The sequence below is a fragment of the Sorex araneus genome, chromosome 2, assembly GCF_027595985.1.
Source record: "Sorex araneus isolate mSorAra2 chromosome 2, mSorAra2.pri, whole genome shotgun sequence".
Taxonomy (NCBI): Eukaryota; Metazoa; Chordata; class Mammalia; order Eulipotyphla; family Soricidae; genus Sorex; species Sorex araneus.
In genome coordinates this window covers 235,622,946-235,764,588 of record NC_073303.1, presented here as the reverse complement: position 1 = coordinate 235,764,588, position 141,643 = coordinate 235,622,946, and the positions used below count along the sequence as shown (strand labels likewise).

The following is a 141,643-nucleotide window of genomic DNA, read 5'->3' as shown; positions in this document are numbered from 1 at the left end:
TCCCCGAAATCTCTCTGGCATAAATCTTACTTCCTGCAGGTGTGTGTGTGTGTGTGTGTGTGTGTGTGTGTGTGTGTGTGCGCGCGCGCGAGTTGGGGGAGGTGGGTGCTGGGGCGCAGTAGGCTGGAGTCAGCCCCCTGGATGCGAGATTTACATGTGTAAAGGGGCATTTCCCTTTCTAAGAGTGGGAGATCAAGTCTCTTAAGCCTGAGTGAGCAGTTTTCCCTGCAAAAGGCCACAGCAGCGGGCTGCCCTGGGCCTGTGAGCTTCTCTTCCGGGAACTTCACAAGCTGCCCAAGTGAAAAATTATTTAAAGAAGTGACTTAAGACACTTAGTTTGGTGGGGGCCGGTGAGACAGTACAGCTGGAGGGCATTTGCTATGCATGCAGCTGACTCAGGTTCCATTCCCGGCATCTCATAGGATCCTCAGCCCTGCCAGGAGTAATTACTGAGCGCAGAGCCAAAAGAATCCCTGAGCATCACCAGGTGTGGTCCCCAAACAAAAAGCAATGAAAACAAAGGAAAAAGAAAACCCAATTTGGTGAGTCCAGGAGGGGGTGGCACGCAGGGCTGTGGGCTGTGGAAAGAATTTACCAAGAGAAGGTTACCATGAGAACAACGAGAGTTCATGAAAGAGTAGACAATGGGAGGGAGTAGACCATGGGGTTCAAGTACTCGCTCTGCACACAGCCAGCTCTCTGGTTCCATCTCTTGGCAACGCATAGGGTCCCCCAAGTCTTGCTAGGAGTGACCCCCGAGTGCAGAGCCAGGAGTCAGCCCTGAACACAATCTCTCCAACTCCTAAATGAATTTCTTTGGCATAAAGGCAGCTGCTCTGGGGTATTTTGCTGTGCTGAGTCCCGGAACTGGAGTGACTGGGCCGACTTTAGGGACTGAGTGACAGAATGGAGTGACAGTAAGGTATGTGAAGCACTCTAAGCCCAGCAGAGCTTGGGGACCATGTAGTTCTGGGGATCAGATCAGAGCTTCCCCCAATCCTCCCGCAAAAACATTGGTTCCAGCCCTTTGCACCATCTTCCCAGGGCCCAGAAGATGCTTCTACAGACTGAAACATGTGGAATAAAGCAACAAAATTCAAACCCCCACTCATGACCAAAAGCTCTTGGCATCCCTTAAAGCTTTCTAGAAAAAACTTGAAGCTATTACACTTTTTCTTTTGGGGGGCACACTCAGTGGTGCTCAGGCTTGCTCCTGGCTCTGTGCTCAGGCATCACTCCTGGTGGTGCTCAGGGGACCCTATTGGGTGTCAGAATTTTTTTTATTTATTTATTTATTTATTTTTTTGGTTTTTGGGTCACACCCAGCGATGCACAGGGGTTACTCCTGGCTCTTCACTCAGGAATTACCCCTGGCGGTGCTCAGGGGACCATATGGGATGCTGGGATTAGAACCCGGGTCGGCCGCGTGCAAGGCAAACACCCTACCCGCTGTGCTATCGCTCCAGCCCCGGGTGTCAGAATTGAACTTGATCAGCCTCGTGCAAGGGAAGTACACTCCCTGCTCCGGTTCCCTGAAGTCATTACACTTAATGATGGAATATATCTTCTCACAAGCCCAACTGGCAATGGTGTTAAATTTTCATCGTTTCTATACCATAAAACGCCCTAAGGGAAAGGAAGTGTTAAGTCAATTAACATGTTTGTGATGCTGACAGTACTGAGTACACAGGAAATCTGAAATAATCCATGAGCTGCAAAACTGAATTGTAAATATAATTTGATAGAATATAAAAAAGTCAAATACATGTGTTAGTAAAATTAAGAGCTGGAGAGATAGTACAGTGGGCATGGTGCTTGCCTTGATTGTGGTCAACCCGGGTTCAATTCGGGAACCCCACATGGTTCACCCACCCCACCCTCCACCCTCCAGCCTTCCACCCTGGGCAGAGAGCCAAGAGTAAACCCTGAGCACAGCCAGGTCTGGTTCCAACAAACAAAAAGCAAAACAGGAAATAAGTTATACCAACACCTAGATATAAGTTATATAAGATATTCAGGGCTGGAATGATAGCACAGCTGGTAGGGAGTTTGCCTTGCATGCGGCTGACCTGGGTCCAATTCCTCCATCCCTCTCAGAGAGCTGAGCAAGCTACCAAGAGTATCTTGCCCGCACGGCAGAGCCTGGCAAGCTACCCATGGCGTTTTCAATATGCCAAAAAAAACCAGTAACAAGTCTCACAATGGAGACGTTACTGGTACCTGCTTGAGCAAATTGATGAGCAACGGAATGATAGTGACAGTGATAGAGTGATAAAATATTCAACACCTTTAAAGTTAACCCCCTTTAACTCTGTTGAGAGAAAATCAGGACAAATGGGAAGCAGTTATAGCACTTTCATCAACCCTTCAAGAATCAACCTCGAGAAGTTAATTTTATCGCGGTGAGTCCATAAACACAAATGCATCGTCCTAGGGAACTGTGATGAGCACTTGTGAGGGCTAACCAGCCTGAAAGCATTTCCTGAGCTACTACTTAGCCCGGGGCTTACTTTTCAGCCTGCACGGTTGCCTCCTGCTGCTCAGACCAGCATAAGCACCAAGGCCAATTCCAGATTTTGCTATGGGCTAATTTCCAGATTCAGCCAAAGCTTGGCCTCCTGTGGGTCCTCTGGCAGATGGTTCTGGGATCCCAGATTTCTGGGAGGAGGGGGGTGGAGAGTGGGGGTGGGGTGTAGCCATGCCCACACCCCTCGCTCGCCATAGTGATTGGACAATGCACATCATCTGACTCTCCTTAGCTTCCAATATATACCCAGCCACACTGGACAATGGTTCCCAGCTAGAACTGCATTTCCTCAAACCTATATAATTCTCTTTGTAACTTCCAAAAGCATGAAAAAGACAAGCTGAGAAAACGTATCTGGAACAGCTGTCTAGACACATGTGAGAACATAGGCGCACACACACTGATAATACATGATTCAATACATGTATACCTGTAACAAGACTCAGGTTCGAACGCATCCACCAAAGGACGGAAAGGAAGTCCTCCCAGTGAAAGAACCCAGAATGGGTGAAATGCTTCAAAGGGGCCCTTGGAAAGGAAAAAAATACTCAAAGAGTTGTGAGAACTCATGGGACGCATAAGCAACGTCATTATGTGTACATAGGAAGGCAAATTCAGAGCAAACCCTGAGATTTTGTTTTTGGTCACACATGACAACGCTCAGGGCTGACTCCTGGCTGTGCACGGGAATCTGGCATGCCGGGGATTGAACCCTAGTCGGCCCAGTGCAAGGCAAGTGCCCTACCTGCAGTACTATCTGATAATAACTGATATATATATTTTAAACATCCTTTGTGAAATGACTCAATTAGGAAATGCTGAATAGTTGATATGCAGGCTAAATGAAATAGTCCTACACTGATTTGGAGTGTACTGTGGAATCAATCTATACTTAAAAATAAATACACTAAAAAAAAACTGGACTACCTACCAAAAATTAAATATAAAAATACTACTCTACAATAATGTTATTAATTCCTATGTAGCATTATGCCACGGCAAATAGGCATCTAACTATGCCAAAAACAATCAGCAGGAAAAGAAAAACACCCCAGCGTTCCACTTAGCAACCCCAAACTCTTAACAAACTTTTATTTTTACTTTTTTTTGCTTTTTGGGTCACACCCAGCGATGCACAAGCGTTACTCTTGACCCTGCACTCAGGAATTACACTTGGCAGTGCCCGGGGGGACCATATGGGATGCCAGAGATCAAACCCAGGTCGGCCGCGTGCAAGGCAAACGCCCTCCCCTCTGTACTATGGTTCCAGCCCCCTTAACGACCTCTTAAGCTCTAAACGAACAGCAGCAAACATGGATAGGAAGTTTCAGCGTTCTGATGAGAAAAAAGTTGAGCAAAACCAAATTCAGAGTAGCGGTGGCCCGGAGCGACTGGTGAGGACGCAGCCGAAAACTCTGGAACCGTTAGGAAAGTTTTGTGTGGGGGTGACGCGATGGGACGGCGGTGAGGGCATTTTCCTCACAAGGGGCGCGCCAGTTGCGGTTTCGAACCCCGGCACCCAGTCGGGTCTCCCCGGGGCCCCGCCAGGAGCTCTCCCTGAACACCACCGGTGCGGCTTCAAAAACGAAAGAAAAAAAGCAACGTTCCCTCGGCTTGGGGTGTGCATGGGTGAAGTCGCCCCGTGGGACCCCCCAGCACCCAGCACCACCCTCTTCCGGTCTAGCGGGGCCCAAATATACCTGAAAACGTTGGCGGGGGGCGGGTTGTGCTCCGGGCAGCTTTCAATCAGAACGTGAAAAGACATCAGCAGCAGGGCGAGATGCAGAAGGCACCACAGCTTCCCCACGCTCGGCTTTGCCCGTGCAGGGTCCCAAACTCAACCCTGCCCCCCGCCCCGTGCCCCTGGGCCCCCTAACAAGGCCGGCCGCGTCCCCCTTCTCCCCCAACAATTCTGCCTGCTTTTCTCTTTTGGGTTTGGGGCCCTACACGGTGGTGCTGAGGGGTCACTCCCGGCGGGGCTCGGGGGTCCCTGTGAGGTACCGGGATCAAAGCTACGTTGGCAGAGTGCAAGGCAAACCCCCTTTATCGCTCCAGCCCTTCTCCCTGCCTTAAAATTTTTTTTTCATATGTTAAATTTTCCACACGAAAGCTACCGTTCACTCAAGCCCCGATAGACGCGCGCCTCACAGAGCCGAAAAGGCGTCAAGGGAAACTCACCGGCTTCACCATCCGCTCTGGAATCCCAAACCCACGAAGCCCGGAGACTGCAGTCCTGAGTTCTTCTGAGTTTTCAGGTGCTGCCAGGGGTCACCTCTGGGCGGCAAACCAGGGCTGGCTGCGTTGACACGGCAAGCAAGTCCAGTGGCTCCAGCCCCCGTGAAATCCTTTTGCAGTGGGCAGTGCACTGCTGTCCACCTCCTGGGTGTCTCTGATCACCAGAAACCCAAAGTCGCTTCTTTGAAGCCCATGACGCGCCACGTTCCCCACAAACGCGGTTCCCCCTGCGACGCTCACGTCCGCGCGGTCAGCCGGCTGGGCCGGCTTGTGGCTCCGCACGTGCCGGCAGCAGGAGGCGGGGCCACGCAGCACTGTGCGCATGCGTGCCCAGGCTCCACAGCAAGTGTCGGGGAAGTGGGCGGAGCCTCACAAAATCTGGGCACACTGTGCGCAGGCGTGCGGTTTCTCCCCCCCCACCTGTCAGCTGGAGTGGGCGGGGCCACACGAAGCTCTGACCACTTTGCCCAGGAGTGCGGCTGTTCCCTGGTGTGGCTCTGGAGAGAGGCGGGGCAATCGAAGGCCCTGCCTCACTGTGCGCATGCGCATGCGTCTGGCTTCCGGACCCTGTGCGTGTGCATGTGTGTGCAGTGTGGGGGAAGGCCTTGCCTCGTGGTGCGCATGCTTCCTGCTTTTCACCAGTGCATCCAGGGCGTGTGACTGCAGTGCTGATGGGTAGACGAAGGCCTTGCTGCATTGGGGTGCATGTGTACGGCCAGGGTCACAGCTTAAGATGCAGGGGTGCATGTAGTGCATATTTAACAAAAAATTTTGTTTTAAAATTTTTTTTGTGTGTGTGTTTTGGCCATATGCTGCCGTGCTCCGGGGATCTCACTTGTGCATCCCAGCTTACAGACTAGTATTAATTTGTACTGGGGAAGTGGCATGAGCTTGAAGAGGTTTTCTTTATATATTTTTCTGTTCCTTCCAGGCCGGCAGCAGGACCCATCTTAGCAATACAGTGATAGTGATTAGAAGTGAGCATTGGGATCCAGGCTGAGTTGGGTGTTCAGTCTGCCTCTGTGGGGCTGCCACTCTGGGAGGCTTGTTCAACAGGTATGTTGTTGGCCATCACCTCAGATCCACCGAACCCCAAATTTCGAGGTCTTCCCAGTCACTTCCTGTGTAGTAAGCCACCCAGGTCTATGTATGCAGGTCTGATGGTTCAAAACAGTTCTCTGGAATTGATTAAAATTGATGACACAGGACCAAGACTTCAGTACTTTATCTCCATTATTCTATAGACAAATTATGGTCCTCAGGCCTTATTATTGACAAAGTTACATCCCCCTTCTTTCTTCATAGCATTCATGTATTTGAATTATCAAATTGATGTCCCATATTTAGTAAAGTTGTGAGTTCATTATCATCCCTTAATGGCTTCATTGCTATTATTTCACTTTTTTTGGCTACGCCTGGCAATGCCCCTTCAAAAAAAGTGATTGATTAGGACTGGGGAGGTAAGTCCAAGGGCTGGAGTGCTTTGCAAGCAGGACACCACTGAGTTTGAACCCCAGCACTGCCAGGTGTGACCCCAAAGCTAGAAGATGTTTTTTAAATAAAATTGAACATTTATTATTATTATTATTTAGTTTTACTTTTTTGGGTCACACCCGGCGATGCATAGGGGTTACTCTTGGCTCTGCACTCAGAAATTATTCCTGGTGGTGCTCGGGGGACCATATAGGATGCTAGGAATAGAACCCGGGTCGGCTTATGCAAGGCAAATGCCCTACCTGCTGTGTTATCGCTCCAGTCCCCACATTTATTATTTTTAAGGTACTATTTTTTAAAAATCTGAGAGCTTCCCCAGTTTTCAAAGTCCAGTTTCAGCAATAGTAGGGCAGGGAGAGTGCTCCAAGGGTGGGCCACATATACATATAGAAGGATCTGGCTTCAATACACAGGATTTCAGGTGTTCCCCAAGCACAACTGATAGAACCCCAGGAGTCTGGAACTCTGGAACTATCCCTGGAGCCAAGCATTAAAATTTTAAGCCTGCTGCTGAGGACAAGAAACCCTCAAATAAATAAGTTCATATATATTTGGATATGTGTGTGTGTGTATCTCCAAAGTGCTTAGGGGACTATATGGGACGATAGGGATCAAACCTGGGTTGACTGCAAGGCAAATGCCATTACCAGCTGTACTATCTCTCCAGGCTCATCAAATATTTTCAGCCCTATAGGACTTGTTATTTTTTGGGGAATGTTATACACTCAAATATTTGTTTCTGGGTTTTGCATTTGTTTTGGAGCCACAACCGGCGATGCTCAGGGGCTACTCAGGCTCTGCAATCAGGGATTACTCCTGGAGGTGCATGGGGGATCCTATGAGATGCTGAGGATCAATCCCAGATCAGGTACTATTAAGGTCTATTTTTAAAATTTGAGCGCCTCCACCAGTACATGCAGAAATCCAATCTCAGCAACAATAGGGCAGAGAAATTGCTCCAATAGCGGGCCATATATTTTGCATATACAAGAACCTGTCTTCACAGGACTTCAGGTACCCCCAAGCACAGCTGATAGGACTCTGGGACTCCGGAACTACCTCTGGGGCCAAGCATTGACCTTTCCCAAGGCAAACTCCATCCCCACATACTATCACTTCAGCCCCTGTTTATCGATTTTTAAAAAATTTTTGGGCCACACCCAATGGTGGTCAGGGCTTACTTCTGGCTCTGTGTTCAGGGATCACTCCTGGAGGGGTTTAGGCGACTTTATGGGGTGCCAAGGATCGAACCTGGGTCAGGCTCATGCAAAGCAATCAATCACCTTTCACCCTGTACTATCACTTTGGCTCCTAAAAATGTTTAACTATGGGGACAAGAGTGATGCTCAAGGCTTAACTCCTGTCTCTGCACTCAGGATTTATTTCTGGCAATGCTCAGGGGACTCTCTGGGATGCTGGGGAATGTACCCAGGTTGAGCATGCACAAGGTAAGCACCCTACCCACGGTGCTATCACTCTAACGTTGGTATAGCTTCTAAAGAGGAGTCTTCCTGCAAACTAAAATTGGAAATACCCTAGGATGCAGTAATACCCGTGCTAGAAGTGACCCGAAGGAAATGAAAACACAAATTTGAAAATACAGTTGTTCTTTGAAATAAACTTTAGTGGGAACAATACTATAGCTTACTTCAGGATCCTCATTCTTCCCACTAACTTATCTTTGTCAGAGGATTATTTCGCAAAAGAAACTTTTGGTAATTTTTTTGGGTCACACCCAGTGATGCACAGGTGTTACTCCTGGCTCTGCACTCAGGAATTACTTCTGGCAGTGCTCAGGGGACCATATGGAATGCTGGAAATTGAACCTGGGTCAGCTACGTGCAAGGCAAACACTCTACCCTCTGTGCTATCGCTCCAGCTCCTTAAACTTTTCTTTCCTGCCTGTCTGTGTTTCCTCTTTGCCCCTTTCCTTTTTTTAGTTAATATTTATATCAGAGCTATATTTTAATATGTAAATAAAATACTCAGAAAATACAGTTGCGCCTCATTCATTCAAATATAGCGGCATGATTTACAATAGCCGAGACATGGATTCCACTGAAATGTCCTCTTGCATGTGGCCTGATAGAGTTTCTATGGTCTGTGGGATACTAATACTCTCTGGGATACTGATCTGTTATTTTCCCTCCCCTTTCACCCACCCCTGATCTGCTCTTTAAAAGTTTTTTTTTCTTTTTGGGTCACATCGGATGATGCACAGGGGTTACTTCTGGCTTAGCACTCAGGAATTACTCCTGGCAGTGCTCGGGGGACCCTATGGGATGCTGGGAATTGAACCTGGGTTGGCTGTGTACAAGGCAAACGCCCTATCCGCTGTACTATCGCTCCAGCCCCTGCTCTTTAAAAGTTGGAAATTGGCCCCTTGGGAACACAATGAATGGAACTTGAAGTGATTATAGTACATGAAATATGCGAGAGTGAGAAATAATTACCAAAGCTTTTATTAATATGGGAAATCTGAATAACTAGAACAGATGAATAGGCAAAGTCCATGAAGCTTCCCTACACAATCCCACCATCGGTGTCAACTTCTCTCCACCAGTGTCCCCAGGTCCAGGCCTGCTTCCTTAGTACGTAATTTTCCAGTTTGTGGTGGTGGAACATTTTCCCCTAAAGCACTATTCTGGACATTTTTGTAAATCACAGTGCTTCAATGAAAAGTTTCATTAAAGGAAACTATTCTCCCAGACTTGATGACTATGTTGACGATTAGTGGAGGGAATTTGGGCAACAGAGCATGGGGTAGAGAGAATTTTGGGTATTGGGATGGTGTGGGAATTTTGGTGGAGGGTGGAGGGTGATTTAGATATGCAAAGAAGTATCAGCCTTGATGTTCTATGGTAGCACTGTAGCACTGTCGTCCCATTGTTCATTGATTTGCTTGAGTGGGCACCAGAAACATCTCCATTGCAAGACTTCTTGTTACTGTTTTTGGCATATCGAAAATGCCATGGGTAGCTTGCCAGGCTCTGCCATGTGGGCGGAATACTCTTGGTAGCTTGCTGGGCTCTCTGAGAGGGACAGGAATCAAACCTGGGTTGGCCTCGTGCAAGGCAAATGCCCTATCCACTGTGCTATTGTTCCAGTCCAGATGTTCTATGGCATTGAAGAACACCAATGATGTATCAAAAAGAGAAAAATACATGAGTATATTTATGTTTTGTCATGAACTCTTATTTATTTATTTATTAAGTTGGGTCACACCCGGTGATGCTCAGGGATCATTCCTGGCTCTTCACTCAGGAATTACTCCTGGAGGTGCTCGGGGGACTATATGGGGTGCTGGGGATTGAACTCGGGTCATTTGCGTGCAAGGCAAATGCCCTCCCAACTGCTCTATCACTACAACTCCCTTGTCATGAACTTTTAAGCATTTGCAGTTATTCATCTTTCTATGGATTATGATGGTGTACTCATGGTGAAGTTATTTTCCTCTGATTCATAGCAAACTTATCTTCCCAATTCTTGCCATTGTCTAAACTCAAATTTACTCCACCTATCATTTGCCCCTGTTTTTTTTTTTTTTTTTTGGTTTTTGGGTCACACCCGGCGATGCACAGGGGTTACTCCTGGCTCTTCACTCAGGAATTACCCCTGATGGTGCTCAGGGGACCATATGGGATGCTGGGAATCGAACCCGGGTCGGTCGCATGCAAGGCAAACACCCTACACGCTGTGCTATCACTCCAGCCCCTCATTTGCCCCTGTTGAGTGTGTTTTTTAGATAACTTTACCCTTAAAACAAACTAATTTGGACACAGTCTAATTTGGACCTAACTTTTCTGATGAGTTAAAAGTCACCTTAAAAAAATATATTCCCCCTGGATCAATTTTTCTGTCTTTTCTGAAGTTGGGTCTATTCCAATTTCATTGATGCTCTTTACAGTCATATCTAAACGAGTTGTTGAACTGTCCTTCTTGGTTACTTATCTTCAAAACATTAATTACAACAATGTCATGTGTCCTGGGCTATTTATTTGCATACTAAATAAGCCAGCGATTACAAGCGTTTGATTGTCAACATTATTTTTTGGATGGCTTTTTTGTATTACATTTTAATCTACTAGAGCAAGTCATGGGTGCTGGGACCTGCAGACATAATTGCCAATTTCATATTTTGATTGGCGAAGATCATGTCATCAGCCACCCGTGGGAATCCTTCACCTTCAGCTTTTACCCGAGGGAAGACAGACTCTGAGAGGAAGTGGAACAGGATGGACCCACTGATCCCCCCCACCCGTGCCCCAGGGAAAAGAGTTTTCAAGCCAACTTTCCATCATTTCCTGGGGCTGGAACTTTTCTTTCTTTTCTCCAAGAAAGTTGTTCTGAAAGAGGAAACTTTTTTTAATGGGGAGCTTTGAGAATTAGCCCCAGGACATCCCTTAGGGTCAAATGCTCCTGATCCACCCTCCTTTATATCCAAATCTCCGACCTCTGAACAAGACAAGTTATTTGCTGTCCCCTTCTGTTGGAACCCGCCACCAGTTGTGGCATCTCTATTTTAGCACGGGGTCCGGACATCCTTAGTCCATGCTCCTTGCAGCGGGCGTTGGTTGGCACCGTGCAGATGGGCTCTTGGTCAGTGTTTGATGTCAGCCATAGATTCATTTTATTTGTATTCAGCAGGTAGAGATGAAGCGAGGCTTCTGGACAGCTCTGGACGCTGCCATGTCGCCAGCAAACAAGTGGCTGTCAGTCAAGCTGGACCTGAGTCCCAGAAGTGCTCACTGACAGAAATACCATGTGGAGACCCCAGCAGGGTAAGGTGTCTTCTCGACTGTGTCCTGATTGGTCTGTTATCATTGACAAGTGTTGACCAGTTCATCACAGCACAGTGAGGGGGAAAGAATTCTGCATGGAGGGACGACAGTGACTAAATTAAGAGCCGTGTCCCTTGGTCAGCGTAGCAATAATGCCAATCGTCTTTTAGGGAACAGCTGTTGTGGGACAGTTTCTATGCATTTATGATGTCATTGTACCCTTATACTGTCTTCTTCCTTTTCTTTTTTCTCTTTTTGGGTCAGACTCAGCAATGCTCAGGGGTTACTCCTGGCTCTGTACTCAGAGATCACTCCTGGTGGTACTTGGGGGACCTTATGGGATGTTGGGGATCGAACCTGGGTTGACCACGTGGAAGGGTGGGAGGCAAACGCCCTCCTTGCTGTACTATTGCTCCCCCACTCCCTTATATCTTCTTAGAAGCTTAGGAGGTTCTTCATTATCTTGCAGCCACAAAGGTAAATGTCAACGGAACACAATTCAATGAAAAATTATTCTTATTATTTTTATTATTAGGGCTGGAGCGATAGCTCAGCAGGTAGGGCGTTTGCCTTGCATGTGACCGACCGGGTTCGATTCCTCCTTCCCTCTCAGAGAGCCCGGCAAGCTACCGAGAGTATCCTGCCCACACAGCAGAGCCTGGCAAGCTACCTGTGGTGTATTCAATATGACCAAAACAGTAACAACGAGTCTCACACTGCAGACGTTACTGGTGCCCGCTCGAGCAAATCAATGAGCAATGGGATTACAGTGATACAGTGACAGTGATTTTTATTATTATTTGGTTTTGGGGTCATACCTGGCAGTGCTCCGGGCTGACTCCTGGTTCTGCATTCAGGGATCACTCCTGGTGATGCACAGGGGACTTTACAGGGTGTTGGAATCGAACCAGGGTCAACCTTATGCAAAGCAAATGCCCTCCCTGCTGTACTATCACTCCAGCCCGTCAGTGAGCAATTGTGAATATGAGCCGTAACAGTTCCCTTTACCGCAGGGCCAAGCTCTCCCTCTGAAGGGAGAATTAAAAGTAACTGTAACTGGGTGAAGCAATGGTGATGGGCAAAAGATGCATTTTTCACAGGGGGAAATTCTTGGCCAATGTTTTATTGAATGAAGTGATCGACACAAGGTTAAAGCAGTTCTAAAGTGAAAAATTAAGGTTTGCAGGAAAACTCAGGTTCTCCTTATGTCATTTCAACACAAAAACGTCCACATGACTTCGACTTGATGAAAGAAACAGAAGTCTTTTCTGCGGGAGTCTAGTGTTTGGTTTCTGTTTTCTAGAGGTCCAGTATGAATAAGTTAACGGTGAGCGGCCTTCTGGTTTGGCTTGCAGAGATGAGACAGTCATGACCAGAGTAAGTTCACAATAGGCTTCTTGAATGACTGACTCCAAACTGGAAAACTTTAAAAACGGCTGTTTTGGGCCAGAGTGATAGTACAGGGGGTAGGGCGTTTGCCTTGTGTGCGGCCAACCTGGGTTCGATTTCCAGCATCCCATATGGTCCCCTGAGCACTGCCAGGAGTAATTCCTGAGTGCAGAGAGAGGAGTGAGAGTGACCCCTGTGCATCGCCAGGTGTGACTCCTCAAAAAAATACCTCTGAATTCTTCATCCAGAGACTTTCCCAGCTGTGCTATCTCTCTAGTCTGTCACATTTTGTCCTGTTTGCAGCAAATACTTGCTCTTTCCCCCTCTCTCCTGACTTATAGTGCTGACCCTTCTTATAATAAAAATATTCATAGCTGAAATGATCATTTCCACCTTCCTTTCCAGCTGAAATAGAATCTCAGTCATTTTAAATTTAAAATTAATATTTTCTTCCTATTTTTTTGTCACACCCAGTGATGCTCAAGGGTTGCTTCTGGCTCTGCACTCAGGAATTACTCCTGGCAGTGCTTGGGGAACCATACAGGATGCTGGGGATTTAGCCTGGGTTGGCTGTGTGCAAGGCAAACGCCCTACCCGCTATACTATTACTCCAGTCCCTAAAATTAATATTATTTCTTGGAGGGACAGAGCAATAGTACAGTGGGTAGGGAGTTTGCCATGGATGCAGCAGATCTGGGTTTGATCCCTGGCATCCCATATGGTTCCCTGAGCACCACCAGAAGTAATTCCTGAGTGTAGAGCCAGGAGTAATCCTGAGCATCACCAGATGTGACACCCCCCAAAAAAATCCCTCCCTCCAATTAACATTTCTCAGGAAATGATGAAAACTGCATCCTTTTCTTCATGCAAGATATAAATATTTAGTTATTTATTATTATCTTGATTTTGTTTGGGGGCCACATCTGGTGGTGCTCCAAGCTGTACTCAGGGATCACTCTTGAATTTTTTTTCTTTTTGCTTTCTGGATCACACTCGGCGATGCACAGGGGTTACTCCTGGCTCTGTACTCAGGAATTACTGCTGGTGGTGCTCAGGGGACCATATGGGATGCTGGGAATTGAACCTGGGTTGGCCATGTGCAAGGCAAATGCCCTACCCACTCTACTATTGCTCCAGCCCCCTCTTGACGGTGTTTGGGGGACTTTCTGGGTGCTGGCGATTGAACCTGGGTCAGCTGTGAGCAGGGCAAGGATGCTGCCTGCTGTACTCTCCCACTAGCCCCTAAATATTTATATTTTATATTTACGTTTTAATCCCAAATGTGTCTTTCTAATTTTTGTCAATAAATCATTTAATCATATAATAAATGCATTAGTTTTATTGCTACATGAACCAAATGAATTCTTAACATTAACTAATTAATTTACTTATTGGTTTTTGGGTCACATCTGGTGATACTCAGGGGTTACTCCTGACTCTGAACTCAGGAGTTACTCCTGGTGGTGCTCAGGGGACCATATGGGATGCCAGAAATCGAACCCAAGTGTGATAAATTGCAGGCTAACACCCTCCCTGATGTTCTATCTCTATGACCCCATTAAAAATTTTTTTTTTCAACGGAAGCATCCTCCTTCCCAGTACCACCAATGTCATTTTACAGTTGCAGGATTACTGCACAAACCCCTTCACCAGCGTTTTAAGATCCCAGCCCTATTATCTCATGGTCTTTTCCCCTCCTTCCCTTAACCAATAATCAATAATTAATAATCAATAATCAATAGAAAACAATAACTGGTAGAAAGCAATGGCTGATCAAAACAGTGGCTATTGCATTGACAGATCACTCACTTTTTGGCCCAATGGATCCACTTGTTTTGCTCCAACACATGAGCACATACCCTCTTGCTCAGCCCGGGGCTTCTCCTTCGGCCTTGTGCACGGATATCCTCTGTCCCCTGCGTCATCTCTGCAGCTCAGGCGCTCCCTCCTCTTCCTGGAAGCACCCACCCTGTAGGCCAGCTCTCACCCCCACGAGGATCTCCATCAAGGCCACATGCTGCATGGCAGTGCCGAGAGGTAACAACCACCACATCTGGAATGTTCCCATCGGGCCTTGGTGGCAGCCCGTGTTGCAGGAAAACCTTGATTGAGGAGGGGGCCAGGCAGGGACCAGCCGCTGTCCCGTTTTAAGCGGAGACTCAGAGTCTGGTGCCAGGGTGGGAAGTGTATCAAGGAACGTCGTGTCCTGCTTCCGGGTGAGTTTCCTTCCCACCTCTCCCTCGGTCTAGCCGATATCTGCTCAAGTGCCAGAGCTGAAGCTACTGCAGGGAAAGTAGATTAAAGTCTCAAGGCGCCAAAATAGTTGTGGGCAAGTATTCTAGCCTAGGAAATCCTGACACAGGTTCTCTTTTATAACTTCTAGTTCTGCTCTGTAATTAAAACATATATTTATTAAGACATCAGGGCTTACAAAATGGCTGATCAGAGAGTTGTTGCAGGCACACGGTGTTTCAACACCCATCCCACCGCCTGTGTGACCTTCCCTCCACCAATGGCCCCGGGGTCCTGCCCACTCACCTCCAGCCCACCTCTGGGGCAAGTGTATAGGACAAATGGATGTCATATCGCTTGTTCCAACAAAACTCAAAGGAATGGCCAATGGACTTAGGAGAAAATAACTCAATAAAAGTCAGTTTGTGGGGCTGGAGTGATAGTCCAGTGGAGAGGGCTTTTGCCTTGCATGCGGCTGACTTGGGTTCGATCCCCAGCATCCCATATGGTTCCCCAAGCAGTGCCAGGAGTAATTTCTGAGTATAGAGCCAGGAGTAACCCCTGAGCATCGCTGTGACCCAACAGCAAAAAAAAAAAAGTCAGTTTGTGATGAGTGATGGCCATCTGATTGGAACCTATGTAAATAAAGAAATTCAAATTAAAAAACGTTTAAATCATTGAATGCAGTGGAGTATAATGCCTTTCTCAGTTACCTATGGTCAAGTTTTCCACTCTGGCATTGAAAATATATTGCTTGAATTTTTATTGTTGTACGCTGTAGTAGACTTTGATTCCCTTTTTAACTCCTAGTTCTGTACTATATAATATGGGAGAATTATAGACCCACCTTGTCATAATAATAATATCGGTCATTCATCAAGACCTTATTATGCCCAAAGGAATTTTTATTTATTTATTTTAATTTTATTAACCTTAGTTTTTGCTTTTTGGGCCACACCCAGTGATGCTCAGGGGTTACTTCTGGTTCTGCACTCAGGAATTACTCCTGGCGGTGCTGGGGGACCATAAGGGATGCCAGGGATCGAACCCAGGTCAGCCATGTGCAAGGCAAATGCCCAATCCGTAGTTCTATCTCTCTGGTCCCCCAAAGGAATTTTTGGGCTGACAAAGGCAATAATATAACTGTTTTTTTTCCTATTAAAAAATTTTTTTTTTTTTGTCCACTATGGTTGTGCTCAGGGTTACTCCTGGCTCTGCACTCAGGAATCACACCTTAGGGAACTGGCATGTGTGGGGAAACCTATGAGATATCTGTAATTGAACCGAGGTCGTCCGCATGCAAGGCAAGTTCCCTGCTGTAGCATCACTCTGGTTCCAACCACGACTTCCCTGCAGATCCACAGGCTCCATGGAAGCAGCAAACCAGACAGAAGCGTCACAGTTCCTCCTCCTGGGACTCTCCAAGGATCCGGACCTGCAGCCTGTCCTCTTCGGCGTCTTCTTGTCCATGTACCTGGTCACGGTGCTGGGGAACCTGCTCATCGTCCTGGCCAGCATCTCCGACCCCCACCTGCACACACCCATGTACTTCTTCCTCTCCAACCTGTCCGTGGTGGACATCTGCTTCACCACCACCACCATCCCCAGGATGCTGGTGAGCATCCAGACTCAGAGCCAAGCCATCTCCTATGTGGGCTGCCTCACACAGGTCTACTTCTTCATGGTATTTGTTGGCATGGACAATTTCCTCCTGACCGTCATGGCCTATGACCGCTACGTGGCCATCTGCCACCCCCTGCACTACATGGTCATCATGAACCCCCGAGTCTGTGCCTATCTGGTGCTTGCGTGCTGGCAGGTCATCATCTGGGTGGCCCTGTGGCACATCCTCCTGGTGGCGAGGCTGACCTTCTGTGTGGGCACCGAGATCCCCCATTTCTTCTGTGAACTGGCCCAGGTGCTCAAAGTCGCCTGCTCGGACATCCTGATCAATAACATTTGCTTGTATCTATCTGCGACCTTGCTGATTATAGTTCCCCTCGGGGGCATCCTCTACTCGTACTCAAAGATTGTCTCATCCCTGATGCGCATGTCCTCTGGGAAGGGCAAGTCCAAGGCCTTCTCCACCTGTGGCTCTCACCTCTCTGTGGTCTCCTTGTTCTATGGCACCGGCCTTGGCGTCTACCTGAGTTCTGCGGCTACTCACGTGTCTGAGAAAAGCTCTGTGGCCTCGGTGATGTACACGGTGGTCACGCCCATGCTAAACCCCTTCATCTACAGTCTGAGGAACAGGGACGTCAAAGGGGCGCTGGGCAGACTCCTCAGCCGAGCCATCTCTTGTCAGTGATGGCCCCGAGTGCATCACGGGGGGACACTTTGGTCCCCAAGGCTGTTTCAATGGAAGGATGAAAGATCCTGAGTCATTTTCTTTCTGAGACTTCCTTCCTCCCTCCCTCCCTCCCTCCCTTCCCTTCCCTCCCTTCCCTTCCCTCCCTCCCTCCCTCCCTCCCTCCCTCCCTTCCTTCCTTCCTTCCTTCCTTCCTTCCTTCCTTCCTTCCTTCCTTCCTTCCTTCCTTCCTTCCTTCCTTCCTTCCTTCATTCCTTCTTTCCTTCCTTTCTTCCTTCCTGCTACTCCTGGTGATGATCAGGAATCACTCCTGGCAGTGCTCTGAGGACCCTGGGTCGGCTGGGTGCAATTCCGAGTCTCCTTCATTTCTCACCCATGTTCCAAATATGTAAAGTTCCTTTCCCAAGATTCCCAGTCTGTGAATGGAAACCTTCAGAATCAATGAGGACATCGTCTCCCCCACTCCCACCCCAAATCCATTCAAATGCGAACCCACCGTCACTAACTCTCACTCTAAGCTGTTTCTTCGGAAGAAATTGGTGTCAACCACTCTGGAATCATCCCCAGTAAGCCCCATTGAGTCAGGGCTTGCTGCTCATGGGTATGAGTTCACTTTTCTTCAAAATTCCCTGTGAGGACCTTTTCCTCCTAGTTGCCTCACTTTTCCAAAGCAGGGAGCAAGGCAGAGCTGGACTGTCACCTGGCATTGTGGCCCCCAGCCCACTCACTGTTGCTTTCCTGCTTTGTATGAGAGTTGTGATGTGGCTTTGAATTTGAAGTAGGAATATTTGGAAGCTGACTTGGATAGTTGGAAGGTTCTCCTGTCCCCATGAGTCATGGTAATAAACTGCCTGAGAAAATGCTTTGTTTCTTAGTTCTTTGTTGCCTCGCATCCTTATTCTCTTCCTCCCTTTCCTTCCTTCCCTCCCTCCTTCCTTCCTGTCTCCCTCTTTCCTCCTCCATCCTTCCCACTCTCCCTCCCTCCCTCCCTCCCTCTCTCCCTCCCTCCCTCCCTCCCTCCCTCCTTCCTTCCTTCCTTCCTTCCTTCCTTCCTTCCTTCCTTCCTTCCTTCCTTCCTTCCTTCCTTCCTTCCTTCCTTCCTTCCTTCCTTCCTTCCTTCCTTTTGCTGAATTCTCATGCATGTACATTTTTGGGGGGCTACACTTATCAGTGCTCAGGGTTTACTCCTGACTCTGGAATCAGGAATCACTCCTGGCAGTCTTAGGAGACCCATCTTTGATTTACAAAGATGTTCCCAAGCAGAGCTTAGGGAGCCTGGGGGCCACTCCCGAGGCTACTCAGCCAAGCAGACTGACTGACTATTGAATGCTCTGTCCCACGATGTGAGGATGGTTGGGTCTAGCAAGATGGGGACCCCTAGGTTTACACCCAGTGATGCTCATCAGGTCCTTGTACATGCAAGACAAGCATCCCCCACTTTTCTTTTTGGGCACCACGTGGCGATGCTCAGGGGCTACTCCCGGCTCTGCACTTAGGAATCATTCCTGATGGTGCTTGGGGACCAATATGGGATGATGGAGGTTGAGCCTGGGAGCGTGCAAGGCAAGTGCTCTACTTGTTGTACTATCACTCTGGGTCAAGGAAAGCAGCCCTGACCTTGACTCCTGAGTTCCTTCGTGCATCTTTTTTTTTTCTTTTTCTTACTCACTTTTGGGGAAGCTTTTCTGGAAACTTCTGGAAACTTCCAGAAGCTTCTGGGAGCAAGAAGCCACAATGAATGGGCTAACTTTTTAGCCCATGGGGAATTCTGGCAAATCAAACAAGTACAAATCTCACTTTATCAGGGCAAAAGACACCATCTGTCTCCTAAGTCTTTGTCTGGGTCTGCCTGTGATGGGATAAGACTCCTAGTCTCTGAGATTGGACAAAGTGGGCTCCAGCTACCACATCAGGCACATTACCCTGAAGGGGAAGGAGGAGCAGGAAGGGAGGGTCTGGAAGAGATTGACTGTATTCCTACCAGCCTCTCCTGGGGGTGCCATAAAAATAAAACCACAAGGAAGAAGAAATCTGATTCTAAGGTGATTCTAAGGTCACTCCTGGGATGCTTAGGGGTTACTCCTGGTTCTGCACTCAGAAATTACTCCTGGAAGTGCTTGGGGAACCATATGGGATGCTGGGATTGAACATGGGTCAACTGCATGCAAGGCAAATGTCCTACCCTGTGTACTATCGTGCTGGTCCTCCTGTATCTTTATGGAACCCACCAAGGTTCCTGAAACAGAGCATCATCTGCACCTTAGAATCAGATTTCTTCTTCCTCGTCAAAAATTTGCTCCATAAGCCACCAGGAAATTCCATTGCAAATTGGTCCTCTGGAGTTTATGGTTTCAGAAATTCTTTGGCTTCTCTGATCAAACAAAAATGTCACAAATTTTTTTCTTTTGCCTTTTGGGTCACAGCCAGCGATGCTCAGGGGTTACTCCTGGCTCTGTACTCAGGAATTACTCCTGGCAGTGCCTGGGGGACCATGTGGGGTGCCAGGGATCGAACCGGGTGCCAGGGATCAAACCTGGGTCAGCTGTGTGCAAGGCAAATGCCCTACCCGCTGTGCTATGGTTCCGGCCCCAACAAAATTTTTCATTAGGCTGCTCTATTGAGAAGCTTCTGGAAGGCCCTCTTGATGTTCTGGTTTCTAGGCTGTAGATGAAGGGGTTGGGCATGGGAACAACCATGGTGTACATCACTGAGACTACAGCCCTCTTCCTGGGAGACGGGAGACAGCTGAGCTGAGGTACACCCCCATGGCTGTCCATAAGTTAACAGATCATGGACAGGTGAAGAAGGCCTTGGACCTCCCACCTGTGGATGAGATTCTCAAAACAGAGGAGACAATTCTCCTGTAAGAGTACAGGATCTGGGCCAGAGTGATAGTACAGTAGATAGGGCATTTGTCTTGCACGAGGCCAACTCAGGTTTGATCCCTGGCATCCCATACCGTCCCCAAGCACTGCCAGGAGTAATTCCTGAGTGCAGAGCCAGGAGTAACCCCTGAGCATCACTGGGTATGATCCAAATACCAAAAAAAAAGTACAGGATTTTCGAGAATGGCACACCCGCCAAAGATAATAGCGACAAAATACATTAATAAGTTATTGGTGGAGATGTCCCCACAGGCCAGACTGAGCAGTTGAAGAGGGTCACAGAAGAAGTGAAGGATTTCCACCTGGGTGCAAAAGATGAGCAGTGATATCATCAAACAATGAAGCTGGGAGCCCAGCAGACTGATGTAGACCCCAGAATCAGACGGCCACAGAGACGGGGGTTCATGACGACAGGGTAGTGCAGGAGGTGGCAGATGGCCACAAAGCGATCATAGGCCATTGCCGTGAGAACTAAATTGTCCAAACACCCCAAAATATTAAAATGAGACAGTTGCACTAGGCAGCCGGCATGAGAGAGATATTTCTGCTCTGAGTGTGAATGTCCCAAATCACCTTTGGGACCGTGGTGGATGTAAAGCCGATGCCAGCTGTGGATAAAACTGACAGGAAGCAGTACATGGGGGTGTACAGGCAGGGGCCGGAGCTGACAGCCAGCACAATGAGCAGGTTTCCTGTGATGGTGACCAGATTCATGGGCAGGAAGAGGCCAAATGGATGGGCTCGACTTGGGGGTCATCTGAGAGCCCCAGGAGGAGGAAATCCACGGCCCCTGGTGACATTGTGTGGGTCCCCAACACAGAGACACCTTGGGGCAAAGAAATGAGAGTGGGTCCAGGCACGCAAGCCCTCATCATTGTCAATAGTTTGGACTAAGCAACTTAGACATAGAGTAATTGCACTTGAGTTGGTCACTTTTAGCTATACTTCTCAGTAATAACAAATATTGCCTTAGAGCTATATTCTCACTGACTTTTGGTCCATTCTTTGTTGCTTTAGACTTTGATTTTGGAAAGGCCGATTTAAAGCAATTTGATGAACAAGATTCTAGGAAGATCTCAAGAACTGAAAGAGCATTACCCACTCCCTTAATATAAAGAAAGGAACTCTACATTCAGAGTCTACCTCAAAGAATGAATGCTTGTAAGCAGAGCTGAAGTGACAGTACAGATGGTAGAATGTGTGACCAGGGTTCAATCCCTGGCATCCAATAGGGTCCCCCGAATCCTGCCAGTAGTGATGCCTGATTGAAGAGTCAGAAGTAAGTCCTGAGCACTGCGGGTGTGGTCCCCCAAAAACAAATACACAAAAAATAAATGAAATAATCTAGTTTCATTTTTCCTATCAACATTGTTTACTGATAACAATAGTGTGTGTATATGTGTGTATGTTTGTGTGTGTGTGTGTGCATGCATACACACACATCCTGGGGTCCAGGATAGAACCTCGAATTTCACATAGGCAAGGAGGTCTATTATGGAGCTCCATCCCTAAACCTTATTCAGTCTAAATTTAAACCATGTCACTCACTCTCTCCTACCTAACACCTGAAAAGAATGCTTGAATTCTCCAGAGAGAAAAATAAGTTAAGTCATACATATGTGATGATAAGTAGAGTTAATACTACTTTATTGAGACGAGACCCCGAGCGGCCACACACGAACGGCTCCTCCGTTCCAGAGTGACCATGATCCCGGCGACCCACTAACTACTTTCGGCACCCAGTGGCTTCTTGCTGAAATGCCTCTAGACTGTGAACTAAGCTATGGCCCCATGCCACCCCGGGAGGAGAAAGGTTTTTCTCTCTCAGCCTTTCCTTTAGGCGGAGGTGTGGTGACCACCATCATTTAGAACCCACTAAACAGGTACGAGCTTGCAGTGAGGCAACTTCTGGCAGAAATTTCTCTGGACTTAAGTACTACATACCAGAAATCCAAAACTGCATGGCCGCTGTGGCCGCACAACCTCATATGCTCTTCATTCTCAGTGATGGAAAACATTATCAAATGATGCCTTTTCAGCACATATGATTGTTGGGGGAAAATTCCAAATAATAATAGCGAGTTTTCTGTTGAAATATTGAATGTAATCAAAGTAAAGAGAGATTAAAGTGATAATCATCAGTCACACAGGTGGGGGGTGGGGTGGGATGGGAGGTATACTGGGGTTCTTGGTGGTGGAACATGTGCACTGATGAAAGAGATGGGTGTTTGATCACTGTATGACTGAGACTTAAACCTGAAAGCTTTGTAACTTTTCTCATGGTGATTCAATTAAAAAAATAAATAAAAAATACTACCATATTACAGTAAAAACGTTTCAAAATTGCTAATCGTATAGATATTACAAGTGCCCATTACAAAATATATGCTATTATTTTTATGCAGTTTTATGTTCCCTAAAATTAATGTACTATTCACTTTTTCATAAAGTACAGGTTTATGGATCATGGGGTGTTTTCAGATGAATTATCAGTAACTAAAAAAAAAGGAAGTGAAGAAAGAATGAAAGATTAGTCTTTGGGGATCAGAGGGGAGGGAGGGAGGGAGGGATAGAGGGGGAACCAAGATGAATGGAAGGAGAGAGGGAGAGAATCTCATGGTAATATCTGTGTTATTATGAGAAATACAAGATGTTTTCATACCTAATCTGCTGCTGCCCATGTTCAGTTATGAGAAAATTCCAGATTCAGAGAGGCACATAAGGAAATTGCCATGAAATTGGCAGGGGTGGGGCTAGGGCAAAGAGTTAAGTCAAACCTGATTGAAGGACAGGTGACTCCCACTTCTGCTACCGATGTTCAAATGTAAAACAATAACGTTGCCCACCCACTCCGTGGGTGTAATGGAACATCAGCAGCATATTTAACGAAGATTGTCATGGGGACCAATTGTGGTATTATTCCAATTCCCTCCTCCTCAGATGAACGAGCACCTTAAGATCCATGAACCTTCAAGGTGAGATTGGACAAGAATTTGGGGGAGATTTCCTTTCCAGTCCATAGAGAAAGCTAACAGAAGCGAGAAACGCCAGTGAGGAGCAGGATTCTTCATGAAAGATCTTGAGCCCCCAAATGAAAAAGCTAACACGAGCTCCCTGTGTGTCTGCCCAGGAAGGGGGCACAGGTGCCTCCGTGTCTGTCTCCAGGACCACTTGCCCAGGTGAGGAGACAAGAGTCAGGCCCAGCCTCCTTCACACAGAAACCCAAGGACCCGAAGACCCCCAGCACTCACTGGTCTCTGCATCTCTGAGGGCTCATGCTCCGAGCTGGGCTCTGTAGCTTGGGTCAGGGAGGAGAGCAGAGACCGTGTTTGGGATGGAGAGGAAGGAGAGGGTGGGCATGAGCCTGCACAGGTATTGATTGTGAAAGTGGGGACCAGAGGTGAGAAATACCCTCCAGGCCGCAGTGCTGACTCCTTATGATGCTGCCACGGCCTTGTGGGATCAAGCCACAGGACTTTGGTAAGAACCATCGATTCTCGTTAGCCCAGTCCCTGGGGACTGCTAATGGGAGCGAGGAAGAAAGTGGGGATTTGGACGTGATGCGCTGGGGTCTCCCTTCCATGAGAACCACCTGTGCTCCTCAAGGTCCAATTTTAAATCTCAACATTCATTTCAATGTCTCTTTAAATGGAATTTATGAGTGGACGCTGACATCTCCCAAGGAATTGTGTTCGTCATGACTAATCAAACTAGAATATACTTTCTTTTTCTTTTAGTTGTTGTTGTTTATAAATTGTGTTTTTGTGCTTTCTTTCTTTCTTTCTTTCTTTCTTTCTTTCTTTCTTTCTTTCTTTCTTTCTTTCTTCTTTCTTCTTTCTTTCTTTCTTCTTTCTTTCTTTCTTCCTCTCTCTCCTTCCTTCCTTCCTTCCTTCCTTCCTTCCTTCCTTCCTTCCTTCCTTCCTTCCTTCCTTCCTTCCTTCCTTCCTTCCTTCCTCCCTCCCTTCCTCCCTCCCTCCCCCTCTCCCCTCCCTCTCTCTTTCTTTCTTTCTTTCTTTCTTTCTTTCTTTCTTTCTTTCTTTCTTTTCTTTCTTTCTTTCTTTCTTTCTTTCTTCTTTCTTTTCTTTCTTTCTTTCTTTCTTTCTTTCTTTCTTTCTTCCTTTCTTTCTTCCTCTTCTTTCTTTCTTTCTTTCTTTCTTTCTTTCTTTCTTTCTTTCTTTCTTTCTTCTTCTTTCTTTCTTTCTTTCTTTCTTTCTTTCTTTCTTTCTTTCTTTCTTTCTTTCTTTCTCTCTCTCTCTTTCTTTCTCTCTCTCTTTCTTTTTTGGATTTAACTTTTCTTCTTTCTGCAACAGCACATTGGAATTGTCTGCTTTTATTGATGGGAATGATGCTTGCTCTTGTAAGATGCAATTCGTTTGCTTCATGCCTGCCAAGGGGGTGGGTTGGGGGTGGGAGGGACCTGGTGGAGGGAAGTCACACTGGGGACAGGGTTGGGGTTGGAACACTGTGTGCCTTATGTAGCAGGTACTTCTCTTAAATCAGAAGAAGCATCAGATTTGTCAATCAACTCAGATTTATAAAATTTATAAATTAATAGAATTGGAAGCAGTTGGTAGCTCCGGGCTGCTCCTGGCTAGATGCTTGGCCATTGCTGCTCACCCCATGGGAGTCACACTCGGGGGGCCTCATGCAGAGCAGACCCTGTGACTCTGTGGCTCCCCCACCCCCATCCTGAATTTTTCAGTGTGACTCACTCAGCATGAGGGCTTTAAGGAACGAGAAGGAACCATCAGGGAATTTAAGCAATATGGGCCAAATGTGAACATAGAAATTCTGGGCTGGCGTCTGCCCCTGGCAGGTAGGCTTGATTGGTGGTGGGAAGTTTCAAGAATTGTCTGCCATAGAGGCAGGGTGAGGACTGGGATATGGGTAGTGGATACTGTCACTGGTGGATATATGTATGTTTCATGATTGTATAGCTGAATCTCAAACATGGAAGCTTTGTAACTCTATCTCACGGTGATGCAATAAAATAAAAAAAGTAATGTGGAGTTCATACCTAATTCAATCAGCTTAATTAATGGCTTAACAAACAGCAATACTCCTACATTATTAAAAAAATAAAAAAAAATTCTGAGGCAGAGTGAGAGCAGAGCGGGGAGGGTGTTTGCCCTGCATGTAGCCAATCTGGGTTTGATCCCTGGCATCCCATATGGCCCCGAGTACCACCAGAGTGATCCCTTAGTACAGAGCCAGGAGTCAGGTCTGAGCACTGCTGGGTGTTGTCCCAAACCCAAACAAGACAAATAAACAAAAAAGGTGAATGTATTGCAATGTGTCCAGATAGTACTGGAGGGCGAGAGGGCCCGGTTCCGATCCCCCGGCCTGTGTCGTCAGTCTCAGTTCTACAGGGAGCTGTGTGGGACGTTTTCAGCCCTGCTTGCGTGGACCTGGGTAGTGCTGGGCAGACCCTGACCTTTGGGGTTCAGTGGATATGGGGTGAAGGCCACCAAGGGACCTGCTGAACATGCTCCCAGGAGTGGTGACTCACAGGGGCAGACTCCACCCTGGACACCAACCCTGGGTCTGGACCCTGATTCTTGTTTCTCATCACTCCCAATCTTCTCTTGCCGGTGTTTTCTCTCCTTCTCCTGGAACCCCAGGCTTTCTGGCACATGTGGCTCTTTTAGAAGGTCTCAACAGCATCTGGGGTCCCCAGGTCCTCTTCCTGCATGACTGTCTCCAGGAAGTTCAGGAAGAGAACCCAGTAGTACTACGGCAGTCCGAGAAGGCAATGGCAGGTTTGGATTATTTTGATGTATTTATTTATTGGTTTTGGGGGCCACACCTGGCAGTGCTCAGGGCTGACTCCTGGCTCTACAATCAGGGATCACTTCTGGACTCAGGGGACCTTATAGAATGCCGGAGAATGAACCCAGGTTGGCTGCGTACAAGGCAAACACCCTCCCTGCTGTACTATTTCTCTGACCCCACGTACATGCTATAGTTTCAAACTTCAAAATAGAAATATAGACCTACAAACTGTCTTGCTCGGATAATCAGTACTAATAAAATCTCTAAAGAATTATGCTTTATCCTTTTTGGTCTGTCCTTTCTCCCTTTCCTTCTTCCTTCTTTTTATTTTTTTAAATATCTGTAGTAGATATTATTTACCTCAGTTACTGGCATAAAAATTTTCCCAGGGGCTGGAGCAATAGCATAGTGGTAGGGCGTTTGCCTTGCATGAGGCCAATCCTGGTTCTATTCCCAGCATCTCATATGGTCCCCCAAGCACTGCCAGGAGTAATTCCTGAGATGCAGAGCCAGAAGTAACCCCTGAGCATCGCCGGGTGTGACCCAAAAAGCAAAAAAAATATTTTTTCCCAATTTTGGTATAGCTTAGAGTTGAGTGACTATGACATCAAAGCCCTAAGAATCAGGGGCCAGAGTGATAGTACAATGGGTAGGGCATTTGCCTTGCATGCAGCTGACCCAGGTTCGATCCCTGGCATCCCATTTGATTCCCTGAGCACCACCAGGAATGATTCTTAAGTACAGAGCTAGGAGTAACCCTTGAGCATTGATGCTATGAGCCAAAAAGAATAAAAATGAAGTACTGGGTGGTACCTCAAAAGAAGACCCTGAATCTTGGGAGCCAAGATTGAGGCATTAAACCTTATACCCTCTCACCCAACCTGTATCATTCGATCTGGTCAGAATTAAAATTTTTGAACAGACTGTGGATAGGATTGATAAAGATACACATATTTATGCTTTCAGATGTTTAAAAGGTAATTATGCATTTCTAAATAAGGCAGAGGTGACAGGGGTAAAGTCTAGTGAGTTGAAGGGGTGAGAGAATTGGGTTCTTAAAGGGGATTGGTCATGTGTCATTCAAGAATATCTCCTCGCTCCACATAGAAGAAGAGCTAAAGCAAGCAATTTTTCAATTTTCAGATAGACAAAAGAGATGGGAAAATGCAGAGTTACATAGCTTGGCGAATCAAGGTGTCCTGTTGGCTGTGTCAAAGGTTGGTGTTGCCATTATTTTCCAATTCTTTGATCAAATAAAAATATCATAAGAATTGAGGCTAATCTGTCCTACTGAGAAGCTTCTGGAAGGCCCTCTTGATGTCCTGGTTTCTCAGGCTGTAGATGAAGGGGTTGATCATGGGGACAACCATGGTGTACATCACAGAGGTCACTGCCTCCTTCCGGGAGGACTGGGAGATGGCAGAGCTGAGGTACACCCCCATGGCTGTCCCATAAAACAAGCAAACCACGGACAGGTGAGAGCCACAGGTGGAGAAGGCTTTGGACCGTGCCCCTGTGGATGAGATTCTCAAAACAGAGGAGACGATTTTCGTGTAAGAATAAAAAATCCCCGAGACTGGAATACCACCTAGAATAGCACCAAGAAAATACATGATGAGGTTATCAGTGAAGATATCCCCGCAGGCCAGCCTGAGAAGTTGAGGGGGGTCACAGAAGAAGTGAGGGATTTCCACCTGATTGCAAAAGATGAGCTTTGACATCATCAAGCAATGCAGCTGGGAGTCCAGCAGGCTGATGCAGATGGACCCCAGAGGCAGCTGGCCACAGAGACGGGGGTTCATGATGATTGGGTAGTGCAGGGGATGGCAGATGGCCACAAAATGATCATAGGCCATTGCCGTGAGAACTAAATCATCCAAACACCCAAAAATATTAAAAAGAGACAATTGAACCAGGCAGCTGGCATGAGACATATTTCTGCTCTGAGTGTGAATGTCCCAAATCACCTTTGGGACCGTGGTGGAGGTAAAGCCGATGTCAGCTGTGGACAAAACAGACAGGAAGAAGTACATGGGGGTGTGCAGGCGGGGGTCAGAGCTGATGGCCAGCACGATGAGCAGGTTCACCGTGACGGTGGTCAGGTACATGGACAAGAAGAGGCCGAAGAGGATGGACTGGACTGGGGGTCATCTGAGAGCCCCAGGAGGAAGAATTCCACGGCCCCTGTGACATTGTGGGGATCCACAGTACAGAGACACCTTGGGGCAAAGAAATGAGAGTGGGTCTATCACTGTCAATAGTTTGGATCCAAGGAATCCAGAAAGAATCACAGGGACTTGACTTGGGTCTTAGACACTTTCAATACAAGATCTCAGTTGCAGCAAACATTCTTCTTCTTTTATTTATTTATTTTTTTGTTTTGGGTCACACCCGGTGATGCACAGAGGTTACTCCTGGCTTATGTACTCAGGAATTACCCCTGGCGGTGCTCGGGGGACCAAATAGGATGCTGGGAATTGAACCTGGGTTGGCTGTGTGCAAGGCAAACGCCCTACCCGCTGTGCTATCGCTCCAGCCCCGACAAACATTCTTATTAGCACCATTTTCTCTGGACTTTTGCTCCATCCTCCTGCTGTCTTGGCCTTGCTGGAAAAGTCTCAGTGACAGAAAGATGAGGAATGAGGAAATTTCAAGATTCCAAAAGTCAAATAAAATCAAAACAGTACCCAGCACTTTAAAGGAAATGAATGGCCACACCATTCAGGGCCACAGCAGGCAGTGTTCAGGGCTGATTCCTGGCTCTGCACTCAGGGATCACTCCTGGTGGTGCTCAGGGGACCCTGTGGAGTGCCAGTGTCCGAACCTGGGTCGGCCATGTGCCAAGTAACTTCCTCCCCACTGTCCTATTGCTCTGGCCTCTCAAACAGCTTTGAAACATTCTCTGCTGCCCAGAGACAGACAGTTTCCTTCCTTGGGGTGGCACTAACCACCTCCAGATGCCAACTAATTCCAGACTGCGGCTCCATCCTGCTTGGGCAGATTTGTGAAACACCTTGGGGCATTTTATGAAGACTTTGGGGGTTGGGGAGATCCATCAATAATTCACTGGGAAGATCAGATGCTAGAGATGTTGGTGGGGAAAACAAAATATTTCCTGAGAGCCGTGAACCCCAATGTTGAAAGGCAAACATGAGTGCCCTGTGTGTCTCTCTATGCATCATCCGGAACGATACATGGGTGCCCATGTGTGTCTGCAGGTCCCATCTGCCTGGGTGCGGAGACAAGAGTCAGGCCCAGTCTCCCGCACCCAGCACCCCTCAACACTCTCTGGTCTCCGCTTGTCTCTGTGGGCTCATGCTTTGACCTGGTCTCTGTACCTGGGTGAGGGAGGAGAGCTGAGATGGGGAGGAAGGAGAGGGTGGGCATGAGCCTGAACACGTGCTGGTGGTGAATGGGTGACCCAGAGATGAGCCCTGCTAAGAAATACCCTCCAGGCTGCAGGGCTGACTCCTTATGATGCTGCCTCGGCCTTGAGGGATCCATTGATTCTCGATTCTCGTTAGCCCAGTCCCTGGGTACTCCTAATTGCAGCAGATGAAGAAAAGGGAGGAATCATGTCATCAGAAAGTGTGTGGGGTTTTTTCTTCCCAGAGACAGCTCCCCCGGGTGGGCACTGGTGGAGGGATGTGTTTGTGAACATTGTATGAGGGAAAAACAAGTTCTAACATGTGTGAATCTGCATCTGTACCCTCATGGGGATCCACTAATTAAAGAATAAAATAAATTAAAAAAAATAAAAAAGAGATTGTCATATAAATTTAACCTACATACATAAGAAAATTCAAATAATTTAATACAATATAGTTGCTGTCTATTCTCTTTTATATAATGTAAGTGAAGAATTTTAAATAAAAAATCCTTTTTATTTTTTATCAAATCACTGATATACACATTTACAAAGTTGTTCCTGATTGAATTTCAGTCATGTAATGTTCCAACACCTGTCCCTTCACCAGTGTACACTTCCTATCACCAATGGTCCCAGTTTCCCTCCTGCCCCGCCCCCTGCCACTATGGCAGACACGTTCTTTCTCTCTCTCTCTCTCTCTCTCTCTCTCTCTCTCTCTCTCTCTCTCTCTCTCCTTTTGGGCCTTATGATTTGTAATACAGATAATGAAAGGTAATCAGGTATATCCTTTTATCTACTTTCAACACTCAGATCCTGTCCAAAATGATCATTTCCAACTATTATTGTCATGTTGGTCCCTTCTCTTTCTTAACTGCCCTTCACCGCCCCCCCCCACCTCATACTCTTGTGTTTACCCTGTTTACCCTGGCTTTGATATTAGTCTCATTATCCTACAAATGAATGCAGTCATTCTATACCTGCTCGTCTCCTTGTGACTCATTTTACTCAGACTCTCATTGTCCATCCATTTATAAGCAAATTCCATGACTTCATTCTTCCTAATGGCTGCATATTACTCCATTGTGTAGATGTACCATAGTTGTTGTTGTCTTCTTCTTCTCCTTCTTCTCCTTCTCCTCCTCCTCCTTCCTCTTCCTCCTCCTCCTCCTCCTCCTCCTCTTATTCTTTTTTTTCTTGCTTGTTTTGGGTCATACCCGGGGATGCACAGGGGTTACTCCTGGCTCATGCACTCAGGAATTACTCCTGGTGGTGCTCGGGGGACCATATTGGATGCTGGGAATTGAACCCAGGTCGGCCTCGTGCAAGGCAAACGCCCTACCCACTGTGCTATTGCTCCAGCCCTGCATAGCTCCTTTATACATTTGACTGTTCTCAGGCACTCAGGTTGTTTCCAAATTCTGGTTATTGAGAATAGTGCTGCAATGAACATAGACGTACAGATGGTGTTTCTGCTGTATGTTTTTGGGCCTTACAGGTATATTCCCAGAAGTGGCATTGCTGGGTCAAGTACGAGCTCAATTTCTAGTTTATTGAGGAATGTCCATATTGCTTTCCAAAAAGACTGGATCAGTCAGCATTCCCACCAGCAATGAATGAGAGCCCTTTCTCTCCCCATCTGCATCAGCGCTGGCTGCTCTTGTTTTTTTGGATGTGTGCCAGTCTCTGTGGTGTAAGATGACATCCTACTATTGTTTGATTTGCATTTTCCCAATGATTAGTGATGTAGAGCATATATATATATTTTTTTTTGCATGAGCCTTTTGGTAATTTGAATTACTTCTTTAGGAAGTTTCTTTTCATTTCCTTTCCTCATTTTTTTTGATGGGGTTGGATCAAAACATTCACAATGGCCATAATCTGGAAACAACCTGAGTGTCAGAGAACCTTCTAAAAGAGCCACGTGTGCCAGGAGAGCCTAGGGTTCTGGGGAGAGGGAGAGAAGACTAACATTAGCAGAAGAGCCGTGATGAGAAGTGAGAATGGGGGTTAAGACCCAGGGTTGGTGTCCTGGGTGGCATCTGCCTCTCCAAGTCACCACTCCTGGGAGCGTGTTTGGCAGGTCCCTTGTTGGCCTTCACCCCAGATCCACTGAACCCCACAGATCAGGATCTGCCCAGCCGCTTCTGTGTAATAGAACACCCAGGTCCACGCGAGCAGGGCTGAAGGTCCCACACACCTCCCTGAGGAACTGACTGAGAGTGATGACACAGGCTGGGGGATCGGAACTGGGCCCTCTCACCCTCCAGTACTGGATGGACACATGGCAGTACATTTGCCGTTTTTGTTTGTTTGGTTTGGGTTTGGGGCCACACGCAGTGGTGCTCAGGCCTGACTCCTGGCTCTGTATTGGGGATCACTCATGGTGGTACTCGAGCCCCTATGGGATGCTGGGGATCGAACCCAAGTTGGCTCACATGCAAGGCAAATGCCCTGCCCTCCGTGCTCTCACTCTGGCCCAGAATTTCTGTGTTTGCATTTGACCCATATAGGTTGAATTCCCCGCTGGGTATTTCTCATTCCTTAAAGCCCTCGTACTGATGAGTCACACTGAAACCCAATTCAGATGGAAGTGGGGGGTGCCGCAGGGCTGCAGGGTCTGTTCTGTACGAGGAGCCCCGGGTGTGACTCCCGTGCGGTGGCCAGCAATGGCTGAGCATCTGGCCAGGAGCAGCTCCAGAACTACCAACTGCTTCCAATTCTATCAGTTTATAACATTTATAAATCGGATTTGATGGAGATGTCTGATGCTTCTTCTGATTTAAGAGAAGTAGGTGCTGCACACAGAAGGCAAGGAAAGAGCAAGCGTGATTTCTCTTTTTCAGTTTCCAGTCAGACACTGTGATGTAGGAAGTTGTTTGTAGTAGAGTTGTTTCAGGCACACAGTGTTTCAACCCCAAATCTGTCCCCAGTGGGACTTCCCTCCACCATCAGCCCCAGGTCCCCACCCTCAGTCCGCCCCCTTGGCAGGCATAAGACAAATGGATTTCATCTTATAAGAGCAAGCATCAAAACACCGGCAGCTGCCAACTCCCAGAACCCAATGAGAAGTGCAGGTTTGTAGGTTCAGTAATGGCAAATTCCAGGTCTCAAGGTTATAGGGGATGGGTCGGTCCTTCCTATCCCCCATCCCCATGGGACCCTGGAAGTCACACCCACAAACTGCTTCCGACTGCTGCTTGAGCTCCTTAATGACCATGATCCAGAGACACACAAAAGAATCTCCGAACCGAGCAGCTTGCTGCAGAGATTTCTCCAGACCCAAATTATCTAACATTTTAGAATTCCAGGAGTGTTGCACGACATCTTATGCTATTCATAACAAGTGATACGAAAGAGAGTGTGGGGAAGATTGTCTGCCATAGAGGCAGGGGGAAGGGTAGGATGGGGGGATACTGGGGACCTTGGTGGGGGAAGATGTGCACTGGTGGTAGGTTGGGTGATTGATTATTGTATGACTGAAACTCAAACAGGAAATCTTTATAACTGTATCTCATGGTGATTTAAAATAATAATAATAATAATAATAAAATTAGCATTCTGAATAAAAAAAGTAATGTGGAGTTCATGTCCAATTCAATCAGCTTAATCAATGACTGGATAAGTAGCAGTGTTGACTACATTAAAAAAAAGAGCAAGGATCATTTCTATCTGTTATGCATACATACATCAATAAAAGCAGACAATTCCAATGGGCTCTTTTAGAAATAAGAAAAGCCAAACCCAAGAAAGCTTGGGAGGTGGGGATGAAAGAAAATTAACTTAAAAAAAAAAAGAACTGAAAAAAAAACTCATCACCACCACCCAACAAGGAGTAAATATATTCTTGTTTGGTTAGTCATGATGAACACAGTTCCTTTGGAGATGTCAGCGACCACTCATAAATTCCATTTAAAGAGACACTTGAAATGATCATCCTAAGCAATGGAAAACTAATTATCAAATGCTTCCTTGGTAGTAGGGCTGTCCTTCTTGGGGGGAAACTCCAACAACAATAGTGAGTTTTGTGTTGAAATATGGAATGTAATAAAGGTAAAGAGAAAATGAAGTGAAACTCATCATCAGTTATGCAGTTGGGGGTGGGGGAGGCGGGGGGCAGGAGGTATACTGGGGTTTTTGGTGGTGGAATATGGGCACTGGTGAAGGGATGGGTGTTTGAATGTTGTATAACTGAGACATAAGCCTGACTACTTTGTAAATTTCCACATGGTGATTCAATAAAAAAATAAATAAAATAAAAAAGAATAAATTAAAATTGAACCTTGAAGATCAGACGTAGTTGCCATGGGAGAGAAATTTCTCCCCCAGCCCCTCACATCCAATTTTTTACTTTTATTATTCTCTCCCATTAGCAGTCCCCAGGGACTGGGCTAACGAGAATCGATGATTCTTACCAGAGTTCTGTGTCTTGATCCCTCAAGGCCATGGCAGCATCATAAGGAGTCAGCCCTGCAGCCTGGAGGGTATTTCTCAGAGGGGCTCATCTCTTGGTCGCCCATTCACCACCAGCACCTGTGCAGGCTCATGCCCGCCCTCTCCTTCCTCCCCATCCCGATTACGGTCTCAGCTCTCCTCCTTCACCCGGGCACAGACACCAGCTTGGAGCATGAGCCCTCAAAGACGCAGCGGAGACCAGTGAGTGCTGGGGGGGTGCTGGGTGCGGGAGGTTGGGCCTGATTCTTGTCTCTGCACCGGGGCCGGTGGGGCCTGCAGACACACACAGGGCACTGGTGCATTGTTCCGGGCGATGCACACAGAGAGACACACAGGGCGCTTGTGTTTGCTTTTCAACATCGGGGTTCACGGCTCTCAGGAAATATTCCGCTTCCCCCACCAGCATCTTTAGCATTTGACCATCCCAGTGCATTATTGATGAACGTCCCCAACCCCCAAACTCTTCCTGAAACACCTCAAGATATTCACAGCTCAGCCCAAGCAGGATGGAGCCACAGTCGAGAATTAGCTAGCACTTGGAGGTGGTTAGTGTCACCCTGACAGGGAAATAGAACTGTCTGTCTCTCCTGACGCTGTTGGAGGGGCTGGAGCAAATAGGACAGTGCATAGGGTGCTTACCTGGCACATGGCCAATCCGGGTTGGAGCTCTGGTATCCCAAAGGGTTCACTGAGCACTGCCAGGAGTGATTCCTGAGCGCAGAGCCCGGACTCAGCCTTGAGCATGGCTGTGTGTGGCTCTGAAACAAAACCAAAACACTTGTCTGAAATCCTACAGAAGTGCGGAATGGGCTGTCTTGGTTCATTTTCAGGTGGTTTTGAAGGTGAATTTTGAGGGAGTGTCCTGCAGAGGTACACGTGCTCTTGTCACAAAGATGTGCTGTAGTGTTTTTTTTTTTTTAAGTTTTTGGTTTGTACCTAATTATGCTCAGGGCTTACTCCTGGCTTTGCTCTCAGGGGTCACTCGGCGGGTTTGGGGAACAGAGGAGATGTGGGGGATCAAACCCGAGTATGCTGCGTGTAGGCCAAACGCCTCAGCCGCTGCACTATTGTTCCAGCCCTGGCATTCTTTTATCTTCTCACAATATGATTGAGGTAATATTATCAGTTTCAGGCGGTGAAAAGACTCCTTATTACAATATTTTGCAAAATGGCCACCCCATGGATTCTATTTAATCTGTAATCCCATCAAAACCTTTAATTTCTCTTTGAGTGATGAGAAGTTTTGAGATTTATAATTTTAGCAATGTTGAAATGCTTGGATTGCCAGGATATACATATATCTACATGATTTTCCTTCCTTCCTTCCTTCCTTCCTTCCTTCCTTCCTTCCTTCCTTCCTTCCTTCCTTCCTTCCTTCCTTCCTTCCTTCCTTCCTTCCCTCCTTCCTTCCTTCCCTCCTTTAGTCTCTCTCTTCCTCCCTCCCTCCCTCCCTCCCTCCCTCCCTCCCTCCCTCCCTCCCTCCCTCCCTCCCTCCCTCCCTCCCTCCCTCCCTCCTTCCTTCCTTCCTTCCTTCCTTCCTTCCTTCCTTCCTTCCTTCCTTCCTTCCTTCCTTCCTTCCTTCCTCCCTTCCCTCCCTCCTTCCTCTCTTCCTTTCTTTCCTTTTCTCCCTCCCTCCCTCCTGCCTCCCTCCCTTCTTTTCTTCCCAGTTTTTGGGTTAAACCCATGATGCTCAGGGCTTACTCCTAGCTCTGCATTCAGGAATTTCTCCTGGTGGGGTTTCGGGCACCCTGTGGGATAGTGGGGCTTGAACCTGGGTCTGCTTGCATAAAGCAAACTCCCTCCCCACTGTACTATTCTCTGGTCTCTGCAACTTATTTATTTTCTAAATAGAAGATTCAAACTTTCTTTATTTCTTGTCCAGGCCCGGGCAGAAGGTTAATATTTACATGATTCACATAGGATGGGGGCCAGGGGTGTTGTCAGGGGTAGAGCACTTGCCTGGCATATCTGAAGCCTAATTCATCCTCAATATAACACACACACACATACACACGTCAGCAGCAATATTAGCCAATACTGATGTTATGAAAAATGAAGCTAGATACTTTATTACGGCGCTTTCACAAATAAAGAAATTAAATGCTCTGTGTTTGAGTAAAATTAAGTGGTACTTATTCATGTTATTTTGATTATAGTTATAGTAACGTATTTACAATTGTTGTAACACTTATGGGATTGATAAGTTACCTCACTCACCACTGCCCTAGCACCCCAGACCCTTCATCAACGACCATTTTTTCCAGCACCTCCGACTACCTCATCCCTTTTCCCCACCGCTCACCCCTATTTCTATAGTTCCAGTAGCACTGTAGCACTGTAATCCCATTATTCATTGATTTGCTCAAGCGGGCACCAGTAACGTCTCCATTGTGAGACTTGTTGTTACTATTTTTGGCTTATCGAATATGCCACGGGTAGCTTCCCAGGGTCTTCTGTGAGGGTAGGATACTATTGGTAGCTTGCTGGGCTCTCCAAGAGGGGCAGAGGAATTGAACCCGGGTCAGCCTCGCACAAGGAAAAATGCTCAACCCGCCGTGCTATCGCTCCAGTTCATAATTCCAGTAATGTTCTCAATTTAGAACATTTTTTCCTCTTTGCTAAATGAGATTTAAAACCCTTTGTTCTTTTTTTTTTCCTTTACAGTCCTGGATACTGCATTGCTTTCATTTGACTTTTGGAAACTTAAAATGTTCTCATTCCTCATTTTTCTGTCCAGAGCCTTTTCCAGCAAGGCCAAGACAGTAGGAGGATGGAGTAAAAGTCCAGAGAAAATGGTGCTAAGATGAATGTTTGTCGCAAACCGAGACCTGGTAGTGAGAGTGTCTAAGACCCAAGTGAAGTCGCTGTGATTCTGGGTTCCTTGGATTCAAACTATTGACAGTGATGGACCCACTCTCATTTCTTTGTCCAAAGGTGTCTCTGCGCTGTGGACCCCCACAATGTCACAGGGGCCGTGGAGTTCTACCTCCTGGGGCTCTCAGATGACCCCCGAGTCAAGACCGTCCTCTTCGGCCTCTTTCTGTCCATGTACCTGGTCACCGTCACGGGGAACCTGCTCATCGTGCTGGCCATCAGCTCTGACCCCCACCTGCACACCCCCATGTACTTCTTCCTGTCTGTTTTGTCCACAGCTGACATCGGCTTAACCTCCACCATGGTCCCAAAGATGCTTTGGGACATTCACACGCAGAGCAGAAATATCTCTCATGCCGGCTGCCTGGTGCAACTGTCCCTTTATATTTTTTTTGTGTGTTTGGAGTGTGTCATTCTAGGGGTGATGGCCTATGATCGCTTTGTGGCCATCTGCCATCCCCTGCACTACTCCGTCATCCTGAACCCCCGTCTCTGTGGCCGGTTGATTCTAGGGTCCATCTGCATCAGCCTGCTGGACTCCCAGCTGCATTGCTTGATGATGTCACAGCTCATCTTTTGCAGCCAGGTGGAAATCCCTCACTTCTTCTGTGACCCCCCTCAACTGCTCAGGCTGGCCTGTGGGGACATCTTCACTGATTACCTGATCATGTATTTTCTCAGTGCTCTTCTGGGTGGTGTTCCAGTCTCGGGGATTTTTTATTCTTACACGAAAATACTTTCCTCTGTTTTGAGAATCTCAACCAAGGGCGGGAGGTCCAAAGCCTTCTCTACCTGTAGTTCTCACCTGTTCGTGGTTTGCTTATTTTATGGGATAGGCGTGGGGTTGTATCTCAGCTCTGTCGTCTCCCAGTCCCCCAGGAAGGAGGCAGTGGCCTCAGTGATGTACACCATGGTTGTCCCTATGCTCAACCCCTTCATCTACAGCCTGAGAAACCAGGACATCAAGAGGGCCTACCAGAAGCTTTTAAATAGGACAGTTTAGCCTCAATTGTTATTTTTATATTAAAATATTTTAAATTTTATTTTTTATAAAGTTGTTCACAATAATTTATTCCATTCAATATTCCAACACCAATCCCGCCATCATTATACCTTCCCATCACAATATTTTGAATTTTCCTACCACTACATAAGCCTGCCCCACAATAGGTCTTAAATAATTTATTTTGTACTACTAGTTATGAATAACCCACTAAAAATGATCCAGAAACGTTTCCTTAGAGGAAAGCGTGTGAAGATTGTTGTATCTCACCCTGAAGTCATTTAGTCCTTGTATAAGAGATTACTCACATGTTGTTGTTAGCAGTTGACCCTTGTGTACTAATATATACATGTATAATCAAGACGGGTTGCCTTCTACTTTATATCCCATTCAATGTGGTGTGCTACTCTTGGTAAACCAGTGGGTTAGAGTACTAGATACCCAGATATTCTAAAAATTTAAATAGGGTGATACATCAGGAGTTAAACTCTCAACTGGATGGTGACCGGGGCCAGGAGGCATCTGTGCTGCTCATGGCTCTCTTTCAAGATTTATTTGTGCATCTCTGGATCATGGCCGTTCATGAGCATATATGGTGCCTGAGGCAGTTTGTGGGCGTGACTGCCAGGTTCCCTAAAGGACTGGGGGGTGAGGGGGAGGTCATCCATGCCCAACTTCATGAGAATCTAAAGATTTTGGCCAAAATACCCGCACACCTGAGTTTCATTCAATGGATGAGGCTTGTCCCAAGCTTGTGGAGATTGGCCAGCAATATGGCAGCAATTGGGTTCTGGAGGGATTTGGCTGCTGGTGCTCTGTTGGATCCCCAGATCAGATTCAGCCTGGCATGGGATCTCAAGAGGCAACACTCTAGCCTCAATTCTTATGATATATTTATTTGATCATAAAGTTGGAAAATAATGGCAACAGCAACTGTGACATGGCCAAATGTTAACCTCTTGATCCACCAAACTTTGTAACTCTACATTTTCTGAACTCTTCATCTAACTATCTGAAAATTGCAAAATTGCTTATTTTAGCTCTTCTATAGGAGCGAGAAGGTATTTTCTAATGACAAGTGACCAACCCCCCTTGACAACCCCATTCTGTCAACTGTTGGGCTTTTTGGATTTTGCTCCTGTAACTTATTTCTTATTTAGAAATTCATAATTGCCATTTAAACATCTGAAAGTATAAATGTGTGTAGTTATGAACTCTGTTCACAGCCTATTCAGGAATTTGGGCTTCAACTGATCAACTGATACAGGTTATGTGAGAAGATGCAGAGTTTCATGCTTCAACCTTGGCTTCCAAGCCTTGGAGTCTTCCTTTGGGGTATCATCCAGTACTTTTTTTTGGGGGGGAGTGTTCTATCCTGCACAGCTCTGGTGTCACTACTGGTTCTACACTCAGAAATCATTCCCGGCAGTGCTCGGGGAACCAAATAGGATGCCTGGAATGGAAATCAGGTTGGCTACATGCAAAGCAAACACCCTCTCCACTGTGCTCTCACTCTGGCCCAGAATTTCTACATTTGCATTTATCCAGATTGGTTAAATTCCCCGCTGGTTCTTCTCATTCCTGAAAGTCCTAGTGTTGAGGGAGTCACACTGAAAACCCAAATCAGGATGGAGATTGAGGAGTCACAGGGCTGCAGGGTCTTCTCTGCATGGGGCCCCCGGGTGTGACTCCCGTGCGGTGGGCAGCGATGGCCGAGCATCTGACCAGGAGAAGCCCCAGAACTACCAACTGCTTCCAATTCTATCAATTTCTAAACTTTCTAAATCTGATTTGATTGAAAAAACTGACTTGATTGACAAATCTGATGCTTCTGATTGAAGAGAAGTAGGTGCTGCACACAGAAGGCAAGGAAAGAGCAAGTGTGATTTCCCTTTTTCAGTTTCCAGCCAGACACTGTGATGTAGGAAGTTGTTCATAGTAGAGTTGTTTCAGGCACACAGTGTTCCAACCCCAACCTTGTCCCCAGTGTGACTTCCCTCCACCAAGGGCTCCAGGTCCCTTCCACTCCCTGCCTGCCCCCTCTGCAGGCATGAAGCAAAAGGATTGCATCGCACAAGAGCAAGCATCATTCTGAACATTCACGCACACATCTATCGAAAAAGCAGACAATTCCAATGTGCTGTTATGGAAAAAAAGAAAATTCAAACCCAAGAAAGATGTTGGGGGTGGAGAAATGAAAGAATAACAACAAAAATTGGGCTGGAGTGATAATTCAGCGAGTAGGCGTTTGCCTTGCACGTGACTGAACCAGGTTGGATTCCCAGCATCCCATATGGTCCCCAGAGCACCGCCAGGAGAAATTCCTGAGTGCAAAAGCCAGGAGTAACTTCTTTGCATAGCCAGGTGTGATGCACAAAAAGCCAAAAAAAAAACACAAATAAACCACCCCAAAAAATTTTGGTTTTTTTTTTTTGGATCACACCCAGTGCTTCCTGGCTCTTCACTCAGGAATCGCTCCTGGTGGTGCTCGAGCACCATATGGGATGCTGGGAATCTAACCCGGGTTGGCTGTGTGCAAGGCAAATGCCCTACCCGCTGTGCTAGTGCTACAGCCCCAATAATTAAAAAAATTTATTAGTGAATCACCTTGAGCTACAGTTACAAACTTATGAACTTTCATGTTTGCATTTTGTTTACATCCCTCCACCAGTGCCCATTCTCTTCCACCAATGTTCCCAGTATCCCTCCCACCTTCCACTCTATCGCCCTACCCTCCCCACCTTTGTAGCAGGGCATTCACTTTTGTTCCCTCTCCCATTTTGGGTGTTGTGGTTTGAAATAGAGGCACTGAGTGGCCCTCGTGTTTAGTCTATAGTCTATTTTGAGCTTGCATCTCTTATCCCGTGTGGGTCCTCAATTCACACTTTACGTGGTGTTCCATTCTCTATCTGAGCTGCCCCTCCTTCAGTGTATGAGGCCAGCTTCCAAGCCTTGGAGCCAACCACCTGGTCCTTATCTCTATTATTCTTGTGTGTTAGTCTCCTATTCTGTTATTTTATATTCCACAGATGAGTGCAATCTTTCTATCTCTCTCTCTCTCTCTCTTTCTAACTCAATTCACTTAGCATGATACTTTCCATGTTGATCCACTTATATGCAAAGGTCATGACTTCATCTTTTCTAACAGCAGCATAGTATTCCATTGTGTAGATGTACCAAAGTTTCTTTAACCAGTCATCTGTTCTTGGGCACTTGGGTTTTTTCAGATTTTGGTTATTGTAAACAGTGCCGGAATGAACATTTGAGTGCAGATGTCATTTAGACTATACTTTTTTGCCTCTACAGGATATATTCCCAAGAGTGGTATAATTGGGTCAAATGGAGCTCAATTTCTAATTTTTTTTTTTTTGCTTTTTGGGTCACACCCAGCGATGCTCAGGGATTACTCCTGGCTTTTCACTCAGGAATTACTCCTGGCAGTGCTTGGGGGACCATATGGGATGCCGGGGATCGAACCCGGGTCGGCCGCGTGCAAGGCAAACGCCCTACCCGCTGTGCTATCGCTCCGGCCCCCTCAATTTCTAATTTTTTGAGAAGCAACCATACTGTTTTCCAAAAGGGCTAAACCAGTTGGCATTCCCAGCAGCAGTGTAAGAGGGTCCCTTTCTCCCCACATCCACGACAACAGTGGTTGCTTTTATTCTTTTGAATGTGTGCCAGTCACTGTGGTGTGAGGTGGTATCTCATGGTTGTTTTGATCTGCATCTGTCTGATGATCAGTGATGAAGAGCATTTTTTCATGTGCCTTTTTGCGATTCGTATTTCTTTCTTGAGAAAAGTTCTGTTCATTTCATCGCCCCATTTCTTGATGGGGTTAGATGTTTTCTTCTTGTAGATTCCAACCAGTGCCTTGTATATCCTTGATATCAACCCGTTATCTGATGTGTATTGGGTGAATATTTTCTCCCATTCCTTAGATTGTCTTTGTATTTTGGTCACTATATCTTTTGCGGTGCAGAAGCTTCTTAGTTTAATATAGTCCCATTGATTTATCTGTTTTCACTTGGTTGATCAGTGGCATGTCACCTTTGAATATACCGTTAGCGTCAATGTTGTGGAGGATTTTGCCAACCTTCTCTTCAATGTAGTTTATGGATTGTGGTCTGATTTGAGGTATTTAATCCTCTTCTATCTGATTTTTGTGAATGGTGATAGGTCGAGACCAAAACCCATTGTTTTTTCAAGTGGTTGTCCAGTTATGCCAGCACCATTTGTTAAAAGAGCCCCAGTAATTTAAAAAATAAACAAAGCTCATCACCACCATCACCAGCACCAAAAACAAAATATATCTTCTTTGATTAGTCATGAACACAAGTCCTTGGGAGATGTCAGTGTGCACTCATAAATTCCATTTAAAAATAGACACTGAAATGAACATTGAGATCTTTCAAATTGGACCTTGAGGAGCAGAGGTGGTTGCCAGGGGAGAGAAACCCCAGCCCCTCACATCAATTCCCCGATTTCCTCCTCATTCCATTAGCAGTCCCCAGGGACTGGACTAACGAGAATCAGAATCTTCTTACCACAAGTTCTGTGGCATGATCCCTCAAGGCCGTGGTGACATCATAAGGAGTCAGCCCAGCAGCATGGAGGGTATTTCTCGGTGGGGATCACCTCTGCTCCCCACTTTCACCATCAACACCCTTGAAGGCTCATGCCCGTCCTCTCCATCCTTCCCATCCCTATCTCAGCTCTCCTCTCTCACCCGGGCACAGAGCCCAGCTCAGAGCATGAGCCCGCAGAGACAAAGAGACCAGTGAGTGCTGGGGGGTTCTGGGTGCAGGAGGCTGGGCCTTTCTCTTTTCTCCCCTCCCAGGGAAGTGGGGTCTGCAGACACACACGGAGCAGCTGTGCATCACTAGGGTGATATACAGGGTGCTCAGGTTTGCTTTTCAGCGTTGGGATTCACAGCTCCCAGGAAATATTCTACTTTCCATACCAGCATCTCTAGCATTTGACCTTCCCAATGCATAATTGATGAATCTCCCCACCTCCAAACTCTTCCCCAACACCCCAAAATTATCACAGATCAGACCAAGTAGGATGGAGTTACAGTCTCGAATTAGTTGGCACCTGGATGTGGTTAGTGTCACCCTGACAGGGACATAGAACTGTCTGTCTTTGGGCAGCAGAGAAAGTCCCAAAGCTGTTGGAGGGGCTGGAGCAAATAGTGCATAGGGTGCTTACCTGGCACATGGCCACTCGGGGTTGGAGCTCTGGTATGCAAAGGGTTCACTGAGCACCGCCAGGAGTGATTCCTTCGACAGTCGGGATTCAGCCCAGAGCATTGATGGGTGTGGCCCTGGAAACCAAAAGCACTTGATTGAAACCCCACAGAAGTGTAGAACGGGATGTCTGGGTTTATTTTATGCTTCTCTTGAAGGTGAGAGTTCCCAGGTATTGTCCTTCAGAGGTACATTTGCTCTTGTCACAAGGACCAGGGCTTACTCCTGGCTTGGTCTCAGGGAACACTCTTGGGGGTTTGGGAACATTGGGGTTGTTTGGGATTGAACGTGGGTCACTGCAAGCGCCTTCACTGCTGCTCTCTTTTTCCTGCCCCGGTGTTCTTTATCTTCACAGAATATGATTGAGACAAGAGTATATCAGTTTCAGGTGATTTTAAAAAAAGCACTGTCGTCCCATTGTTTATCGATTTGCTTGAGCGGGCACCAGTAAGTTCTCCATTGTGAGACTTGTTACTGTTTTTGGCATATCGAATACGAAACAGGTATCTTTCCAGGCTCTGCTGTGCAGGTGGGATACTCTTGGTAGCTTGCCGGGCTCCCCGACAAGGATGGAGGAATCAAACCCATGTCGGCCGCATGCAAGGCAAACACCCTACCCACTTGCTGTCGCTTTGCCCCAGGTTGTAAAAAAAGATTTGTAATTTCAATATTTTGCAAAGTGATCTCCACATGGATTCTATTTCATCTATGTGGCACCATCCACAAACCTCAATGTTTTTTGGGCGATGAGATCTTTTAATATTTATAATTTTAGCAACGTTGAAATGATTGGATTGCAACAACCATATTTACTGTGGTCACCAGGTATACATATATGCACATAATCTTTCTTCCTTTCTTCTCTTTTCTCCTTTCAACCTCCTACTCTTTCTCCCTCTCAACTTTCTTCCTTTCTCCCTCCTACCTTCCCTTCCTCTCTCCTTTTCCTCCATCCTCCCTTTCACCCTCCTTCCCTCCCTCCTTCTCTTCCCTCCTTTCTTCCTCCTTCCCTCCCTCCATCTCTTCTTCCCTCCCTAAACTTCTCCCCTTCCTTCCTTCCTTCCTTCCTTCCTTCCTTCCTTCCTTCCTTCCTTCCTTCCTTCCTTCCTTCCTTCCTTCCTTCCTTCCTTCCTTCCTTCCTTCCTTCCTTCCTTCCTTCCTTCCATTTTTGAGTCACAGCCAGTAATGCTCAGGGCTTACTCTTGGCTCTACACTCAGGAATCTCTCCTGGAGGGTCTCAAACCAAGGTCTGCTCAAGCAAGGCAAAATCCCTCCCCACTATACTAATGCTCCGGCCCCCTACTTATTTATTTTCTAAATGAAGATGCGAACGTTATTTTTTGCCCAGGGACTGTACAGATAGAGAGTGGATGACAAGTTTAATATTTTCACGGACTGGGGACTGGGGATGTTTTCAGGGGTACAGCAGTTGCTTAGCATATGTGAAATCCAGTTCATAAATATAAGACACAAAACATCAGCAGCAAACAATAGCCAATGTTTGGCTATTTTCAGTGATAGGAAAAATGAAGCTAGACACTATTAACATATATTCAAAAAGAATCCACTGCAAGGGAATTAAATGTTTCATGTATGAGTAAAATTAGGTGATACTCATTCATATCCTTTATTTATATTCTATATTTTAATTTTAATATAATTTTATTATTTTTAAAATTTTATTATTATAAAGTTGTTCACAATAATTTATTAGAGTAAACCCCGGCGCCGTGTAATCCCATCAATGGCAAACATCCAGAGACTATAAAACCAAGCTCCTGGACATCTAATAGCCTAGTTCTCACTATTGGAGATCATGACAAGCTACTAAGACTCTATTGCCCGCTCGGGAGAGCCTGGCAAGTTCCCAGTTGTGTATTCATATCCCAAAATACAGTAACAATATATACATACCTCTCGGAGAGCCTAGCAAACTACCAAGAATATCCCCCCCCAAACAGCAGAGCCTGGCAAGCTACCCGTGGTGTACTCGTTATGCCAATAACAGTAACAATAAGTCTCATTTCCCTGACCCTGAAAGAGCCTCCAATCGTTGGGAAAGATGAGTAAGGAGAGGTTGCTAAAATCTCAGGGCTGAGTGTAATAGAGATGTTACTGGTGTTCACTTGAATAAATCGAGGAACAACAGGATGACAGTGATACAGTGATACAGTGAAGATGTTCACAATAATTTATTTCATTCAATATTTGAACACCATTCTCTTTCCACCACCATTATTTTGAATTTTCCTCTAACCACCCAAGCTGCCCCACAGGCAGATCCTAAATAATTTATTTTGTACTGCTTGTTATGTTATTATCCATTAAAAATGATCCAAAAGGTTTTCCTTAGAGGAGAGTGTGTAAAAATATTCTATCACACTTGGAGGCTTTAAGCCCTTGTATGAAAGATTATTAATATATTGTTCCGGGTCCTTCTACTTTCTGCCTCATCAAATGTGGTTTGCTACTCTTGGTACATCAGAGTCAGAGAGTATGAGATTATAAAATCCAGTAATTCTAAAATTTTTAATAGGGTGATAGAGTTGGAGTTGAATTTTTAACTGGATGGTGATTTGTACGGAGGCATCTCTGTAGCTTGTGGCTCTCTTCTGACATTTATTTGTGAGTCTCTGGATCATGGCCATGAATGAGCTTATATGGTACCTGAGGCAGTTGGTGGGTGTAACTGCCAAGAACACAGAAGGAAGCATAGGGAAATGGAATGAGGTGGCCATTCCTGACTCCCTGTGAGTCTGGAGATTTCGGTCACAAAACCCGCATACCTGAGGCTTTCAAAAGATCATCATGGATGTAGCTCGTCCTGAGCCTGTGGAAATGGGCCATGAACATGGCGGCAACTGGTTCTGGAGGTTTTAGTCTCCAGGGCTCTGCTTTGTTGTGGCAGGTGCTGAGCTCACCTGCCCCCCTTTGAGGTGCCCCAGATGAAGTAGCCTGGCATGGGGTGAGGAGCATCTCTGTTTATTTTTATCAAAGGTAAGATATTTATAACAGTTGAACACTTATGGGATTGATAAGTTACCTCCACCTACCACTTTCCTAGCACTCCAGACCCTGAGCAATGCCCTTTTTCATGCCGCTGCCCACCTCATCTCTTCCCACACTGCTCATCCCTAATTCTGTATTCCCGGCTTCTCTAAATAGCAGAGTTCCGGTTCTCTAAATAGCACAGTTTTTTCTTCTAAATGAGATTCTGAATCTTTCATTCTTTCATTCATTTAAAGTCATCAACACTGTTTTGCTATTGTTTGACTTTTGGAATCTTGAGATTTCCTAATTTCTCATCTTTCTGTCCTGAGCCTTTCCTAGCAAGACCAAGACAGTAGGAGGATGGAGTAAAAGTCCAGAGAAAATGTGCTAAGGAGAATGTTTGTGGCAAACCGAGACATGGTAGTGAAAATGTCTAAGACCCAAGTGAAGTCGCTGTGATTCTGGGTTCCTTGGATCCAAACTATTGACAGTGATGGACCCACTCTCATTTCTTTGCCCAAGGTGTCTCTGCACTGTGGACCCCCACAATGTCACAGGGGCCGTGGAGTTCTACCTCCTAGGGCTCTCAGATGACCCCCGAGTCAAGACCGTCCTCTTCGGCCTCTTCCTGTCCATGTACCTGGTCACCGTCACGGGGAACCTGCTCATCGTGCTGGCCATCAGCTCTTACCCCCACCTGCACACCCCCATGTACTTCTTCCTGTCTGTTTTGTCCACAGCTGACATCGGCTTTACCTCTACCATGGTCCCAAAGGTGATTTGGGACATTCACACTCAGAGCAGAAATATCTCTCATGCCGGCTGCCTGGTGCAACTGTCCCTTTATGTCCTTTTTGGGTGTTTGGACAGTGTCATTCTAGGGGTGATGGCCTATGATCGCTTTGTGGCCATCTGCCATCCCCTGCACTACCCCGTCATCATGAACCCCCGTCTCTGTGGCCAGTTGATTCTGGGGTCGATCTGCATCAGCATTCTGGATTCCCAGATGCATTGCTTGATGATGTCAAAGCTCATCTTTTGCAGCCAGGTGGAAATCCCTCACTTCTTCTGTGACCCCCCTCAACTGCTCAGGCTGGCCTGTGGGGATATCTTCACCGATAACCTCATCATGTATTTTCTTGGTGCTCTGCTGGGTGGTGTTCCAGTCTCGGGGATTTTTTATTCTTACACGAAAATACTTTCTTCTGTTTTGAGAATCTCATCCACAGGTGGTAGGTCTAAAGCCTTCTCCACCTGTGGCTCTCACTTGTCCGTGGTTTGCTTGTTTTATGGGACAGCCATGGGGGTGTACCTCAGCTCTGCCGTCTCCCAGTCCCCCAGGAAGGAGGCAGTGGCCTCAGTGATGTACACCATGGTTGTCCCCATGCTTAACCCTTTCATCTACAGCCTGAGAAACCAGGACATCAAGAGAGCCTTCCAGAAGCTTGTCAGTAGGACAGTTTAGCCTCAATTGTCATTTTTATATTAAAATATTTTAAATTTTATTTTTTATAAATTTGTTCACAATAATTTATTCCATTCAAAATTCCAACACGATACCACCATCTTTATACCTTCCCACTACATTATTTTGAATTTTTCTACTACTACCTAGCCTGGCCCAAAACAGGCCCTAAATAATTTATTGTGTATTGCTACTTATGAATAACCCACTAAAAATGATCCAGAAATGTTTCCTTAGAGGAAAGCATGGAAAGATTATTGTATCTCACCCTGAAGTCATTTAGCACTTGTGTAAGAGATTACTCACATATTGTTATTACAGGTTGACCCTTGTGTACTAATATATACATGTTTAATCGAGATGGGTTGCCTTCTTCTTTATACCCCATCTATTGTGGTGTGCTACTCTTGGTAAACCAGTGGGTTAGAGTATAAGACGCTCAGATATTCTAAAAATTTAAATAGGGTCATAGAGCTGGAGTTAAACTCTCAACTGGATGGTGACCGGGGCCAGGAGGCATCTCTGCAGCTCATGGCTCTCTTCCAAGATTTACTTGTGTATCTCTAGATCATGGCCGTTCATGAGCATATATGGTGCTTGAGGCAGTTTGTGGGCGTGACTGCCAGGTTCCCCGAAGGACTGGGGAGTGAGGGGGAGGTCGTCCATGCCCAACTTCATGAGAATCTGGATATTTTGGCCAAAATAACCTGCACACCTGAGTTTAATTCTCATGGGTGGGCTGGTCCGAAGCCTGTGGAGATTGGCCATGAATTGGTGGCAATTGGGTTCTGGAGGGTTTTGGCTGCTGGGGCTCTGTTGGATCCCCAGATGACACTCAGACAGGCGTGGGTTCTGGAGGCATCTCTCTAGCCTCAATTCTTATGATATTTTTATTTGATCATAGGGCTTGAAAATGATGGCAACAGTAACCTGTGACATGGCCAAATGTTAACCTCCTGATCCACCAAACTTTGTAACTCTACATTTTTTGAACTCTTCATCTAACTATCTGTAAATTATAAAATTGCTTATTTTAGCTCTTATTTTACATGGAGTGAAGGGATATTCTCTAATGACAAGTGACCAAATCCTCTTGAGAACCCCATTCTGTCACCTGTTTGAGTCTTTGAATTTTGCTCCTGTAACCTCTGTCTTATTTAGAAATACATAATTGCCTTTTAAACATCTGAAAGCATAAATGTGTGTAGTTATGAACTCTCTATTCAGGAATTAGGGCTTCAACTGATCAGCTGATACAGGTTATGTGAGAAGATGCAGAGTTTCATGCTTCAACCTTGGCTTCCAAGCCTTAAGGGTCTTCTCTTGGGGTATCATCCAGTGTTTTTTGGGAGGGGGAGTGTTCTACCCTGCACAGTTCAGGGGTTACTCCTGGTTCTGTACTCAGAAATTATTCCTGGCAGTGCTCTGGGAACAAAATGTGATGCTGGGAATGGAACCCAGGTTGGCTAATGCAAGGCAAATGCCCTCCCCACTGTGCCCAGAATTTCTACATTTGCATTTGATCCATATTGGTTAATTCCCTGCTGGTTCTTCTCATTCCTTAAAGCCCTCGTGCTGAGTGAGTCACACTGAAAACCCAATTCAGGATGGGGGCTGAGGTGCCACAGGGCTGCAGGGTCTGCTCTGCATGAGGCCCCGGGTTTGACTCCCATGCGGTGGGCAGCGATGGCCGAGCATCTGACCAGGATAAGCCCCAGAACCACCAGATGCTTCCAATTCTATCAATTTATAAACTTTGAAAATCTGACTTGATTGACAAAACTGATTTGATTGATAAATCTGATGCTTTGATTTAAGAGAAGTAGGTGCTGCACACAGAAGGCAAGGAAAGAGCAAGCGTGATTTCCCTTTTTCAGTTTCCAGTCAGACACTGTGATGTAAGAAGTTGTTCATATTAGAGTGGTTTCAGGCAACAGTGTTCCAACCCCAACCCGGTCCCCAATGTGCCTTCCATCCATAAAGGGCTCCAGGTCCTTCCCACCCCGCGCCCACCCCCGTGGCAGGCACGAAACAAACGAATTGCATCTCACAAGAGCAAGCATCATTCCAAACAATCGCACACACATCCATCAATAAAAGCAGACAATTCTAACGTGCTGTTATAGAAAAAAAGAAATGTCAAACCCAAGAAAGATGTGTGTGTGTATGTGTGTGTGTGGAAATGAAAGAATAACACCAAAAATCAGGCTGGAGTGATAATTCAGCGATTAGGGCATTTGCCTTGCACGTGACCGAACCAGGTTTGATTCCCAGCATCCCATATGGTCCCCCGAGCACTGCCAGGAGAAATTCCTGAATGCAAAAGCCAGGAATAACCTCTGTGCATTGCCGACTGTGACCCAAAAATCCAAACAAAAAACCACCCAAAAAAACCCCAAAATAATTTATGGCTTTTTTTTTTTTGGTCACACCGACAATGTTCAGGAGTTACCCTGGCTCTGCACTCAGGAATCACTCTGGCGGTACTCGGGTACCATATGGGATGTTGGGAATTGAACTTGGGTCGACTGTGCAAGGCAACTGCCTTAGCCGCTGTGCTATTGCTTCAGCCCCAGTAATTTAAAAAATAAACAAAATTCATCACTACCACCATCACCAAAAAGAAAATAAATCTTGTTTGATTAGTCATGAACACAATTCCTTGGGAGATGTCAGCGTCCACTCATGAATTCCATTTAAATAGACACTGAAATGAACATTGAGATCTTTCAAATTGGACCTTGAGGAGCAGAGTGGTTTCCAGGGGAGAGAAACCCCAGCCTCTCACATCAACTCCCAGCTTTCCTCCTGTCTCCCATTAGCAGTCCCCAGGGACTGGGCTAATGAGAATCGATGGTTCTTACCTCTGAGTCCTGTGTCTTGATCCCTCAAGGCTGAGGCGGTGTCATAAGGAGTCAGCCCTGCAGCCTGGAGGGTATTTCTCAGCGGGGATCACCTCGGGGTCTCCTTTCACCACCAGCACCTGTGTAGGCTCATGCCCGCCCTCTCCTTCCTCTCAGCTCTCCTCCTTCACCCGCGCACAGAGCCCAGTTCGGAGCATGAGCCCGCAGAGACAAAGAGACCAGTGAGTGCTGGGGGGTGCTGGGTGTGGGAGGCTGGCCCTGACTCTTGCTTTCTCAGCCAAGCAAGTGGGGCCTGCAGACACACATGGGCACCAATGCATCATTCTGGGTGATGCACAGACACACAGGGTGCTCATGTTTGCTTTTCAGTGTTGGGGTTCACGGTTCTCAGGAAAAATTCTTCTTTTCCCCACCATCATCTCTAGCATTTGCCCTTCTCAATGCATTATTGATGAATCTCCTCACCCCAAATGCTTCCTGAACACTCCAAAATAATCACAGATCATAGCAAGCAGGATGGAGCTATAGTTTGGAATTAGTTGGCATCTGGAGGTGGTTAGTGTCACCCTGACAGGGAAATAGAACTGCCTGTCTCTGGGCAGCAGAGAAAATCCCAAAGCTGTTGGAGGGGCTTGAGCAAATAGACGGTGCATAGGGTGCTTACCTGGCACATGGCCACTCGGGGGTGGAGCTCTGGTATCCCAAAGGGTTCACTGAGCACTGCCAGGAGTGATTCCTGAGCGCAGAGCCAGGACTCAGCTCTGAGCATTGCTGGGTGTGGCCCTGAAACAAACCCAAAAACACTTGTTTGAAACCCCCACTGATGTGCAGAACGGGCTATCTTGGTTTATTTTATGCTGGCCTTGAAGGTGAGAGTTCCCAGGGAGTGTCCTGCAGAGGTACATTTGCTCTTGTCACAAGGGCCAGGGTTTACTCCTGGCTCTGCTCTCAGGGATCACTCTAGGGGGTTTGGGGAACATTGGGGTTGTTTGGATTTGAACGTGGGTCACTGCAAGCGCCTCACCTGCTGCTCTCTTTCTCCTGCCTTGGTGTTCTTTATCTTCACAGAATACGATTGAGACAAGATTATATCAGTTTCAGGTGATCAAAAAAAAATCACTGATGTCCCGTTGTTCATCGATTTGCTCGAGCGGGCACTAGTAATGTCTTCATTGTGAGATTTGTTGTTACTGTTTTGGCATATAGAATACCACAATACCAAGCTACCACGGGTAGCTTGCCAAGCTCTGCTGTGCAGGCAGGATATTCTTGGTAGCTCGGCAGGCTCTCTGAGAGGAACAAAAGAATCGAACCTGGGTTGTCCGCGTGCAAGGCAAACGTCCTACACATTGTGCTGTTGCTTTGCCCCAAGAGATGAAAAAAGATTTGTAATTTCAGTATTTTGCAAAGAGATTGCCACATGCATTATGTTTCATCTGTGTGGCACCATCCAAAAACTTCGATGTTTTTTGGGCGATGAGAATTTTAAGATTTATAATTTTAGCAATGTTGAAAAGACTGGATTGCAACAATCATATTAACTTAGTCACCATATATATATATATATCCAAATAATCTTTCTTCCTTTCTTTTCTTTCCTCCTTTCAATCTCCTACTCTCCCTCCGCTCTACTTTCTCCCTCCTTTCCTCCTTCCTCCCTTCTACCCTCTCTTCCTCCCTCCTTTCCCTCCTCACTCCCTTCCTCTGTCCCTCCCTCTCCCTCTCTTCGTCCCTCCCTCCCTCCCTCCTTCCCTCCCTCCCTCCCTCCCTCCCTCCCTCCCTCCCTCCTTGGTTCCTCCCTCCCTCCTTTCCTTTCTCCCTCCCTCCTTGGTTCCTCCCCCCTCCTTCCCTTTCTCCCTCCCTCCTTGGTTCCTCCCCCCTCCTTCCCTTTCTCCCTCCCTCCTTGGTTCCTCCCTCCCTCCCTCCCTCCCTCCCTCCCTCCCTCCCTCCCTCCCTCTCTCCCTCCCTCCCGCTCTTCCTTCCTTCCTTCCTTCCTTCCTTCCTTCCTTCCTTCCTTCCTTCCTTCCTTCCTTCCTTCCTTCCTTCCTTCCTTCCTTCCTTCCTTCCTTCCTTCCTTCCTTCCTTCGTTTTGGGTCACATCCAGTAATGTTTAGGGCTTACTCTTGGCTCTACACTCAGGAATCTCTCCTGGAGGGTCTCAAACCCAGGTTTGCCTCAAGCAAGGCAAAATCCCTCCCCACTGTACTAATGCTCTGGTCCCCAAACTTATTTGTTTTCTAAATTGAAGGTGCTAACTTTATTTTTTTCCCAGGGACTGTGCAGATAAGAGAGTGGATGACAAGTTTAATATTTTCATGGAATGGGGACTGGGGATGTTTTTAGGGGTACAGCAGTTGCTTGGCATATGTGAAATCCAGTTCATCAATATAAGACACACAGACACCAGCAGCAAACAATAGCCAATTCTAGCGATAGGAAAAATGAAGGTAGATACTATTACAGTATTTTCACAAATAATCCACTGCAAGGGAATTAAATGTTCCATGTATGGGTAAAATTAGTTGATATTTATGTTCTTTATTTTTATTCCATATTTTAATTTTAATTTAATTTTATTATTTTTAAATTTTTATTTTTATAAAGTTGTTCAAAATAATTTATTAGACTGCCTTCTGGTGCCGTGTAATCCCATCTACAACCAACATCCAGAGACTATAAAACCAAGCTCTCGGACAACTAATAGTCTAGTTCTCCCCTTTGGAGATCCTGACAAGCTACCAAGACTCAATTTCCAGCTTGGGAGATCCTAGAAAGCTCCTGTGGTGTATTCAGATCTCAAAATACAGTAACAATATATACTTACCTCTCGAAGAGCCTGGCAAAATACCAAAGTATCCCCCCCGCACGTCAGAGGCTGGGAAGCTACCTGTGGCATATTTGATATGCCAAAAACAGTAACGAAAGGTATCATTCCCCTGACCCTGAAAGAGCCTGCAATTGTTGGGAAAGATGATTAAGGAGAGGTTGCTAAAATCTCAGGGATGAGTGTAATAGAGATGTTACTGGTACCCGCTGGAGTAAATCAATGAACAATGGGATGATACTGACACAGTGATACAGTGAAGTTGTTCACAATAATTTTTTCATTCTATATTCTAATACCAGTCCCTTCCCACTCAAATTATTTGAATTTTCCTCTATCACCCAAGCCTGCCCCAAAGGCAGATCCTAAATAATTTATTTTTTACTGCTTGTTATGTTATCATCCACTAAAAATGATCCAAAAAGATTTCCTTAGAGGACAGTGTGTCAAAATTGTTCTCTCACCTTGGAGGCATTAAGCCCTTGCATGAAAGATTACTAATATGTTGTTCCGGGTGCTTCTACTTTCTGTCCCATCAAATGTGGTCTGCTACTCTTGGTACATCAGTGTCAGAAAGTATGAGATTCTAAAATCCATAATTCTAAAATTTTTAATAGGGTGATAGAGTTGGAGTTGTATTTTCAACTGGATGGTGACTTTGGGATCCGGAGACATCTCTGTAGCTTGTTGCTCTATTTTGACATTTATTTGTGAGTCTCTGGATCATGGCCATTGTTGAGCTTATATGGCGCCCGAGGCAGTTGGTGGGTGTGACTGCCAAGAACACAGAGGAAGCGTAGGGAAATGGAATGAGGTGGCCCATTCCCGACTCCCTGGGAGCCTGGAGTTTTTGGTCACAAAACCCACATACCTGAGGCTTTCAACAGATTCATTCATGGATGAGGTTCACCCAGGGCCTGTGGAGATGGGCCGTGAGTGTGGCGGAAGCTGGTTATGGAGGTTTTAGGCTGCCTGGGCTCTCTCTGTTGGGGCAGGTGCTGGGCTCACTTGCCCCCTTCGAGTCTCCCCAGATGAAATCAGCCTGGTGGGGTGATTATTTTCATTACAGGTAAGGTATTTATAACAGTTGAACACTTATGGAATTGATAAGTTATCTCACTTACCACTGTCCTAGCACCCCAGACCCTCCAGCAATGCCCTTTTTCATGTCTCTGGCCATCTCATCTCTTCCCACACTGCTCACCTCTAGTTCTGTAGTCCTGGTAACAATTCTCTAAATAGCAGAATATTTTATTCTATTTTTTTTTGCTTTTTTTTGGGGGGGTCACACCTGGCTCTGCACAGGGGTTACTCCTGGTTCTGCACTCAGGAATTATCCCTGGTGGTGCTCAGGGGACCATATGGGATGCTGGGAATCAAACCCGGGTCAGCCGCGTGCAAGGCAAACGCCCTACCCGCTGTGCTATCACTCCAGCCCCAGAATATTTTATTCTAAATAAGATTCTGAAACCTTCGTTCTTTCATTTCCTTTAAAGTCCTGGACACTGTTTTGCTACTGTTTGACTTTGGAATCTTGAAATGTTCTCATTCCTCGTCTTTCTGTCGCTCACCCTTTCCAAGTCAGGCTGAGACAGCAGGAGGATGGAGTAAAAGTCCAGAGAAAATGCTAAGAAGAATGTTTGTCGCAAACCGAGACCTGGTAGTGAGAGTGTCTAAGACCCAAGTGAAGTCGCTGTGATTCTGGGTTCCTTGGATCCAAACTATTGACAGTGATGGACCCACTCTCATTTCTTTGCCCCAAGGTGTCTCTGCGCTGTGGACCCCCACAATGTCACAGAGGTCGTGGAATTCCTCCTCTTGGGGCTCTCAGATGACCCCCGAGTCCAGCCTGTCCTCTTCAGCCTCTTCCTGTCCATGTACCTGGTCATCGTCACGGGGAACCTGCTCATCGTGCTGGCCATCAGCTCCGACTCTCGCCTGCACACCCCCATGTACTTCTTCCTGTCTGTTTTGTCTACAGCTGACATTGGCTTTACCTCCACCACGGTCCCAAAGGTGATTTGGGACATTCACACTCAGAGCAGAAATATGTCTCATGCCGGCTGCCTGGTACAACTGTCCCTTTATGTCCTTTTTGGGTGTTTGGAGTGTGTCATTCTAGGGGTGATGGCCTATGATCGCTTTGTGGCCATCTGCCACCCATTGCACTACCCAATCATTATGAACCCCGGTCTCTGTGGTCGGCTGCTTCTGGGGTCCATCTGCATCAGCCTGCTGGACTCCCAGCTGTATTGCTTGATGATGTCACAGCTCATCTTTTGCAGCCAGGTGGAAATCCCTCAATTCTTTTGTGACCCCCCTCAACTGCTCAGCCTGGCCTGTGGGGATATTTTCACCAGTAACCTCCTCATATATTTTACTGTTGCTATTGTGGGCAGTATTCCAGTCTCGGGGATTTTTTATTCTTATACAAAAATAATCTCCTCAGTTTTGAGAATCTCATCCTCAGGTGCGAGGTCCAAAGCCTTCTCTACCTGTGGCTCTCACCTGTCCGTGGTTTGCTTGTTTTATGGGACAGCCATGGGAGTGTACCTCAGCTCTGCCGTCTCCCATTCCCCCCGGAAGGGGGCAGTGGCCTCAATGATGTACAGCATGGTTGTCCCCATGCTCAACCCCTTCATCTATAGCCTGAGAAACCAGGATATCAAGAGAGCCTTCCAGAAATTTCTCAGTAGGACAGTTTAGCCTGAATTGTTATGTTTATAATTAAAATATTTTTATTTTTAGCTTTTATAAAGCTGCTCACAATAGTTTATTACATTAAATATTTTAACACCTTCCAACTACATTTTTAAAAATTATCCCACCATCATCTAAACCTGGCCCAAACAGGTCTAAATAATTTATTTTGTACTGCTATTTATGAGTAATCTACTAAAATGATCCAAAAACATTTCCTTAGAAGAAATTGTGTGAAGATTGTTGTATCTCACTTTGAAGTCATTTAGCCCTTTTGTAATAGATTACTTACATGTTGTTGTTACAGGTTAACCCTTGTGTACTAATATATACATGTTTTGATGGAGATGGGTTTCCTTCTACTTTAAGCCCTATCTAATATGGTGTGCTAGTCTTGGTAAACCAGTGGGTCAGAGTACGAGATGTCCCAGTAATCCAAAAATTTTAAATAGGGTGATACAGCTGGAGTTAAACTCTCAACTGGATGGTGTATCTGGGCCAGGAGGCATCTCTTAAGTTTTTGCCTCTCTTTCATGATTTATTTGTGAATCTCTGGATCATGTTCGTTAATGAGCTTATATGATCTCATAGGCAGTTTGTGGGCATGACTGCCAGTCTCCCATAGGGATATGGGGATGAGAGGGATGTCACCCATCTCTGACTTCATGAGAATCTGTAGATTTTGGTCACACAACCTGCATACCTGAGTTTAATTATCATGCATGAGGCTCGTCCCAAGCATGTGGAGATCAGCTATGAACATGACGGCAATTGGGTTCTGGAGGGTTTTGGCTGCCAGGGCTCTGTTGGATCCCCAGATGAGAGTCAGCCTGGTGTGGGGTCTGGAGGCATCTCTCTAGCCTCAATTCTTATGATGATATTTTTATTTGATCATACAGTTTGAAAATGATGGCGATAGCAACCTGTGAATTGGTCAGATGTTAACCTCATGATCCACAAGCTTTGTAACTATGCATTTTCTGATCTCTTCATCTACCTATCTGAAAATTGCAAAACTGTTTACTTTATCTCTTCTTCTACATGGAGCAAGTGGATATTCTCTAATGACATGTGACAAAACCCCCTTAATAACGCAATTCTCTCACCTGTTTGACTCTTTGGATTTTGCTCCTGTCACCTCTGTTTTATTTAGAAATGCATAATTGTCTTTTAAACATCTGAAAGCATAATGTGTGTGTAGTTATGAATTCTGTTCACAGTCTATTCAGGAATTTTGGCTTTGATCAGACCAACTGATACAGATTAGGTGAGAAGATGCAGAGTTTCATGTTTAAATCTTGGCTTCCAAACCTTGGGGTATTCTCTTGGGGTACCACCCAGTATACTTCTTTTTATTGGGGGATTATACCCTGCATAGCTCTGGTGTTACTCCTGGTTCTGAATACAGGAATTATTCCTGGACGTGCTCAAGGAACCAAATGGGATGCCAGGGATTGAACCCAGTTGGCTACATGCAAGCCAAACACCCTCCCCGCCATACTCTCTGGCCCAGAATTTCTGTTTGCATTTGATTGATATTGGTTGATTTCCCCGCTGGTTCTTTCCTGTCATTTAAAGTCCTCGTACTGAGTGAGTTACACTGAAAACTCTACTCTAGATGGGGGTGGGGGAGCCACAGGAGCGCAGGGTATGCTCTGCATGAGGGTCTCCTGGTGTGACTCCCGGGCTGCAACTGCGATGGTTGAGCATCTGGCCAGGGGCATCCCCAGAACTACCAACTGCTTCCAATTCTATCAATTTATAAATTTATAAATATGATTTGATTGACAAAACTGATTTGATTGACAAATCTATTTGGTTGACAAATCTGACTTGGTTGACAAATCTGATGCTTCTTTTGATTTAAGAGAAGGTTCTGATGGCTGCTGCTCGAGCATGTTCCCGGAGGCAACTGAACTATTTTGGACACGAGCAGCTGGCAGATATGCCTCCAGACTTTGAGCTGAGCCACGGCCCCATATGGTGCCAGCCGGGCAAGAAATCTCTCTCTCGACTCTTCCTTCTTGGGCACAATGTGGTGACTGCTGGTTTTTAGAACACAAAATGGAGGTACCAGCGGGAAGGGTTTCTCTCTCCAGGCTTCTACATCATATGAGCACCACAAAAGGTAAGTAAAAGCTTGCAGTGATGCAATTTCTGGCAGAATTTTCCCTGGATTTCATACAAAAATCCAAAAACGAGCGGCCGCTGTTGCTCCCGCGCGCCCTAATATCTCTTAATTGTCAGCAATGTGAAACGGTTCCTTTTTTGCAGGTCTGACTGTGGGGGTAAACTCCAAACAATAATACTGAGTTTTGTTGTTGAAATATTGATGGTAATCAAAGTAGCAGCCATTTCTCTAGACTGTGAACTAAGAAAAAGCCCCATGCCGGCCGAGGTGAGGAAATATCTTCCTTTCTCGGTTCTTTTCCCTTTTCAGGGAGAAACGCAGCGTGGCGTCCACCATATTATAAGGTCTATTAAGCAGGCACGAACTTAGTGGCATGAGAAGGGGAAGGAAAAAAAAAAACCTAAGTACTCGGAACAGCGGGACACTTGGGCAGTCTCAGGCTGATACCAGTGCACGCTCTGCTGAGATTCGACCCGGTGGCCACACTTTTGTGCGGCCGCTTTGCTGCTGATCATCCAGAATCCAGAGGTCAAGTAGACTACTTTTGGTTCCAGGAACTGCTTGCAGCCATATCCCTAGACTGTGAACTAAGTCATAGCCCCACACCGGCTGAGGACAGAAAATATCCTTTTTTCTCGTCGGGCGGCGTGGTGTCAACCATATTATGAGGACTACTTATTAAGCAGGCACGAACTTGGTGGCGTGGGAAGGAGGGAAAAGAGAAAAAAAAGTTATGTACTTGAAACAGCGGGACTTCATATCTCCCCAATGTCAGCAATGGAAAACTAATTATCAAATGCTTCCTTGGCAGTAGGGCTGTATTTCCTGGGGGGGGGGAAACTCCAACAATAGTGAGTTTTGTGTTGAAATATGGAATGCATTCAAGGTAAAGAGAAAATGAAGTGAAATTTATCAATTACGCAGGCGGGGAAGGGGGGTGGGGAGGTGGGGGTTGGGAGGCATACTGGGATTTTTGGTGGTGGAATATGGGCACTGGTGAAGGGATGGGTGTTTGAGTGTTGTGTAACTGAGACATAAGCCTGAGAACTTTGTAACTTTCCACATGGTGATTCAATAAAATAAATTAAAAAAAAAGAGAAGGACCTGATGCACACAGAAGGCAAGGAAAAGCAAGTGTGATTTCTCTTTTTCAGTTTCCAGTCAGACACTGTGATGTAGGAAGTTGTTAATAGCAGAGTTGTTTCAGGCACACAGTGTTCCAACCCCAATCCCGTTCCCAGTGTGACTTCCCTCCACCAAGGGCTTCAGGTCACTCCCACCCCCAGCCCTCCCCCTTGGCAGGCATGAAACAAACAAATTGCATCTCACAAGACTAGCATCATTCAGAACAATCACAAAACATCCATCAAAAAAGTAGACAATTCACCTGCTGTTATGGAAAAAAAAAAGAAAAGTCAAACTCAGGAAAGACAGGGGGAAAAATGAAAAAAAAATAACAAAATAAATCAGGCTGGAATGATAGTTCAGTGAGTAGGGCATTTGCCTTGCACGCAGCTGACCTGGGTTTGATTCCCAGTATCCTATATAACTCAGTAATTCCTGAGTGCAAAACCTAGGAGTAACCCCTGAGCATCGCAAGTTGTGACCCAAAAAGCAAAAACACAAACAAAACCCAAAACACTCACCAAAAATAATTTTAAAAAATTAACAAATCTCATCACCACCATAACCAGCACCAAAGAGAAAATATATCTTGTTTGATTAATCATGACGAACACAATTCTTTGGGAGATGTCAGCGTCCACTCATAAATTCCACTTATAGACACTGAAATGAACACTGAGGCCTTTCAAATTGGACCTTGAGGAACAGAGGTGGTTGCCAGGTGAGAGAAACCCCAGCCCCTAACATCAAATTCCCCCTTTCCTCCGGTCTCCCATTAGCAGTCCCCAGAGACTGGGCTAACGAGAATCGAGAATCTTCTTACCACAGTTCTGTGGCTTGATCCCTCAAGGCCAAGGCGGTGTCATAAGGAGTCAGCCCTGCAGCCTGGAGGGTATTTCTCAGCAGGGATCAACTCTGCTCCCCACTTTCACCATCAACACTCTTGCAGGCTCATGCCCGCCCTCTCCTTCCTTCCATCCCGAGCACGGTCTCAGCTCTCCTCCTTCACTCAGGCACAGAGCCAACTTTGGAGCATGAGCCCGCAGAGACACAGAGACCAGTGAGTGCTGAGGGGTGCTGGGTGCGGGAGGCTGGGTCTCACACTTTTCTCCCCACCCAGGCAAGTGGGGTCTGCAGACACACACGGAGCAGCCGTGCATCATTCTGGGTGATGCACAGGGCGCGCGAATTTGCTTTTCAGCGTTGAGGTTCACGGCTGTCAGGAAATACTCTGCTTTGCCCACCAGCACCTCTAGCATTTGACCTTCCCAATGCATTATTGATGAATCTCCACACCCACAAGCCTTTCCTGAAACACCCCAAAATTATCACAGATCTGCCCAAGTAGGATGGAGCCACAGTCTGGAATTAGTTGGCACCTGGTGGTGGTTAGTGTCACCCTGACAGGGAAATAGAACTGTCTGTCTCTGGGCAGCAGAGAATGTCCCAAAGCTGTCGGAGGGGCTGGGGCAAATAGGTGGTGCATAGGGTGCTTACCTGGCACATGGCCACTCGGGGTTGGAGCTCTGGTATCCCAAAGGGTTCACTGAGCACTGCCAGGAGTGATTCCTGAGCTCAGAGTCGGGATTAGCCCTGAGCATCGCTGGGTGTGGCCCTGAAACAAAACCGAAAACATTTGTTTCAAATCCCACAGAAGTGTGGAACAGTCTTTCTTGGTTTATTTGATGCTGGCCTTGAAGGTGGGAGTTCCCAGGGAGTGTCCTGCAGAGGTCCATTTGCTCTTGGCCATGGCTTACTCTTGGCTTGGTCTCAGGATTCACTCTTGGGGGTTTGGTGAACATTGTTTGGGATTGAACGTGGGTCACAGCAAGAGCCTTACCTGCTGCTCTTTCTCCTGTCCTGGTTTTCTTTTATCTTCTCATAATATGATTGAGATAATATTTTATCAGTTTCAGGTGATAAAAAAGACTTGTTATTTCAATATTTTGCAAAGTGATCACCACATGGATTCTATTTGGTCTGTGTGGCACCATCCAAAATACTCAATCCTTTTTGGGTGATGAGAACTTTTAAGATTTATAATTTTTTTTGCTTTTATTTATTTATTTTTTTAAATTTTATTTTATTGTATCACCATGTGGAAGGTTACATAGTTCTCAGAGTTATGTCAGTTATACAATACTTAACAACCTTTCCTTCACTTAACAACCTTTCCTTCACCAGTGCCCATATTCCACCACCACCAACCCCAATATACCTCCCGCCCCCCCACCCCCACCCACGTAAGTGATAAGTTTCACTTCGTTTTCTCTTTATCTTGGTTACATACCATGTTTCAACACATAACTCACTAGTTTTGTTGGAGTTTCCACCCGCCAAAAAAGACAGTCCTACTGCCAAGAAAGCATTTGATAGTTTTCCATTGCTGAGAATGTAGAGATATTAAGTACCACTGTTCCAGGTACATAACTTTTCTATTTTTTTCCCCCTCCTTCCTGCTCCACAGAGTTCATGCCTGTTTAGTAATCCTCATAATATGAGTGACGCCACGCTGCCCGACAAAGGGAAAAAAACCGAGAAAGAGGGTTATTTCCTGTCGTCAGCCGGTGTGGGGCAATGGCTTAGTTGATAGTCTAGCAGCATGTCTGCAAGCAGATTCTGGAACCAAAAGTAGTGCGCTGGTATCGGCCCTGGCTCGAGACTCCACCAGCGTCCCACTGTTCCAAGTACATAATAATTTTTTTTTCCTTATATCCCGTTCCCGCGCCACCAAGTTCGTGTCTGCTTAATGGACATCATAATATGGCTGACGCCACGCCGTATTTCTTCCCGAGACAGAAGGATATTTCTTCTCTTCGGCCGGCATGGGGTTATGGCTTAGTTCAGTCTAGAGAGATGGCTGCTACTTTGATTGCCTTCAATATTTCAACAAAAGACTTACTATTCTTGTTAGGATTTCCCCCCCAAAGTCCGACCCGTTAAAAAGGAAGGAAGGAACCATTTCATATTGCTGATGATTGGATGACATTAGGTTGTGCAGCCGCGGCAGCGGCTGTGTGGTTCTGGATTTTTGTATAAAGTCCAGGGAAAATTCTGCCAGAAATTACATCACTGCAAGCTTTTACCCTTTTGTGGTGCTCATAAGATGGAAAAACCTAGAGAGAGATACCCTACCCTGCTGTCGCAGCCTGGCGTAAACTCTCAGTTCACATTCTGGAAGTATTTCGGTGGGCTGCTGGTGTCCAAAGTAGTTCATTTGGGCTCCTTGATCTTGCTCGAGCAGCAGCCACAGCGGAAAGGCTTAAGATTTATAATTTTAGCAACATTGAAATGATTGGATTGCAACAATCATATTAAATGTTGTCACCACATATACATATATCCACATAATCTCTCTTCCTTCTTTTCTTCTTTCTTCCTTCCAACTTCCTCTTTCCCACCCTCCCTCCTTCCCCTCTTGCCTCTCTCCCTCCCTCCCTCCCTCCCTCTCTCTCTCCTTCTTTCCTTCCTTCCCTCCCTCCCTCCCTCCCTCCCTCCTTCCTTCCTTCCTTCCTTCCTTCCTTCCTTCCTTCCTTCCTTCCTTCCTTCCTTCCTTCCTTCCTTCCTTCCTTCCTTCCTTCCTTCCCTATTTTTTGGATCACAACCAGTGACGCTTAGGACTTACTCTTGGCTCCACACTTAGGAATCTCTCCTGGAGATGCTCGAACCCGGGTCTGCTGCAAGTAAGGCAAACTTCCTCCCCACTGTACTAATGCTCCAGCCCCCACAACTTATTTATTTTCTAAATTGAAGATGTAAACTTTATCTCTTGCCCAGGGACTGTGCAGATAGAGAAAGTGGATGATAAGGTCAATATTTTCATGGGGACTGGGGGTGTTGTCTGGGGAACAGAGTTGCTCAGCATATGAGAAACCCAATTCATCATATAACACACACATCAGCAGCAAACATTAGCTAATGCTAGTGATAAGAAAAATGAAGCTACATACTTTATTACAGTATTTTCACAAATAATCCACAGCAAGGGAATTAAATGCCCCATGTTTGAGTAAAATCAAGTGATACTTATTCATGCTCTTTTTTATTATATATTATGATTTTTGTTTATTTGAAAAATTTTAATTTTATAAGTTGTTCACAATAATGTATTATATTCAATATCCCAACACCAATCCCTCCATCACTATACCTTCTCACCACCATTATTTGAATTTTTCCCTATTACCCAAGCCTGCCCCAAAGGCAGATCCTAAGTAATTTATTTTGTATTGCAAGTTATGAATAATCCAATAAAAATGATCCAAAAATGCTTCTTTAGAGGAAAGTGTGTGAAAATTGTTCTATCTCACTTTGGAGGCATTAAGACCTTATGAAAGATTACTAATATGTTGTTCCGGGTCCCTCTATTTTCTGCCCCATAAAATGTGGTGTGCTACCCATGGTACATCAGTGTCAGAGAGTGTGCAATTCTAAAATCCAGTAATTCTGAATTTTTTAATAGGGTGATAGAGTTGGAGTTGAATATTTAACTGAATAGTGATTTTGGGGTGCGGAGGCATCTCTGTAGCTTGTGGCTCTCTTCTGACATTTACTTGTGAGTCTCTGGATCATGGCCATGAATGAGCTTATATGGCACTGGAAGCAGTTGGTGGGTGTGACTGCCAGGAACACAGAAGGAAGCATAGGGAAATGGAGGGAGGTGGCCCATTCCTGACGCCCTGCGAGCGTAGAGATTTCGGTCAGAAACCCCACATACCTGAGATTTTTGACGGATTCATTCATGGACGAGGCTTGTTCTGATGGGCCGTGAGCATGATGGCGGCTGATTCTGGAGGTTTTAGGCTGCAATGGCTCTGTTAGGGCAGGTGCTGGGCTCACTTGCCCCCTTCCGAGGTGTCCCAGATGAAGTCAGCATGGAGTGGGGTGTGGAGCATCTCTGTTTATTTTCATCACAGGTAAGATATTTATAACAGTTGAACAATTATGGGACTGATAAGTTACCTCACTCACCACTGCCCTAGCATTCCGGGCCCTCCAAAAATGCCCTTTTTCATGTCTCTGCCCACCTCATCTCTTCCCCCCATTGTTCACCCCTAATTCTGTAGTCCCAGCAACAGTTCTCCAACTGGCACAGTTTTTTCTTCTAAATGAGATTCTGAAACTTTCGTTGTTTCATTTCTTTTAAAGTCCTGGACACTGTTTTGCTATTGTTTGACTTTTGAAATCATGAAATTTCCTCATTCCTCACCTTTCTGTCCTGAGCCTTTCCCAGAAAGGCCAAGTCAGCAAAAGGATGGAGTAAAAGTCCAGAGAAAATGGTGCTAAGAAAAATGTTTGTCGCAAACCAAGTCCTGGTAGTGAAAGTGTCTAAGACCCAAGTGAAGTTGCTGTGATTCTGGGTTCCTTGGATCCAAACTATTGACAGTGATGGACCCATTCTCATTTCTTTGTCCCAAGGTGTCTCTGCGCTATGGACCCCCACAATGTCACAGAGACCGTGGAATTCCTCCTTCTCGGCCTCTCTGATGACCCCCGAGTCCAGCCCATCCTCTTTGGCCTCTTCCTGTCCATGTACCTGGTCACCGTCACAGGGAACCTGCTCATCGTGCTCTCCATCAGCACTGACCCCCGCCTGCACAGCCCCATGTACTTCTTCCTGTCTGTTTTGTCTACAGCTGACATCGGCTTTACCTCCACCACGGTCCCAAAAGTGATTTGGGACATTCACACTCAGAATAGAAATATCACTCATGCCGGTTGCCTGTTGCAACTGACTCTTTTTAATCTTTTTGGGTGTTTGGACAACTTAGTTCTCACAGCAATGGCCTATGATCGCTTTGTGGCCATCTGCCACCCCCTGCATTACCCCATTATCATGAACTCCCGTCTCTGTGGCCGACTGCTTCTGGGGTCCATCTGCATCAGCCTGCTTGACTCCCAGCTGCATTGCTTGATGATATCACAGCTCATCTTTTGCAGCCAGGTGGAAATCCCTCACTTCTTCTGTGACCCCCCTCAACTGCTCAGGCTGGCCTGTGGGGATATTTTCACCGATAACCTCATCATGTATTTTCTTGGTGCTCTTCTGGGAGGTGTTCCAGTCTCGGGGATTTTTTATTCTTACACGAAAATCGTCTCCTCTGTTTTGAGAATCTCATCCACAGGCGGGAGGTCCAAAGCCTTCTCCACCTGTGGCTCTCACCTGTCCGTGGTTTGCTTGTTTTATGGGACAGCCATGGGGGTGTACCTCAGCTCTGCCGTCTCCCAGTCCCCCCGAAAGGAGGCAGTGGTCTCAGTGATGTACACTATGGTTGTCCCCATGCTCAACCCCTTCATCTACAGCCTGAGAAATCAGGACATCAAGAGATCCTTCCAGAAGCTTGTCAGTAGGACAGTTTAGCCTTAATTGTTATTTTTATATTAAAATATTAAATTTTTTTATAAAGTTCATAATAATTTATTTCATTTAATATTCGAACACTGATCCCACCATCATTATACCTTCCTACCACATTATTTTGAATTTTCCTTCCACTATCTAAGCCTGCCTCCAAACAGGTCATAAATGATTTATTTTTTATTGCTAGTTAGAAACAATCTACTAAAAATGATCCAGAAGGGGCTGGAGAGATAGCACAGCGGGTAGGGCGTTTGCCTTGCACGCGGCTGACCTGGGTTCAAATCCCAGCATCCCATATGGTCCCCTGAGCATGGCCAGGGGTAATTCCTGAGTGCAGAGCCAGGAGTAACCCCTGTGCATCGCCAGGTGTGACCCAAAAAGCAAAAAAAAAAAGATCCAGAAATGTTTCTTTAGAGGAAAGCGTGTGCACATTGTTGTATCTCATGCTGAAAATACAGGATATCTTTGTATAATATATCCTGCATAAGCCCTTGTATAAGAGATTTCTCACATGTTTTTGTCACGGGTTGACCCTTGTGTACTAATATATACATGTTTGATCGAGATGGGTTGCCTTCTACTTTATACCCCATCCAATGTGGTGTGCTACTCTTAGTAAACCAGTGAGTTAGAGTACGAGATGCAACAGCAATTCGAAGATTTTTAATAGGGCGATACAGTTGGAGTTATATGCTCCACTGGATGGTGACCTTGTGCAGGAGGCATCTCTGCAGCTTGTGTCTCTTTTCCAAGATTTATTTGTGCATCTCTGGATCATGGCTGTTCATGAGCATATATGGTGCCAGAGGTAGTTTGTGGGCGTGACTGCCAGGTTCCTGGAAGGACTGGGGGGTGAGGGGGAGGTCGTCCATGTCCAACTTCATGAGAATTTGGAGATCTTGGTCACAATACCAGCACACCTGAGTTTCATTCAAATGGATGAGGCTAGTCCCAAGCCTGTGGAGATTGTCCAGGAATATGGCGGCAATTGGGTTCTAGAGGGTGTTGGCTGCCGGGGCTCAGTTGGATCCCCAGATGAGACTCAGACTGGCATGGGGTCTGGAGGCATCTCTCTAGCCTCAATTTTTATGATATTTTTATTTGATCATAGAGTTGGAAAATAATGACAACACCAACTGTGACATGGCCAAATGTTAACCTCCTGATCCACCAAACTTTGTAACTACATTTTCTGAACTCTTCATCTAACTATCTGAAAATTGAAAAATTGCTTATTTTAGCTCTTCTTCTCATATGGAGTGAGGGGTTATTCGGTAGTGACAAGTGACCAAACCACTTGATAGCCCAATTCTTTCACCTGTTTGACTCTTTGGATTTTGCTCCTGTCACCTCTGTCTTATTTGGAAATGCATAATTGCCATTTAAAATCTGGAAGCATAAATGTGTGTATAGTTATGAACTCTGTTCACTGTCAATTAGGAATTAGGGCTTCACTGATCAACTGATACAGGTTATGTGGAATATGCAGAATTTCATGCTTCAACCTTGGCTTCCAAGCCTTGGGGGTCTTCATTGGGGTATCATCCAGTATGTTTTCTTGGGGGGAGGATTCTACCTTGCACAGCTCTTGGGTTACGTTGGGTTACTCCTGGTTATGCACTCAGAATTTATTCCTGGCAGTGCTTGGGAAACCAAATGGGATGCAGGGATCGGAACCCAGGTTGGCTACATGCAAGGCAAATACCCTCCCTACTGTGCTGTCACTCTGGCCCGGAATTTCTATGTTTACATTTGATCCATATTGGTTAAATTCCCCGCTGGTTCTTCTCATTCCTGAAAGCCCTCATCCTGAGTGAATCACACTGAAAACCCAATTCAGGATGGGTCTGAGGAGCCACAGGGCTGCAGGTCTGCTCTGCATGAGGCCCCCGGGTGTGACTCCCTTGCGTTGGGCAGCAATGTCCGAGCATCTGGCCAGGAGAAGCCCCAGAACTACCAACTGCTTCCAATTCTATCAATTTCTAAACTTTGCAACTCTGACTTGATTGACAAAACTGATTTGATTGACAAATCTGATGCTTCTGATTTAAGAGAAGTAGGTGCTGCACACAGAAGGCAAGGAAAGAGCAAGCGTGATTTCTCTTTTTCAGTTTCCAGTCTGACACTGTGATGTAGGAAGTTGTTCATAGTAGAATTGTTTCAGGCACACAGTGTTCCAACCCCAACCCTGTCCCCAGTGTGACTTCCCTCTACCAGGGCTCCTGGTCCCCCCACCCCAGCCACCCCCTTTACAGGCACGAAACAAACAAATTGCATCTCACAAGAGCAAGCATCATTCCAAACAATCACGCACACAACCATCAATAAAAGCAGACAATTTCAATGTGCTGTTATGGAAAAAAAGAAAAGCCAAACCCAAGAAAGATAGGGGGGTAAAATGAAAGAATAACACCAAAAATCAGGCTGGAGTGATAATTCAGCGAGTAGGGCATTTGCCTTGCACGTGACTGAACCTGGTTCGATTCCCAGCATCCCATACCGTCCCTGAGCAACGTCAGGAGAAATTCCAAATGCAAAAGCAGGAGTAACTTCTGTGCATCCCGTGTGTGACTCAAAAAGCCAAAACAAAAAATCCCAGAAAAACCCACCAAAAATTAATGGATTTTTTTTGGTCACACCCAGTGATGATCAGGGGTTACTCCTGACTTGCACTCAGGAATCACTCTAGGCGGTACTCTGAGGACCATTTGGTATGCTGGGAATCGAACCTGGGTCAGCCACTTGCAAATCAAAGGCACTATTCACTATGTTATTGCTCCAACCCCAATAATTAAAAAAATAAACAAACTCATCTCTACCACCACCACCAAAACAAAATATATTTTGTTTGATTAGTCATGAACACAATTCCTTGGGACATGTCTTCGTCCACTCAAAAATTCCACTTAAAATAGACACTGAAATGAACATTGATCTTTCAAATTGGACCTTGAGGAACAGAGGTGGTGGCAGGGGAGAGAAACCCCATCCTCTCACATCAATTCCTGCTTTCCTCCTAACTTCCATCAGCAGTCCCCAAGGACTGGACTAACAAGAATTGAGAATCTTCTTACCACAAATTCTGTGGCTTGATCCCTCAAGGCCGTGGTGGCATCATAAGGAGTCAGCCCTGCAGCCTGGAGGGTATTTCTCAGAGGGGATCACCTCTGCTCCCCACTTTCACCATCAACACCTGTGCAGGCTCATGCCCGCCCTCTCCTACCTTCTTATCCCGAGCACGGTCTCAGCTCTCCTCCTTCACCCAGGCACAGAGCCAACTTTGGAGCATGAGCCCGCAGAGACAGAGAGACCAGTGAGTGCTGAGGGGTGCTGGGTGCGGGAGGCTGGGTCTCACACTTTTCTCCCCACCCAGGCAAGTGAGGTCTGCAGACACAAACCGAACAGCCGTGCATCATTCTGGGTGATGCACAGGGTGCTCGAGTTTGCTTTTCAGCGTTGGGGTTCACGGCTCCCAGGAAATATACTGCTTTGCCCACCAGCATCTCTAGCATTTGACCTGCCCAATGCATCATTGATAAATATCCCCACCCACAAGCCTTTCCTGAAGCACCCCAAAATTATCACAGATCTGCCCAAGTAGGACGGAATCACAGCCTGGAATTAGTTGGCACCTGGAGGTGGTTAGTATCACCCTGACAGGGAAATAGAACTGCCTGTGTCTGGGCAGCAGAGAATGTCCCAAAGCTGTCGGAGGGGCTGGAGCAAATAGGCGGTGCATAGGGTGCTTATCTGGCACATGGCCACTCAGGGTTGGAGCTCTGGTATCCCAAAGGTTCACTGAGCACTGCCAGGAGTGATTCCTGAGCACAGAGTCGGGATCAGCCCTGAGCATCGCTGGGTATAGCTCTGAAACAAAACCAAAAAACTTGTTTGAAACCCCACAGAAATGCGGAACGGGCTGTCTTGGTTTATTTGATGCTGGCCTTGAAGGTGAGAGTTCCCAGGGAGTGTCCTGCAGAGGTACATTTGCTCCTGTCACAAGGACTAGGGCTTACCCTGGCTTGGTCTCAGGGATCACTCTTGAGGGTTTGGGAACATTGGGGTTGTTTGGGATTGAACGTAGGTCACTGCCAGTGCCTTACCTGCTGCTCTTTCTCATGCCCCGTTTTTCTTTTATCTTTTCATAATTGAGATAACATTATATTAGTTTCAGGTGATAAAATAAAAACACTGTCATCCCATGTTCATTGATTTGTTGGAGTGGGCACCAGTTATGTCTCCATTGTGAGACTTGTTGTTACTGTTTTTGGCATATCGAATACGCCACGAGTTGCTTGCCAGGCTCTGCTGTGTGGGCGGCATACACTTGGTAGCTCTCCCAGCTCTCCGAGAGGGACGGAGGAATTGAACCCGGGTCGGTAATGCAAACGCCCTACCTGCTATGCTGTCGCCTTGCCCCAGGTGATGAAAAAAGATTTGGAATTTCAATATTTTGCAAAGTGATTTCCACATAGATTCTATTTCATCTGTGTGGCACCATCCAAAAACCTCAATTTTTTTGGGTGATGAGAACACTTAAGATTTATAACTTTAACAGCTGTGAAATCATTGGATTGCAACAATAGTATTAACTGTAGTCACCAGATATACTATATCCACATACTCTTTCTTCCTTTCTTCTCTTTTTTCTTCCTTTCAACCTCCTACTCTCCCTCCCTCTCTACTTTCTTCCTCTCTCCCTCCTTCCCTCCCTCCCTCTCTCCTTTTCCTCCTTCCTCCCTTTCACCCTCCCTCCCTCCTTCCTTCCTTCCTTCCTTCCTTCCTTCCTTCCTTCCTTCCTTCCTTCCTTCCTTCCTTCCTTCCTTCCTTCCTTCCTTCCTTCCTTCCTTCCTTCCTTCCTTCCTTCCTTCCTTCCTTCCTTCCTTCCCATCCAGTAATGCTCAGGGCTTACTCTTGGCTCTACACTCAAGAATATCTCCTGCAGGGGCCTGGAGCAATAGCACAGCGGGTAGGGCGTTTGCCTTGCACGCAGCCGACCCGGGTTTGATTCCCAGCATCCCATATGGTCCCCTGAGCACTGCCAGGAGTAATTCCTGAGTGCAGAGCCAGGAGTAACCCCTGTGCATCGCCAGGTGTGACCCAAAAAGCAAACAAAAATAAATAAATAAAAAAATAAAGTAAAATAATTAAAAAAAAAAAAGAAAAAAGAATATCTCCTGCAGGGTCTCAAACCCAGGTTGGCCTCAAGGAAGGCAAATTCCCTCACCACTGTATTAATGCTCCGGCACCCCAAACTTATTATTTTTCTTTTTCATTTTTTTATTAGTGAATCACCATGAATTCAATTACAAACTTATGAGCTTTCATGCTTGCATTTTGTTTACATCACTCTACCAGTGCCCAGTCCCCTCTACCAGTGTACCCAATATCCCTCCTGCCCTCCCACCCCATCCCCCCGCCCCACCCCACCTCTGTGGCAGGATATTCCCTTTTGCTCTCTCTATCCTTTTGTGTGCTGTGGTTTGCAACAGAGGCACTGCGTGGTCATCGTGTTTGGTCTATATTCTATTTTCAGTGTGCATCTCCCATCTTGTTCGAGTCCTCAAACCACACTTAAACTTATTTATTTTCTAAAAGAAGATGCAAAGTTTAATTTTTGCTCAGGGACTGTGCAGACAGAGAGAGTGGTTGACAATGTTAATATTTTCATGGAATGGGGACTGGGGATGTTTTAAGGGGTACAACAGTTGCTTGGCATATGTGAAATCCAGTTCATCAATATAAGACACAGAGATATCAGCAGCAAACAATAGCCAATGCTAGTCACAGGAAAAATGAAGCTAGATACGAGTAATGTATTTTCACAAATAATCCACTGCAAAGTAATTAAATGTTCCAGGTATTAGTAAAATTAGGTGATATGTATTCATGTTCTTTATTTTGATTCTATATTTTAATTTTAATTTAATTTTATTATTTTAAAAACTTTCTTTTTATATAGTTGTTCACAATAATTTATTAGAGTGCTCCTGTTGCCGTGTTTCCATCAATGGCCAAAATTCAGAGACTATAAAACCAAGCTCCGGGACATCTAATAGCCTAGTTCTCCCTGTGGAGATTCTGATAAACTACCGAGACTCCATTGCCCACTCGGTAGAGCCTGGAATGCTCCCCATGGTGCATTCATATCTCAACATACAGTAACAATATATATATATATATATATATATATATATACATATATATATATATACCTCTCGGAGAGCCCAGCAAACTACCAAGAATATCCTCCCCGCATGTCAGAGGCTGGCAAGCTACCCGAGGTGTAATTGATATTCCAAAAACAGTAACAAAAGGTCTCATTCCCCTGACCCTGAAAGAGCCTCCAATCATTGGGAAAGACGAGTAAGGAGAGGTTGCTAAAATCTCAGGGCTGAGTGTAATAGAGACGTTACTGGTTCCCGCTCGAGTAAATCAACGAACAACGGGATGACAGTGATACAGTGAAGTTGTTCACAATAATTTATTACATTCAATATTCCAATACCAATTCCTTCCCACTACCATTAGTTTGAATTTTCCCCTAAACACCCAAGCTGCCAAGGGCAGATCCTAAATAATTTATTTTGTTCTGCTTATTATGAATAATCCATGAAAAATGATCCAAAAAATTTTCCTTAGAGGAAAGGTGTGAAAATTGTTCTATCTCACCTTGGAGGCATTAAGCCCTTGTATGAAAGATTACTAATAAGTTGTTCTGGGTCCCTTACTTTCAGGCCCATCAAATGTGGTGTGCTACTCTTGTTACATTAGTGTCAGAGAGTATGAGATTCTAAAATCCAGTAATTCTAATATTTTTAATGGGGTGATAGAGTTGGAGTTGAATTTTCAACTGAAATGTGACTTTGGGGTCCAGAGGCATCTCTGTAGCTTGTGGCTCTCTTCTGACATTTATTTGTGAGTCTCTGGACCATGGCCATGAATGAGCTTATTTGGCGCCCGAGGCAGTTGGCGGGTGTGACTGCCAGGAACTCATAGGGAAAAGGAGGGAGGTGTCCTATTCCTGACTCCCTGCGAGTCTAGAGATTTCGGTCAGAAAACCCGAATACCTGAGGCTTTCAACAGATCATTCATGGATGAGGCTCACCCTGAGCCTGTGGAGATGGGATGTGAGCATGGCAGCATCTCGTTCTGGAGGTTTTAGGCTGCCTGGGCTCAGCTCTATTGGGGCAGGGGCTGGGCTCACTTGCCACCCTCTGAGGCTCCCCAAATGAAGTCAGCTTTGAGGCGGGGTGTGGAACATCTCTTTATTTTCATTACAGGTAAGGTATTTATAACAGTTGAACACTTATGGGATTGATAAGATACCTCACTCACCACTGCCCTAGCAGCCCAGACCCTTCAGCAATGCCCCTTTTCATGCCTCTGCCCACCTCATCTCTTCCCACACTGCTCACCTCTAATTCTGTAGTCCTCGTAACAGTTCTTTAATTAGCACAGTTTTTTTCCTTTGAAAAAACCTTCGTTCTTTCATTTTCTTTAAAGTCCTAAACACTGTTTTGCTATAGTTTGACTTTTGGAATCTTGAAATGACCTCATTCCTCATCTTTCTTTCAGTGAGCCTTCCCCAGCTAGGCCAAGGCAGCAGGGGGATGGAGTAAAAGTCCAGAGAAAATGGTGCCAAGAAAAATGTTTGTCACAAATCGAACCTGGTAGTGAGAGTGTCTAAGACCCAAGTGAAGTCGCTGTGATTCTGGGTTCCTTGGATCCAAATTATTGACAGTGATGGACCCACTTTCATTTCTTTGTTCCTAGGTGTCTCTGTGCTGTGGACCCCCACAATGTCACAGAGGTCGTGGAATTCCTCCTCTTGGGGCTCTCAGATGACCCCCGAGTCCAGCCTGTCCTCTTCAGCCTCTTCCTGTCCATGTACCTGGTCACCGTCACGGGGAACCTGCTCATCGTGCTGGCCATCAGCTCCGACCCCCATCTGCACACCCCCATGTACTTCTTCCTGTCTGTTTTGTCCACAGCTGACATTGGCTTTACCTCCACCACGGTCCCAAAGGTGATTTGGGACATTCACACTCAGAGCAGAAATATCTCTCATGCCGGCTGCCTGGTGCAACTGTCTTTTTTTTTATCTTTTTGGGAGTTTAGACAGTGTCATTCTAGGGGTGATGGCCTATGATCGCTTTGTGGCCATCTGCCATCCCCTGCACTACCCCGTCATCATGAATCCCCATCTCTGTGGCCGACTGCTTCTGGGGTCCATCTGCATCAGCCTGCTGAATGCCCACCTGCATTGCTTGATAATGTCACAGCTCATCTTTTGCAGCCAGGTGGAAATCGTGGAAATCCCTCACTTCTTTTGTGACCCCCCTCAACTGCTCAGGCTGGCCTGTGGGGACATCTTCACCGATAACCTCATCATGTATTTTCTTGCTGCTCTTCTGGGAGGTGTTCCAGTCTCGGGGATTTTTTATTCTTACACGAAAATAGTCTCCTCTGTTTTGAGAATCTCATCCACAGGTGGGAAGTCCAAAGCCTTCTCCACCTGTGGCTCTCACCTGTCCGTGGTTTGCTTGTTTTATGGGACAGCCATGGGGGTGTACCTCAGCTCTGTCATCTCCCAGTCTCCCCGGAAGGAGGCAGTGGCCTCAGTGATGTACACTATGGTTGTCCCCATGCTGAACCCCTTCATCTACAGCCTGAGAAACCAAGACATCAAGAGGTCCTTCCAGAGGCTTCTCAGTAGGACAGTTTAGCCTTAATTATTATTTTTACATGAAAATATTTTTAATTTTATGTTTTTAAAGTTTTTCACAATAAATTTTTCCATTTAATATTCCATCATTATCCCACCATCATTATACCTTCCCACCACATTATTTTGAATTTTCCCACCACTATCTAAGCTTGCCCCCAAACAGGTCCTAAATAATTTATTTTGTATTGCTAGTTATGAATAACCAACTAAAAATGAGCCAGAAACATTTCCTTAGATGAACTTGTGAAGATTGTTTTATCTCACCCGACGTCATTTAGCCCTTGTGTAAGAGATTACTCACATGTTGTTGTTACAGGTTGACCCTTGTGTACTAATATATACATGTTTTGATCGAGATTGGTTGCCTTCTATTTTATACCACATCCAACGTGTGATACTCTGGGTAAACCCGTGGGTTAGAGTAGGAGATCAGGCTGGAGTGATAATTCAGCGAGTAGGGCGTTTGCCTTGCACGTTACTGAACCTGGTTCGATTCCCAGCATCCAATTTGGTCCCCTGAGCACCGCAGGAGAAATTCCTGAATGCAAAAGCCAGGAATAACTTCTGTGCATCGCTAGGTGTGACCAATAAGCCCAAACAAGAAAACCCCAAAAAACCCACCAAAAAAATTTACGGCTTTTTTTTTTTTGGGTAACATCTAGTGATTCCAGGCTCTGCACTCAGGAATGACTCTGTGGGCTCGGGGACCTTATGCGATGCTGGCAATCTCACCCGGGTTGGCCGTGTGCAGGGCTAATGCCCTACCCGCTGTGCTATTGCTCCAGCCCAATAATTTTTTTTATTTTTGACTTTTATTTTATTTTTTTAAAATTTATTTTATTGAATCACCATGTGGAAAGTTACAAAGTTCTTAGGCTTATGTCTCAGTTATACAATGCTCAAACACCCGTCCTTTCACCAGTGCCCATATTCCACCACCAAAAAAAAACAAAAAGAAAAAAAAGCCAGTATACCTCCCAACCCCCCGCTGCATAACTGATAAATTTCACTTCTTTTCTCTTTACCTTGATTACATTCCATATTTCAACACAAAACTCACTATTGTTGTTGGAATTTCAACACAGAACTCACTATTCTTGTTGAAATTTATCCCCCAAGAATACGGCCCTATTGACAGGGAAATATTTGATAATTAGTTTTTCACTGATGAGAATGAAGAGATATAAAGTCGCGCGGCCGCAGTAGTGGCCGCGCGGTTTAGGATTTCTGTATTTTAGTAATTAAGCCCAGGGAGATTTAAGTTGGAAATTGAATCATTTCCCTTCCTGGAGCAACATGGAGTAAAAGCTTAGTTCACGTCTGGAGACATGGCTGCAAGCACTCGCTGGAACCCCAAGTCATATAGCTGGCTCTGGATCCTGGTCGTTCAGCAGCAAAGTGGCTGTGCAAAGGCATGGCCACCCGGGTCGAATCTCGGCGGAGCTTGAGCCGACACCAACCCCGGCCCAAGACTGCCCAGGCGTCCCGCTGTTTCAAGTTCAAAGCACATTTTTTTTCCCGTGCCACCAAGTTCATACCTGTTTAAAAGTCCCATAAAATGGTGGACACCACACCTCTTCCTCCCGGAGGGAAGAAAAACCAAGGAAGAAGGATATTTCCTCCATTAGCTGGCGTGGCAGCCCCAATAATTTTTTTTAAAGTTTTTATTAGTGAATCACCTTGAGGTACAGTTACAAACTTATGAATTTTCATGTTTGCATTTTGTTTACATCCCTCCACCAGTGCCCATTCTCCTCACCCAATGTTCCCAGTATCCCTCCCACCCTTCGACCCTATCTCCTCTACCCTCCCCACCTCTGTGGCAGGGCATTCCCTTTTGTTCTCTCTCCCCTTTTGGGTGTTGTGATTTGCAATAGAGGCACTGAGTGGCCCTCGTGTTTGGTCTATAGCCTATTTTGAGTGAGCATCTCCTATCCCGTGTGAGTTCTCAAGCCACACTTTACGTGGTGTCCCGTTGTCTATCTGAGCTGACCCTTCCTCCAGCATGTGAGGCCAGCTTCCAAGCCTTGGAGCCAACCTCCTGGTCCTTATCTCTACTATTCTTGGGTGTTAGTCTCCTATTGTGTTATTTTATATTCCACAGATGAGTGCAATCTTTCTATGTCTGCCTCTCTCTTTCTTTTTTTAAAATAATTTATTTATTTTTAATTAGTGAATCACCGTGAGGGTACAGTTACAGATTTATACATTTTTGTGCTCATCTTTCCCCCATACGAAGTTCGAGAACCAATGCCTTCACCAGTGCCCATTCTCTACCACCAGTAAACCCAACATCCCTCCCACCCTCCCCAGTCCCGTCTCCCCCCACCCCACACTGCCACTATGGCAGGGTATTCCCTTTTGTTCTCTCTCTCTGATTCGGTGTTGTGGTTTGCAATAAAGGTGTTGCGTGGCCATTGTGTTCAGTCTCTAGTCTACATTCGGCACGCATCACCTTCCCCCGCATGACCTCTGACCAAATTTTACTTGGTGTTCCCTTCTCTGAGTTGCCCAGAATGAGAGACCAGCCTCCAAGCCATGGAGTCAACCTCCTAGTACTTATTTCTACTATTCTTGGGTGTTAGTCTCCTAGTCTATTATTCTATATTCCACAGATGAGTGCAATCGTTCTATGTCTGTCTCTGTCTTTCTGACTCATTTCACTTAGCATGATACATTCCATGCTGATCCACTTATATGCAAACTTCATGACCTCATTTTTTCTAACAGCTGCATAGTATTCCATTGTATAGATGTACCAAAGTTTCTTCAACCAGTCATCTGTTCTAGGGCACTCGGGTTTTTTCCAGATTCTCTGCCTCTCTCTTTCTGACTCATTTCACTTCGCATGATACTTTCCATGTTGATTTACTTATAGCAAAGGTCATGACTTCATCTTTTCTAACAGCAGCATAGTATTCCATCGTGCAGATGTACCAAAGTTTCTTTAACCAGTCATCTGTTGTCAGGCACTCGGGTTTTTTCAGATTCTGGCTATTATAAACAGTGCCGGAATGAACATTTGAGTGCAGATGTCATTTCGACTATACTTTTTGGCCTCTCCGCGATATATTCCCAAGAGTGGTATCACTGGGTCAAATGGGAGCTCAATTTCTAATTTTTTGAGAAGCAACCATACTGTTTTCCAAAAGGGCTAAACCAGTCGGCATTCCCACCAGCAGGGTAAGAGGGTCTCTTTTCCCTCACATCCATGCCAACAGCGGTTGCTTTTGTTTTTTTGGATGTGTGCCAGTCACTGTGGTGTGAGGTGGTATCTCATGGTTGTTCTGATCTGCATTTCTCTGATGACTAGTGATGAAGAGCATTATTTTATGGACTCCTGAGTCCAGCCCGTCCTCTGGACTGGCCATCAGCTGATGCTGAGCCCAGCTGATGCTGGCCATCAGCTCCGACGCCCGCTTTCACACCCCCACGTACTTCTTCCTGTCTGTTTTGTCCACAGCTGACATAGGCTTTACCTCAACCACGGTTCCAAACATGGTTTGGGACATTCACACTCAGAGCAGAAATATCTCTCATGCTGGCTGCCTGGTACAACTGTCCCTTTATGTCCATTTTGAGTGTTTGGAGTGTATCATTCTAGGGGTGATGGCTTATGATCGCTTTGTGGCCATCTGCCACCCACTGCACCACCAAATCATCATGAACCCCGGTCTCTGTGGCCGGCTGCTTCTGGGTTCCATCTGCATCAGCCTGCTTGACTCCCAGCTGTATTCCTTGATGATGTCACAGCTCATCTTTTGCAGCCAGGTGTGGAAATCCATCACTTCTTTTGTGACCCCCCCTCAACTGCTCAGCCTGGCTAGTGGGGATATTTTCACCGATAACCTTATCATATATTTTATTGTTGCTATTGTGGGCGGTTTTCCAGTCTCGGGGATTTTTAATTCTTACACGAAAATTGTCTTCTCTGTTTTGAGAATCTCATCCAAAGCTGGGATGTCCAAAGCCTTCTGCACCTCTGGTTCTCACCTGTCCGTGGTTGGCTTGTTTTATGGGACAGCCATGGGGGTGTACCTCAGCTTAGCTGACTCCCATTCCCCCCCGAAGCAGGCTGTGGCTTCAGTGATGTACACTATGGTTGTTCCCATGCTCAACCCCTTCATCTATAGTCTGAGAAACCAGGACATCAAGAGGGTCTTCCAGAAATTTCTCAGTAGGACATTTAGCCTCAATTGTTATGTTTATAATTAAAATATTTTTATTTTTAATTTTTATATAGTTGTTCCCAATAATGTATTACATTAAATATTCTAGCACCTTCCAACTACATTTTAAAAAAATTATCCCACCATCATCCAAGCCTGGCCCCAAGAGTGTATATAATTTATTTTGTACTGTTATCTATGAATAATCCACTAAAAATGATCCAAAAACGCTTCCTTAGAAGAAATCGTGTAAAGGTTGTTGTATCTCACCCTGAAGTCATTTAGCCCTTGTGCAAGAGATTACTCACATGTTGTTGTTATAGGTTGACCCTTGTGTACTAGTATATACATGTTTTGATGGAGATGGGTTTCCTTCTCTTTTTTTTTTTAAATTTTTTATTGAGTCACCATGTGGAAAGTTACAAAGTTTTCAGGTTTAAATCTCAGTTATACAATGCTCGAATAACTATCCCTTCACCAGTGCTCATATTTCAGAACCAAGAATCCCAGTATAGCTCCACCCTGCCCCCTCACACCCCAAACACCCCCACGCCCCTAGCCCCCCCACCCTAAGCCCCCCCCGCCTGTGTAACTAATAAATTTCACTTTACTTTCATTTTGATTGCATACAATATTTCAACAAAACTCACTATTATTGTTTGGAGAGTCTCTCCCCTAAAGTCAGACCTGCTGAAAAGGAAGCATTAGATAATTTGTTTTCCATTGCTGAGGATGAAGAGGTATGAGGTCGAGTGACCACACTTAGCGGCCTCTCAGTTTTGGGTTTCTGTAATTTAGTATTTTAGTAACTAAGTCCAGAGAGACATCTGCCAGAAGTTGCATCGTTGCCAACTTGTACTTCTCAGTTACATTATATTCCACATATGAGTGCAATCTTTCTATGTCTGTCTGGGTTTCCTTCTCTTTATTCCCCATCCAATGTGGTATGCTACTCTTGGTAAACCAGTGGGTCAGAGTACGAGATGCCCCAGTAATTCTAAAATTTTAAATAGGGTTATATAGCTAGAGTTAGATTCTCAACTGGATGGTGTATCTGGGCCAGGAGGCATATCTGAAGCTTTTGCCTCTCTTTCATGATTTATTTATGCATCTCTGGATCATGGTCGTTAATGAGCTTATATGATCTCATAGGCAGTTTGTGGGCCTGACTGCCAGGCTCCCATAGGGATATGGGATGAGAGGGATGTCACCCATCTCTGACTTCATGAGAATCTGTAGATTTTGGTCACAAAACCTGCACACCTGAGTTTAATTATCATGCATGAGGCTCGTTCCAAGCATGTGGAGATCAGCTATGAACATGACGGCAATTGGGTTCTGGAGGGTTTTGGCTGCCAGGGCTCTGCTGGATCCCCAGATGAGACTCAGCCTGGTGTGGAGTCTGGAGGCATCTCTCTAGCCTCAATTCTTATGATGATATTTTTATTTGATCATACAGTTTGAAAATGATGGTAACACCAACCTGTGACTGGCCAAATGTTAACCTCCTTATCCACAAGTCTGTTAGGAGTTGTTTTAAATATTTAGCCGGTCGTTCACTAGGAATGTATACGTTTAAGAGTGTGATTTTTTCCTGTTGTACATATCCCTTGATTAATAGAAGATGACCTTCGCTGTCCCTTTTAATCTTTTTCAATCTGAAATCTATGTTGTCGGATACCAGGATGGCCACTCCAGCTTTGTTAAGGGAGTTGTTTGCTTGCAGGATTGTTTTCCATCCTTTGACTTGGAGTCTATGTTTTCTCTGTTTGTTCATGCTGGCTTGAATGTTGGGTTTAATTTCCGGATCCATTTTGCCACTCTGTGTCTCTTGATAGGTGCATTTAGCCGTTGACATTGAGAGAGATTATTGTGATAGGGTTTTGTGTCATCTTTCTGTGGGGTTTGTTGTTCTTATGGGGCTCCTCCTTGTGTTACAGTAGCCCCTTTAGACCTTCTTTCAAGTTTGGTTTTGAGTCTATGAAATTCCTGAGCTGTTGTTTATCCGAGAAATAGTGTATGGTTCTTTCGAGTTTGAGTGAGAGTTTAGCCGGGTAAAGTATTCTTGGTGAGGCATTCATTTCGTTGAGTTTTTTCACTATGTCCCACCATTGTCTTCGGGCTCGGAGGGTTTTCTCTGACAGGTCTGCTGTAAATCTGAGGGGTGCTCCTTTGTATGTGATTTCCTTCTTTGACCTTGCTGCTTGCAGAATTGTGTCTCTATCCATAGCATCCGTCATTCTGTCTATGATATGCCTTGGAGTCTTTTTATTTGGGTTTCTTTTTGCTGGTACTCTTCGGACTCCTTGTATCTGGATGCCTGCCTTCTCCAGCTCTGGGATTTTCTTAGCAATGATGTCTTTGACTGTGTTTTTTTTTCATTGGGGTTACTTCCCTGTGGTTCTGGTACTCCAATGATTCTTATTTGTTCCTCTTGAAGTCATCCCCCAGGACTCTGATTCGCTCTATAGCCATTTTGAGGTCTTTCGCCATCATTTTTTGTTGTCTATAAGCTTTCTGCAGCTCATCTTCAAGGTCGCTGATTCTGTCTTCAGCTGTAGTCATTCTAATGTTGAGGGCATCTACTGAGATTTTTAATTCATCTACCAATTCCTTTATTTGTGTGACTTCCGTTCGTAGGTTTGAAATTTCTGCTCTCATTTCTTCCTGCATTTTCTTGGTAGACCGTTCCAGTGCTTCATTCATCTCCTCCCTTAACTTATTGGATGTCTGTTCCATGGTTGCTTGGAGTACGTCGACTCTCCTCCAGATTTCCTCTCTGAATTGCTTATCTGAGAGGTCGTAGATGTGAGTAGCCCCTGTTGATACTTCTGGAATCTTTTCTTCTCCCTCTCTTCGTGGAGGGGATTTTCGCTGCTTCATATTGTTGCGGAAGTGTAGAGTTGGAACTCTGTAGTTATTTATTCCTGTTCCCTCTTGTTGTGGGAAGGAGGGGCTCTGGTTGTGCTAAACTTCCCTTATTCACTGACAGCTTTTATAGTGTTAAACTAAGCTAATGGATATTTTGCATAAGTGGTTGAGATGGCTAAAGTGATTTTCAAAGAAATAGACAATACCTATTGTGCCCACTTTGAGACCACGACCACTAAGATACAGGCCATGCCCCCAGTATTTTCCTGTTAGAGAGCCAGGCAGGAAGACCTGGGGACCCCAGGCAGTGGTGGGAATTCTAAAATTTTTAATGGGGTGATAGAGTTGGAGTTGAATTTTCAACTGGATGTTGACTTTGGGGTCTGGAGGCATCTCTGCAGTTTATTGCCCTTTTTGACATTTATTTGTGAGTCTCTGGATCATGGCCATGCATGAGCTCATATGGCGCCTGAGGCAGGTGGTGGGTGTGATTGCCAGAAACGCAGAAGGAAGCACAGGGAAATGGAGGGAGGTGACCCATCCCGACTCCCTGCGAGCCTGGAGATTTTGGTCACAAAACCTGCATACCTGTGGCTTTCAACAGATTCATTCATGGATGAGGTTTGTTCCAAGCCTGCGGAGATGGGCCATGAGCAGGCATTCGTTGGTTCTGGAGGTTTTAGGCTGCCTGGGCTCTGTTGGGGCAGGTGCTGGGCTCACTTGTCCCCCTCCGAGGTGCCCCAGATGAAGTCAGCCTGGAGTGGGGTGTAGAGTCTCTCTGTTTATTTTCATCACAGGTAAGGTATTTATAACAGTTGAACACTTACGGGATTGATGTTACCTCACTCACCACTGCCGTAGCACCCCAGGCCCTCCATCAATGCCCTTTTTCATGCCTCTGCCCACCTCATCTCTTCCCACAGTGCTTACTCCTAATTTTGTAGTCCGGATAAGTTTTATAAATAGCAGAGTTTTTTCTTGTAAATGAGATTCTGAATCTTTCATTCTTTTATTTCCTTTAAAGTCCTGGATACTGTTTTGTTATTGTTTGTTTTTTGGAATTCTTAAAATTTCCTCATTCCTCATCTTTCTGTCCTGAGCCTTTCCCAGAAAGGCAAAGGTAGCAGGAGGATGGAGATAATGTCCAGAGAAAATGATGCTAAGAAGAATGTTTGTCGAAAACGGAGACCTCATAGTGATAGTGTCTAAGACCCAAGATATGTCACTGTGATTTTGGGTTCCTTGGATCCAAACTATTGACAGTGACTGACCCACTCTCATTTCTTTGCCTCAAGGTGTCTCTGTGCTGTGAACCCTCACAATGTCACAGGGGCCATGGAGTTCTTCCTCCAGGGGCTCTCATATACCCCCGAGTCCAGGTCGTCCTCTTTGGCCTTTTTCTGTCCATGTGCCTGGTCACCGTCATAAGGAACCTGCTCATCGTGCTGGCCATCAGCTCCGACCCCCATCTGCACACCCCCATGTACTTCTTCCTGTCTGTTTTGTCCACAGCTGACATCGGCTTTACCTCCACCATGGTCCCAAAGGTGATTTGGGACATTCACACTCAGAGCAGAAATATGTCTCATGCCGGCTACCTGGTGCAACTGTCTTTTTTTTTTTTTATCCTTTTTGGGTGTTTAGACAGTGTCATTTTAGGGGTGATGGCCTATGATCACTTTGTGGCCATCTGCCATCCCCTGCACTACCCTGTCATCATGAACCCCCGTCTCTGTGGCCGACTGCTTCTGGGGTCCATCTGCATCAGCCTGCTGGACTCCCAGCTGCATTGCTTGGACATGTCACAGCTCATCTTTTGCAGCCAGGTGGAAATCCCTCACTTCTTTTGTGACCCCCCTCAACTGCTCAGGCCGGCCAGTGGGGAAATCTTCACCGATAGCCTGATCATGTATTTTACTGTGGCTCTTCTGGGAGGTGTTCCAGTTTCGGGGATTTTTTATTCTTACACGAAAATAGTCTCCTCTGTTTTGAGAATCTCATCCACAGGTGGGAAGTCCAAAGCCTTCTCCACCTGTGGCTCTCACTTGTCCGTGGTTTGCTTGTTTTATGGGACAGCCATGGGGGTGTACCTCAGCTCAGCCATCTCCCAGTCCCCCCAGAAGGAGGCAGTGGCCTCAGTGATGTACACCATGGTTGTCCCCATGCTCAACCATTTCATCTACAGCCTGAGAAACCAGGACATCAAGAGAGCCTACCAGAAGCTTGTCAGTAGGACAGTTTAGCCTCAATTGTTATATTTATATTAAGATATTTTAAATTTATTTTTTATAAACTTGTTCACAATAATTTATTCCATTCAATATTCCAATACTGATCCCAACCTCATTATACCTTCCCACCACATTATTTTGAATTTTCTTACCACTATCTAAGCCTGCCAACAAACGGGCCCTAAATAATTTATTGTGTATTGCTAGTTATGAATAATCCACTAAAAATGATCCAAAAACGTTTCCTTAGAGGAAAGTGTGTGAAGATTGTTGTATCTCACCAGAAGTCATTTAGCTCTTGCGTAAGAGATTACTCACATGGTGTTGTTACAGGTTGACCCTTGTGTACTAATATATACATGTTTTAATGGAGATGGGTTTCCTTCTACTTTATACCCCATCCAGTGTGGTGTGCTACTCTTGGTAAACCAGTGCGTTAGAGTACGAGATGTCCCAGAAATGAAAAATATTTAAATAGGGTAATACAGTTAGAGTTAAACTCTCAACTGGGTGGTGACTGTGGCTAGAAGGCATCTCTTCAGCTTGTGCCTCTCTTCCAAGATTTATTTGTGCATCTCTGGATCATGGCGTTCATGAGCATACATGGTGCCAAAGGCAGTTTGCGGGTGAGACTGCCAGGCTCCTTGAAGGACAGGGAAATGAGGGGAAGGTGCCCATGCCAAACTTCATGAGAATCTGAAGATTTTTGTCACAAGACCTGCACACCTGAGTTTCCTTCTCATGGATGAAGCTTGTCCCAAGCCTTTGGAGAGGAATATGTTGGCAATTGTGTTCTGGAGGGTTTTGGCTGCTGGAGCTCTATTGGATCCCCAGATGAGACTTAGCCTGGAGAGGGGTCTGGAGGCATCTCTCTAGCCTCAATTTTTATGATATTTTTATTTGATCATAGAGTTGGAAAATAATGTCAACTGCAATCTGTGACATGGCCAAATGTTAACCTCCTGATCCACCATACTTTGTAACTTTGCATTTTCTGAACTCTTCATCAACTATCTTAAAATTGCAAAATTGCTTATTTTAGCTCTTCTCGTACATGGAGTGAGGGATAGTCTCTAATAACAAGTGAGCAAATGCCCTTGATAGACCAATTCTTTCACCTGTTTGACTCTTTGGATTTTGCTCCTGTAACCTCTGTCTTATTTGGAAGTGTATAATTGCCTTTTAAACATCTAAAAGCATAAATGTGTGTGTAGTTATGAATTCTGTTCACAGTCTATTCAGGAATTTGGGCTTCAACTGATCAACTGATACAGGTTAGGTGAGAAGATGCAGAGTTTCATGCTTCAACCTTGGCTGCCAAGCATTGGAGTCTTCCTTTGTGGTATCATCCAGTAGATTTTTTGGGGCAGAGTTCTAACCTGCACAGTTCAGGTGTTACTCCTGGTTCTGCACTCAGAATTTATTCCTGGCAGTGCTTGGAAAATGAAATGGGATGCTGGGAATGGAACCCAGGTGGCTATATGCAAGGCAAATACCCTCCCCACTGTGCTATCACTCTGGCCCAGAGTGTCTATGTTTGCATTTGGTCCATATTGGTTAAATTCCCCGCTGGTTCTTCTCATTCCTGAAAGCCCTCGTGCTGAGTGAGTCACACTGAAAATCCAATACAGATGGGGCCTGAGGTGCCACAGGGCTGCAGGGTCTGCTCTGCATGAGGCCCCGGGTATGACTCCCATGCGGTGGGCAGCGATGTCTGAGCATCTGGCCCAGAGAAGCCCCAGAACCACCAGCTGCTTCCAATTCTATCAATTTATAAATTTTGTAAATCTGACTTGATTGACAAAACTGATTTGATTGACAAATCTGATACTTCTGATTGAAGAGAAGTAGGTGCTGCACACAGAAGGCAAGGAAAGAGCAAGCGTGATTTCCCTTTTTCAGTTTCCAGTCAGACACTGTGTTGTAGGAAGTTGTTAATAGAAAAGTTGTTTCAGGCACACAGTGTTCCAACCCCAACCTTGTCCCCAGTGTGACTTCCCTCCACCAGGGCTCCAGGTCCCTCCTACCCCCAGCCTGCCCCCTCTGCAAGCATGAAGCAAAAGGATTGCATCTCACAAGAGAAAGCATCATTCTAAACAATCATGCACACATCTTCAATAAAAGCAGACAATTCCAACATGCAGTTATGGAAAAAAGAAAATTCAAATCCAAGAAAGATGGGGGGTGGGAAATGAAAGAATATCACCAAAAATCGGCTGGAATGATTGTTCGGCGAGTACAGCATTGGCCTTGCACGTGATCAAACCAGGTTCGATTCCCAGCATCCTATATGGTTCCCCGAGCACCACCAGGAGAAATTCCTGAATGCAAAACCCAAATGTGGCCTCTGTGCATCCCGGGTGTGACCCAAATATCCAAAACAACTCCTCACAAAACCCACCAGAAATAATTTATGGCTTTTTTTGGGGTCACACCTGGCAAAGCTAATGAGTTACTCCTTGCTCTTCACTCAGGAAACACTCCTGGCGGTGCTCGGGAGACTATATGGGATGTTGGGAATCGAACCTAGGTCGGCCGCGTGCAAGGCAAATGCCCTACCCACTTGTGCTATTGAACCACCCCCAATAATTTAAAAAATAAACAAAACTCATCACCACCACCACCACCAAAAACAAAATATATCTTGGTTGATTAGTCATGAACACAATTCCTTGGGAGATGTCAGTGTCTTCTCAAAAATTCCATTTTAAAATAGACACTGAACTGAACTTTTAGATCTTTCAAATTGGACCTTGAGGAGTAGAGGTGGTTGCCAGGGGAGAGAAATCCCAGGCCCTCACATCAATTACCTGCTTTCCTCCTGTCCCATTAGCAGTCTCCAGGGACTGGGCTAACGAGAATCAGAATCTCCTTACCACAAGTCTGTGGCTTGATCCCTCAAGGCCGTGGTGACATCATAAGGAGTCAGCCCTGCAGCCTAGAGGGTATTTCTCAGTGGGGATCACCTCTACTCCCCACTTTCACCATCAACACCCTTGCAGGCTCATGCCCGCCCTCTCCTTCCTCCCCACCCCCATCTCAGCTCTCCTCTCTCACCCGGGCACAGAGCCCAGCTCGGAGCATGAGCCCGCAGAGACGCAGAGACCAGTGAGTGCTGGGGGTGCTGGGCGAGGGAGGCTGGGCCTGGCTCTTGTCTCCCACCTAGGCAAGTGGGGTCTGCAGACACACACGGAGCAGCCGTGCATCATTCCGGGTGATGCATAGGGCTCTCATGTTTGCTTTTCAGTGTTTGGGTTCATGGCTCTCAGGAAATATTCTACTTTTCCCACCAGCATCTCTAGTATTTGACCTTCACAATGCATTATTGATGAATCTCCCCACCTCCAAACTCTTCCTGAACACTCCGAAATTGTCACAGATCTGGCAATCAGGTTGGAGACACAGTCTGGAATTAGTTGGCATCTGGAGGTAGTTAGTGTCACCCTGACAGGGAAGTAGAACTGTCTCTCTCTCTGGGTAGCAGAGAATGTCCCAAAGCTGTTGGAGGGGCTGGGGCAAATAGACGGTGCATAGGGTGCTTACCTGGCACATGACCACTCGGGATTTGAGCTCTGGTATCCCAAAGGGTTCACTGAGCACTGCCAGGAGTGATTCCTGAGCTCAGAGTCTGGAGTCAGCCCTGAGCATCGCTGGGTGTGGCCCTGAAACAAAACCAAAAAACTTGTTTGAAATCCCACAAGTACGGAATTGGCTATTTTGGTTTATTTTATGCGGGTCTTGAAGGTGGGAGTTCTCAGGGAGTGTCCTGCAGAGGTACATTTGCTCTTGTCACAAGGGCCAGGGCCTGGTCTCAGAGATCACTCTTGGGGGTTTGGGGGAACACTGGGGAACACTGTTAGGGATTGAACGTGGGCCACTACAAGCGCCTTACCTGCTGCTTTCTTTCTCCTGGCCCGATTTTCTTTTATTTTCTCATAATATGATTCAGATAATATTATATCAGTTTCAAGTGATTAAAAAAAAGCACTGTCATCCCATTGTTCATCGATGTGCTCGATCGGGCACCAGCAACGTCTCCATTGTGAGACTTGTTGTTACTGTTTTGGTGTATCAAATATGCACGGGTCGCCTGCCATGCTCTGCTGTGTGCGGGATACTATTGGTAGCTCGCCGGGCTCTCTGAGAGGGAGAGAGGAATCAAAGTGGGTCAGCTGCGTGCAAGGCATACGCCCTACCCACTGTGCTGTCTTTTGCCCCAGGTGATAAAAAGAGGTTTGTAATTTCAATATTTTGCAAAGTGAACACCACATGGATTCTATTTGATCTGTGTGGCACCATCCAAAAAGCTCAATTTTTTTGGGAGGGGAGATGAGAACTTTTAAGATTTGTAATTTTAGCGATGTTGAAAAGATTGGATTGCAACAATCATATTAACTGTAGTCACCAGATGTTGCAATAAGGTTTGGTTAGACAGTCTGAGGAATTAAGATATGCATGCGGAAGAAATACTTTTTGGAGGATTACAAAACTGTCTCTGGTGTTGTGGTGTGCCCGAGAGCAGCCTGTTCAGCCCCCTTTTATTAACCCTCTTATGTTCTAAACAATGATATTCAGCCACATAGGCAGAATATGCAAATTAACTTAGTCAACAGAAACAGTATCAAAGTCAGTTATATAACTAGAAGCATAGTCAGTTAATGTAACAGTAACAGAAAAACTATTTTAACATCCAAGCCTAACTAGGCCTGAGATTGTGAGATGTTGTACACCAACAACGAGATATACATATATCCATATAATCTTTCTTCCTTTTTTCTCTTCTTTCTTCCTTTCAACCTCCTACTCTCCCTCTACTCTTCTTTCTCCCTCCCTCCCTCCTTCCCTCCCACCCTCTCTCCCACCCTTCTTCCCTCCCTGTCTCCTTTTCCTCCTTCCTCCATTTCACCCTCTCTCCAACTCTCCCTCCCTCCTTCCCTCCCTTCCCTCATTCCTCCCTCCCTCCCTCCCTCCCTCCCTCCCTCCCTCCCTCCCTCCCTCCCTCCCTTACTCCCTAATCTCCCTTCTCCCCTCCCTTCCTCCCTCCCTCCCTCCCCTTCCTCCCTCCCTCCCTTCCTCCCTCCCTCCCTCCCTCCCTCCCTCCCTCCCTTCCTTCCTTCCTTCCTTCCTTCCTTCCTTCCTTCCTTCCTTCCTTCCTTCCTTCCTTCCTTCCTTCCTTCCTTCCTTCCTTCCTTCCTTCCTTCCTTCCCTGTTTTGGGTCACATCCAGTAATGCTCAGGGCTTACTCTTGACTCTACACTCAGGAATCTCTCCTGGAGGGTCTCAAACCCAGGTGTGTCTCAAGGAAGGCAACTCCTTCCCCACTGTACTAATGCTCCGGTCGCCCAAACTTATTTATTTTCTAAATTGAAGGTGCTAACTTTATTTTTGCCCAGGGACTGTGCAGACAGAGATTGTGGATGACAAGCTTAATATTTTCGCGGAATGGGGATTGGGGATGTTTTCAGGGGTACAGTAGTTGCTTGGCATATGTGAAATCCAGTTCATGAATATAAGACACACAGACATCAGTAGCAAACAATAACCAATGCTAGCAATAGGAAAAATGAAGGTAGATACCATTACAGTATTTTCACAAATAATCCACTGCAAGGGAATTAAATGTTCCATGTATGGGTAAAATTAAGTGATATTCATGTTCTTTATTTTAATTCTATACTTTAATTAATTTATTTTTTTATTTTTTAAATTTTATTGTTATAAAGTTGTTTACAATAATTATTAGAGTGCCCCTGGCGCCATTTTATCCCAACATCGGCCAACATGCAGAGACTATAAAACCAAGTTCTTAGACATCTAATAGCCTAGTTCTCACTCTTGGAGATCCTGACAAGCTGCCGAGATTCTTTTGCCCGCTCGGGAAAGCCTGGAAAACTCCCCGCGGCATATTCATATCCCAAAATACAGTTACAGATATATACATACCTCTCGGAGAGCCCAGCAAACTACCAAGAGTATTCCCCCCGCACGGCAGAGCCTGGCAAGCTACCCGTATCGTATTCGATATGACAAAAACAGTAGCGAAAGGTATCATTCTCCTGACCCTGAGAGAGCCTCCAATCGTTGGGAAAGATGATTAAGGAGAGGTTGCTAAAATATCAGGGCTGACATTCTGGAAAACAATATGGACAATTCTCAAAAAAAATTAGAAACTGAACTCCCATTTGGTATTGGGACAATACCACTCCTGAGAATATATCCCGGAGAGGCAAAAAGGTATTGTAGAAATGACATCTGCACGTGTATGTTCATTGCAGCACTGTTTACAATAGCCATATCTGGAAAAAATTGGAGAGCTCTAAAACAGATGAATGGTTAAAGAAACTTTGGTACATCTACACAATGGAATACTATGCAGCCATTAGAAAAGAGGAAGTCAAGACCTTTGCATATAAGTGGATCAACATGGAAAGTATCATGTTGAGTGAAATGAGTCAGAAATAAATAGACAGACATAGAAAGATCGCACTCATCTGTGGAATATAAAGTAGCAGAATGGGAGACTAACACCCAAGAATAGTAGAGATAAGAACCAGGAGGTCTGCCCCACAGCCCGGAAACTGGCCCCACATGCTGGGGGAAAAGGCAACCAAGATAGAGAAGGGAACACCTAGTAGAGAATGTTGGGAGGACCCACTCAGGTTGAAAGCTGCGTGCCGAAAGTAGACTATAGACAGAACATGATGGCCACTCAATACCTCTATTGCAAACTACAACATCCAACAGGAGAGAGAACAAAAGGGAATGCCCTGCTGAGGAGGCAGGGTAGGGTGGTGGGGGTTGGGGTTGGGGTGGTGGGAGGGATGCTGGGATCATTGGTGGAGGAGAACTGGTGGAAGAATGTAAACAAAATGCAGACAAAAAGTTCATAAGTTTGTAACTATGCCTCACGGTGATTCACTAATAAAAATTAGAAAAATAATCTCAGGGCTGAGTGCAATAGAGACATTACTGGTGCCTGCTCAAGAAAATCAGCGAACAATGGATGACAGTTATACAGTGATACAGTGAAGTGGTTCACAATAATTTATTTCATTCAATATTCCAATACCAATCCCTTCCCACCACCATTATTTTGAATTTTCCCCTACCACCAAAGCTGCCCCACATCCTAAATAATTTATTTTGTACTGCTTGTTATAAATTATCCATGAAAAATGATCCAAGAAGGTTTCCTAGAGGAAAATGTGTGAAAATTGTTCTCTCTCACCTTGGAGGCATTAAGCCCTTGTATGAAAGATTACTAATATGTTGTTCTGGGTCCTTCTATTTTCTGCCCCATCAAATGTGGTGAACTACCCTTGGTACACCAGTGTAAGAGAGTATGAGATTCTAAAATCCAGTAATTCTAAAATTTTTAATAGAGTGATAGAGTTGGAGTTGAATTTTAACTGGATGGTGATTTTGGGTCAAGAGGCATCTCTGAAACTTGTGCATCTCTTCTGACATTTATTTGTGAGTCTCTGGATTATGTCCATGAATGAGCTTATATGGCACCTGAGGCAGTTGGTGAGTGTGACTGCCAGGAATGCAGAAGGAAGCATAGGGAAATGGAGAGAGGTGGCCCATTCCTGAATTCCTGCGAGCCTGGAGATTTCAGTCACAAAACCCGCATACCTGAGGCTTTACAGATTCATTCATGTACAAGGCTCACCCTGAACCTGTGGAGATGGGCTGTGAGCATGGCGGAGATGGGTTCTGGAGGTTTTAGGCCGCCTGGGCTCTGCTCTTTTGGGGCAGGTGCTGGGCTCACTTGCCCCACTCCAAGGTGCCCCAGATGAAATCAGGTTTGGTGCGGAGTTTGGAACATCTCTTTATTTTCATTACAGGTAAGGTATTTGTAACAATTGAACACTTACGAAATCAATAATTTACCTCACTCACCACTGCCCTAGCACCCCAGACCCTCCAGCAATGCCCTTTTTCATGCCTCTGCCCACCTCATCTCATCCCGCACTGTTCACCTTAATTCGGTAGTCCCAGTAACAGTTATCTAAATAGCTGAGTTTTTTCTTCTAAATAAGATTCTGAAACCTTCGTTCTTTCATTTCCTTTAAAGTCCTGAACACTGTTTTGCTATCATTTGACTTTTGGAATCTTGAAATTTCCTAATTCCTCATCTTTCTTTCACTGAGCCTTTCCCAGCAAGGCCAAGACAGCAGGAGGATGGAGTAAAAGTCCAGAGAAAATGATGCTAAGAAGAATGTTTGTCACAAACCGAGACCTGGTAGTGAAAATGTTTAAGACCCAAGTGAAGTTCCTTGGATCCAAACTATTGACAGTGATGGATCCACTCTCATTTCTTTGCCCCAAGGTGTCTCTGCGCTGTGGACCCCCACAATGTCACAGGGGCCATGGAGTTCCTCCTCCTGGGGCTCTCAGATGACCCCCGAGTCCAGCCCATCCTTTTCGGCATCTTCCTGTTTATGTACCTGGTCACCGTCAGTGGGAACCTGCTCATTCTGCTGGCCATCAGCTCCGACTCTCGCCTGCACAGCCCCATGTATTTCTTTCTGTCTGTTTTGTCCACAGCTGACATCGGCTTTAGTTCCACCACAGTCCCAAAGGTGATTTGGGACATTCACACACAGAGCAGAAATATCTCTCATGCCGGCTGCCTGTTACAACTGTCCCATTATGTCCTTTTTGGGTGTTTGGACAGTGTCATTCTAGGGGTGATGGCCTATGATCGCTTTGTGGCCATCTGCCATCCCCTGCACTACCCCGTCATCATGAATCCCCGTCTCTGTGGCCGGCTGCTTCTGGGGTCCATCTGCATCAGCCTGCTGGACTCCCAGATGTATTCCTTGATGATGTCACAGCTCATCTTTTGTAGCCAGGTGGAAATCCCTCACTTCTTCTGTGACCCCCCTCAACTGCTCAGACTGGCCTGTGGGGACATCTTCACTGATAACCTCATCATATATTTTACTTTTGCTATAGTGGGTGGTATTCCAGTCTCGGGGATTTTATATTCTTACACAAAAATTATCTCCTCTGTTTTGAGAATCTCATCCAAAGGTGGGCGGTCCAAAGCCTTCTCCACCTGTGGCTCTCACTTGTCCGTGGTTTGCTTGTTTTATGGGACAGCCATGGGGGTGTTCCTCAGCTCAGCTGTCTCCCAATCCCCCCGAAAGGGGGCAGTTGCCTCAGTGATGTACACTATGGTTGTTCCCATGCTCAACCCCTTCATCTATAGTCTGAGAAACCAGGACATCAAGAGGGTCTTCCAGAAATTTCTCAGTAGGACAGCTTAGCCTCAATTGTTATGTTTATAATTAAAATATTTTTATTTTAAATTTTTATAAAGTTGTTCACAATAGTTTATTACATTCAATATTCTAACACCTTCCAACCACATATTTTTAATTATCCCACCATCATCCAAACCTGGCCCAAAATATGTCTAAATAATTTATTGTGTATTGCTAGTTATGAATAATCCACTAAAAATGATCCATAAACATTTCCTTAGAAGAAAGCGTGTTAAGATTGTTGTAACTCATCCTGATGCCATTTAACCCTTGTGTAAGAGATTACTCACATGTTGTTGTTACAGATTGACCCTTGTGTACTAATATATACATGTTTTGATCGAGATGGGTTGCCTTCTACTTCATACCCCATCCTATGTGGTGTGCTACTCTGGGTAAACCAGTAGGTTGGAGTACGAGATGCCCCAGAAATTCTGAAATTTTAAATAGGGTGATACAGCTGGAGTTAAACTCTCAACTGGATGGTGATTTAGGGTCAGGAGTCATCTCTGCAGCTTTGGCTCTCTTCCAAGATTTATTCGTGAGTTCTGGATCATGGCCGTTAATGAGCATATAGTGCCAGAAGCAATTTGTGAGCGTGACTGCCAGTCTCCCGGGAGGACAGGGGGATGAGGGCGAGGTCGCTCATGCCCAACTTCATGAGAATCTGGAGATTTTTGTCACAAGGCCTGCACACCTGAGTCTCATTCTCATGGATGAGGCTCATCCCAAGCTTTTGGCGAGGAATATGGCAGCAATTGGGTTCTGGAGGGTTTTGGCTGCTGGGGCTCTGTTGGATCCCCAGGTGAGACTCAGCCTGGCAGGAGGGGTCTGGAGACATCTCTCTGGCCTCAATTCTTTTTTTTCACATAAAGAAACATTTATTTGTGGTTTAACATGAAATCATACAAATAAAATTTGTATAAACACAAATCCACACTGAGTCATAACACAGATAGCAAAGGACAAAGTAAAAACAAAGAGAACTAACTGGTGGCTATATACAGTCGGACACAGTTGTGTCTTGTACACTACAAAGTCTTTTGAAAATAATCATTTTAGATCGACAGATGCCCAATCTTCGATGTTGTCCTGCAAGATGGGTAACTTTAAGCATCTCCCCCCAGGACAGCGTTTTCTGGTGTATGCCTTGAGCTCTGCCTGCAAATTATGACCCCCAGAGATAGACTCGGTCAGGGTGACACACGGCCTGCAATGAAGTTCCCACTGTCTTACTCCATGTCTTCTTTTAGTATGGCTGGTAATTATTTTGGTGATTGCCACCCCCTCGCGATGCCTTGCCATAGTGCTCTGTTGGCCACTGTTGTCTGCATATCCCTGTCCATAGCCATAGTTCCCAGAGTTATACCCAGTATAATTATAGCCGCCATAGCACTATAGTTTTGATTACCACCATAGGCACCTTTGTAATTTCCATATCCTTGATCATAATAGTTTTAAATCCTTGGTTCCAGTTTTGGCCCTGACCTTGGCCTCGACCCCTAGTACCACCTTGTCCTCCAGCCGCAGCACCCCTTCCTCCTTTCTGTTGCTGCTGTTGCTGCCTATATAGCTCTTTGGGTTGTGCAACTTTAATTTAACACTTCACAGATCCAATTTTATGGTTTCTGCTTTCTAACAATTTCTTTAAATTTTTTTTAAATTTTATGTTTTTAAATTGAGACACCGTGAGAACAGTTACAGGGCTTTTAGGATCAAGTCTCAGTCATACAATGATCAAACACCCATCCCTTCACCAGTGCACATGATCCACCACCAAGAACCCCAGACACCCACCCTCCCTCTCCCCCTCTGCCTGTGTGGCAGATGATTTTCAATTAATTCTCTCATTTCTATGATAACATTCAATTTTTGACTGAAAATTCACTATCATTGTTTGGAGTTTTCCCCCCAACAGTCAGACCTGTCAGAATGGCATCATTAGATCATATGTTCTAACAATTTCTTAATTGGGTCTTCATCTGTGTATGTGATAAAACAAAATCCTCTTCTCTCATTTGTTTTTGTATCCATGGAAGCTCAATATTTTTGATCTCTCCAAATGCTCAAAAATATTCTTTAATTTGCTCTTCCGAAGTATCTGGGCTCAATCCACCCACAAAAACCTTTTTAGAGGGCTCCTTCTTCTTTAAAGTTTTGAACCTTTTGGGGTCTATCATTTTGCCATCCAGTTTGTGTTGTTTGAGTTCCAAAACCTTATCAACACTAGCAGCATCTTTGGAAAGCAAAAATCCAAATCCTCTTGATCTTCCAGTGACTGGATCTGTTTTAATGATACAGTCTACAACTTCCCCAAATCGAGACAAATACTATCAGATCTTTCTTGCTTGTATCCCAGCTCAACCCTCCAATAAACATTTTGCCATGACCAGCTCTGTCCGCACCCTCCGGTGCATTGCACAGTGTCCAGGTTCTGCAAAAAGTCCGTTCACAATGTCATTGGCGGCCCCATTGGGCCCATCGTGCAAGCTGCATACAACTACTCCCGGGGAGAGGGAGGGGGTGGCCACGTTTACGTCCGACCCGCTTTTATTTTTTTTTTAATTTAAATTTTATTGAATCACCATGTGGAGGGTTACATAGTTCTCAGGATTATGTCAGTTATACAATACTCAAACACCCTTCCCTTCACCCGTGCCCATATTCCATCACCAACCACCCCATTATACCTCCCGCCCCCTCCCGCCCCACCAGTCCCCGCCCTTGTAAGTGATAAGTTTCACTTCGTTTACGCTTTATCTTGGTTACAGTCCATGTTTCAACACATAACTCACTATTGTTGCTAGGGTTTCCCCCCAAAAAAGAAGACAGTCCCACTGTCAAGGAAGCATTTGATGGCTCTCCATTGCTGAGAATGTAGAGATATTAAGTCCCCCTGTTTGTTACATAACTTTTCTATTTTTTTCCCCCCCCTCGTCCCGTGCCACCGAGATCATGCCTGTTTAGTAATCACCACGCTGCCTGACAAAGGGAAAACAAACCAAAAAAGATGGTTATTTCCCGTCATCACCCGGCATGGGGCTCTGGCTTAGTTGATAGTCCGGTAGAATGTCTGCAAGCAGTTTCTGGAACCAAAAGTAATACGCTGGTATTGGCCCCGGCTCGAGATTCCACCAGCGTCCCGCTGTTCGAAGTACATAATAATTTATTCCCTTGTATCCCATTCCCACGCCACCAGGTCTGTGTCAGCTTAATGGACATCATACTATGGTTAACGCCACGCCGCGTTTCTTCCCGAGAAAGAAGGATATTTCTTCTCAGCCGGCGTGGGGATATGGCTTAGTTCAGTCTATAGAGATGGCTACCACTTTGGTAGCCTTCAATATTTCAGCACAAGATTTACTATTCTTGTTAGGATTTCCCACCAAAGTCCGACCCGATAAAAAGGAACCATTTCATATTAGTGATGATTAAATGACAATAGGTTGCGCGGCCATGGCAGCGGCCTCGCGGCTTTGAATTTCTGTATAAAGTCCAGGGAAAGTACAGCCAGAAATTACCCGTTGCTACAAATTTTAACCCTATTATGGTCCCCACAAAGTCCAACCCATTACAAAGGAACCATTTCATATTGCTGATGATTAGATGACATTAGGCTGCCACGGCCACACGGTTTTGGGTCCAGGAAAATTCTGCCTAAAATTCTATCGCTACAATCTTTTACCCTTCAACAAAAAACTCAGTACTATTGTTTGGAGTTTTCCCCCACGGTAAGCCCTGCCAAAAAGGAACATTTACACGTTGCTGACAATCAAGAGATATTAGGTTTTGGATTTCCATATGAAGTCCAGGGAAAATTCTTTTGGTAATTGCATCACTCGCTGGCAGCGCCTGAGCCAGCAGCTCCGAGCACCCAGTTTGGAGGCATTTTGGGGGTGCCGCTCATGTCCAAAGTGGTTCAGTTGCCTCCAGGGTCGATCTCGCACGGGACCGGAAAGGAGCGTCCCCACATGGCTCTGTGCTTAAATGTCGGCCGGCACAGGGCGGATCCGGAAGTCCCACCCCATCGGCTTTCCCGGGCTTCCTGCATAGTCTAAAAACCGGCTATTGCCTCGCTGCGTTCAAAAAGAAAGAGTTGAGAGAGAAAAGACCATACCCCACCAGCAGCGCCTGGGCCAGAAGCTCCGAGCACCCACTTTGGAGGCATTTTGGGGGCGCCGCTCGTGTCCAAAGTGGTTCAGTTGCCTCCGGGGTCAATCTCGCGCGGGGCCGGAAAGGCCCGCTTTTATTTTTTAAAAAAATTCTCAGCTGTCCCTTTGTGAGTCCCCTGGAGCCCACGCGTGGCGCCGCCAGCCGCCCAGGACATCTCTCTAGCCTCAATTCTTATGATATTTTCATTGATCATAGAGTTGAAAAATGATGGCAACACCAACCTGTGTCATAGCCAAATGTTAACTTCCTTATCCACCAAATTTTGTAACTCTGCATTTTATGAACTCTTCATCTAACTATCTGAAAATTGCAGAATTACTTATTTTAGCTCTTCTTCTACATGGAACAAGGGATATTCTCTAATGACAAGTGACCAAGCCCCATTGATAACCCCATTCTGTCACCTGTTGGACTCTTTGGATTTTTCTCCTGTAACCTCTGTCTTATTTAGAAATAAATAATTGCCTTTTAAACATCTGAAAGCATAAATGTGTGTAGTTATAAACTCTGTTCACAGTCTATTCAGGAGTTTGGGCTTCAACTGATCAACTGATACAGGTTAGGTGAGAAGATGCAGTTTCATGCTTCAACCGTGGCTTCCAAGCCTTGGGGGGGTTTTCTTTTGGGGTATCATCCAGTACTTTATTTGAGGGAGTGTTCTACCCTGCAGAGCTCAGGGGATACTCCTGGTTCTGCACTCAGAAATCATTCCTGGCAGTGCTCGGGGAACAAAATGGGATGCCAGGAATGGAACTGAGGTGGCTACATGCAAGGCAAATGCCCTCCCCACTGTGCTCTCCCTCTGGCCCAGAATGTCTATGTTTGCATTTGGTCCATATTGGTTAAATTCCCCGCTTGTTCTTCTCATTCCTGAAAGCCTTTGTGCTGAGTGAGTCACACTGAAAACCCAATTCAGGATGGGGCCTGAGGTGCCACAGGGCTGCAGGGTCTGCTCTGCATGAGGCTCCCGGGTGTGACTCCGTGCGATGTTCAGTGATGGCCGAGTCAGGAGAAGCCCCAAACTACTAGTTGCTTCCAATTCTATCAATTTATAAACTTTGTAAATCTGACATGATTGACAAAACTGATTTGATTAATAAATCTGATGCTTCTGATTTAAGAGATGTAGGTGCTGCACACAGAAGGCAAGGAAAGAGCAAGCGTGATTCCAGTCAGACACAGTTTCCAGTCAGACACTGTGATGTAGGAAGTTGTTCATAGTAGAGTTGTTTCAGGCACACAGTGTTCCAACCCCAAGCCTGTCCCCAGTGTGACTTCCCTCCACCAAGGGCTCCAAGTTCCTCCCACCTGCAGCCTATCCCCTTGGCAGGCATGAAGTGAATGGATTGCATCTCACGAGAGTAAGCATCATTCCAAACAATCAAGCACACATCCATCAAAAAAGCAGACAATTCCAACAGGCTGTTATAGAAAAAAAGAAAAGTCAAACCCCCAAAAAACGAAGGGGGGGGAAATGAAAGAATAATAACACCAAAAATTGGGCTGGAGCGATAGTTCGGTGAGTAGGGCATTTGCCTTGCTTGTGACTGAACCCGGTTCGATTCCCAGCATCCAATATGGTTGGATCACCGGCAGGAGAAATTCCTGAATGCAAAAGCCAGGAGTAACTAACTTCTGTGCATCGCCAGGTGTGACCCAAAAAGCCAAAAACAATTTATGCCTTTTTTTTTTTGGATTACACCCAGTGATCTCCTGGCTCTGCACTCAGGAATCACTCCTAGTGGTGCTCGGGGACCACCTGGGATGCTGGGAACCGAACCCAGGCTGGCCGCGTTCAAGGCAAATGCCCTACCCGCTTGTGCTATTGAACCAGCCTCAATAATTTAAAAAATAAACAAAACTCATCACCACCACTACCACCAAAAACAAAATATATTTTGTATGATTAGTCATGAACACAATGCCTTGGGAGATGTCATCGTCCACTCAAAATTTCCACTTAATAATAGACACTGAAATGAACATTGAGATCTTCCAAATTGGACCTTGAGGAGCAGAGGTGGTTGCTAGGAAAGAGAAACCCCAGCCCCTCACATCAATTCCCCGATTTCCTCCTGTCTCCCATTAGCAGTCCCCAGGGACTGGGCTAATGAGAATCGAGAATCTTCTTACCACAAATTCTGTGGCTTGATCCCTCAAGGCAGTGGCGACAACATAAGGAGTCAGCCCTGCAGCCTGGAGGGTATTTCTCAGCGGGGATCACCTCTGCTCCCCACTTTCACCATCAACACCTGTGCAGGCTCATGCCCACCCTTTCCTCTCTTTCCATCCGAGCACGGTCTCAGCTCTCCTCCTTCACCTGGGCACCGAGCCCAGCTCAGAGCATGAGCCCACAGAGACGCAGAGACCAGTGAGTGCCGGGGGTGCTGGGTGCGGGAGGCTCGGCATGACTCTTGTCTCCCCACCCAGGCAAGTGGGGTCTGCAGACACACACCAAACAGCCGTGCATCATTCTGGGTGATGCACAGGGTGCTCCTGTTTGCTTTTCAGCGTTGGGGTTCACGGCTCTCAGGAAATATTCTACTTTACCCACCAGCATTTCTAGCATTTGACCTTCCCAATGCATTATTGATGAATCTCCCCACCCCCAAGCTCTTCCTGAAGACCCCAAAATGATCACAGATCAGCCGGAGTAGGATGGAATCACAGTCTGGAATTAGTTGGCACCTGGAGGTGGTTAGTGTCACCCTGACAGGGAAATAGAACTGCCTGTGTCTGGGCAGCAGAGAATGTCCAACACTGTTGGAGGGGCTGGAGCAAATAGACGGTGCATAGGGTGCTTACCTGGCACATGGCCACTCGGGATTTGAGCTCTGGTAACCCAAACGGTTCACTGAGCACTGCCAGGAATGATTCCCGAGCACAGAATCGGGATCAGCCCTGAGCATCACTGGGTGTGGCCCTGAAACAAAAACCAAAAAACTTGTTTGAAACACCACAGAAGTGTGGAACGGACTGTTTTGGTTTATTTTGTGCTGAACTTGAAGGTGAGAGTTCCCAGGGAGTGTCCTGCAGAGGTACATTTGCTCCTGTCACAAGGACTAGGGCTTACTTCTGGCTTGGTCTCAGGGATCACTCTTGAGGGTTTGGGAACATTGGGGTTGTTTGGGATTGAACGTAGGTCACTGCCAGTGCCTTACCTGCTGCTCTTTCTCATGCCCAGTTTTTCTTTTATCTTTTCATAATATGATTGAGATAACATTATATTAGTTTCAGGTGATAAAATAAAAACACTGTCATCCCATGTTCATTGATTTGTTGGAGTGGGCACCAGTTATGTCTCCATTGTGAGACTTGTTGTTACTGTTTTTGGCATATCGAATACGCCACGAGTTGCTTGCCAGGCTCTGCTGTGTGGGCGGCATACACTTGGTAGCTCTCCCAGCTCTCCAAGAGGGACGGAGGAATTGAACCCGGGTCGGTAATGCAAACGCCCTACCTGCTATGCTGTCGCTTTGCCCCAGGTGATGAAAAAAGATTTGTAATTTCAATACTTTGCAAAGTGATTTCCACATGGATTCTATTTCATCTGTGTGGCACCATCCAAAAACCTCAATTTTTTTGGGTGATGAGAACACTTAAGATTTATAACTTTAACAGCTGTGAAATCATTGGATTGCAACAATAGTATTAACTGTAGTCACCAGATGTACTATATCAACATACTCTTTCTTCCTTTCTTCTCTTTTTTCTTCCTTTCAACCTCCTACTCTCCCTCCTTCTCTACTTTCTTCCTCTCTCCCTCCTTCCCTCCCTCCCTCTCTCTTTTTCCTCCTTCCTCCCTTTCACCCTCCCTCCCTCCTTCCCTTCCTTCCCTCCCTCCCTCCCTCCCTCCCTCCCTCCTTCCTTCCTTCCTTCCTTCCTTCCTTCCTTCCTTCCTTCCTTCCTTCCTTCCTTCCTTCCTTCCTTCCTTCCTTCCTTCCTTCCTTCCTTCCTTCCTTCCTTCCTTCCTTCCCATCCAGTAATGCTCAGGGCTTACTCTTGGCTCTACACTCAAGAATATCTCCTGCAGGGTCTCAAACCCAGGTTGGCCTCAAGGAAGGCAAATTCCCTCACCACTGTATTAATGCTCCGGCACCCCAAACTTATTATTTTTCTTTTTCATTTTTTTATTAGTGAATCACCATGAATTCAATTACAAACTTATGAGCTTTCATGCTTGCATCACTCTACCAGTGCCCAGTCCCCTCTACCAGTGTACCCAATATCCCTCCTGCCCTCCCACCCCATCCCCCCGCCCCACCCCACCTCTGTGGCAGGATATTCCCTTTTGCTCTCTCTATCCTTTTGTGTGCTGTGGTTTGCAACAGAGGCACTGCGTGGTCATCGTGTTTGGTCTATATTCTATTTTCAGTGTGCATCTCCCATCTTGTTCGAGTCCTCAAACCACACTTAAACTTATTTATTTTCTAAAAGAAGATGCAAAGTTTAATTTTTGCCCAGGGACTGTGCAGACAGAGAGAGTGGTTGACAATGTTAATATTTTCATGGAATGGGAACTGGGGATGTTTTAAGGGGTACAACAGTTGCTTGGCATATGTGAAATCCAGTTCATCAATATAAGACACAGAGATATCAGCAGCAAACAATAGCCAATGCTAGTCACAGGAAAAATGAAGCTAGATACGAGTAATGTATTTTCACAAATAATCCACTGCAAAGTAATTAAATGTTCCAGGTATTAGTAAAATTAGGTGATATGTATTCATGTTCTTTATTTTGATTCTATATTTTAATTTTAATTTAATTTTATTATTTTAAAAACTTTCTTTTTATATAGTTGTTCACAATAATTTATTAGAGTGCTCCTGTTGCCGTGTTTCCATCAATGGCCAAAATTCAGAGACTATAAAACCAAGCTCCGGGACATCTAATAGCCTAGTTCTCCCTGTGGAGATTCTGATAAACTACCGAGACTCCATTGCCCACTCGGTAGAGCCTGGAATGCTCCCCATGGTGCATTCATATCTCAACATACAGTAACAATATATATATATATATATATATACCTCTCGGAGAGCCCAGCAAACTACCAAGAATATCCTCCCCGCATGTCAGAGGCTGGCAAGCTACCCGAGGTGTAATTGATATTCCAAAAACAGTAACAAAAGGTCTCATTCCCCTGACCCTGAAAGAGCCTCCAATCATTGGGAAAGACGAGTAAGGAGAGGTTGCTAAAATCTCAGGGCTGAGTGTAATAGAGACGTTACTGGTTCCCGCTCGAGTAAATCAACGAACAACGGGATGACAGTGATACAGTGAAGTTGTTCACAATAATTTATTACATTCAATATTCCAATACCAATTCCTTCCCACTACCATTAGTTTGAATTTTCCCCTAAACACCCAAGCTGCCAAGGGCAGATCCTAAATAATTTATTTTGTTCTGCTTATTATGAATAATCCATGAAAAATGATCCAAAAAATTTTCCTTAGAGGAAAGGTGTGAAAATTGTTCTATCTCACCTTGGAGGCATTAAGCCCTTGTATGAAAGATTACTAATAAGTTGTTCTGGGTCCCTTACTTTCAGGCCCATCAAATGTGGTGTGCTACTCTTGTTACATTAGTGTCAGAGAGTATGAGATTCTAAAATCCAGTAATTCTAATATTTTTAATGGGGTGATAGAGTTGGAGTTGAATTTTCAACTGAAATGTGACTTTGGGGTCCAGAGGCATCTCTGTAGCTTGTGGCTCTCTTCTGACATTTATTTGTGAGTCTCTGGACCATGGCCATGAATGAGCTTATTTGGCGCCCGAGGCAGTTGGCGGGTGTGACTGCCAGGAACTCATAGGGAAAAGGAGGGAGGTGTCCTATTCCTGACTCCCTGCGAGTCTAGAGATTTCGGTCAGAAAACCCGAATACCTGAGGCTTTCAACAGATCATTCATGGATGAGGCTCACCCTGAGCCTGTGGAGATGGGATGTGAGCATGGCAGCATCTCGTTCTGGAGGTTTTAGGCTGCCTGGGCTCAGCTCTATTGGGGCAGGGGCTGGGCTCACTTGCCACCCTCTGAGGCTCCCCAAATGAAGTCAGCTTTGAGGCGGGGTGTGGAACATCTCTTTATTTTCATTACAGGTAAGGTATTTATAACAGTTGAACACTTATGGGATTGATAAGATACCTCACTCACCACTGCCCTAGCAGCCCAGACCCTTCAGCAATGCCCCTTTTCATGCCTCTGCCCACCTCATCTCTTCCCACACTGCTCACCTCTAATTCTGTAGTCCTCGTAACAGTTCTTTAATTAGCACAGTTTTTTTCCTTTGAAAAAACCTTCGTTCTTTCATTTTCTTTAAAGTCCTAAACACTGTTTTGCTATAGCTTGACTTTTGGAATCTTGAAATGACCTCATTCCTCATCTTTCTTTCAGTGAGCCTTCCCCAGCTAGGCCAAGGCAGCAGGGGGATGGAGTAAAAGTCCAGAGAAAATGGTGCCAAGAAAAATGTTTGTCACAAATCGAACCTGGTAGTGAGAGTGTCTAAGACGCAAGTGAAGTCGCTGTGATTCTGGGTTCCTTGGATCCAAATTATTGACAGTGATGGACCCACTTTCATTTCTTTGTTCCTAGGTGTCTCTGTGCTGTGGACCCCCACAATGTCACAGAGGTCGTGGAATTCCTCCTCTTGGGGCTCTCAGATGACCCCCGAGTCCAGCCTGTCCTCTTCAGCCTTTTCCTGTCCATGTACCTGGTCACCGTCACGGGGAACCTGCTCATCGTGCTGGCCATCAGCTCCGACCCCCATCTGCACACCCCCATGTACTTCTTCCTGTCTGTTTTGTCCACAGCTGACATTGGCTTTACCTCCACCACGGTCCCAAAGGTGATTTGGGACATTCACACTCAGAGCAGAAATATCTCTCATGCCGGCTGCCTGGTGCAACTGTCTTTTTTTATCCTTTTTGGGAGTTTAGACAGTGTCATTCTAGGGGTGATGGCCTATGATCGCTTTGTGGCCATCTGCCATCCCCTGCACTACCCCGTCATCATGAATCCCCGTCTCTGTGGCCAACTGCTTCTGGGGTCCATCTGCATCAGCCTGCTGAGTGCCCACCTGCATTGCTTGATGATGTCACAGCTCATCTTTTGCAGCCAGGTGGAAATCCCTCACTTCCTTTGTGACCCCCCTCAACTGCTCAGGCTGGCCTGTGGGGACATCTTCACCGATAACCTCATCATGTATTTTCTTGCTGCTCTTCTGGGAGGTGTTCCAGTGTCTGGAATTTTTTATTCTTACACAAAAATAGTCTCCTCTGTTTTGAGAATCTCATCCACAGGTGGGAAGTCCAAAGCCTTCTCCACCTGTGGCTCTCACCTGTCCGTGGTTTGCTTGTTTTATGGGACAGCCATGGGGGTGTACCTCAGCTCTGTCTTCTCCCAGTCTCCCCGGAAGGAGGCAGTGGCCTCAGTGATGTACACTATGGTTGTCCCCATGCTGAACCCCTTCATCTACAGCCTGAGAAACCAAGACATCAAGAGGTCCTTCCAGAAGCTTCTCAGTAGGACAGTTTAGCCTTAATTGTTATTTTTACATTAAAATATTTTTAATTTTATGTTTTTAAAGTTTTTCACAATAAATTTTTCCATTTAATATTCCATCATGATCCCACCATCATTATACCTTCACACCACATTATTTTGAATTTTCCTACCACTATCTAAGCTTGCCCCCAAACAGGTACTAAATAATTTATTTTGTATTGCTAGTTATGAATAACCAACTAAAAATGATCCAGAAACATTTCCTTAGACGAACTTGTGAAGATTGTTTTATCTCACCCGACGTAATTTAGCCCTTGTGTAAGAGATTACTCACATGTTGTTGTTACAGGTTGACCCTTGTGTACTAATATATACATGTTTTGATCGAGATTGGTTGCCTTCTATTTTTTTTTTTGCTTTTTGGGTCACACCTGGCGATGCACAGGGGTTACTCCTGGTTCTGCACTCAGGAATTACCCCTGGCCGTACTCAGGGGACCATATGGGATGCTGGGATTTGAACCGGGGTCGGCCGTGTGCAAGGCAAACGCCCTACCCGCTGTGCTATCTCTCCAGCCCCGGTTGCCTTCTATTTTATACCGCATCCAACGTGTGATACTCTGGGTAAACCCGTGGGTTAGAGTACGAGATCAGGCTGGAGTGATAATTCAGCGAGTAGGGCGTTTGCCTTGCACGTTACTGAACCTGGTTCGATTCCCAGCATCCAATTTGGTCCCCTGAGCACCGCAGGAGAAATTCCTGAATGCAAAAGCCAGGAATAACTTCTGTGCATCGCCAGGTGTGACCCAATAAGCTCAAACAAGAAAACCCCAAAAAACCCACCAAAAAAATTTACGGCTTTTTTTTTTTGGTAACATCTAGTGATTCCTGGCTCTTCACTCAGGAATGACTCTGTGGGCTCGAGGACCTTATGCGATGCTGGCAATCTCACCCGGGTCGACCGTTTGCAGGGCTAATGCCCTACCCGCTGTGCTATTGCTCCAGCCCAATAATTTTTTTAATTTTTGACTTTTATTTTATTTTTTTAAAATTTATTTTATTGAATCACCATGTGGAAAGTTACAAAGTTCTTAGGCTTATGTCTCAGTTATACAATGCTCAAACACCCGTCCTTTCACCAGTGCCCATATTCCACCACCAAAAAAAAAACAAAAAGAAAAAAAAGCCAGTATACCTCCCAACCCGCCCCCCTGCATAACTGATAAATTTCACTTCTTTTCTCTTTACCTTGATTACATTCCATATTTCAACACAAAAATCACTATTGTTGTTGGAATTTCAACACAGAACTCACTATTCTTGTTGAAATTTATCCCCCAAGAATACGGCCCTATTGACAGGGAAATATTTGATAATTAGTTTTTCACTGATGAGAATGAAGAGATATAAAGTCGCGCGGCCGCAGTAGTGGCCGCGCGGTTTAGGATTTCTGTATTTTAGTAATTAAGCCCAGGGAGATTTAAGTTGGAAATTGAATCATTTCTCTTCCTTGAGCAACATGGAGTAAAAGCTCAGTTCACAGTCTGGAGACATGGCTGCAAGCACTCGCTGAAACCCCAAGTCATATAGCTGGCTCTGGATCCTGGTCGTTCAGCAGCAAAGTGGCTGTGCAAAGGCATGGCCACCCGGGTCGAATCTCGGCGGAGCTTGAGCCGACACCAACCCCGGCCCAAGACTGCCCAGGCGTCCCGCTGTTTCAAGTTCAAAGCACATTTTTTTTCCCGTGCCACCAAGTTCATACCTGTTTAAAAGTCCCATAAAATGGTGGACACCACACCTCTTCCTCCCGGAGGGAAGAAAAACCAAGGAAGAAGGATATTTCCTCCATTAGCTGGCGTGGCAGCCCCAATAATTTTTTTTAAAGTTTTTATTAGTGAATCACCTTGAGGTACAGTTACAAACTTATGAATTTTCATGTTTGCATTTTGTTTACATCCCTCCACCAGTGCCCATTCTCCTCACCCAATGTTCCCAGTATCCCTCCCACCCTTCGACCCTATCTCCTCTACCCTCCCCACCTCTGTGGCAGGGCATTCCCTTTTGTTCTCTCTCCCCTTTTGGGTGTTGTGATTTGCAATAGAGGCACTGAGTGGCCCTCGTGTTTGGTCTATAGCCTATTTTGAGTGAGCATCTCCTATCCCGTGTGAGTTCTCAAGCCACACTTTACGTGGTGTCCCGTTGTCTATCTGAGCTGACCCTTCCTCCAGCATGTGAGGCCAGCTTCCAAGCCTTGGAGCCAACCTCCTGGTCCTTATCTCTACTATTCTTGGGTGTTAGTCTCCTATTGTGTTATTTTATATTCCACAGATGAGTGCAATCTTTCTATGTCTGCCTCTCTCTTTCTTTTTTTAAAATAATTTATTTATTTTTAATTAGTGAATCACCGTGAGGGTACAGTTACAGATTTATACATTTTTGTGCTCATCTTTCCCCCATACGAAGTTCGAGAACCAATGCCTTCACCAGTGCCCATTCTCTACCACCAGTAAACCCAACATCCCTCCCACCCTCCCCAGTCCCGTCTCCCCCCACCCCACACTGCCACTATGGCAGGGTATTCCCTTTTGTTCTCTCTCTCTGATTCGGTGTTGTGGTTTGCAATAAAGGTGTTGCGTGGCCATTGTGTTCAGTCTCTAGTCTACATTCGGCACGCATCACCTTCCCCCGCATGACCTCTGACCAAATTTTACTTGGTGTTCCCTTCTCTGAGTTGCCCAGAATGAGAGACCAGCCTCCAAGCCATGGAGTCAACCTCCTAGTACTTATTTCTACTATTCTTGGGTGTTAGTCTCCTAGTCTATTATTCTATATTCCACAGATGAGTGCAATCTTTCTATGTCTGTCTCTGTCTTTCTGATTCATTTCACTTAGCATGATACTTTCCAGGCTGATCCACTTATATGCAAACTTCATGACCTCATTTTTTCTAACAGCTGCATAGTATTCCATTGTATAGATGTACCAAAGTTTCTTCAACCAGTCATCTGTTCTAGGGCACTCGGGTTTTTTCCAGATTCTCTGCCTCTCTCTTTCTGACTCATTTCACTTAGCATGATACTTTCCATGTTGATTCACTTATAGCAAAGGTCATGACTTCATCTTTTCTAACAGCAGCATAGTATTCCATCGTGTAGATGTACCAAAGTTTCTTTAACCAGTCATCTGTTGTCAGGCACTCGGGTTTTTTCAGATTCTGGCTATTGTAAACAGTGCCGGAATGAACATTTGAGTGCAGATGTCATTTCGACTATACTTTTTGGCCTCTCCGGGATATATTCCCAAGAGTGGTATCACTGGGTCAAATGGGAGCTCAATTTCTAATTTTTTGAGAAGCAACCATACTGTTTTCCAAAAGGGCTAAACCAGTCGGCATTCCCACCAGCAGGGTAAGAGGGTCTCTTTTCCCTCACATCCATGCCAACAGCGGTTGCTTTTGTTTTTTTGGATGTGTGCCAGTCACTGTGGTGTGAGGTGGTATCTCATGGTTGTTCTGATCTGCATTTCTCTGATGACTTGTGATGAAGAGCATTATTTTATGGACTCCTGAGTCCAGCCCGTCCTCTGGACTGTCCATCAGCTGATGCTGAGCCCAGCTGATGCTGGCCATCAGCTCCGACGCCCGCTTTCACACCCCCACGTACTTCTTCCTGTCTGTTTTGTCCACAGCTGACATAGGCTTTACCTCAACCACGGTTCCAAACATGATTTGGGACATTCACACTCAGAGCAGAAATATCTCTCATGCTGGCTGCCTGGTACAACTGTCCCTTTATGTCCATTTTGAGTGTTTGGAGTGTATCATTCTAGGGGTGATGGCTTATGATCGCTTTGTGGCCATCTGCCACCCACTGCACCACCAAATCATCATGAACCCCGGTCTCTGTGGCCGGCTGCTTCTGGGTTCCATCTGCATCAGCCTGCTTGACTCCCAGCTGTATTCCTTGATGATGTCACAGCTCATCTTTTGCAGCCAGGTGTGGAAATCCATCACTTCTTTTGTGACCCCCCTCAACTGCTCAGCATGGCTAGTGGGGATATTTTCACCGATAACCTTATCATATATTTTATTGTTGCTATTGTGGGCGGTTTTCCAGTCTCGGGGATTTTTAATTCTTACACGAAAATTGTCTTCTCTGTTTTGAGAATCTCATCCAAAGCTGGGATGTCCAAAGCCTTCTGCACCTCTGGTTCTCACCTGTCCGTGGTTGGCTTGTTTTATGGGACAGCCATGGGGGTGTACCTCAGCTTAGCTGACTCCCATTCCCCCCCGAAGCAGGCTGTGGCTTCAGTGATGTACACTATGGTTGTTCCCATGCTCAACCCCTTCATCTATAGTCTGAGAAACCAGGACATCAAGAGGGTCTTCCAGAAATTTCTCAGTAGGACATTTAGCCTCAATTGTTATGTTTATAATTAAAATATTTTTATTTTTAATTTTTATATAGTTGTTCCCAATAATGTATTACATTAAATATTCTAGCACCTTCCAACTACATTTTAAAAAAATTATCCCACCATCATCCAAGCCTGGCCCCAAGAGTGTATATAATTTATTTTGTACTGTTATCTATGAATAATCCACTAAAAATGATCCAAAAACGCTTCCTTAGAAGAAATCGTGTAAAGGTTGTTGTATCTCACCCTGAAGTCATTTAGCCCTTGTGCAAGAGATTACTCACATGTTGTTGTTATAGGTTGACCCTTGTGTACTAGTATATACATGTTTTGATGGAGATGGGTTTCCTTCTCTTTTTTTTTTTAAATTTTTTATTGAGTCACCATGTGGAAAGTTACAAAGTTTTCAGGTTTAAATCTCAGTTATACAATGCTCGAATAACCATCCCTTCACCAGTGCTCATATTCCAGAACCAAGAATCCCAGTATAGCTCCACCCTGCCCCCTCACACCCCAAACACCCCCACGCCCCTAGCCCCCCCCACCCTAAGCCCCCCCCCCGCCTGTGTAACTAATAAATTTCACTTTACTTTCATTTTGATTGCATACAATATTTCAACAAAACTCACTATTATTGTTTGGAGAGTCTCTCCCCTAAAGTCAGACCTGCTGAAAAGGAAGCATTAGATAATTTGTTTTCCATTGCTGAGGATGAAGAGGTATGAGGTCGAGTGACCACACTTAGCGGCCTCTCAGTTTTGGGTTTCTGTAATTTAGTATTTTAGTAACTAAGTCCAGAGAGACATCTGCCAGAAGTTGCATCGTTGCCAACTTGTACTTCTCAGTTACATTATATTCCACATATGAGTGCAATCTTTCTATGTCTGTCTGGGTTTCATTCTCTTTATACCCCATCCAATGTGGTATGCTACTCTTGGTAAACCAGTGGGTCAGAGTACGAGATGCCCCAGTAATTCTAAAATTTTAAATAGGGTTATATAGCTAGAGTTAGATTCTCAACTGGATGGTGTATCTGGGCCAGGAGGCATGTCTGAAGCTTTTGCCTCTCTTTCATGATTTATTTATGCATCTCTGGATCATGGTCGTTAATGAGCTTATATGATCTCATAGGCAGTTTGTGGGCCTGACTGCCAGGCTCCCATAGGGATATGGGATGAGAGGGATGTCACCCATCTCTGACTTCATGAGAATCTGTAGATTTTGGTCACAAAACCTGCACACCTGAGTTTAATTATCATGCATGAGGCTCGTTCCAAGCATGTGGAGATCAGCTATGAACATGACGGCAATTGGGTTCTGGAGGGTTTTGGCTGCCAGGGCTCTGCTGGATCCCCAGATGAGACTCAGCCTGGTGTGGAGTCTGGAGGCATCTCTCTAGCCTCAATTCTTATGATGATATTTTTATTTGATCATACAGTTTGAAAATGATGGTAACACCAACCTGTGACTGGCCAAATGTTAACCTCCTTATCCACAAGTCTGTTAGGAGTTGTTTTAAATATTTAGCCGGTCGTTCACTAGGAATGTATACATTTAAGAGTGTGATTTTTTCCTGTTGTACATATCCCTTGATTAATAGAAGATGACCTTCGCTGTCCCTTTTAATCTTTTTCAATCTGAAATCTATGTTGTCGGATACCAGGATGGCCACTCCAGCTTTGTTAAGGGAGTTGTTTGCTTGCAGGATTGTTTTCCATCCTTTGACTTGGAGTCTATGTTTTCTCTGTTTGTTCATGCTGGCTTGAATGTTGGGTTTAATTTCCGGATCCATTTTGCCACTCTGTGTCTCTTGATAGGTGCATTTAGCCGTTGACATTGAGAGAGATTATTGTGATAGGGTTTTGTGTCATCTTTCTGTGGGATTTGTTGTTCTTATGGGGCTCCTCCTTGTGTTACAGTAGCCCCTTTAGACCTTCTTTCAAGTTTGGTTTTGAGTCTATGAAGTTCCTGAGCTGTTGTTTATCCAAGAAATAGTGTATTACCCTGTCATCATGAACCCCCGTCTCTGTGGCTGGCTGATTCTGGGGTCCATCTGCATCAGCCTGCTGGACTCCCAGATGTATTGCTTGATGATGTCACAGCTCAGCTTTTGCAGTCAGGTGGAAATCCCTCACTTCTTCTGTGAGCCCCCTCAACTGCTCAGGCTGGCCTGTGGGGACATCTTCATTGATAACCTCATCATATATTTTATTGTTGCTATTGTGGGTGGTATTCCAGTCTCGGGGATTTTTTATTCTTACACGAAAATCGTCTCCTCTGTTTTGAGAATCTCATCCAAAGGCGGGAGGTCTAAAGCCTTCTCCACCTGTGGCTCTCACCTGTCCGTGGTTTGTCTGTTTTATGGGACAGCCATGGGGGTGTTCCTCAGCTCAGTCATCTCTCAGTCACCCCCGAAGGGGGCAGTGCCCTCAGTGATGTACACTATGGTTGTTCCTATGCTCAACCCCTTCAGCTACAGCCTGAGAAACCAGGACATCAGGACAGCTTTCCAGAAGCTTCTGAGTAGGACAGTTTAGCTTCACTTGTTATTTTTATAATTAAAATATTTTTTATTTTAATTTTTATTAAGTTGTTTACAATAATTTATTCCATCCAATATTCTAACACCTTCCCACCACATATATTTTGAATTATCCCACCTTATTCAAGCCTGTCCCCAAACAGGTCCTAAATAATTTATTTTGTATTGCTGGTTATGAATAATCCTTTTAAATGATGCAGAAACTTTTCCTTAGAGGAAAGCCTGTGAAGATTTTGTATCTCTACCAGAAGTCATTTAGCCCTTGTTTAAGAGATTACTCGCATGTTGTTGTTACAGCTTGACCCCTGTGTACTATTATATACATGTTTTGATCGAGATGGTTTCCCTTCTACTTTATACCCCATCCAATGTGGTGTGATACTGTTGGTAAATCAGTGGGTTATAGAAGGAGATGCCCCAGCAGTTTTAAAAATTTAAATAGATGATACAGCTGGAGTTAAACTCTCAACTGGATGGTGACTTAGGGCCAGGAGGCATCTCTGAAGCTTGTGGTTCTCTTCCAAGATTTATTTGTGAGTCTCTAGATCATGGCCATTAATGAGCATATATGGTTTCATAGCCAGTTTTTGAACATGACTGCCAGGCTCCCATAGGATAGGGGGATGAAATGGAGATCACCAATCTCTGACTTCATGGGAATCTGGAGATTTTGGTCACAAGACCAGCATTCGTGAGTTTCATTCTCATGGATGAGGCTCGACCTATAGCTGTGGAGATCATCTATGAATATAACAGCAATTGCGTTCTGGAGGGTTTTGTTTGCGGGACTCTGTTAGATCCCCAGATGAGACTCAGCCTGATGTGGGGTCTGGAGGCATCTCTCTAGCCTCAACTCTTATGATGATATTTTAATTTGATCATAGAATTTGAAAATGATGGCAACACCAACCTATAACAAGGCCAAATATTAACCTCTTGATACATCAAGCTTTGTAACTGTGGATTTTCTGATCTCTTCATGTGCCTATCTGAAAATTGCAAAATTGTTTACTTTATCTCTTCTTCTACATGGAGTAAGCGGATATTCTCTAATGACCTGTGACTAAACCCCCTTAATAACGCAATTCTCTCACCTGTTTGACTCTTTGGATTTTGCTCCTGTAACCTCTGTTTTATTTAGAAATGCATAGTAGTCTTTTAAACATCTGAAAGCATAAATGTGTGTGTAGTTATGAATTCTGTTCACAGATAATTCAGGAATTTTGGCTTTGATCAGACCAACTGATACAGGTTAGGTGAGAAGGTGCAGAGTTTCATGCTTCAATCTTGACTTCCAAGCCTTGGGGTTTTCTTTTGGGGTACCACCCAGTATACTTCTTTTTTTGGGGGGGTTATACCCTGCATAGCTCAGGTGTTACTCTTGGTTCTGAATGCAGGAATTATTCCTGGAAGTGCTCAGGGAACCAAATGGGATGCCAGGGATTGAACTCAGTTGGCTACATGCAAGGCAAACACCCTCCCCGCCGTAATGTCTGGCCAAGAATTTCTGTTTGCATTTGATCCATATTGGTTGACTTCCCCGCTGGTTCTTTCCTGTCCCTTAAAGCCCTCGTGCTGAGTGAGTTACACTGAAAACCCTACTCTGGATGGGGGTGGAGGGGTGCCCTGGACCGCAGGGTCTGCTCTGCATGAGGGTCCCCTGGTGTGACTCCCAGGCTGCAGCAGTCGAACATCTGGCCAGGGGCATCACCAGAACTACCAACTGCTTCCAATTCTATCAATTTATAAATTTTATAAATCTGATTTGATTGATAAAACGGATTTGATTGACAAATCTATTTGGTTGACAAATCTGACTTTGTTGACAAATCTGATGCTTCTTCTGATTTAAGAGAAGTACTGGATGCACACAGAAGGCAAGGAAAGTGCAAGTGTGATTTGTCTTTTTCAGTTTTCAGTCAGACAATGTGATGTAGGAAGTTGTTAATAGCAGAGTTGTTTCAGCACACAGTGTTCCAACCCCCAACCCTGTCCCCAGTGTGACTTCCCTTCCCTCCACCAACAGACCCAGGTCTATCACACCCCTAGACCTCCTCCTTGACAGGCAGGAAACAAACGAATTGCATCTCACAAGAGCAAGCATCATTCCGAACATTCACACAAACACCCATCAAAAAGCAGACAATTTTAACGTGCTGTTATAGAAAAAAAGAAAAGTCACACCCAAGAAAGATAGGGGGGAAAATGAAAGAAAAATAACACAAGAAATCAGGCTGGAGCGATAGTTCTGTGAGTAGGGCATTTGCCTTGCACACGGCCGACCTGGGTTTGATTCCCAGCATCAGATATGGTCTCCTGAGCACCGCCAGGAGTAATTCCTGAGTGCAAAAGCTAGGCGTAATCCCTGAGCATCGCAGGTTGTGACCCAAAAACTCAACAAACAAACAAACCCGAAAACACTCACGAATAATAATTAAAAAATAAATCTCGGGCCGGAGCAATAGCACAACGGGTAGGGCGTTTGCTTTACACGCGGCTGACCCGGGTTCGATCCCCGGCATCCCATATGGTCCCCCAAGCACTGCCAGGAGTAATTCGTGAGTGCTAAAACCAGGAGTAACCCCTGAGCATCGCTGGGTGTGACCCAAAAAGCAAAAAAAAAAAAATCTCATCATCACCACCACCAGCACCACCACCAGCACCAAAAAGAAAATATATGCTGTTTGATTAGTCATGACAAACACAATTCCTTGGGAGATGTCAGCGTCCACTCATAAATTTTATTTCAATAGACACTGAAATAAACACTGAGAGCTTTCAAATTGGACCTTGAGGAGCACAGGTGGTTTCCAGGGGAGAGAAACCCCAGCCCCTCACATCAATTTCCCGATTTCCTCCTGTCTCCCATTAGCAGTCCCCAGGGACTGGGCTAACGAGAATCAGAATCTTCTTACCACAAGTTCTGTGGCTTGATCCCTCAAGACCGTGGTGACATCATAAGGAGTCAGCCCTGCAGCCTGGAAGGTATTTCTCAGCGGGGATCACCTCTGGGTCGCCTTTCATCACCAACACCTCTGCAGGCTCATGCCCGCCTTCCCTCCTTCACATCCCCATCTCAGCTCTCCTCCCTCACCCGGGCACAGAGCCCAGCTCGGAGCATGAGCCCAGAGAGACGCAGAGACCAGTGAGTGCGGGGGGGGGGGAATGCTGGGTGCGGGAGACTGGGCCTGATTCTTGCCTCCCCAACCAGGCAAGTGGGGTCTGCAGACACATGGAGCAGCCGTGCATCATTCCGGCTGATGCACAGGGCGCTCATGTTTGCTTTTCAGCATTGGGGTTCACGGTTCTCAGGAAATATTCTACTTTCCCCACCAGCATCTCTAGCATTTGACCTTCCCAATGCATTATTGATGAATCACCCCACCCCCAAACTGTTCCAGAACACATCAAAATTGTCACAGATCAAACCAAGCAGGATGGAGCCACAGTCTGGTATTAGTTGGCACCTGGAGGTGGTTAATGAAACCCTGACAGGGAAGTTCAACTGTCTCTCTCTGGGCAGCAGAGAAAGTCCCAAGCTGTTGGAGGGACTTGGGAAAATAGATGGTGCATAGGGTGCTTACCTGGCTCAGGGCCACTCAGGGTTGAGCTCTGTTATCCAAAGGCTTCACTGAGCACCGTCAGAAGTGATTCCTGAGTGCAGAGTTGGTAGTCAGCCCTGAGCATGGCTGTCGGGAGTCAGTCCTGAGCATCGCTGGCTGTGGCCCTGAAACAAAACCAAAAGCACTTGTTTGAAACCCCACAGAAGTGCAGAATGGGCTCTCTTGATTCATTTCATGCTGGCCTTGAAGGTGGGAGTTCTGAGGGTGTTTCCCGCGGAGGTACATTTGCTCATGTCACAAGGGCCAGGGCTTACTCCTGGCTTGGTCTCAGGGATCACTCTTGGGGGTTTGGAGACATAGAGGTTGTTTGGGTGTGGGTCACTGCAAGGGCCTTAACTGCTGCTCTCTTTCTCCTGCCCCTGTGTTCTTTTATCTTTTCATAATTTGATTGAGATAATATTGTATCAGTTTCAGGTGATCAAAAAAAAAAGCACTGTTGTCTCACTGTTCATCGATTTACTCGAGCGGGCACCAGTAATGTCCCATTGTGAGACTTGTTACTGTTTTTGGCATATTGAATCTGCCACAGGTACCTTGCCAGGCTCTGCTGTGCAGGTGGGATACTCTGATAGCTCGTCGGGCTCTCCAAGAGGGACAGAGGAATTGAACCCATGTTGGCCTCAACAAGGCAAACACCCTACCCTCTGTGCTGTCGCTTTACCCCTGGTGGTAATAATGATTTGTAATTTTAATATTTTGCAAAGTGATCGCCCACATGGATTCTATTTCATCTATGTGGCACCATCCAAAAACCTCAATTTTTTTGGGTGATGAGATCTTTTAATATTTATAATTGTAGCAATCTTGGAAAGATTGGATTGCAACAATCATACTAACTGTAGTCACCAGATATACATATATCCACATAATCTTTCTTCCTTTCTTCTTTTCTTTTCTCTTTCCAACCTCCTACTCTCTCTACCTCTCTACTTTCTTCCTCTCTCCTTCCTTCCTTCCTTCCTTCCTTCCTTCCTTCCTTCCTTCCTTCCTTCCTTCCTTCCTTCCTTCCTTCCTTCCTTCCTTCCTTCCTTCCTTCCTTTCTTCCTTCCCCTCCTTCCCGCCTCCCTCCCTCCTTCCCTCCCTTCCTCCCTCCCTCCTTCCTTCTTTCCTTCCTTCCTTCCTTCCTTCCTTCCTTCCTTCCTTCCTTCCTTCCTTCCTTCCTTCCTTCCTTCCTTCCTTCCTTCCTTCCTTCCTTCCTTCCTTCCTTCCTTTTTTGGGTCACATCCAGTAATGCTCAGGGCTTACTCTTGGCTCTACACTCAGGGAATCTCTCCTGCAGGGTCTCAAACCCAGGTTGGCCTCAAGCAAGGCAAATTCTCCCCACTGTACTAATGCTCTGGCTCCCCAAACTTATTTATTTTCTTTTTTTTATTAGTGAATCACCATGAGTTACAATTACAAACTTATGAGCTTTCATGCTTGCATTTTGTTTACATCACTCCACCAGTGCCCAGTCCCCTCTACCAATGCTCCCAGTATCCCTCCAACCCTTCCACCCCATCCCCCCTACCCCACTCCACCTCTGTGGCAGGGCGTTCCCGTTTTATCTCTCTATCCTTTTGGGTGCTGTGGTTTGCAACAGAGGCACTGCAAGGTCATTGTGTTTGGTCTATATTCTATTTTCAGTGTGCATCTCCCATCCCGTGCAGGTCCTCAAACCACACTTAAACTTACTTATTTTCTAAATGACGATGCAAACTTTATTTTTTGCCCAGGGACTGTGCAGATAGAGAGAGTGGTTGACAAGCATAATATTTTCACGGAATGGGGACTGGGGATGTTTTCAGGGGTACAGCAGTTGCTTGGCATATGTGAAATCCAGTTCATCAATATAAGACACACAGACATTAGCAGCAAACAATAGCCAATGCTAGCGATAGGAAAAATGAAGGTAGATACTATTACAGTAATTTCACAGTCTACTCTAAGGGAATTAAATGTTCCATGTATGAGTAAAATTACGTGATATTCATGTTCTTTATTTTTATTCTATATTTTAATTTAATTTAATTTAATTTTTTTATTTTTAAAGAAATATTTTATTGAACCACCGTGAAAAAAAGAAGAAAAAATACAAAGCTTTCATGTTTAAGTCACAGTCAAATACTGATTAAACCACCATCCCTTCACCAGTGCACCCGTTCCACCACCAAGAACCCCAATACACCCCCCTCCCACCCCACCCCATCTAAGTAGCTAATGATATTCCCATTATTCTCTGTATATATTGAGTACATTCCATATTTCCATACAGAACTCACTATTATTGATTGGAAATTTTCCCCAATAATCAGGCCTGCTGAATAGGCATCATCTAATAATTTCTCTTCATTGCTAAGAGTGAAGACTTTGAGTCTTCGCGCGGTTTTGGGTTTCTAATATTTTAGCTCAGTTCACAGTCAAAATGGATGGCTGCAAGAATCCGCTCTGGTGCCAAAATGGGTTAGGAGACCTCAGGATCACAGTCAATAGGCGCGGAGGGTCTGCTTCTCGTGCCTACTTGAATTTTGAATTATTTTGAATTTTGCCCTATCACCCGAGCCTGCCCCAAAGGCAGATCCTTAATAATTTATTTTGTACTGCTTATTATGAATAATCCATTAAAAATGATCCCAAATGTTTTCCTTATGGAAAATATGTGAAAATTGTTCTATCTCATCTTGGAGCCATTAAGCCCTTGTATGAAAGATTACTAATATGTTCTTACAGGTCCTTCTACTTTCTGTCCCATAAAGTGTGGTATGCTACTCTTGGTCCATCAGTGTCAGAGAGTATAAGATTCTAAAATCCAGTAATTCTACAACTTTTAGTAGGGTGATAGAGTTGGAGTTGAATTTTTAGCTGGATTGTGACTTTGGTGTTGAGAGGCATCTCTGTAGCTTATGGCTCTCTTCTGATATTTATTTGTGAGTCTCTGGATCATCGCCATGAATGAGCTTATATAGCACCCGAGGCAGTTGGTGGGTGTGACTGCCAGGAACTCAGAAGGAAGCATAGGGAAATGGAGGGAGGTGGCCTATTCCTGACTCCCTGGGAGCCTGGAGATTTTGGTCACAAAACCCGCATACCTGAGGCTTTCAATAGATTCATTCATGGATGAGGCTCGCCATGAGCCTGTGGAGATGGCCCAAGAGCATGGTGGCGTCTTGTTCTTGAGGTTTTAGGCTGCCCGGGCTCTGTTCTTTTGGGGCAGGTGCTGGGCTCCCCTGTCCCTCTCCGAGGTGCTCCAGATGAAGTCAGCCTTGGCGTGGGGTGTGGAGCACCTCTTTTTATTTTCATCACAGGTAAGGAATTTTTAACAGATGAACACTTATGGGATTGATAAGTTTCTTCATTCACCACTGCCCTAGCACCACAGGCCCTCCAGCAATTCCCTTTTTCATGCCTCTGTCCATCTCATCTCTTCCCACACTGCTCACCTCTAATGCTGTAGTCTCAGTAACAATTCCCTAATTAGCACAGTTTTTTTCTTCTAAACGAGATTCTGAAAACCTTCGTTCTTTCATTTCCTTAAAGTACTGGACACGGCTTTCCTATCGTTTGACTTTTGGAATCTTGAAATTTCCGCGTTTCTCATCTTCCTGTCACTCACCTTTTCCAAGTCAGGAGGAGACAGCAGGAGGATGGAGTAAAAGTCCAGAGAAAATGGTGCTAAGATGAATGTTTGTCGCAAACTGAGACCTGTAGTGAAAGTGTCTAAGACCCAAGTGAAGTCGCTGTGATTCGGGGTTCCTTGGATTCAAACTATTGACAGTGATGGACCCACTCTCATTTCTTTGCCTCAAGGTGTCTCTGCGCTGTGGACCCCCACAATGTCTCAGGGGCCGTGGAGTTCCTCCTCCTGGGGCTCTCAGATGACCCCCGAGTCCAGCCCGTCCTCTTCGGCATCTTCTTGTCCATGTACCTGGTCACCATCACGGGGAACCTGCTCATCGCGCTGGCCATCAGCTCCGACCCCCGCCTGCACACCCCCATGTACATCTTCCTGTCTGTTTTGTCCACAGCTGACATCGGCTTTACCTCCACCACGGTCCCAAAGGTGATTTGGGACATTCACACTCAGAGCAGAGATATCTCTCACGCTGGCTGCCTGGTACAACTGACTCTTTTTATCCTTTTTGGGTGTTTGGACAGTGTCATTCTAGGGGTGATGGCCTATGATCGCTTTGTGGCCATCTGCCACCCACTGCATTACCCTGTCATCATGAACCCCCGTCTCTGTGGCTGGCTGATTCTGGGGTCCATCTGCATCAGCCTGCTGGACTCCCAGATGTATTGCTTGATGATGTCACAGCTCAGCTTTTGCAGTCAGGTGGAAATCCCTCACTTCTTCTGTGAGCCCCCTCAACTGCTCAGGCTGGCCTGTGGGGACATCTTCATTGATAACCTCATCATATATTTTATTGTTGCTATTGTGGGTGGTATTCCAGTCTCGGGGATTTTTTATTCTTACACGAAAATCGTCTCCTCTGTTTTGAGAATCTCATCCAAAGGCGGGAGGTCTAAAGCCTTCTCCACCTGTGGCTCTCACCTGTCCGTGGTTTGCTTGTTTTATGGGACAGCCATGGGGGTGTTCCTCAGCTCAGCCATCTCCCAATCCCCCCAGAAAGGGGCAGTAGCTTCAGTGATGTACACTATGGTCGTTCCCATGCTCAACCCCTTCATCTACAGCCTGAGAAACCAGGACATCAAGAGGGCCTTCCAGAAATTTCTCAGTAGGACAGTTTAGCCTGAATTGTTATGCTTATAATTAAAATATTTTTATTTTTAATTTTAATAAAGTTTTTCACAATAGTTTATTACATTCAATATTCTAACACCTTCCAACCACATTTTTTTAATTATCCCACCATCATCCAGGCCTGGCCCAACACAGGTTGAAATAATTTATTTTGTACTGTTAGTTATGAATAATCCACTTAAGAGATCCAAAAACGTTTCCTTAGAAAAATTGTGTGAAGATTGTCGTATCTCACCTTGATATTATTTAGCTCTCATGTAAGAAATTACTCACATGTTGTTACAGGTTGACCCTTGTGTACTAATACATACATGTTTTGATCGAGATGGTTTGCCTTCTACTTTATACCCCATCCAATGTGGTGTGCTATTTTTGGTAAACTAGTGGTTTAGAGTATGAGATGCCCCGGCAATTCTAACATTTTAAATAGGGTGATACAGCTGAGTTAAACTCTCAACTGGATGGTGACTTAGGGCCAGGAGGCATTTCTGAAGCTTGTGGCTCTCTTCTAAGTTTTATTCGTGAGTCTCTGGATCATGGCCGTTAATGAGCTTATAGGGTTTCAGAGGCAGTTTTTGAGCGTGACTGCTAGGTTCCAAGATGGAATGGGGGGTGAGAGGAAGGTTATCCATCTCTGACTTCATGAGAATCTGTAGATTTTGGTCACACGACCTGCATACCTGAGTTTCATTCTCATGCATGAGGCTCATCCCAAACCTGTGGAGATCAGCTATGAACATGACGACAATTGTGTTCTGGAGAGTTTTGGTTGTTGGGGCTCTGCTGGACCCCCAGATGAGACTCAGCCTAGTGTGGTGTCTGGAGGCATCTCTCTAGCTTCAATTCTGTTTTTTTAAATTTTTTTATTGAATAGCGTGAAAAACGTTACAAAGCTTTCAGGTTTAAGTCTAAGTCATATAATGATAAAAACCCCCATCCCTTCACCAGTGCACATGTTCCACCACCAAGAACCCCAATATGCCCCCCTCCCACACCCAACATCACAGCTGAGTGGCTAATGATCTTCACTTTAATCTCTCTATACTTTGAATACTTTCAATATTTCACCAGAGAACTCACTATTATTATTTGGAAGTTCACCCAACAATCAAACCTGCTGAAAAGGCATCATTTGATAATTTGTTTTCCATTGCTGAGAATGGAGATTATATGAGCTCATGCAGCTGCGACAGAGGCAGCATAGTTTTGGATTTCTGATATTTTAGCTCAGTTCACAGCTCATATGCATTTCTATAAGAAGCGCTGGGTGCCAAATGGGTTAGTAGACCTTCCGGATCATTGTCTTAAAGGAGCAGAGGTCTAGCCTCAATTCTTATGATGATATTTTTATTTGATCATAAAATTGGAAAATTATGGCAACAACAACCTATGACATGGCCAAATGTTAAGCTCCTGATCCACCAAACTTTGTAACTATGCATTTTCTGATCTCTTTATCTACCTATCTGACAATTGCAAAATTGCTGCTGTTAGCTCTTCTTCTACCTGGAGCGAGGGGATATTCTCTAATGACACGTCACCAAACCCCCTTAATAACCTAGTTCTCTCACCTGTTTGACTCTCTGGATTTTGCTTCTGTCACCTCTGTCTTATTTAGAAATACATAATTGTCTTTTAAACATCTGAAAACATAAAATGTGTGTGTAGTTATGAATTCTGTTCACAGGCTATTCAGGAATTTTGGCTTTGATCGGACAAACTGGTACAGGTTAGGTGAGAAGGTGCAGAGTTTCATGCTTCAATCTTAGCTTCCAAGCCTTGGGATATTCTTTTGGGATACCACCCAGTATACTTCTTTTTTTGGGGGGTTATACCCTGCATAACTCAGGTGTTACTCCTGGATCTGAATACAGGAATTATTCCTGGAAGTGCTCAGGGAACCAAATGGGATGCCAGGGATTGAACTCAGTTGGCTACATGCAAGTTAAATGCCCTCTCTGCCGTACTGTCTGGCCAAGAACTTCTATTTGCATTTGATCCATATTGGTTGACTTCCCTGCTGGTTCTTTCCTGTCCTTTAAAGCTCTCATGCTGAGCGAGTTACACTGAAAACCCTACTCTAGATGGGGGTTGGGGGATGCTCCTGGACCACAGGGTCTGCTCTGCATGAGGGTCCCCTGGTACAACTCCCAGGCTGCAACAGCTATGGCTGAGCATCTGGCCAGGGGCATCACCAGAACTACCAACTGCTTCCAATTCTATCAATTTATAAACTTTATAAATCCAATTTGATTGATAAAACTGACTTGATTGACAAATCTATTTGGTTGACAAATCTGATGCTTCTTCTGATTTAAGAGAAGGACCTGTGCACACAGAGGGCAAGGAAAAGCAAGCGTGATTTCTCTTTTTCAGTTTCCAGTCAGACACTGTGATGTAGGAAGTTGTTAATAGCAGAGTTGTTTCAGGCACACAGTGTTCCAACCCATACCCTGTTCCCAGTGTGACTTCCCTCCAACAGCCCCAGGTCCATCACACCCCTAGCCCTCCTCCTTGGCAGGCATGAAACAAATGAATTGCATCTCACAAGAGCAAGCATCATTCTGAACATTCACACAAACACCCATCAAAAAAGCAGACAATTACAACATGCTGTTATAGAAAAAAAGAAAAGCCACACCCAAGAAAGATAGGGGGGAAAATGAAAGAAAAATAACACAAAAAATCAGGCTGGAGCGATAGTTCTGTGAGTAGCGCATTTGCCTTGCACATGGCCGACCTGGGTTTGATTCCCAGCATCAGATATGGTCTCCTGAGCACCGCCAGGAGTAACTCCTGAGTGCAAAAGCTAGGAGTAATCCCTGAGCATCGCAGGTTGTGACCCAAAAACTCAAAAAACAAACAAACCCGAAAACACTCACCAAAAATCATTTAAAAAAGAAACAAATCTCATCACCACCACCAGCACCAAAAAGATAATATATGCTGTTTGATTAGTCATGATGAACACTAAGGAGCAGAGGTTCCTTAGTGTTGTGAGATGTCAGCGTCCACTCACATATTTCATTTAAATAGACACTGAAGTGAACACTGAGAGCTTTCAAATTGGACCTTGAGGAGCAGAGGTGGTTGCCAGGGCAGAGAAACCCCAGCCCCTCACATCAATTTCCCACTTTCCTCCTGTCTCCCATTAGCAGTCCCCAGGGACTGGGCTAACGAGAATCAGAATCTTCTTACCACAAGTTCTGTGGCTTGATCCCTCAAGGCTGTGGCGACATCATAAGGAGTCAGCCCTGCAGCCTGGAGGGTATTTCTCAGCGGGGATCACCTCTGGGTCTCCTTTCATCACCAACGCCTGTGCAGGCTCATGCCCGCCATCTCCTTCCTCCCCACCCTGAGCACGGTCTCAGCTCTCCTCCTTCACCGTGGCACAGAGCCCAGCTCGGAGCATGAGCCCGCAGAGACGCAGAGACCAGTGAGTGCTGGGGGGGGGGTGCTGGCGAGGGAGTCTAGGTCTGGCTCTTGTCTCCCACCCAGGCAAGTGGGGTCTGCAGACACACACAAAGCAGCCGTGCATCATTCTGGGTGATGCACAGAGACACACAGGACGCTCATGTTTGCTTTTCAATGTTAGGGGTTCACAGCTCTCAGGAAATATTCTACTTTCCCCACCACTATTTCTAGTATTTGACCTTCTCAATGCATTATTGATGAATCTCCCCAACCCCAAACTCATCCTGTAAACTCCAAAATTGTCACAGATCTGCGCAAGCAGGTTGGAGCCACAGTCTGGAATTAGTTGGCATCTGGAGGTAGTTAGTGTCACCCTGACAGGGAAGTAGAACTGTCTCTCTCTCTGGGTAGCAGAGAATGTCCCAAAGCTGTTGGAGGGACTGGAGCAAATAGACGGTGCATAGGGTGCTTTCCTGGCACATGGCCAGTCGGGGTTGGAGCTCTGGTATCCAAAGGGTTCACTGAGCACCGCCAGGAGTGATTCCTGAGCGCAGAGTTGGGACTCAGCCCTGAGCATCGCTGGGTGTGGCCCTGAAACAAACCCAAGAACACTTGTTTGAAACCCACAGAAGTGCGGAACAGGCTGTTTTGGTTTATTTGATGCTGGCCTTGAAGGTGAGAGTTCCCAGGGAGTGTCCTGCAGAGGTGCATTTGCTCCAGTCACAAGGGCCAGGGCTTACTCCTGGCTTGGTCTCAGGGATCACTCTAGGGGGTTTGGGGAACGTTGGGGAACATGTTTTCGATTGAACGTGGGTCACTGCAAGTGCCTTACCTGCTTTCTTTCTTTCTCCTGCCCCAATTTTCTTTTTATCTTTTCATAATATGATTGAGATGATATTATGTCAGTTTCAGGTTATAAAAAAGACTTGTTATTTCAATATTTTGCAAAGTGGTCACCAATGGATTCTATTTGATCTGTGTGGCACCATATAAAATTGTCAATCTTTTTTTGGGTTTTGAGAACTTTGAAGATTTATAATTTTAGCAATCGTTGAAATGATTGGGTTGCAACAATAGTATATACTGTAATCACCAGATATACATATATCCACATAATCTTTTTCTTTTCTTCTCTTTTTTTGTCCTTTCAACCTTCTCTATTTCTCCTTCCCTCCCTCCCTTCCTTCCTCTATTCCTCCCGACTTCCATCCTTCCCTCCCTCCTTCCCTCCCTCCCTCCCTCCCTCCCTCCATCCCTCCCTCCCTCCCTCCCTCCCTCCCTCCCTTCCTTCCTTCCTTCCTTCCTTCCTTCCTTCCTTCCTTCCTTCCTTCCTTCCTTCCTCCCTCCCTCTCTCCCTCCCTCCCTCCCTCCCTCCCTCCCTCCCTCCCTCCCTCCCTTTCTTTCCTCCCTCCCTCCCTCCCTCCCTCCCTCCCTCCCTCCCTCCCTCCCTTCCTTCCTTCCTTCCTCCCTCCCTCCCTTCCTTCCTTCCTTCCTTCCTTCCTTCCTTCCTTCCTTCCTTCCTTCCTTCCTTCCTTCCTTCCTCCCTCCCTCTCTCCCTCCCTCCCTCCCTCCCTCCCTCCCTCCCTCCCTCCCTCCCTTTCTTTCCTCCCTCCCTCCCTCCCTCCCTCCCTCCCTCCCTCCCTCCCTCCCTTCCTTCCTTCCTCCCTCCCTCCCTCCCTCCCTGCCTTCCTTCCTTCCTTCCTTCCTTCCTTCCTTCCTTCCTTCCTTCCTTCCTTCCTTCCTTCCTTCCTTCCTTCCTTCCTTCCTTCCTATGTATTTTTTGGATCACAACCAGTGATGCTTAGTGCTTACTTTTGGCTCTACTCTTTGGAATCTCTCCTGGAGATGCTTGAACCTGGGTCAGCTGCAAGCTAGGCAAACTCACTCCCCACTGTACTAATGCTTCGGTGCCCCAAACTTATTTATTTTCTAAATTGAAGATGCGAACTTTATTTCTTTCCCAGGGACTGCGCGGATAGAGAAAGTGGATGACAAGGTCAATATTTTCAGGGAACTAGGGGTGTTGTCTGGGGTACAGAGTTGCTCAGCATATGTGAAACCCAATTCATCATATAACACACACATTAGCAGAAAACATTAGTGAATATTAGTAATAAGAAAAATGAAGTACTTTATTACATTATTAATAAAAAATGTAATACTTTATTACAATGTTTTCACAAATAATCCACAGCGAGGGAATTAAACATCCCATGTTTGAGTAAAATTAAGTGATACTTATTCATGCTCTTTTATTATATATTATAATTTTTTAAATTATTAAAAAATTAATTTTATAAGTTGTTCACAATAATGTATTACATTCAATATCTCAACACCAATCACCCCATCATTATACCTTCTCACCACCATTATTTTGAATTTTCCCCTATTACCCAAGCCTGGCCCAAAGGCAGATCCTAAATAATTTATTATGTATTGCTAGTTATGAATTATCCACTAAAATGATCCAAAAAGATTTCCTTAGAGGAAAGTGTGTGAAAATTGTTCTATCTCACCTTGGAGGCATTAAGCCCTTGCATGAAAGATTACTAATATGTTCCTGGTCCTTCTACTTTCTGCCGCATCAAATATGGTGTGCTACTCTTGGCACATCAGTGTCAGAGAGTATGAGATTCTAAAATCCAGTAATTCTAAAATTTTTAATCTGGTGATAGAGTTGGAGTTGAATTTTAAACTGGATGGTGACTTTGGGGTCCGGAGGCATCTCTGCAGCTTGTGGCTCTCTTCTGACATTTATTTGTGAATCTCTGGATCATGGCCTGGATCAAATGAGCTTATTTGGCACCCGAGGAAGTGGTGGGTGTGACTGCCAAGAACGCAGAAGGAAGCATAGGGAAATGGAGTGAGGTGGTCCATTTCCGACTCCCTGGGAGCCTGGAGATTTTGGTTACAAAACCCGCATACCTGAGGCTTTCAACAGATTCATTCATGGATGAGGCTTGTTCTGAGCCTGTGGAGATGGGCTGTGAGAATGGCGGCGTCTGGTTCTGGAGGTTTTAGGCTGCCTGGGCTCTGCTCTGTTGGGTTAGGCGCTGAGCTTAGCTGCCCCACTCGGAGGTGCCCTGGATGAAGTCAGCCTGGCCCGGAGTGTGGAGCATCTCTGTTTATTTTCATTACAGGTAAGATATTTACAACAGTTAAAAGCTTATGGAATTGATAAGTTACCTCACTCACCACTGCCCTAGCACCCCAGACCCTCTAGCAATGCCCTTTTTCATGCCTCTGCTCACCTCCTCTCTTCTCACACTGGTCACCCCTAATTCTGTAGTCCTGGTAACGGTTCTCTGAATAACACAGTTTTTTTCTTTGAAATGAGATTCTGAAACCTTCGTTCTTTCATTTCCTTTAAAGTCCTGGACACTGTTTGCTATCATTTGACTTTTGGAATCCTGAAATTTCCTCATTCCTCATCTTTCTGTCACTCACCCTTTCCAAGCCAGGCTGAGACAGCAGGGGGATGGAGTAAAAGTCCAGCGAAAATGATGCTAAGAAGAATGTTTATCGCAAACCCACACTTGGTAGTGAAAGTGTCTAAGTCCCATGTGAAGTCGCTGTGATTCTGGGTTCCTTGGATCCAAACTATTGACAATGATGGACCCATTCTCATTTCTTTGTCCCAAGGTGTCTCTGCGCCGTGGATCCCCACAATTTCACAGGGACCGTGGAGTTCCTCCTCCTGGGGCTCTCAGATGACCTCCGAGTCCAGCCCATCCTGTTCGGCCTCTTCCTGTCCATGTACCTGGTCACCGTCACGGGGAACCTGCTCATCGTGCTGGCCATCAGCTCTGACTCCCGCTTGCACACCCCCATGTACTTCTTCCTGTCTGTTTTGTCCACAGCTGACATTGGCTTTACCTCCACCACGGTCCCAAAGGCGATTTGGGACATTCACACTCTGAACAAAAATATCTCTCATGCTGGCTGCCTGGTGCAACTGTCTCTTTTTCATGTTTTTGGCTGTTTGGACACTGTCATTCTAGGGGTGATGGCCTATGATCGCTTTGTGGCCATCTGCCATCCCCTGCACTACCCCGTCATCATGAACCCCCGTCTCTGTGGCCGGTTGATTCTGGGGTCCATCTGCATCAGCCTGCTGGACTCCCAGCTGCATTGCTTGATGATGTCACAGCTCATCTTTTGTAGCCAGGTGGAAATCCCTCACTTCTTCTGTGACCCCCCTCAACTGCTCAGGCTGGCCTGTGGGGACATCTTCATTGATAACCTGATCATGTATTTTATTGGTGCTCTTCTGGGAGGTGTTCCAGTCTCGGGGATTTTTTATTCTTACACAAAAATAATCTCCTCTGTCTTGAAAATCTCATCCACAGGTGGGCGGTCCAAAGCCTTCTCCACCTGTGGCTCTCACCTGTCCATGGTTTGCTTGTTTTATGGGACAGCCATGGGGGTGTACCTCAGTTCAGCTGTCTCACAGTCCCCCCGGAAGGGGGCAGTGACCTCAGTGATGTACACTATGGTTGTCCCCATGCTCAACCCCTTTATCTATAGCCTGAGAAACCAGGACATAAAGAGGGCCTTTCAGAAGTTTCTCAGCAGGACAGTTTAGCCTCAATTCTTATTTATTTATTTATTTATTTATTTATTTATTTATTTATTTATTTATTTATTGCTTTTTGGGTCACACCTGGTGATGCTCAGGGGTTACTCATGGCTCTGTACTCAGGAATCACCCCTGGCGGTACTCAGGGGACCATATGGGTTGCTGGGAATCGAACTGGGTCGGCCGCATGCAAGGCAAATGTCCTAACCGCTGTGCTATTGCTCCAGCCCATAACCTCAATTCTTATATTTTTATTTGTTCATAGAATTGGAAAATAATGGCAACACCAACGTTGTGACACGGCCAAAAAGAACTTATAAGTATGCCAAAATTTGTCTTATTTTTTCTTTTTAGGTCACACCCAGTGATGCTCAGGGGTTACTCTTGGCTCTGCACTCAGGAATTTTTCCTTTTGCTGCTTGGGTGACTAGATGGCATGCTGGGAATTGACCTCGGGTCAGCCTTGTGCAAAGCAAACCCCTTACTTGCTGTACTATCATTCCACCTCCACCTTTTTTTCTTTTATATGTAGAAGTGTTGTTACTTATTCAGCCATTGATTAAGCTGATTGAATTAGGCATGAACTCCACATTACTTTAAAAACATTTTAAATTGAACATCTGTGAGATAGACCATTACAAAGCTGTCATAGTTGAGTTTCAGTTATACAATGATCCAGTACCCATCCCTCCACCAGTGCGCATTTCCCACCACCAATGTTCCCTGCTTCACTTCTTCCGTCCCCAATTACCACCCCCCCATCTCCAGCCTCCCTCTATGGGAAATACTTTCCTTTTTGTTCTCTCTCTCCTTCTCCTTTTGTGCATCATGGTTTGCAATACGGTGCTAAGAGGTCATGGTGTTTGTTCAGGGTATTTGGTATTTTTATCGGGATGGTAAGGCTTGAGTAGCTTTGCAATTGGGTGGCCTCATTGGGGTATGGATGTGACTTCCCAGGCTTCGTGAAGTATAGGGAGGTGGGGGAAGTACTCCATCTTGACCCGGAGAAAGCCTGGAGAGTTCAATCACAAAATCTGGATACCAGAATTTTCAGCAAATTATGGCTTGGTGAGATTATCCTGAGGCGGTGGAGACAGGCCAGGTGCATGGTGACGATTTTGGATTGTGGGGACAAGCAGCTGCTGGGGGCTCTGCTTGGACGAGCACCATCAACCCCCCTGAAGAGCCCAATTCTCTCACCCTTTGACTCATTGGATTTTACCCTTGTTACCACTGCCTCATTTAGAAATTAGAAATGCGCAATTGTCTTTTAACCATCTAAAAGCATATATATCTGTGTGTGTAGTTATCAACCCTATTCACATTCTGTTCAGAAATTTTAACTCTGATCAAATCGACTGAATCAAGTTGGTCCAGGGTTTCATGCCTCAATCTTGGCTTCGAAGCTTCGGGATCTTATTTTGGGGTACCGTCCAGTAATTATTTTTGTTGTTGCTTTTTGGGTGAAAGCTAATGATACTCAGGGGTTATTCCTGACTCTGTCCTCAGGAATTTCTCCTGGCAGTGCTCGGAGGACCATGTTGGATGCTGGGTATAGAACCTGGGTCAGCCGTGTGCAAGGCAAACACTCTACCCCATGTATTGTAACTCCCACTACCCCATCCCCATCTTTTCTTCTTACCGTTGCTTGTCTGAAAGTGGAGAGGTGTGGGGAACAAGACCTAAAGACCCTTAGGAAGTGGAAAACACCGGGTGAAATTCCAATCGCCTTTGTGTTTCTCCTGGCACAGTTCTATGCCAGGATTGTGGTCCCTTGTGGCCCCCTGCACCTCTCTGCTTTCTGAAAAGCCAAGGTAAAAAGAAGCCCAGAGCTGACTGGAAGTCCAGATTAATCCTTACTGTTCCCAAACAGCAGTGGGAGGACCCCTGAGCAATGAGTGGGAGTGGTCTGTGGAACACTTCGCTCCATGTCCCGAAATAAAAACAAAGCAATGGAAAGATGCGGCCAAGTCAACACCACTTTGCACCCCCGAGACAGGCCTTCTTGCATGTGGGCACTGGGACGGGTTGCAGATTCATCAGGGGAACTTCTCAGTGTCCTGTGGTCCAGAGACCACAGTCCTGGCACAGGGAAGATTTGACCTTCTCCCCCAGACTCTCCCCTCCTATAACTATGTCATTGTGTAGACTTATCTGCCGAGGGCAGTTCTTTATCCCAAGCAGTGAGGCAGGGAAAAAGAAAAATTGGTCAGAGATTTCAAATCTTATCTTCCCCAAAGTCAGATGGAGAGATTCCTTTAGGGTCATCAGACAAGTACAATCAGAAATAGAGATAAAATGGGGCTCAGAGGATCTTTGGGGATTGGGGATATTCTTCTTTCTTTTTTTGCTTTTTTGTGGTCACACTTGGTGATGCACAGGGGTTACTCCTGGCTCTGCACTCAGGAATCACCCTGGTGGTGCCTAGGGGACCATATGGGATGCTGTGAATCAAACCCAGGTCGGCTGCGTGCAAGGCAAATGCCCTACCCACTGTGCTATCGCTCCAGCCCCTTGGGGATATTCTTATAAATTAGGAGGTGAGAGAGATAGTACAGAGGGGGGATACTTGCATTGGAAGCGGCCAATGTGGGTTCAATCCCTGGCACACCATAGGGTCCCCTGAGCCCTGCTAGGAGCGATCCCTAAGTGCAGAGCCAGGAGTAAGCCCTGGGCACTAACATTTGTGCCCCGCCACCCAGTTTTTATTTTAAAAGCTAACATTAGAAATAACTTGGGAAACTTGGCACCCATCATATGGGATTTTTTTTTAGAAAGTAATAAAATCTTTTACATGCCCCCAACCAGAGAGTGGCTTCATGGGACTTGAGCTTTTGTCTTGCTTGCATAAACAGCCTTAAGTCTTTGAGGCATAGCAGAAAGGAGTTCAATTACTCAGTGGTTATTGTGCTACTCCGCTCATGTGGCCAGACACACCCCATGCAGGGGGCCATTCCTTCAGGGCCACGTTTGTTATTCCACCCAGCCTCGGTGGCAGAAACGGATGTGAAGCTTCTAGGCAATTCTTTCCTTGCTGCTGTACCACACGCCGTCCCGGCTAAGTTCAGAGAAACAAGACAGAACTGCGTCTACCACAGACATTCCCTGTGAGAAATCTTGTCCTTCAAATAATATGTGTTTTGTGTTTTGCCACTGACTGGGTTGATTTTATTCCTGTTCGTATTCATAAAGCTCTTAATAGAGTTGGAGGTGTTCAGTGTTTCTTCTCTGAACCCATCACTGACATTCACACCAACACTCAAGACTCCTTCCCTCACTCCACACTCCTCCTGAGACTAATTTATTCAATTGATACATTTTTACTTTTTTAAAAAATCAACACATTTAAAAAGAAAGCATGATGATTTACAAGGTTATTCATAGTTGAGTTTGAGACATACAATATTGCACACTGATTCCTCCACCAGCATTAACTTCCCTTCACCCAAGGTTCCAGTTTCTCTCCCCTCTGCGGGCCCCACACCCCTGCCCTCTAGACAGTCACCTTTGTAAGTGGTATTAAGGAATGACAGAGCCAAATACCCAAACCACAGAGTCAGCAACCTGATGCCAAGAGACCCAAACTTTAACAGGTAAAATTAGCACAGTCACATAGTCACAGTCATCCCGTTGCTCATTGATTTGCTTGCTCGGGAACCAGTAATGTTATTGTGAGACTTATTGCTACTGTTTTTGGTATATCAAATACACCATGGGTAGCTTGTGGTTGCGATACTCTCAGTAGCTTGCTGGGCTCTTTGAAAGGGGTGGAGGAATTGAACACGGGCTGGCTGCGTGCAAGGTGAAACGCCCTACTGCTGTGCAATTGCTAATTCGTTTAATTTGCTTATCATTTTTTGGGTCACATGTATACTGTAGTGTTGATTCTTAAAGACTTTTTGTTTGTTTGTTTGTTTTTGAAGACCTATACAGCTCAGGGCTGACACTGGCTCTACGGTCAGGGATCACCTAGGTGCGGGGATCGAACCTGGGTCGGCCAGTGCCCTTCATGCTGTCCTGTTGCTCTGCCTGCTGATTGTTAGAGCTTGGATGTACATAGTCACTCAACCCTAAGCTACAACACAATTGGGATGATTTTTTATGACAGTAACTGAAGTAAGTAATATCTGCTACAGACATTTAAAAAATAAAGACAGAAGAAGGAAGGAAGGGTAAAGGACAGACCACAAAGAAGAAAGCATAATTCTTTTTTTTTTTATTTTTCTTTTTTTTTCTTTTTTTTCTTTTAAACTTATTTATTTTTAATTAGTGAATCACCGTGAGGGCACAGTTACAGATTTATACACTTTTGTGCTTATGCTTCCCTCATACAAAGTTCGGGAACCCATCCCTTCACCAGTGCCCATTCTCCACCACCAGTACACCCAGCATCCCTCCCACCCTCCCCAATCCCATCTCCCCCCACCCCACCCTGCCACTGTGGCAGGGCATTCCCTTCTGTTCTCTCTCTCTAATTAGCTGTTGTGGTTTGCAATAAAGGTGTTGAGTGGCCACTGTGCTCAGTCTCTAGCCCTCATTCAGCCCGCAACTCCCTTCCCCCCCCCGCATGGCCTTCAACTACATTATAGTTGGTGATCCCTTCTCTGAGTTGCCCTTTCCCCAGAATGTGAGGCCAGCCTCCAAGCCATGGAGTCAACCTCCTGGTACTTATAAGAAAGCATAATTCTTTAGGGATTTTATTAGTACCATTGATGATCAAAACAAGACAATTTGCAAGTCCAAATTTCTACTTTGAAGTTTAAAACTATAGTATGTGCCTGTGGATGGAGAAATAGTTTGCCCTGCACATGGCTAACCTGGATTCAAACCCCAGCATGCTGTCTGGTCTTTGGAGCCCACCAGGAGTGATCCCTGACTGCAGAACCAGGAGTAAGTCCTGAGCGCCGCCAGGTGTGGCTCAAAAACCAAACCATAGTAATAATAATAATAATAATAATAATAATGATAATAATAATCATAATACTAGGGACTGGAGCGATAGTATAGCTGGTAGGACATTTGCCTTGCATGCAGCTGACCTGGGCTCAATTCCAAGCATCCCATATGGTCCTCCGAGCACTACCAGAACTAATTCCTGAGCACAGAGCTAGGAGTAACCTCTGAGCATCACCAGGTATGATGCAAAAAGCCAAAAAAAAAAAAAAGAAAGATAAAACCCTACAACATATCTGTCATGAAAAAGCAGGACAGAAGGTGCCAGAGAGATAGTACAGCGGGTAAGGCACTTACCCCGACCTAGGCGAGCTACCGCTTCCGCTTCGAGGTTCCTCCACACCACGAGTCGGGGAGGAGGCGGGGGTCTGCCGTAGTGGTCCAGTGGCTGGGCCCCGCCGGAGCGGGGCCGACCATTTCATGTGAGCGTCCGCGATCAGGTCCGTTGTATGCCGGGCCCGCGAGGCGGGAGGGCGCCGCCCCTCCACAGCACCCATCAAACAGCCCCCACGCCCCCCGCCTGGACGGGAGGCCGGCTTCCACCCCCCCACGACGAGGGAAGAGGGGCGGAAGCCCTGGACAGAGCGAGAGAGAGCCCCAAAGGAGGCCGCTTCGTCTCCCAGAGCCAGGCACAACGGTGACCCACCACTGCCGCAAGCGTGCAAGAGCCAGTTACCGCGAGGCACACGGGTGTGCGCCCAGAACACGGAGGCCTCCCCCGTCTACCTCCCACGGAGACACACAAGGGGATGACAGCAGGCGACCACACTACAAGACGACCGGCTCGACCCCCTGAAGGTCAAGGCCATTGAAACGAGGGCCCGGGAAGGGAAGGACATCAAGTCCAGGTGATGGAGAAACGACACCACCGACTCGGCCTCGGGCACCGGATAGGACCAACCTGAGCGCTCTAGGGGCACCACCGAGGACCAGGTGAGGCTCGGCCTTGCATGTGGTCAACCCAGGATGATCCTGGCAAACCATATGGACTCCCAAGCACCCCCCCTCAGGAGTGATTCTTCAGTGCAGATCTAGGAGTAAGCCCAGAGCATTGCTGGGTATGGCCAAAAAAAAAAAAATGAAATAAGAAAGAAAGAAAAGAAGGGCTGAAGCATTGTGGGGATAAGTGTGGGTACGGAGGGGGGCTGGTAGAAGTCCAGTTCATCTCTCTTCTTCACATGAGGAGTGGGGCAGCTAAGAGGAAATATTGCAAAAGCATGTCTGGAAGAAAAGTGAATTTATCCACCAACATAGCATGCTGTGACTGGATCAGAAGTCCCTTGGTGATGAGATGTGGGTGACTGATACCACCCACTCATCCCATTTCCCCGGGAATCACCAGCAGAAATCAACTTCGTGGGGGTGCAAGAACATTTGGGTGGATGTGGGGCAAATGCTAGCATGGCTGGAGACAAAGCCTTCAGTTTCAACCCTGGGAATGTCACGAGCCACATAGACCAAAGACATGAGTTTAGAAGCTCATGAGAGAGAAGAAAAGGAAAGAAATAAAGTTGCAGAGGGGGTTCCCAAAAATCCAAAGAGGAATAAAACCAACGACCAGAGTGCCATCAGCACAGGAGACACCGAGTCTGTCTCTGAGGGAGAAACTGACTCAGGGCCTTTCATCCCTCCATTGAACCAGCCTTGGGGACCCAAGAGTCCCCCAATCTTGCACTCGGGGCCCATCACTGACAAGTTACAGCTCGGCTGAGGAGCCTGCCAAGGGCCCCTTTTACATCCCTGTTCCTCAGACTGTAGATGAAGGGGTTCAGCATGGGGGTGACCACCGTGTACATCACCGAGGCCACGGAGCTTTTCTCAGACACGTGAGTGGCCGCAGAACTCAGGTAGACACCCAGGCTGGTGCCGTAGAACAAGGAGACCACAGAGAGGTGAGATCCACAGGTGGAGAAGGCCTTGGACTTGCCCTTCCTGGAGGACATGCGCATCATGGACGAGACAATCTTTGAGTATGAGTAGAGGATGCCCCCAAGGGGAACTATAATCACAAGGGACGTGGATACATACAAGCAAATGTTATTGATCAGGATGTCCGAGCAGGCGACTTTGAGCACCTGGGCCAGTTCGCAGAAGAAATGGGGGATCTTGGTGCCCACACAGAATGTCAGTCGCACCACCAGGAGGATGTGCCACAGGGCTACCCAGATGATGACCTGCCAGCACGCAAGCAGCAGATAGCCACAGACTCGGGGGTTCATGATGACCATGTAGTGCAGGGGGTGGCAGATGGCCAAGTAGCGGTCATAGGCCATGACGGTCAGGAGGAAATTGTCCATGCCAACGAATACCATGAAGAAGTAGATCGGCGTGAGGCAGCCCGCGTAGGAGATGGCTTGGCTCTGCATCTGGATGCTCACCAGCATCCTGGGGATGGTGGTGGTGGTGAAGCAGATGTCCACCAGGGACAGGTTGGAGAGGAAGAAGTACATGGGCGTGTGCAGATGGGGGTCAGAGATGCTGGCCAGGATGATGAGCAGGTTCCCCAGCACCGTGACCAGGTACATGGACAGGAAGATGCCGAAGAGGATGGGCTGCAGGTCCGGATCCTCGGAGAGTCCTAGGAGGAGGAACTGTGATGCTTCTGTCTGGTTGGCTGCTTCCATGGAGCCTGTGGATCTGCAGGGAAGTTGGGGTTGGGCTGGAGTGATGCTATAGTGGGGAGGGTCCTTGCCTTGCTGACCACAGTTTGATCCTTGGAACTCCAGAGGGCTCCTTGAGCCCCACCAGGAGGGATCACCGAGCACAGCCTGATATGTCCCTGAGCTTCTAAGCAGATATAAGGGAGCAATGACAACATAAATGCATAGAGACTGTCCCACAACAGTTGTTCCCTAAAAGGCAATTGGGATTATTGCTATGCTGACCGAGGAACAAGGCTCTTAATTTAGTCACTGTCATCCCTCCATGCAAAATTCTTTCCTCCTACCTGTGTTGTGATGAACCAGCCAACACTTGTCAATAATAACAGACGGATCAGGAAACAGTTGAGAAGACGCCTTACCCTGCTGGGGTCTCCACGTGGTATTTCTGTCAGTGCGCACAGCCGGGACTCAGGTCCAGCTTGACTGACAGCCACTTGTTTGCTGGCGACATGGCAGCATCCAGAGCTGTTTGGAAGCCTCACTTCAACTCCACCTCCTGAACACAAATAAAATAAACCCATGGCTGACATGAAACATTGACCAAGAGCCCATCTGCATGGTGCCAACCAATGCCTGCTGCAAGGAGCGTGAACTAAGGATGTCCCAACCCCCCCTAAAATACAGAGATGTTACAATTGGTGGCGGATTCCAACAGAAGGGGACAGAAAATTACTTGTCTTGTTCAGAGGTCGCTGACTCAGGTACAAAGTGGGAGTAGATCAGGAGCATTTTACCCTAACAGGGACGTCCTGGGGCTAATTCTCAAAGCTCCCAATTAGTTTTCTGGGCTGACTCCTGGTGATGCTCAGGGGACCCTATGGGATCCAGGGATCAAACCCTTGGGAACAAAGCTTTAGCCCCACATGCTCCCTCTCCTTCTTCAGGGACTCCTTGTCTTGTAGATACCCTTCGGTTTCTGTGTTTAGGAGGCTTCTCTTATTTTCACAAATGCACAGCGAATTGTTGCTTTTATTGATGGATGTGGGAATCTCGTTCATCCATTCATGTGCATCACTAATTAGGTGATGAGGCATTTGGCTACCTGAAGAGAGGCTGGAGCAATAGCACAGCAGGTAAGGCGTCTGCCTTGCACATGGCTGACCCGGTTCGATTCCTCCATCCCTCTCAGAGAGCCCAGCAAGCTACTGAGACTATCCCGCCCGCATGGCAAAGCCCGGAAAGCTGCCTATGATGTATGTCAAAAACAGTAACAACAAGTCTCACAACAGAGATGTTACTGGTGCCCGCTTGAGCAAATCAGTGAACAAGGAACAGGATGACAGTGCTCCAGTGCTACATTGATGGATCTGTGCGTCTCTGTTAGGAATGATGCTTGCTCCTGTAAGACAAAATCTGTTCATTTTCTGCCTGCCCAGGTGGCGGGCAGGGAGGTTGAAGAAACCTGGGGCACTGGTGGAGGGAAGGTCACACTAGGGTTGGAACATCGTGTGCCTGAAACAACTCTGCAGTGAACCATTTTCTACATCACAGAGTCTTACTAAAAATTTAATAAAATGGAATTCTGCTTGCCCTCTGTTGCCCTCTGTGAGCAGCAGGTTCTTCTCTGAAATCAGAGAAATCTCTGATTTCATAAATTATCAGAGTTATAAAAAGTATAATTTAAAAACATTCATAAAATAACATTGTCGGAAGGAGTTAGTTGGAGCGCAGCTACTCCTGGCCAGATTCTTGGCCATCGCTGCCCGTAGTGCAGGAGGTGACACCGGGGGCCCTCATGCAGAGCAGACGCTGTGACCCTGTGACTTCTCCCCACCCCATCCCTAATTGAGTTTTCAGTGTGACTTACTCAGCACGCAGGTTTTAAGGGACTCAAAGACTCAGTGGGGGGAATTCGACCAATATGGGTCCAATGCAAACAGAGAAGTTCTTGGTCAGAGTGAGAGCACAGCAGGGAAACTCTAGCCTTGCATGCAGCCACCCCAGGTTCAAGCTCAGCAGCACCAGGACCGGTCCTGAGCACAGAGCCAGGAGTCAGGCCTGAGCACTGCTGAGTGTGGCCTCCCAACCCAACCCAAGCAACAAAACAAAAAAAGGCAATTTGTTGATGAAATGTTGGCTGTTGAGAGGGGCCTGATTCCTATCCCCTTATCTCGTCTCAGTCAGTTCCATGGGGAGCTGTGTGGGACCTACAGCCCTGCATGTGTGGACTTGGGTGTTCTATTACACAGATGTGGCGGGGCAGAAGAATCTGGAAAAATCCTGGGTGCCTGAGAACAGATAACTGGTTAAGGAAACTTTGGGGCTCCTAAAGACTTTGATTGAGAGTTCTTCTAACCCATTTTGGCACCCAGAGCGGTTTCCTGCAGCTATGCATCTAGACTGTGAACTGAGCTACAACCTCGTGCCGCCCAGGGAGGGATTTTCCCTCTCTGCCCTGCTTTTCTGAGCGGAAAATGGCGGCGGTGGCAGCATCCATGTGGCGAGAGCCACCCTCTAGACCCCCAACCCAAAGGGTTACTTTTTAGTGATGTAGCCTGTAGGTGGTCCTGGGAGGGGGGGCGTTACCGGCACGCCTTCTGACCAGATTTGATCTGGAGCTGCGGCGTGAGAAACAAACCCTCTGCTCCTAAAGACTTTGATCGAGAGGTCTTCTAACCTATTTTGGCACCCAGAGCGGCTTCTTGCAGCTATGCATCTAGACTGTGAACCGAGCTAAAAAATCAGAAACCCAAAACCTAACAAAAATATCAGAAAACTAAGACTCTGAACTCAGAGTCTTCACTCTCAGCAATGAAAAGAAATTATTAAATGATGCCTTTTCAGCAGGCCTGATTGTTGGGGAAAATTTCCAAACAATAATAGTGAGTTCTCTATTGAAATATTGAATTTATTCAAAGTATAGAGAGAATAAAGTGAAGATCATTAGCTACTTAGGTGGGGGGTGGGTGGGAGGAGGGTATATTGGGGTTCTTGGTGGTGGAACATGTGCACTGGTGAAGGGATGGGGGTTTAATCAGTATATGACTGAGACTTAAACCTGAAAGCTTTGTAATTTTTTTCACCGTGATTCAATAAAATAAAAACTTAAAAAAAAGAAACTTTGGTATGTCTACACAATGGAATACTATGCAGCAGTTAGAAATGATGAAGTCATGAAATTTGCATATAAGTGGATCAACATGGAAAGCATCACGTTAAGAGTCAGAAAGAGAGAGACAGACATAGAAAGACTGTACTCATTTTTGGAATATAAAGTAACAGAATGGGAGACTAATACCCAAGGATAGTAGAGATAAGTACCAGGAGGTTTGCTCCACAGCTTGGAAGCTGGCCTCAAATGTGAAGGGACCACTAAGTGAATGATGCTTGGAGGGCGCTCAGGATGGGAGATGCATGCTGAAAGTAGACTATAAACAAAACAGGCTGGTCACTTACTACCTGTACTGCAAACCATAACAAAAGAGAGAGAATGAAAAGTGATGTACCTGCCACTAAGGCAGGTGGGAGGATGGAGTTGGGGTGGCAGGAGGGACACTGGAAACATTGGTGGTGGAAAATGTGCATTGGTGGAGGGATGGGTACTCGATCATCTTATAACTGAAATATAATGATGAAAGTTTGTAAGTCTGTAACTGCACATCATGGCGATGCACTAAAAGAGAAATAATTAAAAAATAGAAGTTCCTGGGCAGGCCCTGAGCTTTGGAGTTCAGCAGATCTGGGGTGAAGGCCCACAAGGGACCTGCCAAATACGCTCTCAGGAGTGGCGACTGGCAGAGGCAGATGCTACCATGGACACCAGCTCTAGGTCTAGACCCTGATTCTCGCTCCTCATCATGGCTCTTCTGCTGATGTTTATTTTCTATCTCTCCAGAACCACAGGCTTTCCTGGCACATGTGGGCTCTTTTTTTTCTGGCTTTTTGGGTAACACCCGGCTAGAAATGCACAGGGATCACTCCTGGCTCTGCACTAAGGAATTACCCCTGGCGGTGCTCAGGGGACCACATGGGATGCTGGGGATAGAACCTGGTTCAGTCGTGTGCAAGGCAAACACTCTACCCCATGTACTGTCACTCCTACTACCCCATCCCCATCTTTTCTTCTTACCATTGCTTGTCTGATTGCAGAGAGGTGCGGGGAACAAGACCTAAAGACCCTTAGGAAGTGGAAAACACGGGGGAGAATTTCAAATATCCTTTGTGTTCTCCTGGCACAGTTCTATGCCAGGATTGTGGTCCCTTGTGGCCCCCTGCACCTCTCTGCTTTCTGAAAAGCCAAGGTAAAAAGAAGCCCAGAGCCGACTGGAAGTCCAGATCAAAACTTACTGGTCCCCAAACAAAAGCAGGAGAATCCCTGAGTAATGAGTGGGTGTGTTCCGTAGAACACACCACTCCAAGTCTCAAAATAAAAACAAAGCAATGGCAGGATGTGGCCAAGTAAACGCCAGTTGGGTCTTCTTGCAGGAGATCTGGTGTGGGCACTGGGACGGGTTGCTGATTCATCAGGGGAACTTCTCAGTGTCCTGTGGTCCAGAGACCACAGTCCTGGCACAGGAAAGACTTGACCTTCTCCCTCAGGCTCTCCCTCTCCTATAACTATGTCATTGTGTAGACTTATCTGCTGAGGGCAGTTCTTTCTCCCAAGCAATGAGGCAGGGAAAAAGAAAAATTGGTCAGAGATTTCAAATCTTATCTTCCCCCATCCAGATGGAGAGGTTCCCTTAGGGTCATAAGACAAGTACAATCAGAAATAGAGATAAAATGGGGCTCAGAGGATCTTTGTGGATTGGGGATATTCTTATTGATTAATTGGGGGGTGGGAGGTAGTACAGAGGGGAGGACACTTGCCTTGGAAGCGGCCAACATGGGTTCAATCCCCGTCACCCCATAGGGTCCCCTGAGTCCTGCTAGGAGTGATACCTGAGTGCAGAGCCAGGAGTAAGCCCTGGGCACCAACATTTGTGGCCCCACAGCTTTTATTTTAAAAGCAAACATCAGAACTAACTTGGGAAATGTGGCAACCATCGTAGGGAGATATTTTTAGGAAATAATAAAATCTTTAACATGCCCCCAACCAGAGAGTGGCTTCATGGGGCATCCACTGAAACCTTTTGTCCTGCTTGCATGAATAGCCTTAAGTCTTTGGATATAGCAGAAAGGAGTTTACTTACTCAGCCGCCTTTGCGCTACTCTGCTTATGTGGCCCGCACACACCCCATGCAGGGGGCCATTCCTTCAGGGCTCCATTTGCAATTCTGTCGAGCCTTGGTGGCAGAAACAGACGTGAAGCTTCTAGGTAATTCTCTCCTTGCTGCTATTCCACACACCTTCCCAGCTGAGTCCAGAGAAACGAGACAGACCTTCGTCTCTCACAGACATTCCCTGTGAGAATTCTTGTCCTTCAAATAAAATGCGTGTGGTGTTGTGCCACTGACTTTGGGTTGATTTTATTCCTGTCCGTATTCATAAAGCTCTTAATTGAGTTGGGGGTGTTCAGTGTTCTTTGTCCGAACCCATCACTGATGTTCACACCAACACTCAAGGCTCCCTCCCTCGCTCCACACCTCTCCTTAGACTAATTTATTCAATTGATTTATTTTTACTTTTTTTCCCGCTTTTTGGGTCATACCCAGCAATGCAGAGGGGTTACTCCTGGCTTTGCACTCAGGAATTACTCCTGGTGGTGCTCGGGGAACCATATGGGATGGTGGGAATTGAACCCGAGTCGGCCGTGTGCAAGGCAAACGCCCTACCTGCTGTGCTATGGCTCCAGCCCCTATTTTTACTTTTTTTTAAAAATCAACATATTAAAAAAATTAAAGCATGGTGATTTACAAAGTTATTCATAGTTGAGTTTGAGACATACAATACTGCACACTGATCCCTCCACCAGAGATAACTTCCCTTACCCACGGTGCCAGTTTCTCTCACCTCTGTGCCTCTCCCCCCACCACTGCTCTCTTGACAGGCGCCTTTGTAAGTGGCATTTAGGAATGACAGAGCCAAATTCCAAACCACAGAGTCAGCAACCTGATGCCAAGAGACCCAAATTTTAACAGGTAAAATTAGCAAATTTGTTTAATTTGCTTATGATTGTTGGGGTTACATGTATACCCTAGTATTGATTCTTAAGGACTTTATGTTTGTTTTTGTTCTGGAGCCATTTACGGCTCAGGGCTGACACTGGCTCTACAGTCAGGGATCACCTAGGTTCGGGGATCAAACCCAGGTTGGCCAGTGCCCTTCATGCTGTCCTGTTGCTCTGCCTGCTGATTGTTAGAGCTTGGATGTACATAGTCACTCAACTCTAGGCTACAACACAATTGGGATGATATTTTATGCCAGTAACTGAAGTAAGTAATATCTGCTACATATATTTAAAAAATAAAGAAGAAAGAAGGAAGGAAGAGGGTGAAGGACAGACTACCAAGAGGAAAGCATAATTTTTTAGGGATTTTATTAGTACTATTGATGATCAAAACAAGACAATTTGCAAGTCCACATTTCTACTTTGAAGTTTAAAACTATAGAATGTGCGTGTGGTTAGAGAAATAGTTTGCCCTGCACACAGCCAACCCTGGTTCGAACTCCAGCATGAGTGATCCCTGATTCAGAACCAGGAGTAAGTCCTGAATGCACCAGGTGGCTCAAAAAACAAGCCAAAATAAAAATAATAATAGCAATAATAATAACAATAATAATAATAGGGACTGGAGTGATAGTACAGCTGGTAGGGCATTTGCCTTGTATGCAACTGACCCTGGTTCAAT

At 45.8% G+C, this 141,643-nt stretch overlaps 13 protein-coding genes and 4 pseudogenes across 13 annotated transcripts; 14 read left to right on the top strand and 3 right to left on the bottom strand.

Moving 5' to 3' along the window:
- Positions 1–16,027: 16,027 nt before the first annotated feature.
- Positions 16,028–16,966, top strand: LOC101540861 (olfactory receptor 7D4-like). Its single transcript, XM_004619515.2, has one exon. The coding sequence runs from the start codon at positions 16,028–16,030 to the stop codon at positions 16,964–16,966; it is 939 nt and encodes a 312-aa protein (XP_004619572.2).
- A 9,934-nt stretch (positions 16,967–26,900) lies between these two features.
- Positions 26,901–32,210, bottom strand: LOC101541124 (olfactory receptor 18-like; annotated as a pseudogene).
- Positions 32,211–36,368: 4,158 nt separating this feature from the next.
- Positions 36,369–37,322, top strand: LOC101541388 (olfactory receptor 18-like; the record flags this gene model as incomplete). The annotated part of the gene is made up of 1 exon (XM_004619517.2): positions 36,369–37,322. A coding segment is annotated over one exon (954 nt), but the record flags the coding sequence as incomplete, so codon positions are not given.
- An 8,730-nt stretch (positions 37,323–46,052) lies between these two features.
- LOC101541651 (olfactory receptor 18-like) lies at positions 46,053–47,024 on the top strand. Its single transcript, XM_004619518.3, has one exon. The coding sequence runs from the start codon at positions 46,053–46,055 to the stop codon at positions 47,022–47,024; it is 972 nt and encodes a 323-aa protein (XP_004619575.3).
- Positions 47,025–50,083: 3,059 nt separating this feature from the next.
- Positions 50,084–55,418, top strand: LOC101541913 (olfactory receptor 18-like). Its single transcript, XM_012935223.2, has 2 exons — positions 50,084–50,109; positions 54,476–55,418. The coding sequence occupies exons 1-2, from the start codon at positions 50,084–50,086 to the stop codon at positions 55,416–55,418; spliced, it is 969 nt and encodes a 322-aa protein (XP_012790677.2).
- A 2,090-nt stretch (positions 55,419–57,508) lies between these two features.
- LOC129401792 (olfactory receptor 18-like) lies at positions 57,509–73,758 on the top strand (annotated as a pseudogene).
- Positions 64,100–65,029, top strand: LOC101556115 (olfactory receptor 18-like). Its single transcript, XM_004619430.2, has one exon. The coding sequence runs from the start codon at positions 64,100–64,102 to the stop codon at positions 65,027–65,029; it is 930 nt and encodes a 309-aa protein (XP_004619487.2).
- Positions 73,759–77,153: 3,395 nt separating the features above from the next.
- On the top strand, positions 77,154–77,975 carry LOC129401791 (olfactory receptor 18-like). Its single transcript, XM_055124651.1, has one exon. It carries the CDS (start codon positions 77,154–77,156, stop codon positions 77,973–77,975), a length of 822 nt encoding a protein of 273 aa, XP_054980626.1.
- A 4,231-nt stretch (positions 77,976–82,206) lies between these two features.
- LOC101558307 (olfactory receptor 18-like) lies at positions 82,207–83,043 on the top strand. Its single transcript, XM_055124650.1, has one exon. It carries the CDS (start codon positions 82,207–82,209, stop codon positions 83,041–83,043), a length of 837 nt encoding a protein of 278 aa, XP_054980625.1.
- Positions 83,044–83,615: 572 nt separating this feature from the next.
- LOC101542182 (olfactory receptor 18-like) lies at positions 83,616–92,306 on the top strand. Its single transcript, XM_055124649.1, has 3 exons — positions 83,616–83,657; positions 90,790–90,878; positions 91,364–92,306. The coding sequence occupies exons 1-3, from the start codon at positions 83,616–83,618 to the stop codon at positions 92,304–92,306; spliced, it is 1,074 nt and encodes a 357-aa protein (XP_054980624.1).
- Positions 92,307–92,865: 559 nt separating this feature from the next.
- On the bottom strand, positions 92,866–99,654 carry LOC101542445 (heterogeneous nuclear ribonucleoprotein D-like; annotated as a pseudogene).
- A 909-nt stretch (positions 99,655–100,563) lies between these two features.
- On the top strand, positions 100,564–104,010 carry LOC129401790 (olfactory receptor 18-like). The gene is made up of 2 exons (XM_055124648.1): positions 100,564–100,606; positions 103,043–104,010. The coding sequence occupies exons 1-2, from the start codon at positions 100,564–100,566 to the stop codon at positions 104,008–104,010; spliced, it is 1,011 nt and encodes a 336-aa protein (XP_054980623.1).
- Positions 104,011–107,595: 3,585 nt separating this feature from the next.
- LOC129401789 (olfactory receptor 18-like) lies at positions 107,596–108,416 on the top strand (annotated as a pseudogene).
- Positions 108,417–110,394: 1,978 nt separating this feature from the next.
- On the top strand, positions 110,395–110,931 carry LOC129401788 (olfactory receptor 18-like; the record flags this gene model as incomplete). Its single annotated transcript, XM_055124646.1, has 1 exon — positions 110,395–110,931. A coding segment is annotated over one exon (537 nt), but the record flags the coding sequence as incomplete, so codon positions are not given.
- A 711-nt stretch (positions 110,932–111,642) lies between these two features.
- On the top strand, positions 111,643–119,288 carry LOC101542709 (putative gustatory receptor clone PTE01). The gene is made up of 2 exons (XM_012935221.2): positions 111,643–111,758; positions 118,346–119,288. Exons 1-2 carry the CDS (start codon positions 111,643–111,645, stop codon positions 119,286–119,288), a joined length of 1,059 nt encoding a protein of 352 aa, XP_012790675.2.
- Positions 119,289–122,710: 3,422 nt separating this feature from the next.
- On the top strand, positions 122,711–127,302 carry LOC101542984 (olfactory receptor 18-like). Its single transcript, XM_012935222.2, has 2 exons — positions 122,711–122,736; positions 126,360–127,302. The coding sequence occupies exons 1-2, from the start codon at positions 122,711–122,713 to the stop codon at positions 127,300–127,302; spliced, it is 969 nt and encodes a 322-aa protein (XP_012790676.2).
- Positions 127,303–133,934: 6,632 nt separating this feature from the next.
- Positions 133,935–134,873, bottom strand: LOC129401787 (olfactory receptor 7D4-like). Its single transcript, XM_055124645.1, has one exon. The coding sequence runs from the start codon at positions 134,871–134,873 to the stop codon at positions 133,935–133,937; it is 939 nt and encodes a 312-aa protein (XP_054980620.1).
- Positions 134,874–141,643: the final 6,770 nt, after the last annotated feature.

Bases quoted from the DNA above. Each gene is read 5' to 3' on its own strand.
- LOC129401791 (XM_055124651.1), top strand. From the start codon at position 77,154: ATGCTGGCCATCAGCTCCGACGCCCGCTTTCACACCCCCACGTACTTC.
- LOC101542709 (XM_012935221.2), top strand. From the start codon at position 111,643: ATGGATGAGGCTCGACCTATAGCTGTGGAGATCATCTATGAATATAAC. The intron at 111,759-118,345 runs GTGGGGTCTGGA...CTTTGCCTCAAG, and splicing joins CAGATGAGACTCAGCCTGAT to GTGTCTCTGCGCTGTGGACC.
- LOC101541913 (XM_012935223.2), top strand. From the start codon at position 50,084: ATGAGCCCGCAGAGACAAAGAGACCA. The intron at 50,110-54,475 runs GTGAGTGCTGGG...CTTTGCCCCAAG, and splicing joins CCGCAGAGACAAAGAGACCA to GTGTCTCTGCGCTGTGGACC.
- LOC129401790 (XM_055124648.1), top strand. From the start codon at position 100,564: ATGCTCCGGCACCCCAAACTTATTATTTTTCTTTTTCATTTTT. The intron at 100,607-103,042 runs TTATTAGTGAAT...GACAGTGATGGA, and splicing joins TATTTTTCTTTTTCATTTTT to CCCACTTTCATTTCTTTGTT.
- LOC101542984 (XM_012935222.2), top strand. From the start codon at position 122,711: ATGAGCCCGCAGAGACGCAGAGACCA. The intron at 122,737-126,359 runs GTGAGTGCTGGG...CTTTGTCCCAAG, and splicing joins CCGCAGAGACGCAGAGACCA to GTGTCTCTGCGCCGTGGATC.
- LOC101541651 (XM_004619518.3), top strand. From the start codon at position 46,053: ATGGACCCACTCTCATTTCTTTGCCCAAGGTGTCTCTGCACTGTGGAC.
- LOC101542182 (XM_055124649.1), top strand. From the start codon at position 83,616: ATGGCGTTCATGAGCATACATGGTGCCAAAGGCAGTTTGCGG. The intron at 83,658-90,789 runs GTGAGACTGCCA...CTTTTGGGGCAG, and splicing joins GTGCCAAAGGCAGTTTGCGG to GTGCTGGGCTCACTTGCCCC. The intron at 90,879-91,363 runs GTAAGGTATTTG...CTTTGCCCCAAG, and splicing joins TCTCTTTATTTTCATTACAG to GTGTCTCTGCGCTGTGGACC.
- LOC101556115 (XM_004619430.2), top strand. From the start codon at position 64,100: ATGGACCCCCACAATGTCACAGAGACCGTGGAATTCCTCCTTCTCGGC.
- LOC129401787 (XM_055124645.1), bottom strand. From the start codon at position 134,873: ATGGAAGCAGCCAACCAGACAGAAGCATCACAGTTCCTCCTCCTAGGA.
- LOC101558307 (XM_055124650.1), top strand. From the start codon at position 82,207: ATGTGCCTGGTCACCGTCATAAGGAACCTGCTCATCGTGCTGGCCATC.
- LOC101540861 (XM_004619515.2), top strand. From the start codon at position 16,028: ATGGAAGCAGCAAACCAGACAGAAGCGTCACAGTTCCTCCTCCTGGGA.